This window comes from Mixophyes fleayi, chromosome 1 (genome assembly GCF_038048845.1).
Source record: "Mixophyes fleayi isolate aMixFle1 chromosome 1, aMixFle1.hap1, whole genome shotgun sequence".
NCBI classification, from domain to species: Eukaryota; Metazoa; Chordata; class Amphibia; order Anura; family Limnodynastidae; genus Mixophyes; species Mixophyes fleayi.
The window spans coordinates 143,959,748-144,103,926 of NC_134402.1; the positions used below are offsets into that span (position 1 = coordinate 143,959,748).

The following is a 144,179-nucleotide window of genomic DNA, read 5'->3' on the forward strand; positions in this document are numbered from 1 at the left end:
CACAAGTGTATGGTTAACACATTTATTAATATAGTGATCTCATTAAAATCAACAGAGTAGGAAAAGACATATCAATCAATATTGTCAAAGAGTGATCTGGCCAAAACCTTGTGTCCTTCTCTGATACATGTTACGGATTACACTTTTAACAGGCAATATGGAAACATTTTATTATTAATATTTATTTATAGGGCACCACATGAGGTCCGCAGTGCCGCACAGAAGTTAAACACAACAGTTCTTGGTATAACAGTACAATGCAGTACACAAATAACTCTACATCTTTCAACACAGCTACTGTGGTGCAAGGGTATATTCAGTGCATGCTGAAACCTGTGCCCATTAGCATGTGGCCGCAACTAACAGGTTTAGAGCCACTGAAAGAGATGCAAAGACAATGGAGGAGTGGAGTAAATGAGCCGAGAGCCCAAAGACGAGGTGCGCAGTGTAGCTGGTGAGCAAATGTAATGGGTAATGCGAACAGGAAGGAAGATGGACCTGCTCACTAGGGCTTACAATTTAAAGTGAAAGGGGCAGACAAATGGTTGACACATGGGGGTGAGCCAATGTAAGGGGCTCTCAGGGCAAGAAGTAAGAGTAGTGTGGTGACTGTAAATAGGGGAGAGTGTAAATTGAGTAGGTGCATGATGGAGAGATGTGAATGTGTATTAAGTGGGGTAGGTAATGAGAGAGTGGAAATGAATTATTGATTGAAATGGTGCAGGGCAATCAGTTCCTTTGGCCTCTAGTACCACCAGTATGCCGACGACATTTAACTCTACATCTCCTACAGAATGCTCTTCAAACTTCTCACCCTAACGTACAAAGCCCTCTCCAAATTCAGTGCATCGTCCTACATCTCAAACCTCAACTTCATACATACTTCCTCTCACCCTCTCTGTTTGGCTAATGGCCATTGTCTATCCTCTCCTCTGGTAACCACATCTCACTCCCTTATCCAAAATTTCTCCCAGACTGCCCCCCCACCGCTGGAATGATTTCCCTCATTCCATCAGACTATCCTCTAGCCTGTACAGCTTCAAACGGTCCTTGAAAACCCACCTGTTTAGAAGAGCCTGTCGGTCCTCCACTTATTCATTTCACCATGTAGTATACCACACCTTCATCCTCAATGTCTCCCACACTGGTAATAACACCACAATTTCTTCAGTCTGCCAAGCCTGCTACCTTGGTGTCACATTTGTGTAACGCTCCAGTCCCGCAAATAGTACCTGTCTCGTTACCTGCATTCCATTCATCTGGAAACTGCCATGTCTCAGCTTTAGACATTCTTCATTCATTCAGCTATATTCAGATCTGAGCAGGTGCAAGTCTATTGCACTTCAGGACCTCCTTCCTCTTTTCATTGGCTAAGTATTTCTGGAGCACTATTTAAACCTCCTGGATTCATCTGTGTGATGCCTGTTCTTCAAGCTCACTTCCTGGAGACTGTGGTTCTGGTTTCTGTTCTCCCTGTGGTTTGTGTGTATTCCAGTCTGCTCTCAGTTTGTGGCCGTGTTGAACTATCGCTGTTCCAGTACCTCTATTACCATCTCCAGTGTACTTCATCGTGACAGCTCCAGTTCTCTCATCGCTACCGCTCAGAGCCGCTACTACATCTGTGACTCATCAGCTGTTGCTACGAGTTACCTCTGCTACTCCAGTCTGCCTTCAGTCTGTGGCTGTGTTGAACTAATGCTGCTCCAGTACTTCCATTACCATCTCCAGAGTACTTCATTGTGACAGCCTCTGTTCTCTCACTGCTGCCTCCCAGAGCCTCAACTCATCTATCAGTTGTTGTCCTGAGTTACCTCCGCTTCTTCAGTGTGTCCACTTATGTCTAGTGTTGAACTTTCGCTGTTCCAGTATCTCTACTATCTACTGCTGAGTACACCATTGTGACAGCTCCTGTTCTCTCATTGTTATTCCGCAGAGCTCCAATTCTTCTAGTAACTCATTGGCTGCTAACTATCAACATATATTATTGTTGTTCCTGTATTTATACCACTCATCTGTGGGTTACATCGTCTCTACCCGCTTCACCTGGCTCCCCCAGATATTTCTGCTGTTCACTCACGGAACCGCGACCTGCAGGTTTGGTGCCGCTAAGACCATACCTCTTTGCGGGGGTTCCTGGTGAAAACCACCTGCCTGTTAGACTCTGCGCCCGTAGGTGAGCCTAGCCATGTCCAGCAGAGCCTAGGCATCTATTTCCAGTAAGCTAACCGTGATAATTTGACTCCGCCCTCTGCTTTATTCCTCACATACAAACTCTCTCCCAGTCCTGTAGATTCCACCTTAAAAACACTGCGAGAATACACCCTTTTTTTACTCAACATGCTACCAAAACTCTTATCCATTCTCTCATCATCTCCCGTCTTGACTACTGAAACCTCCTGCTCTCTGGCATTCCTGACACCCATATATCCACTCTTCAGTCCACCCTAAATGCTGCAGCAAGACTTCCTCTCACACTGCTCCACATCTGCAGCACCACTTTGCTAATCCCTACACTGGCTATATGTCCTCTAGGATCAAATTCAAATACTCACCCTTATCTACAAAGCACTCCAAAACCACCACCCCTGCATACATCTCAAATCTCATTTTAAAATACTCTGCCTCCCGCCCTCTTAGATCTACCTCTGAACCGCGCCTTGTCTCGTCTCTGGTAACCACCTCTCACTTGAGTCTACAAGACTTCTCCCTGTGCTGTGTCCGTAACACAGGGACGGACGCCTGCTTCCTCTGACGAGCGCCTGGTTGCTAGGCTTCCGGGTAGGCGGCAGCAGCGCGTCCCGTTGCCTAGCTACTCACAAATTCCGGCGGTGGTGATCAGCGACACCACCGCCAATAGGTAGCCCTGCCCCCTTTTACTATTTATAGCCAGCTCTGACACCTAGTGGGTGCCAGAGTATTAGGTCCCTAATCTCCAGCGTTCCAGTGTGTTTAATTCTTGGTGCCTTCTGTGTATGACCCGGCTTGATCCTGATTACCCCTGCTTCCTGTGCTCCCCGTGAATTGACCCAGGCTACGTTTGACCATTCTGCTATCTCCTGCACTTCTGATATTTGACCCGGCTTGATATTGACTACAATTACGGATTCTCCCACTGGCATCTCCTGACTTCTCGGCTAGACACGGACCGCCTGACACCTCTTCCATCCTATCGCTTCACTGGTTGCTCCCTCTGAGAACCGCGACCTGCGTGTCTCCCGCAGCTAAGACCATACTTCCTTGCAGTGGTTCCTGGTGAAGACCTGGGACACGTTAGACTCTGCGCCTCTTTGGTGAGTAGTGTTGAAACCAGTAAGCTGAATATTCCTGAGTTTCGTGACACCCGTGCTGCTCCCCACATATGGAATTCCCTACCATGCCCAATAAGGCTTTGCCACAGGCTTCAAATTTTTAGACATTATCTAAAAACCCATCTTTTTTCTGCGGAGCACTGTGGCATCTTATAAATCTATGATAATAATAATAATAATAATAAAGCTTCAGTGGTTGTGTCTCTGTGTCTCTGTGTGTGCCTTCACCTTTATCACTGAGTTTGGAGGGCAGCTGGAATGCGGTGAACAGTGCCCTGATATGTTCAGCATGTTGACTGGTTTGCTTGCTGAACCTATAAGTCCCTACTTTTCCATATAGGGCCATAATCATACGCAATTCCAAACGCATAACTTGAATCAATGTGAATGTTTACTCTTTGCCCTTTTGCATATATGCATGCAAGTGTCAGGGCCTTTAGTTCAGCTTCTTATGCTGACATGTGACTCTGTAGAGTCTGTTGAATCACTATTTCTGCATGTGTGGTTACAGCACACCCTGTATAAGAAACACCAGCATAAGATGTCTGCATTTGGTAGCGGTGTATCTTTAATGTCAGATAAAACCAATGATCCTTATCTCATTAGTTCTACACAATCATATTCAGAAAAAAAATTGTGTTTGCATTTTTTTCTTTCTGTTCAAGCTGGGATGGCATTCCCCCAAATCCCTAAGGGAACCCCGATATATACAGCTACTTCTCCCATCTTTTGAAATTTGCTGCAATAAGGCAGTAGGATTCAACATTGTGCTCCACTTAAGTGTAACGTTACAGGGAGTTAGCAGTGCTAGTTAATCTGGCTGCTGAGAAGTGTTTTGTTTGTGCTTGATTTAAAATTTCTGTTACCGCTTGTGACACCATTAGGGTTTCTGGGTGCCCTAGCACAATATCTGTACTTTTTTCAAACACTATGGCCACTGCAGCCACTGCTTTTAACACAAGTAGGTGCTGCTCGTATGACTGGGTCTAATTGTGCAAAGTAGCATGCAAGTGACCTTAGCTTGCGACCATGTATCTGTGTCAGTACTCCTTGTGCGTGTGCACTAACTTCATAACAAAATAATGTGAAAGGCTTGTCATAATCTGGCAAAGTCAGTGCTGGCGCTGAAGTTACTTCAGCTTAAAATTGGTGTCGAAGTCAGCAAATTGGATAAAGTCATTTCAATTAAAGTCTAGCAAACTTGGTTGTCTTTGTCTGAAAAGATGCGTACGGTACGCTACGACGTACAAGGGCACGCTACGGCGTGAAAGGGCGTGCGCATCCTCTACACGTGGCAGCAACAGTAATTGGTCTTTTACCATACATTCGCACAAACACGCATACTTATAAAATAGTACACATTAATGGTAGTTGCAACACAGTCAGTTATGTCGAAATATAGTAGTATTTATAGGTTATATCAGAGTTACATGCATATTAATGAAATACATGGAACGGGTTGAAGGAATAACATCATGAGTGGTATCATAATGAACCTCGTTACATATCCTACTATTTGGTTCACTCTGCGAGGGAATCGCAGAGTGCATACACAAGTTATGAATGATAGGGAATTATGAACTACTTAAGACTAAGGAATCTTGGCGGGAAGAGCAGAGCATACCCCCTGCTGAGATGACCCCCTCCTTTGGATTCCTTTATATGAACTGGCCAATGATGATGACCCCTTGGACCTTCCTGAGACCTGGACCAATAGATGCAAGCTATTCCATCTTCATTGTATTACTGTATGTGATTGTGTATATAAGCAGCAGCTTGTGATCCAGAGTGCAGACATCTTGTCCCCAGACTTCAGGATTGAATGACTGCACTGGATCCAGAGCGCCTGCGATAAGTAACGGCTGTATTTACTATTACTTCACTTAAGCATATATATATATTCTATTATTTGCGAATAAATCTCTGTGCTTTGGAAACACAACTCGAGGTTCGACAATCGTTATTGGTTAGCGACAATACGCACATAACATTGGTTAAACATTTGGTTCTGCTCTGAGGAGAGTATAAATGGCTTGCTATTATCCCGAATTGCTAATGCAGGAGCACAGATAATAGCTCATAAAGTATTAAGGATTTTTTTTCATTTATGTACAAACATTGAATTCCCATCAATGCATTACCATACCCATGATACAAAGAGGTATTTGCAGTATATGATCATTATAGCACAGTAAATAAGGGCAGTGAATGTCTTTACAACACTGATTGACTCAAAACTATTATGAGGATAAAAATGAAAAAACATTACTTTCTTTCAAACCATTTGATATAAAATTTGGTTAAAAAAAGCAAAAACAAACCCAAACACTATTTCATATTCAACTATGTTAATCCATTTCTCCTTTTCAATTTAAAAGTAAAGTAGTCATTACTCAGCAGAGTCTACATTATTTAAATGATTAAAAATCCTTAAATTCAATCTGGATTTCTCTGTTTCTGGAGACCTTCTGTGAAGAAAAAAACTTTTGCATAGAGATTAACATTTATTCATTAGGGATTACAGTAACTATCATGCTTGTCAGTATCAGTACACTGTTATCAGGTAACCAGTAAACATTTTTGTGCAGTGAACAGCTGCTAAAAGCTTAACTGTGACGCTATGCGTTCCATGCCATGATTTCCTCAAAGGGGCCGTCCCTAATCTCACAAACAGGGAATGTCAAAGTGATGAGACCTGGGCGAGTGTTCAAAGCCACTCCTTTCTCATCATCACCTAGTACAGCCTCCTTGAATGACACTAATATGTTTTCCGGGTTTACAAACCTTCAGTCTGTAATCTTGGTTCCAGGCATTTAGCCATTGAAAGCAACACTGCTCCTCTCATAAATCAGAGTACTCTCGTTAGACACCTCACATTGTGTCTGTAAATCACTCAACATTTTCTCAGCAAAATCTCCTGTCACCAAATATTTACACATATTTCCAGATTCTGTGATTTCCATGTTGAAAGTAAAAATATATATTCATTTAGGCAAGTCTCCCTCACAGACATCATTTTCTTTCAGCCATTTCTTTATGGGCATAACAAACCCAGCCGATTTCTGAGAACATTCATGAGCGCCATTTTAACACAGATTAAAACCGCTTGTAATATATCTGCATGTAAAAGCTCACTCCCATAATTCTCAACTTCATTAAAGAGAAAACTATTTTTCTCAACTTCAGAAACAAAATTATTTTGTTCAAATACGGAAACGGCTTGTTGGACCTCAGCCAGTTTTCCTCTGACACAATCTACATTATTTACAATCTTGTCCGTCCACTGATTTGTGCAGTGACGGACCAAAGATTTTAAAACTTCTTTTACATCTCTTTACATTATTTACAAATGTACAACTTTTTCAACCTTGAAACATGTCTCTTGTAAAACGGTCAAGACAGATAAACACGGATCTCCCTCACACGCAGTAAGACGGAGATAAAACTCACATACAGAGAGAGAATAATGAACTGATATCTTCCAGTCTATTGCTGTGGAACTATAAGTTCCAGCATTAGACTAAATACAAATTAGCTTCAACATTATTATCACTCAGCACTCCAGACATATTTTTTTCTCTTCAAATATTGAAGTATACTTGAAGAACTTTTTTTATCAATGTTACATACATTGCCAGATAACAAAGTACAGTCCTTATCTCAACACACTGAAATATTTTACACAGAATAAGGGAGGGGCACATTTCACTCTTTCAGCTGCGCAGCATCAAACATACATTTTTAGTACACAACCTTGATTTCATTATTTTAGTCATTATATCATTTAGCTTGTGATACATTTAGCCTATTCACATATATTGAGATTTTCCAGTTCTCTTAACTTTACTTTACCACCTCAAACTATCTCTTGGGGTTTGGTCTCAATACTCCTTTTGTTCTTTTCACATTACCACTTGCAACACCATCGATTCTCCATCCACACATGTCAATTCCTTCTTTGGCTATCCCCACTTTCTTGAAAAATTACTTGCAGACCGTCTACTCCCCACACATCCTAGAAATCTGCGCATCATCTCTATGGGGAGGTTGCTGTCATCTATCTGCTTACTTTCTATATTCCCCTATATTGACAGTACTTTTGAGTGCCAATAGAGACTCTGTTCTAGTTTCTGTGGGTTGTCCCAATAGTGGACATCCCGTTCTGTGGACACCTTGGGGTGGATGTGTGGTTCTTTGGACTCCAGACACTGGATGTCCGGTTGTTTGGACTCCAGACACTGGATGTCCGGTTCTTTGGGCTCCGTACACTAGATGCCCCTTTTGGGCTCCATACACTGGATGCCTCTTTTGGACTCCTTACACTGGATGTCCGGTTCTGTGGGCTCCATACACTGGATGCCCCTTTTGCAGAATAGCCTGACAGCATCTGGGACGAAGGTCTGAAAACTCTTTCTAAACTTCTTGACAAAGTTCTGGGGATAGTGTATCACACATGCATTCAAAATTCACTCATATTTCAGAAATCTAATTACCAATACAATTACAATAAACAAATTGAGTTAGTTATTACTGTATAATTCTGAGACTTACAGATCTGCATGCCTGATACCTTAGACGGAAATGAGGAAGCTCTAAACAGAGGAGCCTGACGAGTAGAAAACTCTACTCACCCGGGTTATAGTCAGAGTCCTGTGTCCAGGGCGACCTCCAGTTTTTTCTGTCCTTGGCTCAGGTCAGCAATCTCGGTGGGACCTCCAAATCTGTCGAATCAAAATCAGATTGTTCACCTGTAAGTGTCAGTTTATCAGTTATGAGCTCATCAGCTGGAGAGAATTAAATACACTGCATGGTTTGCATGTATAATTAGCTCTGCTTTATTAGTTACAAGTCCATATCTATATAGCAAAAATCCCATATTACAAAAAACTATGCCCCAAAAGGTTTTAACCACTCGTGCTTTCTTTAAACAGATGTTGCTACATTCTTTCATTTTTACACAGGAATACTCTCCAGGGGGGAGTTAGTTTATCTCCTGTTTCTGTTATATTCAAGGTCATGAGCACAGTCTCCTGCAAACAATGAATAAGTCCTACAAACTAGCTGTATCTAATCTGTCTTTAAGCTAGAAAAGAACAAAATGGCTATAAGGCAACAAGATGGTGTCAGCTTAGCAAAATCACATTTCTCACACTCTCTTTAACTTTTAGACCTCTATTTTAGAAATTCCCACACTCGGGTGTGGGGGCCCTAGGGCTCCTGTTTGGCTCCCTTTACCCTTCTTGCCTTCCATGTCTTGTTGTTGCACCACTTGTAAGAAGTTGTGTCCACTCCCCATAAAAAAACAAAAACAGATTGTACAGTTGTGCAATTAATATTTGTATTCACTCTTATACCTGTAAAATAGTATCTACCACTTCTGTGCTATGGAAAAATTAGTGGAAAATAAATAAATAAAGCACGCAAATGTAAATATTTCTGACCTAGTTCTGCTAATTTGAAATGTTAATAAAAAGCAAACTGTGCATATTTAGCATACAAAATAAAAAATATAAAACATATAGACAAGCCAAGTGAACATTGTGAAATGTGAGCTTGCAAACCACCACATGGGTGAGATCCCAATAGGAATCCCTACAATATGTGTGATACACAGTAGATGTTCTAATAAATGTCCTTGTTGGGAGTATATTGCTTTCAACTCCGCTGTAGTGGCTAAAATAAGCGGTGACTTCTCTTGGACGGCGTTTCAGTACTTGTTCTATTACCACTTGTTTGTCTCATTTCAACAAGTGCACCCACTATACAATATTTTTTTTTACAATCGTTGTGTCTGACACAGACGTCTTGGGAAACTTATGCATCATGTTCTGAGGTAGACACACACTTATGCAGGCTTTTATATACAATTAACACTGTCAACTCACGTGTTCCAATTTATGGTACATGATTTGTGACTGTCTCCTTTGGGCTGCATAATATTCCAAACCATACTTACCAACTTTATGATTTTCAATTCCGGGAGACTGTGGAGGTGGGCGTGACGGAGTCCGGGGCTCCAAAATGTGTGTCAAATTCACCGGGAATCGCGGCGTTTGGGACCTAATTCTGCCCACTTCACTAGGAAGTGGGCAGAATTCTCCAGATGCGGCAAATTGCCACACTCTCCCGGGAGTCCGTGAGACTCTCGCAAAATGCGGGAGTCTCCCGGACATTCTGGGAGAGTTGGCAAGTATGTTCTAAACATGTTACATACATGTTTTTTTGGCAACTTCCATTTATATGTCCCAACTCCTAACTGTGCTGATTTGTTTTATATGGATAAACTAAACAATTATTTTTGTTCTGAGTTGTGTTTTTTTTCCATAAGCGAGGAGGGTTTTTGTGTTTTCAATTAAAGGTGCAAATCAGATATACAATTCTTTAAACTTTCACATTATTTTAAAGTGTACCAAATTCAAATAAAAAATTATATTAACCCCCCCCCCCCTCCCCTCGTAAATAAGATATGTATCATAACCGGCGTATAACACTATATGGAAAAGGGTTAAAGAATACTAATTAGTAATTACATGCATAATACTACTACTTGGTCAGTGCTTATCTTAACCATTAACAAACATGGCCGCCCAGTTATCATTAGGAGAGTCACAGATACAGAGCGAGTCATGTGACCGCTACTTCCTGTCAGCTGATTCCATCAGCAGGCTGTAGGAAGTACAGATTGCATACAGAGTTGTACATGGTCATGTGACTGGATAAGAGCTGCTGCCTTACAAATCGTGTTTCTGCGTAACGGATCTTACACGTAAGTGTAGTTGTAGTTGTAGTTGTATTGTGGCTGTGTGTCCCGCTGCTCTTTTAATGTAATGTGTACAGGTCTCTCGGTCAGTAGTTTGCTCTGTACATGAGACACCATCTGAGTCTTGTGAAAGACACGCAAAGTATGTCAGCACAGGGTGGATTTTATGTACACCTTATAAAAGCTCACACTGGTGACTTTACAACAGGCAGGTCTCCCGTGGGTATTCAGCTGTTCGTGAACTACACGTCTATTCATGATGTGTTCTGCACTTGCTGGCAATAACTATGGATTTCTGCTCACTACGGGTGTCAATGCTTTCTGTTCTAGTTTTTACTAACAAAAAAAGGGTTCTTATTATATAATATAGCTAGAACACAAAGATCTAAGCAAACTTCCTGTTTTCATACTTTGCTCATTCTCTGGCATAGTAAACCAGCAAGGTTTTATTTCTGAAAGCTTTTCAGTTGGATTCTCCTACAGTCCTGCTGTATGGGTTTGATCAGCTGTCCTTTATCAGTCTTTTGATCTGGTTAGGCTAAGGGCTCTTTCAGGGGAGCATTTTCTCACATTATGTACCTTATGGAAGAACAAAGCAGGGGCCTCAGGAAGATGGACTAGCATTGCCATGCCCATGCCTCATGTTTTGCTCTGAGGCTGTACATGTAGTCTTCTGCCCATGATCATATGCATTCTATTCTTCTTTATTTGCATCCTAGGATCTCATTAGACTTTGCAGAAGCCTCCTGCCACCGTGCACCGCTGTTCTGCTTTTGGGTCTACTAGTATTCTTTATTCTTAAAAGTAGCATAATTGTTACAATGGTCTAGGTACATAACCTTATTATTTATGTTAAACTTCATCTGCTATTTCTCTTTTCAATATTTCAATATATCTAAATACTTCTAGCAATATACTAATAACCCTGCATTTTTTTATTTTCACCTGCAAATATGAATACCATACTCTAGGTCATCTACAAAGCCATTCTAAAAAAACAGGCTCCAATGCTGATTTCTGTGGAACCCTACTAGCAGCTGTGATTTAATCTGAATATGTTCCTCTGCTTTTTTAACCTTAAGCCAGTGATATACCTATGTATTAGTAGCCCAATACTATCATCATCATAACCATTTATTTATATAGCGCCACTAATTCTGCAGCGCTGTACAGAGAACTCACATCAGTCCCTGCCCCATTGGAGCTTAGTCTAAATTCCCTAACACACACGCACTAGAGTCAATTTGATTACTTACTTTAAATTTTAATTTTGTTTTTAACCACTTTTTATTTTCTATAGCTAACCCAATTTGCTATTATCATATATTGCTTTTCATTTATGCAATGTCTCTTCACTCAGTTCTAGTTTGAGTAATTTAAAAGCGCTTTTGTTCTCATTATCCCTTTTAATATGCACTTATTTGGTCAAACCTGTATGTCTACAGCAGTACTTGTTTAAGATATGTTTTTAAATTTCCTATTTGGACTCTGCTTTTATTTATGAGGGCACTATCCTAGTCTTTGAGCTTTAAAGCTTCTCTGAGCTGATTAAATTTAGCTTTTTCCAAAATTCCATGGTTGTTTAAAAAAATTATTTTTGTTAATATTTTTTACAGGTCACTGTAAAAAAAAAAAAAAAAAAGAAAGAAAAAATATGGCTGAAGTAAGTAAATAGTATATAAAAGTGTTGTTCCCTCTTTGAGTTGTGGTTACATGGGGATGAATGCATTTAATTTGTAATCGGTCCATATGACAGTCATATGTAAACGCTACTGCCCAGTGTATTTACTCACACCTATGTTTTTCAAGCTGGTTTAATGGAGGGAAATGGTAATGTGTAAAATTGTACTTTTAGTTTGATATCAATATGAACAAGGGCTAGTATGTACCATTTTATTACACACACTCTGGATGAAGTGGGGGTGCATGCTGTGATATGCAGTGTGGAAGGTCACATTAACCTGCTGAAAGATGCCACTTTGGGGAAGTCCGTTGACAGGACAGGGTGTACGTAGTCTGCAAATATTATTATTATCTTTTATAAGGCACCACAAAGGTTCCACAGGGCTTTACATAGAGCAAAAAATGCAAACTGAAATGAGAACAAGGGCAAGGAGGTAAAACTGTATTCCAGAACAAAGAGAAAATAGGAAGGGAATGAAAGGAGGTGGGGAGTTAACTAAAGGAGGCAGACCCTGTGTCCAGCAGTGTTTGTGCCACTAATAGGATCAGTGCAGTGATGGAGTAGCAAAGGAAAAGAGGAGAGACAGAGGCAGAAGTGAAGTGTGGAGGTTCAGAAAAGAGGCTGGAGAGCCGAAGACAATTATAAACAAGAGGAAGAAGTCACGAGGATAAGATGGCCCTGCTCAAGGGAGCTCACAATCTAGAGGGGAGGGGGAGACTGACAGGAGACACAGAGTGGGGAGATGGGGTGAGAGAATTAGAACTCTGAGGGTAAAGATAAACCCGGCCGTCCATATGATGTAAAAGAAAATGTTATTCATCGGACCCGACCATTGTCCATTGCTTCATGGTCTAGGTCTGGCGCTCACTTACCCATTATAGTTGCTTTCGGTGGCAGACAGGGGTTAGCATGGGCACTTTGGATGAGTCTGCGGCTGTGCAGCCCCATAGGCATGCATATGCAAGCTGCGATGCACTGTGTTCTGACACCTTCTATCATAGCCAGCATTAACTTTTTCAGCAATTTGTGCTACAGTAGCTCTTCTGTGGGATTGAACCAGAGGGGCAAGCCTTCCCTCCCCACGAATCAATGAGTCTTGGGCACCCATGACCCTGTGCTGGTTCTCCTTAATTGGATAACTTTTTGTATGTACTAACAACTACATACCTGGAACACCCCATAAGACCTGCCATTTTAGGAGATGCTCTGGCCCAGTCATCTAGCAATTACAATTTGACCCTTGTCAAATTTGTTCAGATCCATTCCCAGTTTTCCTACTTCTAATACATCAACTTCAAGAACTGATTGTTCACTTACTGCCTAATAAATAACAACCCTTGACATTATAATGAGATAATAAATGTTACTCACTTCACTTGTCAGTGGTTTTAATTTTGTGGCTGCTTGTGAGTATATATCTATCCTAAGAGCTAATCTACATAAGTGATTTCCATCTCTTATCACATTACCTGCAAACAATGCTTATATATGAATGTCTGTCAGACTGCCGTACAGTTTTGTTGTCTCGCACCAGTTATAAGCAGTGCCGGATTAAGGGAATGGAGGCCCCTGGGCTAAGGGGGCTTCCATTCCCCCGTGAGGGCCCCCCGCGTGATCCGCGCTGCCCCTCCCCCCCCCCCCCGGCGGTACTTACCTCCTTCTCCGGCGCGTAATTAGGTATAGAGGAACAAAAGAACAATTTTGCTTTCTTTCCATTTTTTAGGAACACGTACTGACAGCTTTATATCACACTACAGTTGAGGTCGTGGACAAGATTGGGTCTGATTTTCTGTGCCAGGAAATGATTTCACAGACGTCCCCAAAATTATAGAATCTTTTATTGATAAGCTGTCCAATGAACACAGAAAACCCACAAGACTTCTATAGAAAATGTATTGTTTTCACTCCTTTCTACTAATAAAATTAAATATCACCCATTTCAGCATTGAGACACCAAAGCTTTGAACATGGAGTATAAATCAGAGAATCTTTTCTTTCTCCACAATCGGCACTAATTTGGTGGTACTTACCTCCTTCCCCGGCGCGCTGTACGCTCTTTACTGAGGAGATCTCGTGAGAGTGAGACTCACGAGATCTCAGTAAGGAGACTACAGCGACCGGGGAAGGACCGCAGTGAAAGTGCTCAGCAGCACTGATCGCGCCGGGGGCGCCCCCGACCGATCAATACTGCTGCTGAGCCCTTTCAAGGGCCCCCTGGATGCCATAGGCCCCTGAGCTGTAGCCCAGTTAGCCCTATGGTTAATCCGGCCCTGGTTATATGCAACAAATTCCTTCCATTCATGTTAACGGGAGTTGTTTTATCAGTGTGCTATATTTAGTTGTAAACTACATGCATCAGTAGCATAACTGAAGACAACAGAAGACCAGAGGAAAAGTCTTGTCTGACTACATTACACTACAAATATCATTAGTGTAGTTAGCCTTAATGTTGTCTTTAGTTTAATGTTGATTAGACATTCAATTGTAAAAATGATTCATCATGACAGACCTGTATTTAAGTAGTCATTATCTCAAAACATGGTCTCTTATTGCCTTTTGATTTTGCACCTATATAATTTATGATGTCTGCTCTCCTAATTAGGATTTGAGGCGGTTCTTGTACAAAAAGCTTCCAAGGTAAGATCTTTTTATCCTTGAACATTAGACAGGGGATTGCTCTGTTAAATTTGGCTCTTGACGTGTTCTATGTAATGAGCCTATGGCCAGCAATAAAGGCACCTAGGGGTAAATGTATGAAGCTCCGATTCCTGCAAGTCACCAGAAATCAGCAATTTTGCAGGGAAATTTAAAGTGGCGATGGCTTGTAAAGCAGGGGCGGATGTAGACTTTTTTTTTTAGGGGGCGATTTAGTCCCCGCCCCCTAAACTTTTAACAGTATTGGGTGCAGGGGCAATCGCCAGGGATGTTCTGTCTGCAGCCGCACACTATGCACAGTCCGTGTCTGCAGAGACAAGTATGCTGCCAGGCCGCACCTTGCCTGCTTGTCTCTGCCTTTTACAACACTGGCGGATATGTGCGATCCGTTTCTGCAAACTTGCCTTCACAAGCCATCGCCGCTTTAAATTTCCACCGCAAAGTCGCCGATTACTCTTAAAGTCAATTCAAGATAATGACATAGCAGAAAATAGCAACTTTACATTTTATTGTTATGACTTTTATAAAAGAGTACCTTATATTAAGAAGCATAAAATATAATCAAATTGGGTTTCTTGATGGTGTCCCTTAATTTTTTTACTGGCTAAACATGCAAATCATTTCAGCCAATTTGGTTGGTCTGGCTAGTAACACTTACTGCAGGACAATAGCATGGATAGCCAGGTAATCTTTGAAAATGTTTCTAATTCTGATTGGACACTATGGAAGTGAAAGGAAAATCTGGTCAGTAAATGACTTCCCCTTCAGCGCATGTTTGAGTCAGTGGCTGAACAGGAATAAAGTATAGACAAATTACACTTTGTAGTTCAATCAAATTTCACATTAAGTTTGTGAGGTCAGCTTGGCTGCAGTTCTGGTCATTGAACCAAACAATCTAATAATAAAAAAATAAATAAAAAATACTATGACCAGCCTTACTTTTTATTATGTATTTTTAAAAATATTTTTGTCATTCTATATTATGTTGTTCATGAAATGAACTCTTACGTGTTATTGAGTCTAGCAATTCTTATCTCCAAGTCTTTAAAGATGTCCCTTTTGTTTAACATAGTTTAGACTGTTGATAATTAACAAGGTTAAGCTGAAAGCGTTTTGCATATTTCTTTAATTCTCTTAGAAGATAGTTCTATAATTGTATCAGGTGGGACAACCATGTTAACACCTACTTATCAATAGGATGCATTGATAGTTCTGTCCATTATACTTACAACAAATAAAGGTGATGGGCACTGAATTTGTAACACTGGAATGAAGAGACAGGCTGGATATACGTATTACGCAAATTGTGTCAAACTATATTTCAACAGAAGAAATTAAAGTGTGTTAATTACATTATAGATTACCCTCTCTCCAATGCGATATTGGCTATAACACCAGTTTGGCCTGTGCTTTTTGCTGGTGTTAGAAAGAGGTAGCGCTGTAAATTTAGGTACAATGAAGAAAATAGTCCTCTTTCATTATATAGTAGACAATGTATCTAGCATGGAAGTGATTTTGCTCTTTAGAACTTGATCTTAAAGTACATATTACTTTGTCAAATATTGTTTGATAAATATTTTTTTTTCTTTTTAATAGCGTTGAAGGGCTTCATGCTATTGTAGTGTCAGACAGGGATGGTGTTCCGGTTATTAAAGGTAAGCGATTGACCAGAGAAACTCCAAGGGTGCCATTCCTATAATATGACATCCACTAATACTGTAAACTTCTACATTATCATTACTGAGGAAAAATCTAAACTGTTTTTTAACGTATTGCACCATTTCATGTAAACATTTGTATACTTGTATATTTTCGTTAAATATGACAGTACTTGGAAATGACAGGTAATGTTTGTCATTGCTGTTCTCCTCTGTTTATTTGTAAACAGTTGCAAATGAGAACGCCCCTGAACATGCTTTGCGACCGAGTTTCTTATCAACATTTGCACTGGCCACTGACCAGGGGAGTAAGCTGGGACTCTCCAAAAACAAAAGCATCATATGTTATTACAACACGTATCAGGTACGTAATGATGTAGAGCTATACTAAGGATCATTTACTAACAGTGCGTTTAGGTATGAAATGTGTGATTGCTTGCTGTGGGTCAGTGAAAATGTTGTGGCTAAGTACGATGCAAGTAAATGAGCCCTTCTGTCTATTATTTTGCTGCGAAGTAGTATGTTAAGAATACTGCCAATTATAGTGAGTTTGGATCTCAAGATTGCATGTCTATAATATTTGCTAGAGATATTTTGTAAGAGAAATTAAATAAATTGGAGGACTTCGTAAAAAATAAAAATAAAACAATAAATAAAAATAATAGAACATGCTGTAACCTAAGTATTGGATGTTTACTTTTGCTTAGTTTGACTACAGTGCTGCTAAAAGCCAATATTGTTTGCTATTGGTTACATTACATCATTTTTAAGATTGCTCTTTGTACGTGGAAATGCAATTAGAACCATCACTTCCGTCAGTGTCTACAATCAGTTATTTTTTTCTGTTTACAGGTTGTCCAGTTCAACAGGCTGCCTCTGGTTGTGAGCTTCATAGCCAGCAGTAATGCCAACACAGGTATACATTTTATATACTCCTGTTCCTTTTTCTTTCTATTTTTTTTACATTTGTATAATGAGTTAAACTTTTCTAAGTAGTGACTTGCATTTGACAAGCCTTTTTGGGTTTTTTTCTGATACAACTTGCATTTCTAAGCCTAAAATCAGGCAGAGATAATTACAATCCTTACAATTTGCTGTCTTACTAAATGTAATTCTCCTTTTGTACTTTGACCTGAACCTGACTTGTCAGAAGTCCCCATTTTTTTCTGTTTGTTTTTACAAGCTGTCTTTAAATATCACATGACAGGTTTTTTTTCTTTTTTGAAGGGTGGTAAGGACTACTTATCAAGCTGTACAATCATTGAAATTAAATGATGGATCATTTCAAGATATTGTGGACTGTAATTTGCTGTCTGATCAGCTTAATATAGGCATGTCAAATATCAAGCTCAGTTTAATGGGAGAGCTACATGTTTTAAACTGTATGCTGTTTATTCGCTTCATAATAGAATTGGTACATGCTCCAGTTTAACCCTGTTGGCAGTCATTTCCTATTGGCTGTGGGACAACCTCTTAAAGGCACTCTCACACTTTTGATTAACCCACAGTTAAACCCTATGTGCCAAGAGTGAATCTGTCCAATCCCCTTTAATACATCTTAATATGAGCACTGACTGATTTAAAATGGCTTTCGGCAAAGTGTGAAAACAGGTTATTAAACAGACCAAAATATTTTTTTATTGGATTGGGGAATGGTTTCATGTCTGTGGTATTATAATTTATATAGCAATATAAAACAAAGTCTTAGATGCTCTTAAAACAATAAAATATGTGTGTGAATGTGTGTTAGCTTTTTAGAAATGAATGCTTCATTGAATTTATGGATAACTTTTTTTTTTTTTTTCTTATAGGTTTAATCCTTAGTTTAGATAAAGAGCTTGGTCCCTTGTTTGAAGAGCTGCGGCAAGTTGTGGAGAACTCTTGAGCTGGACTATCATGGAGATGAATCATAACTTTGTGAACTTTTGGCATGATGAAGATTTGCTCTTCCCAAAGCAATCGGATATTGGACATCCCAAAGATTTTGTAGTTTCTCCATTGCATTGATTGGAGCTCCCTTTGTGCTGTGGAAATGGAGCCTCGTCATGCCCCTTTACTTACTGTAAGAGTGTGTCTCCCTTAACAACATTCATCCAGAAAAGTGCTTCTAGCAGTCAAGAAAAAGTATGTGATTGTAGGCAAATTGGCTGTTTAACAGATTTATTTTTTTCATGGCAACAACCTTGCAATAAATTGTTTGTTGACACAACAAGTGCTACTTGTGGTTTAAAATTGTGTGTGTGTGTGTTTATGTTTTGCTAACCAAAACTATACAAACTTTTAATATACTTCTTATTTAAGTTTAATTGTGTCTGTCTTTGCATTTAAAATAGCATTAACGTTCTTCATTCATACAACATCACACACATGTGGAAGGTCTACCTGCTGGTAATTCTAACAAGGAAAACATATGTTTTCTTGGACACCTGTATAGTTGGGTGCCAGAACCCATGGAATTTTGCATTCAGGCCTCACATGCCTTTTTAGCTTTACAAGAGTCACACGTCCCATCCAATCACTCAAGAATATTATAACTTGATGAAAACATTTGGCTTCCAGTAATCTTCAAAGCCACATTCATTGATGGTAAGATTTCTCTTTTGAAGCATAACCATATATTTGTGTTAATTACAGTAGAATATAAAAGCTGGCATGCAAGTTTATGTATTGGAGCAATTTACATGTAGCATTTCATTGTAGTGTGTATCTATTTGGGTATATGTACAATATGTAAAATATATATTGTTAAGAACACACAGTGACAATCACAACAATATAGTGAAGTCTAAATATTATTTTGAATCTTAGTAAAAAAATATTTTCCTGTATATTACTATTTAGGAAATGTAAGTGGGTGATGTGCATTGTCTACATCCACCAGAGACTGTCAAAGAAACAGCCCTTTCTTGCCTCTCAAACTGACTTGTGGTCTATGTTCAGCCAGACGGCAACCGTCCCAACAAAATATTATGACCTAGGAGGTAAATTACAGCTACCACAGAAACTCCAGACTACCTTCCTCATAACCAGCAACACTGCACAGAAACACTCGGACACAGAAATATGACATGTTCAAATTGGCTTACGGTCTATCCAGCAAAACTAGGTGCACACACCCCTGTTCATAACCACGCTGCACTTTTTTATGTTTAAACTAGCCTGTACAGTGGGAACTTTATGGTTGATTTTTGCAACAGCAGGCATATCCATGTCTGTGGATTATGTGAAATAAATTCAATATAATTTAGAATGTGGAAAATTTGTAAGTAAATGCATAACATGTAGATTCAATACCCTTACGAGATATCAGAACAGCATTGTATACTTCTAACGTTTGAAATCTCAGGTTCCGATGGTGGACATTTTGTGCGAAGGCAAAGATGAAGTTACCCAGAACAACCAATTCTAATGCAATCATCATTTTTCTAGTGCATATTTAATAGCTGCTATAGGCAACACCATAATTTTCTTTTGCACACGTTTCCATAAATGTTCCCTATTGCTTGTGTTTATGTAGGGCTTATTTACAAACAATGCATTTAAGTCCAGTAATTGCAGTGAACCACCGCAACCATTCAGCTTTTATCTCTTTAGTGCTACAGAATGAAACCATATGTATGATTGGGTGCTGTGGTTTATTGCACATTTTGTATTTAAATGTCTATCATTTGAAACCGTAACAAGGTATAATAGCTTTAGTTTCCCAGAGGTGCACACATGGTATAATTGTAAGAAATAATACATTGAAATTTTCTACCGTGCTAGAGCTGTTTTCTGGTTTGATTAAAAAGTGCTTTCAATACTGAACAATTGAAGCAGATTAAGGGCTTATCATTTGGAGTAAAAAGAAAGTCCTTTATTCATCTTGCAACAGGATGTTACCTGACTTGTGCCTTTTTTTCACCCCTTTCATTTTCTTATTCTATCTTCTGTGTATGGAGGGACAGCTGCCGCTGTGTCCGGTAGTGTGGCAGAGGGCTTGCTGCTACCCCCAGTGTGAATCTGTTCCTAATGCAGGCATCTCTCACTCCATCTCTGTCACCGGCTACATCTGCGGACTAAGTGCAGCACTGGCCACCTAGCATAAGGTAATGTTTCTCTCTGTGTCCCCTGCAGCATTTCTGGTCCTCCAGTCATATTACCACCGTGTTGGAGGCAGGGATGGCTGATCCAAGTTTGCCAGATGTGTAGTGTGTTCCATCCCACAAGGAGAGCAGTGAAGCTGCAGCCACAGTGGACTAAACTATGAGGCAATGTTGTATACTAGGGGCATCCACTGAAGACTACTGCTGGAGAGCCCAGTAAGATCCTGCATGTGTAACAAGAGGGGTTCTCTTCAAGCAGCATAATAGCGGTATGGACCCTCCATTAACTGCATTGTCACTCCAGCAACAGCAGTCACTCCAGCAACAGCAGCCACTTCTCATTTCAGCAGTGTGCATGACTTGTAGACCGTTGCATCAGCTGACTGCCACACCAGTGGCCTGTCTGCAACTTCAGCCTGCTGCAGCATGGTGGCTAAGTGGTTAGCACTTCTGTCTCACAGCGCTGGGTCATGAGTTCAATTCTAGACCATGGTCTTATCTGTGTGGAGTTTGTATGTTCTCACCGTGTTTGCGTGGGTTTCCTCCGGGTGCTCCGGTTTCCTCCCACACTCCAAAAACATACTGGTAGGTTAATTGGCTGCTAGCAAAATTGACCCTAGTTTCTCTGTCTGTGTGTGTGTGTGTTAGGGAATTTAGACTGTAAGCTCCAATGGGACAGGGATTGATGTGAGTGAGTTCTCTGTACAGCACTGCGGATTCAATGGCGCTATATAAATAATTGGTGATGATGATGCTGCAGCAGGAGTCATCCTTGTGCTGCCCCCCCTATCTATCGTCTAGGGGGTATGGCCTCTTAGAGGCCACTGCGCAGACCAAGGGAAAGCAAACCCTCGCTCGTTCTGTAGACTTTTATCTGCTTTAATTCTTAAGGGAGTATTTCCAGGTACAACAAATGAGCTCTCATTTGTCTTGTTAGCAACTCTGCAGGTCTTCCCCAAGGTATTGGCCACCATGGTGTGTTTGCATCTCTAGTAGCTCACAATTGTCTTGATAATATCCTGGTGAATGCTAAATCCTGGTAGCTGGTGAACCAAGATCTTGAGCTAACCATCCATACCTGGAAAACCATAGCTAGATTATAACGAGGCCCAGGTAATCTCTGGTTTTATCAACCTCCTGTTACTAGCTGCGGGAACTCGCGGCCTCTCTCTCCTGCTTGCCTGCCGGGTGTCATAGCAACTGCCGGGACGTCACTTCCGGTTTCTAGGTCCCTGCCGTCACTGTGGCAACGGCCGGGGTGCTCTCACCAGCAGCCCTGTGTCCCGGCATTAGAGGCAGCCGGGCGCAGGTGCAGATTATAATTAATTATGTATTTACAGCCTCAGGTGGGTGATTAAACCTTCAGCACCTCCTTAATTCTGATTGGGCAGTCTAGGTATTCAAAACAGGGAAGGCTTAGTCACCCTGCCGGTTATAGCGTTCCGTTTCCTGAGTGTTGTCCTGCTTCTGTACTTTGTTCTTGTACTTCTGGATAGACCCTTCTGTGTATGACCCTTAGCTAGTTTGTTGGACTGTGATTTATTGCTGGTGATCCTGACTTCTGCCTGTGACTCCGATATCTTGCCTTTCTGCTGGACCTGATCCTTTGCCTGGTCTTCACCTCGCTGCCTGCTTGTGCCCTATGACTTCGGCCTGTCTCTGACTTTGCTTATCTCCTGCTGTCATCTTCTTGCCTGCGCTACGGTTATACCTATAAGCTTCTACTATGCAGAGCATAAGACCTGGGGGCATCTGAGTACCTGTGAGCGCAACAAGCTCTATGGGAAAGGTTGCTGCTATAGGTGAAGACCTCTACCACCTGTTCTACAAGTTTATGACAATAGCCGTTAGTGTCACGGCTATCTTGTTATTCTTGGCTGTCCATTTCAGTATGGTCCAACTCTCCTTTCCTACTGTATGATCATTCCAGTTACAAAAATTACACATGAGCCATCCCTGCATATCGACCAGGTATCTTGAGAACTTTTTGGTGCTGTTCTCCAAGGGGGTTGATGGACTTCTTTCACTGCTGGTGGGGATGCCTACTCCTAATCCTGTTTAGCAGGTGTTCACTATGGCTGCCAGTTTTCGGAGACAGGGATGATATATCTTCTCCACTAGGGCCAAAGGATGGAGTCTTTGCCAGAATCCTATATATATCTGGCTCTGAGCACCTGCGTGGTGCTCCTTAAAGTCCAGACAAAGAATATCATTGCAGTTTGAATATTGCAATGAGTTGGCAATGTGTCCTATTTAGCTCTGTGATCTACTTCCCAGTGAGACATTCACTGGTGTCACAGCTCAGCTCAGTAATCACAAATGACCTGGGCTGTAGCTTACAGATAAGCTAGCGGGACCATGGCCACTATTGCTTATCTTTTACCCCAGAAAAGTCAGATTAAAAGGGCATTGGTAATTGGCCCAGACTGACCTACATGTTCCTGGTTCACCAATCTGGTTGATTAAACTGTGAACCAGCCATGGTGTGTCTCTCTTCAGCCAAACCTTTTTTTTTTATTTTTTTTTATAAAATCGGACCATAAAGCCATGATTCTCTGTGCTTTAGTCTATGCTTATAGTACAGAAAACTTTTTTCCTTCCCCATCTACTACAGGGGACTGGAGGAAATATATTAATGTATGAGGAACACTGTCCCGCTACATATTTTTCAACTTTAACATTTGCTCCTATTATTCCAGGAGAAGAGGTTTCCTTAGTGGTGAAATATAACCAATTGTCTGTGTTCCCCTCCAGCATTGGAAAAATTTATTTAATTTGAAGTGCAAGCAACCCACTTTTTTGTGATGCATCTATTTATCAGTATTTTGTGTGTGACAAATGTACAGTTGGATATGTTGAATAACATTAAAAAGAAATCAATTCTGAGATTATTAAAGCAATTCTATGTTAAAAACATGAGCATATACCACTATAAAGTTGCTAGCCCTGGCACAGTGGTTCTGGACAGGGGCTGGTTTCAACTTCACGGCTATTAAATAAACAAAAAAATGAATCAAATAGCATGAAACACTCTAAGACCCATCATCGGTCAAACATACCACTATGCCTACTGATAGTGTCCAGGGGGCATACTTACTAAACTGTTGGTTTGAAAAAGTGGAGATGTTGCCTATAGCAACCAATCACATTCTATCTGTCATTTTGTAGAATGTCCTAAATAAATGGTAACTAGAATCAGATTGGTTACTATAGGCAACATATCTACTTTTTCAAACCTGCAGTTTAGTAAATCTAGCCCCAGGTGTCTTTTGGGTATTTGTCCAAGATACAATGGACCCATTTTACAAATTCTATGAATTTCAACCATCGGCAAGTGCTTTTCACCATCAATAAATAATTAACTTCATACTGATTCTCAGGAAAAAATAGCTAGGGCAACCCTAGGTTAATTGGTAGGCTGAGAGGGAAGTGAGCCTAATATATTATATTCTAATTAATGAAACTAAAAATGACTACCCAATTAACAACAATATCCTCAGGATTTTCCACAGGATTGCACCAAGTAGTGTATTTGTTTTTTTCTGTATTTCATTAACCTTATTAAAGATAGCAGATCTCTTCAGAAGGGGACTGATCAAGAGAGAATATGGAAACCACAAAAAGTTAATACGGTAGAAACCAAGCATGATATACATGTAAAAGATGGCCACTGCACACAGCGATGTCCATATAGAGTTCCTGCTTTAGTAGCCATAAATTACTTTGCTGAATAAATCATCTTGAGCCAACTGTTTTGCCCCACCACTACCAGCAATTTAGTGACAATCTCCCCGCAGCACTGCTCGCACCACCACCGGACCTGTATTTTGGAGCTCCTAGTGATCTGGCCATCCAACTCCGTTGACCACAATAGTAGTAGCACTTTCCCACTGTTCTTCCTTTCAGTCAGCACCGATGACCCAGCAGTGGATTTCCTGACACCTCCACTCCTCTCTACCCCCCCCCCCCCCCTCCCTTACGTGCAGCAGACTGTCACCATTGTCAGCTGTCCTATAGTATGGGGTGGTTTATATTCTTGCCACCCAAGCCCTCAGCACCTGCATCAGGTTTGCCAGGCGGTACCTGGCCCCCGCTTCATCTGCTGCCTACCTCCCTTCTCTTATGTGGCTCCCTATCTCCTCTGCTTGGCCATCTGCACAACCGCTGTTGCTTTTGAACCTTAGGACTTCAGCAGCATGCAAGTCTGCAAATTAACCTCTCTATCTACCTGCCCAACATGCCCTCCTGCATCCAGTAGCCTTCTCACACCCAATCACAACTGCCTGTGGTCTAGTAATTGGGCCTGCTTGGAGCCACCATACTTGTGGCCTACAATTTGTTACTGATTGCTTTCCATGTCTCTAGTCAATAAGCTGGTCCATACGCCAAACTAAACTGTTCCACTTGCTCCTAATGTCCCTTCCCCCTAGGATGTAAGCTCTGATGACCAAGGTCCTCTATATCTTATGTTGCATATCTGTCTTCTGTCCTTCTACCTCTCGTCCCTTGTCATGTAGGATGCTAATCTTTTTCTGTTAGCCATGCGATTTTTTTTTTCTGTTGTTTCCATGCATTTATTTATTCTGCTCAATTGCACCCACTCACCTGTTATTATGCGGTTTTCATGTATGTCAGATATATCAGGTGCTACGAAATCTGTGGTGCTATATAAACAATGAGGACAGTAACCTAGTAATATCATGTGCATAGTGTGCCTTTCAGGATATTCAGTTGTTGTAGGTGGTCCTATAAATTACCCACCAAGCCAAGTGTAGCAGAGGTAATGATAGACAGGACTTTGTAATGTGCCTTAAAACCTTTACATTTGTAATGGTGCTGTATGCTGTTGAAATCAATAGGTTATACCTACACAGTATGCCACATTAATATATTTAGTCCAACCACCTGAGTATGGATCCATCTTACTACCCCAAATTTAATATGCACATTTGGCTTCTAAATTTAACTTAATAGCGTACATGGTGTTGCTTGAGAAGTTTTTAATGATGAGAAGACGGACATGCTGTGAAGCACATTACAAGCGGCCTCCCTATAGATTGCAGTTTTCAGAGAAATATAATGAGAAATCACATCTCTAAATCGGATGTCCACTTGGCTGGAAAGTGCACAAGCCAGGGGGGTGGTATAAGGTGTGGTCCCAAAGTGGAAGACACTTTTTTAAGTGTGAAAAGAAGAAATACATTTCATTTTACTTCCACATTTTTATTAGATTTTTTTCTCATACATATTAACTTGTAAACAATGCACCGAAAACATTTAGTTATTATAATTCTTAAAATACATTTTCATTAACAATTTTGTATTCCAGTAAAATCTTACAACAGGCTAATAGAATGTAACAGTTAAGGGACATTTTAGAGTGCATCCAACAAGGCTCCAAAATATAGCCTCTACTTCATGTGTTGTGAGTGACCTAAATTACTTTGATACAGAAGTAAAAGTGGTTGGAAATCTACAAAGGTAGCCTACTTTAAGTCTATTAAACACCACAGACATACTGAGTCTGTAGTATTGAGATGGAAAGGTATTTTTGTTGGCTTATTTTAAAATATTGTTTATTTGTCAGTTAAAAAATATTGTCACTTACAACACAAATGTAGAACACAAGTTACTTTTTCACATTGTATAAAATTAATTAACACACATTTTTATTTTGTACGGTCTAAAAATGGTATGGTCTCAGCAATCAGGATTTAAGCACGATTCTCCAACGGAAAGTATTGTCTGTAGTCCCCTTCATCTGAGAGTTTAAGTTTGTTTTCTTATTTGACCCTAAGAGTAAAATAAGAAAAGTATTAGAAATAATCATGTCTTTTCCACAAGTATGCCCCTTTTGCTGCACAAAAATCAGGACGGTCCCACCAAGTAAGGCAAATGGCATACAGACACAAAGCAGCCAGTGCTGAATTGCTTTCCAACAAAAACCAATATGTTCTATGAATTCAGTAGCTAGTATCAGGAAATCTGCACCTATGCTACCTACTTCGTGCAGGCAAATATAAATGGACTGAATAAGTGATTTTCATTTTAAAGTTAATATAATTCCCATTATGTTGGAAATAGTGAATGCATGCATGATCCATTCATTCTATCTTTCTCATCAGCATCAGCATCTGTGTCTGGTAAATTAAATATACAAATGACATTTATATATATATATATATATATATATATATATATATATATATATATATATATAATGTACACACACCATCCTTTATATGTAGTGATGTGAAACAGACTGATCTCACATACTGCCTGAACAAATTATTACATAAGCTGGCCCTGCAAGAGTGGGGGGCTTCAGACATGCTTATGCCTTCAGTTTTCTGCATCATTAGCAGTGCAGCCTTTATATGACACTGATACTCTAAAATGTAAAGTCTACACCATATTTCCATATATTAGAATAATCAGTACAAAATAAGTCTTTCTGTTGTATGAAAATCAGTACTGTCCAAACAAAAGTGTAATATTGAGCAATATGCTCTAAACAAATTGCAAGTTGACAAAAAAAGCAGAAGAAACAGAGGACAGGATCCAAGCCTGTGGAGATCACTGTTATGCTAGTAACTTTTCTCTAATACTTATGCTGTATGGCAGGAATTCTATAATAGTGATGGAAGCAGAAAGTAACATGTCTTTACAACTGAGGTATATGTAACTTCATATTGTATAGAAAATAAAAACAAATTAGCTAGTTTTAACTCCAGTTTATAAACAAACCTGGCAAACATGGTGATATTTTTATAACATATTGACCCATCCTAAGGACAGTTTACCTCCACTTTCAAGCATCGAGTTGCTGCTATATGACACTGAAATGCACCACTGCCTGCATCCTTCATACAGTGTACCCATGTGACAGATCACCTCTTTTAGTGGCCTATTGAATAACCGTTTTTGCCCGGTTAATTATCGATGACAGATGACTTTTCGGATAAATTTATTAGAAAATCATCCAGGGACAGAACATCTGATATTAGGCTATCCTGGCGATTACTTACCTTCAAACTGCGGTAGTTTATCTCTCCCCTCTGGATAGTATTGCAAAGTGGCTTTGCGCATGCGTGACCAGTCACTTTGTGATAGTAACCGTAAGGAAGAGCAGTAAGGCTGTGGTGAGGGATCCAAAGATCCCTCTACCACAAGGGCAGAATGGCTAATGCCAGTTTTAGATGGCGTTAGCCAACAGGCTCAAGCTCCGAAAAGTTAGGCTTTTTTGAGCTTGTTAAATAACCCAGAGACTCCATTGAAAATATCTTGGCCACCACCTGCTTTAAAAATGCCTAAAGACATTTACACATAGTTTATGACTTAATAAATAAACCTTTTACACTGATAGTTATGTGAATAAAATTAAGAGTGTATAAGCACTGGGTTCCCAGGGCTAAAGCACTAGCTTTGTCTCCATTTTTGTAGATTTAAATGGTCTTCTAGAACAAACAGATTATAGCATACTTGCCAACCTTTGGCAAGTTGTATCCGGAAGATGGGCATGGTGTATTGTGTCATTTTGGTCCCACTCCCAGCATCAAATATTCAGTTTTGTCGCGGGGGCGAGGCCAAAATGACACGATTCCCCCCCGAATCGCGTCATTTTAGCCCCGCAATTGCGGGTTGCGGGAGATTTGCCAGCTCTCCCGGGAGTCCGTGAAACCAACCCGAATTTCGGGAATCTCCCGGACATTCCGGGAGAGTTGGCAAGTATGGATTATAGATCTGGAAGTGAATGCTTCCAAAAGACCCAGCAGCTGATGTGTAATGCCATTTATAGTTTTGTATATGAAGCAATACCAGCATTCTGCTGCTAGATGTCAGCACCTGAATGAAGGTCATGTCAGGTCCGAATTTTGGATGCCCAGTATCCTATCAGAAGACTGCCTCCGTCACTGCAGTTCACCACCCTCCCCCTTATCTTGGTACATGCTTCAGGTGCATGAATATCTCTGATGCAGACAGCGCTTGTGTCGCCAAACCTCACATACCTCACATATAGCCGCTGTTACTAACAGCAGCGAATGTCCGGTGATCCTGCGAACCTCAGCAGAGCTGGAATAATGTTACACGCCCGGGCAACGCTCCTTCTCTGAGAGCGTCACATGGTGGAGCAATCTACCTGCCATATAGTCTGCATTGTATAATGACCCTTCTTCTAGCGTCAGCCACAGAGTACAGTATGACCTGCAGACTAGAAGCCTTGTTATGACATTACACGGAAGACGGATGCCGGAGCCGGCGCCACCTATGGTGCCTATAATTAATGCACTCCCTCAGCTGTCAGCGCCATAAACCATGTTACCAGCCGTACGGCTTACGCTGCAGAAAACAAGACATAAGCAGTCACAAACTTGGAACAGGCGCCCTGTACTGGGCCTAAACATCAGGTAGACTGGTTCAAACAGCAGCTGCAGTTACAGTGAATCTACTAATGCTGGAACTAGGTTTAGTCTTCTGTTAATGAACATCTAGCATAATTATGTTAGGTGTCATGTCCTTATCTATACTCACTGGTGCACAACTTTGTGGAAAATCTACATACCTACATACCCCCGCAGTTCACTGACTAGCCAACGGCACTACTGAAATAAGTACATATAATTCCTTGCTAAGTAGCACACTCTGTATTTAATAAGAAAATGGCAGACATGAGCAGGATCTTTGGTTCTTATAAGATTTAAATGTTCTGCCATAGCAGCCAAATAGATTACAATAGATATACCAATAACAATAATGACAAATGAGGCTGAATAGGACGAATGCACTTAAAGGGCGACAGGGTTTGTAGTAAGCTGAACACTGACCTGAAGGTGTTAAAATGGGTTGGCCCGACCAATGTGTAATCCAGTGGGAGGGACCTTGATTGTTATAGGAAGCTGCACTTCCTGTCTGGTTCATTCCACAGCACGAGATCCCACCCACCCACTCCTTTGGTAGAGTATGTCCGGTGATGTTGCGGTAGGAAGGCACTGCGTTCAGCGGCTGATTTGTGGGCGCATTGGTAGTTGTCGTAGGTCACTGCCCCCCGTTGAGGCACCAGTAACTCCCTTTTTGGCCCTTCGGTGAGGAGGGTCCCTGTTCGACTCGGTGAGGGAGGGCAGAGTGAGTTTTCAAAGGGGCAGTCACTCTGACGCCAACTCAGCGCAAAAGTGATGTTGGGATTTGTTCCCTGTGGTGGTGGACGTACGGCGGTTTGCGCCAGTCCACTAGTGATAGTGTTTGTCAGCTTGAGAGTTGTTTCGCAGTGCCCTTTCTCCGCCACCATAGGTCTAGTTTAAATTAAAATTATAATAAAAATTCTGGCAATTTTTTATAACTTATTCAAGTCTCCGTGTCTTTATTTGCATGCAAAGGGTTTTTAGAATTATAAGGTTGATGTAAGGTTTACGAAACATACACGGTGAGCCCTTTATACACTTCTTACCATTTTCCACCTTAAAATCTTAATCCATTCATCTGCTTCTGCACCAGTCTTTGCACAGAGGTAATATGTCCTTAATGGGAATACTAAACTGTAAAGAAACAATACATAAAATCAGCATCAGATTTTCCATTAAAAATACAATTTGTTCTGTATTTAAATACGTGATTATTTAGGTTCTAAGCTCCTTGCTGCAGTTTCTCCACTCATGACATTGATTATTCCAATTGTACATTTGAGGATGATGGGAGCTTCTGCTTTCGTTCATCAGGGTGGGGACACAGAAACATGCAAAAGATGAAGTTGGTGGAACTAGAACAACTTGTTTTAATTAGAGTATTAGTTACAAAAGTATTTTACCTCAGTTACATTTCCATTTGCAAGTTTGAGGTGAAATGGTCTATAGAACAACCTGTATTCAATCTAAGGGGCATATTCAATTGTCGCCGTTTTCCACAGCGTTATAACTACTACCGTTATTATGGTAATGGTTAGCTGGATTTCAGCTCGCGGGTCAGGGAGCTGCGAGCTGAAATCCAGCCAGAAAACTACCGTAATAAAGGAGCGCGAGATTTTCAGCGTTTCCGCCGACAATTGAATATGCCCCTAAACGTCTAACTGATAACAACCCAGAGCAGTGAGTTATTAGTACAGCTAATGTGGGAAGATTGTGGAATTGTATCTCTATATGAGAGGAAGTTTATATATACTTTTCCCCCTCATTTTTATAAAGAAAATGATATGTAATTCCCCCTTCATACTGCCACAAAAACCCAGTTTTTTTGCCGGGGCGAGCTCCGATGACCCGGTTCTGGCTAAGTGTGAAAGGGGGTCAGTGCAAAATCAGACTCAGGACTTTTGGAGGGTTATTCCCGTGACAGTCCTGGGTCTCACAGAAAGAAGCTGAGTTGCAGGACTCATTCATAACTCAAATAATGGGTATGCAGGAGTGGATTCTGAGGGAGAATCGTGAATTCATGATGTCTTTCCTAGATCACCTCATGCCAAGAATTGAAGGACCTGCACTACCTCAACCACAACCTCCATACCATGTAGAGGGGCCTTACCCCATGTACAGAGGTCAGCAAATGTATCTGCCAAATTCTGGTACTATACAAAACACCCCACAATGGCTCCCCATAACCCTGAGTACCCGGCTACTCCCCATAATCAGGAGTACCCTCTACTTCCCCTAACCCTGAGTACCAGGCTAGTTCACATTACCCCAAGTACCCACATTATCAAACATAATAGGTAGTGTTTAGTAAAGTTATAATGCCTGTTTGAGGCAACAATATTTAACATGTGTGATGTAAACACTGACCAAAAATTTTGTTTTGCACTACTCTTTTGGCACATGTGTGTCTAAAGTTTCTATATCTAAAAAAAAATAAAAAATTGTGATACAATATTATGACATTTTTGATACAAAAAAAAAAACAAGCAAATTTCCATTAACATTGGATTTGTGTTGGTAGATATGAGGTAATATTTACTGGTTAACAAAGAAATTAACAATTTGAATAAAAATATTTTGTTAAGCTAAACGTTTGTTTGCTCTACTCAATAATGGATGACAGATTGGCAATGATGGTGGTATGAATTAGTTCTGCAGAGGTATTTGTAAGTTCTCCCTTGTTGTAGAATCCACAGACATGACATATATCATCATCATCATTTATTTATATAGCGCCACTAATTCCGCAGCGCTGTACTGAGAACTCACTCACATCAGTCCCTGCCCCATTGGGGCTTACAGTCTAAATTCCCTAACACACACACTAGGGTCAATTTGTTAGTAGCCAATTAACCTACCAGTATGCTTTTGGAGTGTGGGAGGAAACTGGAGCACCCGGAGGAAAACCCACGCAAACACGGGGAGAACATACAAACTCCTCACAGATAAGGCCACAGTCGGGAATTGAACTCATGACCCCAGTTCTGTAAGGCAAAAGTGCTAACCACTATGCCACCGTGCTGCCCACCGTCCTGTAAGTTCCACTCTGGTAGAAACTGCTCTTTCTGTATTTCACAAATATTGTGTAAAATACAGCAAGCAGCAACTACATGGGGCATAAGTTTGGCGTCAATGTCATTGCGCTTCAATAAACACCGCCAACGTCCTTTCAAGTGTCCAAAGTCATTTTCAATCACCATCCGAGCTGAGCTGAGGGTATTTGTGAAGCACATTTTTTCACACAAAGCTATACAAAAGAACGAGAGACTAGCCGCGCTCAATAGAAATGCAGCCAATGTCTATATCGATGAGGGTCCCACCAAAATACCCTTTTCATACATACAAACACCAAAAAAAGGACAGGTGTTAAACACACTGGGGGCTAGATTTACTAAGCTGCGGGTTTGAAAAAGTGGGGATGTTGCCTATAGCAACCAATCAGATTCTAGCTTTCATTTATTTAGCACCTTCTACAAAATAATAGCTAGAATCTGATTGGTTGCTATAGGCAACATCCCCACTTTTTCAAACCCGCAGCTTAGTAAATCTAGCCCTGGGTGTATATATATATTTTTGAACATATTACACTATTGTGTTTTTTTTCTCTCCTTATTTTTGAAGATATCCATATACACTTCCCAATATCGGCCTCAAAGATTATGCTGTGACTATACATAAGGACATTTGAAGATTGAAGATCAGACTTTTAAAACCTATTTCAGATTATCACACAGACTACAGTGTGTATTTAATATCTATATGTTATTTTTCTGTCTTTGAAGATTAACATTATTATTATTATTATTATTATTTCATTCATTATTTAATGTATAAGAGTTAAGCGCCGTATTCCTATATCCTTTTTTGGTGTTTTTCAACAGAACGTTGATGTTGCTGTGTGAAGCCCTTCATGAACTATCGCTACAAAGGGGTAAGCTGAATCCCCGATGATGTGTCCTGGGATCTCCACTGCATTCACGGTCTTTGATTTCTGTCTCTCCAGAAATCAAAGCTCCTCTTGTAAAGATTGACATTTTATTTCCAGGGCAGAATCGTGTTCATACTGAACAGGGTCAACCAGGGAAATTCCCGGGTCCTAGGTACAGTGGGAACAGGGTCTCTGAGCTGGGATGCTCTGTGACTGCAAAACCTGGCTTGAAAAACCTGGGATATTGCAGCGGCAGCATTCTGGAAGTGGTATAACTGGACTAATATAAATATAGTATGCACATAATTTATCAGATTACTTCTGTGATAGTTGTGGGCAGCACGGTGGCTAAGTGGTAGCTCTTCTGCCTTACAGCACTGGGGTCATGAGTTCAATTCCCGACCATGGCCTTATCTGTGAGGAGTTTGTATGTTCTCGTGTTTGCGTGGGTTTCCTCCAGGTGCTCCGGTTTCCTCCCACACTCCAAAAACATACTGGTAGGTTAATTGGCTGCAAACAATTTGACCCTAGTATGTATGTGTGTGTGCATAGTTAGTCATACATGATATGATGTGATGATAGTTAGTCATACATGGAGTCATAGCCTAAATAATACAATCACAAATTAGCATAATTAGTACAATAAAGCAAATTTCTGATTGGTTGACATGGGTTAAAGCAGAGTGATACTATTTGTCTAATATTAACTAAACATTTGTTTGTTACAAACTTAGTTATAACTGCAAATGTTTACCAAATACCCTATAAAAGGTGTTAGTTTATCCCAAGTACTCCCTTGTATGTATATTTGATACCAAGCAACTTATATCTTTACATTAAGATATATTCAGTTTGTCTTGTATAAATTGTATTACTAATATATGAAACTGTTATTAAACTGGGTACACCTCTATGCAATTATCATTCACATATGGCAAGAGTGTGCATGCTCCCATGATCAGGTTTTATCATACCAAAACACATCGCATCTGTTGATTTGGTTTTCTAAACTTCCTAAAAATCACGATCAACAATGGAATGATGCTGGGGAAATGTGGATGTGTGTACACACTCACGAGCAGCAGTGTAGGCACATATCTGTAGAGTGTGTACAGTGTAATGATCTTTTCAGCAGATGTTTATGATAGATGATTACAGGTCTGATGGTAGATTGTGTAGGTGTGTATGCATAAATCAGCATGCTCCTTGGGACTTTCAATCGTTGGTGAAATTGTTACAAAAATTGCATCTGAAGTAAGATTGCATAGTTGTGTACCCAGCTTTACTTTCAGTTCAATCTAACAGGCTTAAGTACTCCTTCAAGCTGGCTAAGGTGTTACAGTAATATTCGCGTATATTTGTTTTGTCTGTAAATACAATTTCATAGAGGACCTACCAGAAACAATTGACTCTCTCCTGTGAGTAATCAAATTGTACCGCACTGCACTCTGTAAGATCTAAGGTCTTTATTGGCTCCGCGGCCTGCAGAAAAATTATGGAAACACATTATTCAATTCTTTTATAATCATTATTATTTTTATTATATATATCCTGCACATGTTAGCTTTACAAATCTCTTTGCCAGCAGCATATATTTCATAGCACCTATATTAAATTTAACAAGGTGTGATATTATAATCAGCAACATTACAGTAGTTAATTATCAAACTGTGTCCTTAATTGTGGGCTAATCCTGATTTACGATCTGGTACTGTCTGTAGTGTATATTGATATTCTTGATGGCTTTTGTGACATACAAGATGTATTATAAATTGCACAATTTATAAGCTCTTGCACCCATTATAACAAAAGGAAACAGAGACATCATTTTTCCAGAGGTGCAAAATAAAATATGGAGTAGTTAATGTTCTAAAGAATAAATTAAGCAGAGATTTTAAACAGGTAGGCATTGATTGTTTTATCAACATAAACACAATTAAATATTGTGTATTCTGTTTTTCAAGTGTATAAAATATTGCAAATTACACTTATTTGTCCATAAAGTGGTCCACATACAATATTGGTTTACCGCAGATATCGGAACTTACCAACCGGTCCTTATAATATTTCAGCTCGTTACGTGTCAGTATAAACCATCTGGTTTTCCAGTTCTGTAATACACAGGATGACAATTAACACATTGTTGTAATTATTAGAATTTGAGTGATGTCCCAGGGTCTAGATTTATCACTGAGAAAAGAGAGTTTCAGCAGAAGGAATACAACACTCAGAACGGCTGCTGGACTTGTGCAAAAATATCACAGTGTGAAGGATTACATTTCAGCCTGTTAATACTAATGCTGCTGGCCAACAGTTTTACTCATTCATCACTACTATTATACTGTCACATGTTTGTACAGAAAACAAATCTAATATGGACATTTAAGAGCATGGATCTGTAGTAGAATATCAATTACTACTTTAGAGAAGGCAAACAGTAAACTGGGATGAAGGAAAATAGCTACAATAACACTATTTCACAGAACCATTTCTGGATACATGGACTAATCTCCCAGTGCAGGTGCTTTGTACAAATTATTTAAAGTATCTGAAACATATATGGCATGTTGATAATTTCATTTTAATTCAATTGGGGTTTTTTTCTTAACTTTTTATTGGTTCGTTGGACTATATGTGATTTTATCTATTCATCAAAACCACACACATTTGTTTTGTTACACATTTATACGCGGAGAATTTATACACTATTTATGACCTCTGTTTATATGCTGCTGTTCTAAGTAAAGATATTTAAATACCTCTTTACCACTTTTACATAAATAGATTTGTTAAATAGTGGTTGTCATTGTCATTGGTTTAGCTCCACTTTCAGAATGGATTATAAAAAATATTCTTATTGGAGCTAATTACAGAAATGATCATTCTTTACATGTGTATTCCTATAAGGCCTAGTATGTATTGTATTGGGCATATAAATTGTACCTTTAGCTCACACAGTTTAACACATCCAGTCTAAATTACACCACTGTACTATAGTGGTCATCTTGTGTTATAAAAGCAGTATTCATTACCTTTACACGTCCTCCTTGTTTTGTGAGATAACCTTCCTTTGTGCCCAGCTGAAAAACAACACAAGATTAAGATTTTTTTAGTGTAATGTCATTTCCCAAGAATATCTGCATTATTATGTAATTGCGCTTTGTTGGGTTCACTTAGTACATTATTAGTATGAAAAAATAGACTAATCAATGAGCATTGTTATTGTTAAGTAAGCTTAACAATGGAGCCCATGTCCTTGCTGTAGTATGGAGCATGAGAGTCCATTAACTGAATGAGCAAAAAGGACAATAGCAACAGTTGCAGAAAACCTAGACCTCTCGTCCCCGCCCTAAACTTAATGGAGGCTCAAACACTCTTAATTTTCACTTTTACTGTCAGCTTTCACAATGACAGCATTTGCTCATTGTTCCAATGGCATTTACAGAATCAGCTTAATGCAATACGCAGAAACGTCAACCTGGCCCATTTTACCAGAGAAATATAATATTTTTCTGCTCCTAAAACTTAGCACTGACTTTCTGATCTAATTTTATAACGCCTTTTAGATATAAAAGAAACTGATATAATCATGCAAAAAAATAGTGAACATGTAACATTATTGTTTCTTCTTTTAAATTAATTTTTTAAAGGAAGAGTAAAAGGAGGTGAGGGAAAAAAAAGGGGGAGAGATCAGGTACATAGCAGAAATAATCAGTAAACAAATGTAATACAAAATAATTGGTAAGCACAAATCACTGTGGTGAGTTGATCATTATTATTATTATTATTATTATGAACATTTTGGCAATGTTGGAAATCTTATTTTTCACTTAGCAGGATATTGTAAATTATGTTATATTTTCAATGTATGTGTGTGTGTTATGTATGCACATGTTTATTCTGTGTATATGTAATGCACACTAATATAAAAGTTAAAGTTGGCTCTTTGTCGTATCTATGGGTATTTTTTGGCACTTAGGCACCCCTGTCTCCAGTATCTTGAATCCATGACACAAATAATTCAGTCTGCACTTGGGGCAAAGTGGACTCCCACCCAGTACTATAGAGGTGTACCTAATAAAGTGGTCACTGAGTGTATAAATAGAGAAATCATATACAAATAGTAATATATGGTAAAATATATAGCATAAAATATATCTGTACATATTTCATGTGAACACTAACAGCATGTTAAGGGTACAAGACATTCAAGGGCCCCTTATCTGATGGACCCTTGAGCGCACCCTGATCTTGTGCCACCAGATACTTTATGGAACAATATACAATCTCACCACCATACATATACATTGCAGTATATGTTTTTTCAGTTTTGGAAACCATTAGTAAAGCAAATATTGACAGGTTCATACAAGGACAGCCTATTTGACTTGGCACATTTTGGTCATAGCTATCCATAGTTTAATTTCTGTTGCCTGGAACAACAGTAGACAAACTGACTTGCTCAAGGTCAATAGGAACTGACACTTGATATTACAAATGTCATTTCCTATTGTGGCATTTGATTTTGAGTCTGCAGCAAGTCGATCATTGTCATTGTTGTTAAATCAGCACCCTTACACACTAGGCTAATTCTTATCCAATAAGAACTTTTTATTCAGCTTTAGTGAACTTGATAATTTTGCTGTCTACTCTGAAAAGTAAGAAGAGGTTAATTTAAAAAAATATGTGCCCACTGTTCACAGTGGTATATACAACATGCATGCAAATTAACAATGTACATTATCTGTAATATTTTAGGCTAGTTACTCACTGGCATTGTGTTTGCATAAAAAAAACGCAAGTCCAATAGGCAAGTCAAATGTAAGTGCTATGCATTTGCTCATGCATTTGATGTGCAGTTCACCTGATGCTTAAGGTAGCAGAACAATAGCAGTACAACTGCGAAAGCCTTCTCCAGAACCAGAAGATAGGTTCAATTAAGATAAATGGTGAAAAACTGAATGTTTTAAGTTTTCTACAATAACTAGATCATCTTTCATGTCTCCATTTTACACTGTCTCTCCCCTTTCCAACCGTACCACACCACCTATAGCTGAAAAGAAATGCCAGTCACCATTGGCGGCTTTAATATTGGTGGCTGATGATGCTTCTGCCTTACAATGACCACACCTCTCCACCATCAGCTATGATTGTTATTCTAGTACCATATGTATCAATTGTGACATATGGCTTTATCTGCTATATTCTATATGACTGATTTCACACAATCCAAACACAACAGCAGAAATATGTCTCATGATTATTTACTTTCATTTTATGAAGGTATTGTATCTAAAATATATGTTTGTGAAAAAGCTCCTATGACACACCCACCATGAGGATGACATACGCAATTGCCAATTGTGGCGGCCGCACTGCACATGCACTGAGCTGCCAGACTGTGCATATGTAATAACGCACATGCAGGCTGGCCAGGGATGATGATGTCATTGCAGAGGATCATGGGAATATAAAAGCCTGGGTCCCAGCACTGTGTGCGGTCCCTGTCCTATGCGAATATTTTTACCCACTTCCCTTCTTCTATCCCCCTTCTTCTGAAAATTGCTGCATAAAGGGGTAAACATTGCTGATATGGGTACATAGCCTCCATATATCATGTTAGCTTAAAAAAGGCAAAAAAAAAATGTTTCTTTGTAGTTAATTTTGGAGGGTGAGAGTTGAGGAATGTGTTCAGTGTGGGAAGGGAGCAAGCATTCCTACTCAATCAAGGGTCCTCGATTCAATTAGCCGTGAGGACTAGTAGGAACCTGGCATGATATGTTTCCATGGGATAATTTTGGTAATAATCTCTCATTTTTGTTTGCTCCTCATAAAAATGAGTAATGTTTTCTGCACTTTAATACACGGTTTTGTGCACAAAAACACATGTGAGGTTCCTATGGGGCTTTGCGGCTAATTGAATCAGACCCAAGGAATGAAAACATGAACAGTTCGCACATAGAATCAGCTTAGGATGGCAAGTGAAACATTAGTACAACTAATCATAAAGAATACAGCGTGTCACGCAACAAAATACAATTTAATAAATATTTTTATGATAATGTTGCATGGACACTACCAGGTAGTAAGATAACAAATCAGACATTATTGGCAGTATTCTATTGATTGAATTTACTTACTGAGGGGGCTACAGGCACAAGGTCAGTCCCAGTGCGACCTGTCTGCATGGCAGTATGAACCCTGACAGATTCATATATTGACGGCTCTTCCACCTCTCGAGGGTAAGGATATTTCAATAAGATTAAAGTTCCTATAATGAAAGAAGAAGAAACTGGCTTTATACTGCATGTCATTCTTTAGGACCTTCAGAGTCTGAGCAGTGAATAGTTCCATCAACATATGTATAGTCATATCATGCTGATATATAGAGATGCAGTAGATGATATTATGGGTGGTTACAGTGATTTTTCTTGTTGCAGTATTTATAGCATTTCAATCATATCTTAACTATGTTTTGTATTTTTTAAACAAACTAGTTCAAAATAAAGCAATGATAATTAAAATGCTCAAAATTCCTTATAATACACAAGTTTCAAACTGAATGTATGAGGTGTCATATCCTAGTGTATTTAATCCATAATTGCCTACTCTCCCAGCATGTCCAGGAGACTCCTGAAGAGCACATAATGAGGTGTGTTTCTAGGTAAGAACACACCTCATCACACCTATCTGAATGGATGACCCAATTTATTCACGTACATTTTTTCGTACACAAAACATTTTTAATGGTGGCTTGCTTATACATGTCCTGTTTCCTAATAGGCTGATGAGCTCACCACTACACATTGACACAGTCACCTGAAATATATCTGCTAATATCAATGCTCTCTATGCTGTGTTTATTTTTGTTGGAAAACATGAATGATTCTAGTAGATGGCAACCAAGTCTAAAGGCAATAACTATTTAATTGCAGATATAGTATTTTAAATAACAAATTATCATACATTTTACAGTTTCCACTATTCAAGGGCGTCAACTTTACTACAGAAATTCTTATTAATACCACTAATTAACCCAATTTAACTGTAAGTATGCTATTGAAAGGATGCTTCATGCTTTCACAAAACCGTATCATGACTGCAAGCAACTCTTAGCACCAGATTACACATTAAGACCTATTTACTAACATATACTGACATTGCATTTAGGTGCAAAATTTGCACGACATTACAGCCTTTCACTGGGACTAATTTTTGAAATTGTGTTTTAGCAGATAGAGGGCAAATATATCCTCAAGGCTACAATATAATAATCTACATGCCATAAACTGAACCAGAAACAAAATATTAAAATGCTACTGAGGGAGTATACAATTGGTTTAACCTCTTTCATTTTGTTCAACATGCATGTTATTTAAAAAAAATCACCTCCCAAAAACTATTTTACTCCAAAAAGAAAAGTTTTTTACTCAAACATGACTTGAAACCAAACCTCCCAACTTTCCAAATTTAGCTGGGACAGTCCCAATTTGGGGAAAGTTGAGAGGTATGTCGTGTGCACCAGAGGCAGGTGCCTATGGTATGTGCCGCAATTCAACACTGTTTTTAGGGGAGAGTTTCAGAAGGGCTGAGCATGCACTCCAACATGGAATGACCATGATCCTTTTTGCATGTATCGAGGTTCCTATTGGTAAACTATGCATGTGTTTTTTTAGAAACTGGCTGTGCTTGGAATATTTCTTTAGCATTATTAGTCAGTCCAAAGTATTATTTGAATGCAAGGTAAATAAATAAATGTATTTTTCTGCAATAATCTGTCACTCCGCAAAAAAGGATGGTATGTACAGATCAGCTTATCTCTATAAGGAACAATTCCCAAGAGGCTCTTAACTTTGTAAAAAAAGAGCCTTTAAAGCCACCTTACCTAAGTAAGAGACATTAAAAGACTTAAGTAGCTATCTTTCATGCAAATTAGCTATCCTTAGAAACATCTATCTGTCTTGTTCTCTATTTTGTGGTGCGTTTTTGGTGCTTAAAACACGTCGGATCTATAGATCCTTTACTGAATTAAAAAGAAACAATTACTTTTATTTTACTGATGCAGTAATAATAGTACATAAGGAAGAAGAAACCTGATATACTTTATATTTCATTAATCTTAGTGTTGCTGATAAGGAAGTTCCTCAACCAATAATGTGTGCGGAAATGAACACAATGTTGTAACTCCTGATTTGCAAGTCAAGATTTAGCAGATTACCTTTGGCTTTGAAACCAGGTAACATGCTACATGATTATGTGAAGGGGCAAGTTTTAGGGACTTGTTATATTGCGTGTGTGAGTTCTAGTTTTCATCCTGCTTAAACTATATTATGCTTATTACACCTGTACTTAATACAAGGCTTGTAAATCTGCAAGCTCACAGCAAACATGTCTCTTTAGACATGTGAGTTACTTGCAGATTTAAAAGCCTTGTATTAAGTACAGGTGTAATAAGCACAAATTTTAGAGGCACAGTTCAATCAAATGTTCACCCAAAACAAATGTTATGTAGTGCCGGCGGACATGATAGCCCACACATATGCACTAAGGTCAGGGATTGATAAAGCTCTGCTCACATTGACATCACTGAGACCAAGGGAGCGAGGGAAAAGTGAGAGGAAACACTGGATACTGGTTGTTGATTGTAGCAGTTGAAAGAGGAGTAGGAGTATGGAGGAGAGGAGTATTGAACAAGGGATACAGAGGTGATGAGAGAGAGACCATCGCTGTTGTGAAGATACGTGGTTCCCAAATCACTCAGACACGGTATTAGAGGAAAAATAGAAGGATGATTTATTCTGCAGAACAGGATTAAATACAGCACGACCCCTTAACGATAGCAGGTCCATCAAGTGAGGAAATCAGTTCAGTCTCCCCCTTCTGACCCAGCATATGCAACTGCTTAAGGGTCCCATTAAATCTCTCGCAAAGACCATTAGTCTGGGGATGGTAGGGGGTTGTGCGGAAGGGATGGACCCCAAATTTTTCTCATACTGTCTGCAGCAAGTCCCCTTGAAATTGCGTCCCCTGGTCAGTGACTACTTCTTGAGGGAATCCTACATGGCTAAAGATATCCATGAGAGCCTGGGCAATATGTTCAGCATCTATGGATGATAGTGCCACTGCCTCATGATATCTAATCGCGTATTCGACTGCGGTCAGGATGTACTTCTTCCCTGTTCAGCTTGGTTTCTTAAAAGGTTGCACAATGTCCATTGCTACCCTCCTAAATGGCTCACCTATGATGGGCATGGACTGTAGGTGGACCCGACGTAGGGGTCCTCCGAGGCGTTGGCATACATCGCATGTGGACCTATAGTGTTTGACCTCCTGGTTAACTCCAGGCCAGAAGAAATGTCGTAGCAACTGGGCACGGGTTTTATGAACCCCTAAGTGGCCAGCTAGGGGGATGTCCTGGGCTAGTGCTAGTAACCGGCGACGGCACTGCTGTGAAACAATCAGCTGTTTCCTATCTACTCCTGGCTCTAGAGGATCAGCCTTGGTGGGCACCCTGTACAATCTCACTTCTTCCCACATGATTCTATTCTCCTGAGGTCCCCAATCTGTCCTTTCCGCCGCACTGCGGAGACCATCTAAAGATGGGTTAGTCCGTTGGGCTTCCCTAAATGCAGTCCTATCTACCCCAGATTCATGTCAATGTCAGGTAAGTCTGGTACAGCGTTACTCACTGGCAGCGGTTCACGTGGTGTGGCAGCTGATCTAAAAGGGACTTCTGGTGCTGGTATGGGTGGGTCCTCGAGAGCTGTCTCCAAAACCCTTGCTTGACTCTGATAGCTCCCACAAAGTAGCTGGCCAATCCACCCCCCAGATCATTCCCCAGAATAACGTGGGTAGGTAATCCATCCAAGAGTCCCACATTCACCTCCCCCTAACCCTGACCCCAATCCAAATTAACCCTGGCCATGGGGATAACTGTAATCTGGCCATTGAAATTTTGATTTTCTGATTCTTTAGCCATTGATTAGGTGGGACTAAACTGGGCCGTATCAGAGTAATAGAAGCCCCAGAGTCCCTGCAGTTCCTGCCCACTAACTTTTAGAGGCTGCAGGTGTCCCTTCATGTTTGCAGGGGTAGCCTTCCCAAATGCCGCTACCACCTCCACTTGATAGACTACTTTCTCCGCCTCTGGTGCATCAGGAGCTAAGTACCCCTCCCCTTCCTTCCAATACTGACACTGATGCCATTGCAGGTTCCACAACCAGTTTACCCAGCGCTGCTCTGAATACTGCTGCCCTCTCATGTGCAGCAGCTCCTGGTCCAAGTATATCCAATCAAATCTGCAGCTGTTCCATGTTACCGACAGTTATTGCAGCTGCCTGGGTTGTCAACCCCTTGGTTCCATTACTGGATTCCCCTGACGAGTCCTGAACCGCGTCGTCCTCCTTCTCCTCACCAGGGTTTTCTACATCCCACTGAGCCAATTATTCGATTAGGGACCCCTTGGTATCCGTTGAGTTGATCTCAATTTTTCTTGCCTGACAAAGTTCCTGCAGGATTCCTTTCTTAATGTTTCTGTATGTTTGTGTTGCTGCCTCCGTTCTGCTGTGTCTTTGCAATTCCGTGCTTGTCACTGAGTGATCCCACGCTTGCCACCAAATGTGAGGATACATGGTTTCCGAATCACTCAGACACGGTATTTATTCTGCAGAACAGGATTAAATACAGCACGGCCCCTTAACGATAGCAGGTCCAACAAGTGAGGAAATCAGTTCAAATAAATCCAATGAGATAGGTTCCACAGCACATCTCTGGCAGAGCATCACCTCTTGGCCAAAGTCAGTCACATACATGTCCAGCTCCCAGGGTAGCCTCTTTTATCACCTCATAATCCCACCTTGGGAACTGTCTGCCCAGGGGAGTTGCAAAAGGTCTCGCTTGGTGGGCTTCTCAAACTATCCAGCCCCTTCCCCTACCTCCCCAGGTGTCTTCCCTCAGGTGACCCCTGCTGGGTCCGGCTCCTGGCTGCCTGTAGAGCTCACTAGTGGACAATAGGTAGCAAACAGAAATAACAATGGCAGCTTAATTCACTCAACTCCTGAGTGTTCTCTGTGGAGGTGGAATTTAACCCCTGAAGTACTTTTCCAAGGAGATGTTATAGTTCCATCACTGATACTTCCTTGCTAACAACATAGCTAAAAAGTGCAGTTCAGGTATGGATTAGATTAAGGGGTTGTAACACCATACACCATGCCTGTTGCTTTACAGCTGTGAAAGAGAGAGTGCTATAACAGGATACATTATAAGCTGGACTGCTGTGAGAGATATGAACAGAGGAGCAAAGAAAGAGAGAGACTGATAAGTACCCATGTTTCTTATATTATTCAAGTGATTGGACTGAGCCATATTCGTTAGCTAGAGAGGGATAGTTAGTTAGAGTAATTGGACTTAATCAAATCAAGAGAAAGCAGCAATAGTGTTCTGTAATACAAGTGATATTTTACAGAGAGGACATTGTCTTGCATTCCAGGCTGCCAACTGCTTTATATTGGAACTGAAGGAAGAAGGAGCCTATATTCCAACTGCCATGTGATAAAGCTGCATATCCATATAGATATATATGTATTTGCATAATGAGGACTGTATTGCTTTTTTAAATGTTTATAGAGGTTTAAAGTAATTTAGATAGATATCGTATATAGATTTATATCAATATTTTAGTATAGGAAATATTATGTAAGTGGTAATATAGGTACTTCAAGTTTATAATATACTAGAGAGATCTATTTTAGGTGCTATACACAAAATGTTGTACTGTGGTTTTTTTGTTTTGTTATGCTTATGCTATTGTATTGTTCACACTATAGTAGTATAGTTTTATATAAAATTATGAAGACCAATTTGGGGTCAGAATATTTCCTTTGTGTGTGCCTGTGGTCTGGTGTAGGGGGCGAGGGTTCCTTGGTGTTGCTAACTCCAGAACACTACCCCACAAAGAGCCTACAGTACTTAGACTAAGGTGGAGGCACTGTGCAAAACTGAACACAAGGTAAAAGAGTCCATTTGCAGACAGGACACACAAAGATTATTACACATACCCTAGCCGAGGAAAGGGGGTGTTACATTTAGAAATCACACTGTTAATCCAGCTCTATATTCAGTTTGAGCAGTATTTACTTTTCTGTGCTAAAAGCTTATTGAAAGCCATTTAAGTTTAAAGAAAATAAAAGCAAAAGGTAAGCAAAACAAACAAATTGTTTGTAATTGCATAATGATAAATGAAATAACACAATAACACTAGTATGCACCATTACCTCTTTCATTTACCAATTGCTTGACTTACAGGAAACATGTCTGGAGTCTACCAGTTACATACATATTTGAATCTCAATTCTAACTAGAGATTCTCAGGCTCGGTTCCCTGAGAACCGAACACACCCGAACTTAGCAGATTCGAACCTGGTACTTTCGCGTGCCCTCGGAATTGAAAACGAGGCAAAACGTCATCATAACATCATCGGATCTCGCAAGCTTTGGATTCTATAAGTACCGCCCTCCACGGCGATCCAGTGCCATTTCTCAGAGGGACACAGAAGTGGTAGCACAGTTCTTGGCAGTCTCTAGTGCAGTTGGGCAGCATCATAGGTAGAAAAGAAAGAGGAGGGGTCGCAGTGTTCTTCAAAGTCTCCAGTGAGACTCCAATGAGATTCAGGAGAGCTCCATTGCTAATTGTCATTGCTGAAATAGAAAAAATAGGTCTGGCAGGCTTGGTCTTCTAAATCTGCAGTCACATTGTTGTGTGTTATATAGATAAAACACAAAGAGGAGAGCTCCATTGCTACTTGTCATTGTAGAAATACCAAAAATAGGGCTGGCAGGCTTGGTCTTCTAAATCTGCAGTCACATTGTACTGTGTTATATAGCTAACACACACAAACAGGAGAGCTCCATTGCTGGCAGTCTTGGTCTAAATCTGCAGTTACATTTTACTGCCATAGCTCACTCAGAAACAGGAGAGGTGGCAGGGTTCAGTGCTGAAACAGAAATTGTAATAATAGGGCTGTCAGTGTTCTTAAGTCTCCAGTGACATTCTACTGTGCCATAGCTCATACAGAAACAGGAGGGGTGGCATTGTTCTTGTCACTCTCCAGTCTCAGTATTGATTATACTAATCCCTCTATCTCATGTGCTAAAGTCTATGCTCAAGTGCATAGTGGTTTTAAGTCAGGGAAACAAAAATGTAAATAAAAAGCTTGTTCCTTTGTAAAGAAAAAACAACTCTCTAATAAAGGTGAAAGTTTACTGTAGAAAAACAAAAAAAATTGCCAACATGCCATTCTACCCAAAATATTACCAAGCATACCAGCATCAGATAGGTTCCTTCTCTCAGCTAATATCAGCACCTGCAATCTACACTGCCATCATATTCACCCTCATCAGTGTGTACATCATCCTCAAACAATACTAATTCATCCCTGCTGGAATCCACCATTACAGAAGTCTGTGTACTTTGATGTAATTGCCGGTAATGGCCTTCCTCATGGAATTCGTAGTTCATTTTACGGAAGAGCTGTCATGATTTTTGGGCAATTCTTTTAGACCAAACCAAATGTCAATATGTTGTGCAGACTCATCTGCATCACCACTGGGTTTCTTGGTAAAAGCTAAGTTTTTTCCTAGCAGCAATTTCCAGAGAAACTGAAGGAGGAGACGTCATTGTGTCATGTACCACTTGAACTGTCAGCTTACTGACCAGGAGCATCTCTTGAGATCTGGGTCAGTTGGAAAGAAAGAAAAGACATAGCTCTTAAACCTTGGATCAAGCACAGTTGCCAAAATGTAATGATCCGATTTCAAGATTTTGATAACTCTTGGATCCTGGCAAAGAGAATGAAGTACTTAATCTACAAGTCCAACATAATTAGCAGAATTGCTTTGTTTAATTTCCTCCTTCAATTTCTCTGGCTGCTTTTCAAAAAGTCTAATTAGGGAAATCACTTGACTCAAGCTAATAGTGTCTGCACTGTCTTCACAGGTGACTACTTTGAGTGGTTTTAGCACCTTGCACAACACGGAAAGTATTCTCCACTGCGCTTGACTAAAGTACATTCCTCCTAAATTCTATTCTTTTTGCAGCTGCTGCATTCTCCTACATGCTGTTGCAGAATCCCGAAAATGACCCTAAATATTTTGGGACACAGACAGCATCTCCTGTATATCATTGTAATTTTTTAAAAAGTTTTGTACCACCAAGTTGATTGTGTTTGCAAAACAGGGAATGTGATGGAATTCCCCTCGCTGTAATGCTCTAACAATATTGGTGGCATTATCATAAATCACATATCCTCAGGAGAGTCCAAGCAGTATAAGCCATGTTGCAATGACATCCCTTAGTTTTTCAAACAGATTGTCAGCGGTATTACCTCTGTCCTGCTCCTTGTCTCGTCTCTGATAACCAACTCTCACTGCTGCCTTCAAGACTTCTCCCATGCTGCTCCCCACTTATGGAATTCCCTACCATGCTCAATCAGACTTTCCCACAGTCTTTAAATCTTTAGATGCTCTTCGAAAACCCATCTCTTTTTTAGAGGTGACCTTATCAATAACACTATTCACACTAATGCACTCTCACAACTATCACAATCTCCACTTTGGGCCACACCCGCTCCTCTTGTTTCAGCTGTGCCCTCTTCCCTTTAGAATGTAAGCTCTCTAATGAGCAGGGTCCTCCATACCCTTTGTTTCCACTTATTTTGTCTGCCTTGTCTGTTCTTGATTTAAGTATGTCTTGTTTTATGTATGTCCTTGTCTTCCCTACTGTACGGCGCTGTGGAGCACTGTGGTGCCTTATAAATCTATGATAATATTAATAATAATAAGAATAATAATAATAATAATAATAATATGGCTCTTAGTGAAGCAGATGATACACAGAGTAGCCTGCCTCTGAAAGATGCAATGTTCTTGGGTACATGCTGCTGCTGTCCATGCTGGTGAAGGCAAATCACCAACCCAGTGGACTGTCACAATAATATAATTTTAGTTTGCCCAGTTCCGCTTGTCCACATATCTGTGGTTAAGTGTACAGTGGGTAGAATGGCATTTTGTAGCCCAATAATTACATTATTACGAACCTTCTGTTAAAGGTGAGGAATATTGTAGAAGAAAAGTATACCGACGCACCAGGTTATCATATACCCAGTCTATTATTATTTATATATGTTGTCAATTTAGCTGGGTTGGTGCACCCTACACATGTGAAACTAATAGTCACATATAGAGGTAGAAAGAAAGGAAAACATGTCTTATAGGGGCACTCATGATTATTTGTTATTATAAAACACATTTTATTGATTCATTTAAAAACTGTGTTAAAGTCCCAAATTAGTACCATAGTACCACTAGTAGCGAAATAAAACCAAAAATAATAAATTAATTACTCGAGTTTGAAATAAACTGAAAACAAATATAAATTTAAAATTGGCAGAACTAACTGCCTTGCCTCGCTGTGTTGATAATTTATAAATTCCCTATTTATACTGTATATGGGTAACTATGATCCTCATGCTGCCCTGTTTAATGATATTATAAACAGATTAATAAGAGAAATACAATTGTTAGGTACAGGGGGAGTATATATTATCCTGCCTACGTATGCAGGTTGTCATAATTTATAGTACAATAGGGTATTGTATCTTCCAGGTTATATTTATTCTTAATAAGATTAGTTACTCGATATGTTGGAGTATATAACCAATTGGACATTGATCTTAACCATGTGGAGTTATAACAGGACACTAGTAAGATTATCAAGGTGTCTATTGCGTCTTTAATAGGATATTCGGCTTGCTAGATTATAATTAGCTATCTTAAAGAATATTGTTTACAGCGTGTCCTATTATTTAATATTTCACATTGGTAGGACTATATTCTCTTTTCCATTCATGGATCAATATGATGCTGCTATCAAATTATCTGCTAGTAGCTGTTATTATTCAGATTTCTTATTAAAGACCTATACCTGGATCCCTATTATCTGGTTCCCATAAATAAGGTCTGAGTAATGAACCCTATTGCCTATGCATATGTTTTGTACACTCCCGTTGGCTTAATAAATCTCCCAGACCCTGTTCTTATAGCAGCAGCATGGATCACAATTTTAAACAACACCGCGAGGCGAACGCCGACGCGCGTTTCGCTTACTCGCTTTGACCAGGCAAGGTGAGGAATAGCTTTTCTAGTAAAATGGTGTTGTGATGGAACTTGGTAGCGGGCACAGAAGCCAGCTGCATTATTAGTGGATATTGGACGCAGATCTAATACTAGCATAGTCGCCACGGTGTCTGTGATCCGCTTTGCAACTGGGTGACAGCTTTCATACTTGCTTCCTCTTGCAAAGGATTGTTTAACAGTCAATTGTTGTAAACTACTAGTAGTCTTCTTCTTGGTCTGCTTCTGAGTTGGAGATCCACCCCCAGCAGCAGGAGCAGCAGCAGTGGGCCTAATGCTCAAGGATTCTTCTGAGGAGTCCTGGATAGGGGAGGAGCATCTCTCCTTAGAAACTTGGATGCAGGACTAACTCAGATCACTTGTGAGGATATTGATGATGACGGTGTTGGGGGTGTAGATTGCAGGTGCTGGGATCTAGCTGAGAGAAGGGAGGTAGCTGATGCTGGACTGCTTGTTGTTATTTTTTAGCATGAGTTTTTGATTTTCACAAAAGCTTTCCATGAACTCGCTTCAAATGGCGTAACATGGATGAGGTTCCTAGATAGTTAAGGTCCCTACCTCTACTGACTGTGGCTTTACAATGCTACAAATGGCTAGACAACTGTTGTCAGGATTTGGGTAAAAATAATTCCACACATAAGAGGTGGATATTTTGGTCTTATGCCCAGGCATGACAATGGCCTTCTTTTTATCACTGGCAAGACCTGCTGCAGTCTTTGTTTGAAAGTGTATGTAAATAATATTGTGATCTGTGAGGTGGTCAAATTGATTGAAATTAGTGTTATTGAGGTTAATAATAATGTAGGGGGGGGGGAAGCAAAAATATGTGATTTGAGCCAAAAAAATAAGAATATGGATTTTAGAAAAAATCGTGATCCAAAACCAAAGCACGCAAGGGCGGTTTTCTGACAGAAATTTATTCCAACATTTTCAAATCATTTTGGTTATATAAAATATGTTTTATTTACGAAAATGAATGCTGGCTATGATAGAAAGGTGCAAAAAAGAGATTATGTCGCACTAGTAAAAATATTTCTGTATGTTATTGTAATTTTTTATGTATATAAAGAGACTTTAAAATCTCCCAATATTATTTCTGTTTATTCTATATAAAAAAATTAATATAATTTAATAAACAGGAGGGTGCAACCATCAGCGTAAACAGCAATATTAATTAGGGATAAGGAGGAAAAGGAGACACTGACTTGATCTTGGTGCACTCTTAAAGTCCCAAAATTATAACAAATGGATTTATGAGATCAAAATATGAATATTAAAACTTAATGTTTATTAGAATTAAATAAAATAATGGTATACTATTATATTTTATAAAAATGTGAGAATAAAATATAAAGAAAAGCTGTGTGTGACTAATTCTCTGATTGATAAAAATAGGTTGGTATATATATGAATAAAGAATAAGGGGGAGACTGTCAATATAATAAGTCTTTTATAAACCCCTAATGTTATAGTGAAATATCCAAAACCTATTAACCTGGAGTGTTCAATCCCCTTATTGTTACAAGTGTAACTATGTTAGTTACAAAAGGATAAACTAGATTGATTTGTAACTATTTGCGTCTGCAGCAGTGAGTTTGTAGGGTACATGGTGGTGACTTTATGTGGGTATTCATTTAGTGTGTATGTGGTGTGCCAAAATGTGGTGTGCATACACCCCAGGGATATGACACAAAGATGTTCTAGTGATACAACTGCATCAAATTCACTGCTGTGTTCCATCCAAAAGCAGAGAAAGTAAGCAACTATGAATGAATTAATGACCGTAGTCAAAGGACAGATGGTAGCCAAAAAAATAAAGCGATGCATTAAGTTAAAGCTGCAGGAGTCATATGAAAATGTCTTCAACTTACACACAATACTGGATAGAAACAGATACAGATAAATTAATCCAATACCCAGATCAATAGAAATAGTACCATGGGGGCAGCCATTATTAAATTTAGTTAGCTAATATTAAATATTTTTGGAGCAAATCTTAAAAATCTGGATTTGTTGCTGACAATTATGAACAGTCCATATATAAATTATAGTACAGAAAGATCCAATCAAAATAATCAAATAAATAGTAGCTGACACACAGTAAGCATTGATGTTGCAAATTACCTGATTCACTTCCGATCAAAGGCTGGTTAGCAAAATGTTGAATAAAGTCTTCTACAGTAGAGAATTCATTAAATCCAAATTTGTATGATGTTCCATTTTGATGTATTTGAAAGTGTTTAACAGAGTCCTTGGCCCTGAATAAAATACACATTTGTTATACAACCTAATATAGGTAGTGAGGTAGTGTTCAGTTGTAACTGCAAAACATCCTTAATATATATAAATGTAAGTAAGCACAGTAATAATACCAGTTTATTATGGGAAGTAATTCTGTTAGCGTAAGCCAGTTACACATTCATTCCCATTATAACGTTGAACACAAACCTTAAGGTTCCTTGTCCAGCAACAATGTTGGAGGACAGGTTACCTCAGTCACTACAATAAAGACATAAATAGGATGATTTATCTAAGGTCTTTAAATAAAGCATTTTTTAATGGTCAATATATATATATATATCTAATATATATAATCCTAGTGGCGTGTGTTAGTCTGTGTGTGTGTGTGAAAAAAAAAAGCCAAGCTGCAGCGCCACCTGCTGGGCGGAGTTATACACTGACCTACTAAATTCTTAGTGTGCGTGGAAAAAAAACTCAGAAAGGGCTAAAAATTTGGTATACTAAGATGTTTTTAATTTGTTAATTTAATTTGTTAATTGTTAAAAGTGTTTATAAAGATTTTTTTTTAAAAAAAATATATTTCTTGAAGGAGAAGTGACAGTTGGGAGTGGTTGGTGGTTGCCGGGGGTGACAGTTGGGAGTGGTTGGTGGTTGCCGGGGGTGACAGTTGGGAGTAGTTGGTGGTTGCCGGGGGTGACAGTGGGGAGTGGTTGGTGGTTGCCGGGGGTGACCGAGCGAGAGGAGTGTGATACTCAGGACTGCTGAGAGAGATCCCTGTGTCTGGATAGACATCTGGATAGATGTGGCGATAAAGATGAAGGATGAGGTGATGGAGAAAAATGATGAGGTGGTGACATGTGGACAAAACCACGTTTAAAAAAGGGCGCTTGCGTTGGGAAGTAACGCTCTTCCCCTGAAGAGGCCTGGGCTAGGCCCAAATGCATGACAAGAACCTTTTTAACACCTTAAGTAGCTTGATTTGACTAGAATGCATGAGTATCATGCACGGGTTAACTTGTATATATATATATATATATATATCTTGAACTTTTTTGAACTTATTTTTTTGAACCAGGGGAACAGAAAGCCCTAGTGTAGACTTTCCATTCCACTGCAAATGCATAAGCTGTCTGTATGGATCACGCATGGGCATATTGTCAGAGACTGGTATGGTGAAGCAATAAGTTAACCCTTGTTTGATAGAGAGATAAGAGATTTTTGCTACGTTGTGGAGATAAAAAAATCACTGCTTTCGCCAGTCATAAATAAGACCCTAAGTAGTAGAAACTTCAATGGCCTTAAAAACCCACAGGTATATACATATAATATACATCCCAATTGTAAACACAGAATAATACAGAGTATGATGGTACTATAAAAATAAATGTTAATAATAATTTCACTATACTCAAATTTAATGAACATACTATATTATTTGTTATTTTATTTTCTATATTTCTTTAAGATATTCATATTTTTTTTCTTTTCTTACCTTTCCCTTTAGAATGATGCAGGTTTGTTCTTTTCTTGTAGACTCATCAAAATACTAAAATATTTCTGGTAATGGCTGAATGATTTGAGAGTGGGAGTATGTTAATTATGTTGTCTGCTGATTCACCCGGATTTCTGCAGTGCCCTGTTTAAACTAATGGATCTGTGCTTGATTAGTCAAGCTCAACAGAAAAATTTCCACTTCAGTTCTGGTATTGAGTCCGCACCTGGAAACTTTAATTGTACTGGATCACGTATTGGTACGTTGGATGCTCATGCGCCTGGTGGAGTACAGTATCCCAATACTTGGGATACCAACACCCACTATTCCTACATAAAAAAAATGAATAGTAAAATGATGAGATGATGAAAATATACACTTACCTTTACAGCGACGGCGTTGATTTCCGAAGAGTCTGTTTTGCGACGGCTGGTAATTCTGAAGATGCTGCATGCTGGTGCTGGATTGTGACATCAGGTAAGTAATTGGCGTTTGGCGCAGCCTATCTCTATCCCTAATCATAATCCCAACCCTAACCCTAACCATATGATTAACAGACCTCTTTAAATGTCTTTGTTGACGTCACAATCCAACGCCGGCATGCAGCATCTTCGGAATTACCAGCTGTCACATAGCAGACTCTTCAGAAATCAACACTGTCACTGTGAAGGTAAGTGTATATTTTCATCATATCGTCATTTTACTATTTTTTTTTTTTTTTGTAGGAATAGTGGGTGTCGGTATCCCAAGCATTGGGATACAGATTACCACCGAATGCACCCTCAAAGCTCTATAAAGCCACATTGCACCAATGACATTATGCCAGGTTTACTTCAGGCATACTTACACCCAGATACACTTACATTCAACTAAGTCATAAGCACAAGTAAAGTTTTGTTAAGATTTGCTTTGATAACAACAAATACGTTCGCTACAAGGTTTGATTTAAATGAGAACTCCTCAGTGACTCTAATATGCCTATAATTATAGTAGGGAGTGCATAATCCCTTATATTTTATATCTGCTGTGGTTTCATAGTCCCTACGTGGAATTTTTAGGGCTGATTTAGAGCCTGTGGACCTTATAGCCTAATGAAAACAATTATTAGACAATAAATAAATTAATTAAAAATATCTAGATTCGGCTATCTTTGGAATTATTTTGTATCTGTTTTATTTTTTCTGCTATTATTTCACACTTAGGGGTATATCTACTAAACTGCAGGTTTGAAAAAGTGGAGATGTTGCCTATAGCAACCAATCAGATTCTAGTTAACATTTATTTAGTACATTCTACAAAATGACAGCTAGAATCTGATTGGTTGCCATAGGCAACATCTGCACTTTTTAAAAACCGCAGTTTAGTAAATATACCCCTTAGATGTGTTTTTCAAACCTTTGTGCTTCTTTATAGGATTACATATGGAGCCTGTGGTGCAGCTAAGACCTGAAGTGAAAAAGGTCTACACCATTTATAAGGAACTACACTAGGATCATTTTAACTGGCATTTACCAAACAAATATACCTTGGAACTCTTTGCGGCTGTCAATGCCAGTGTGTAATCAGCTTAAGGCAGCAGGAAAATATATAAAAACAAGGTGAAACACATCTTGTTATTAGTTTGAGGTTGTATGGCGGCAGTTCCTCTTATTGTATTGCTATTATTTTATATTATTTAGATATATTTTTCAGATACAGACATTTGGAAATTCTAACTTCATAATGATTTTTGACACAATAAAGGAGTTCAAACATGAAGCTGAACATCTGGAAGTGTCACAATCACATATTATATCCACAGTTGCCGACTCTCCCGGAACATCCTGTAGACTCCCGGCCTATTGTCATACCTCCCAGAGGAGCAGGCAATTCTCCCAGAAGACCAAGCAGTAAAAATACAAAAACTGACATTAATAACTACTGTTATTCATATTATTTTATTCTATTATGTTTTATTACATGTCACTGGCGTTTGGAGGTCTACATCAGATTTATGGCCAGTTACATCAATTACTTTGTCTGTTAGGTACCATACAGATAAATGCGAGTCTGATGTTGCTATAGATGCGCGAACAGCATGAATCAGAATCTGTCTGAGGCGAACAAAAACTTTACGATATCATCTGTAGTCATGTGATAACCTCAAGCATCAGTTTGATCTGAATGAGAAACAGCTGATTAGAATGAAAGGTCTATTTAATTGAATTGAAACGCGTTGGCTAAGTGGGGCGAGCTCGATTACCCTTTGCATCTACGAGTGGAGTTGTCACTCGGGTTTTACATCGATTTCCCCATGATATGTGCTGTTTACAAGTCTATTCGGTACGAGCATAAGAGGGCTTTTGCTCTCGATATCTTTTGATTTTATTTATGTCTTAACAAATGGTCTTACACTATATGTGTTCTATTCTTTCTTTGCTATATGAGGAGATTATGACTCCGTGCAAGTAGAAGCCTCAGCATGCCATTCATCTGTTCCTTGATTTGATAGGCTGATACAACGCATCTATCTTGTAAGCAGTTTTCTTTAGGGGAGCTACACATGGTGAAGGCATTGGTGAGACTTTATTGTTGGACACTGTGCACTTGGCGAAGGGACATATATTTGTGTGGTTTTATAAGTAATTTTATCCATGCAATATTACCCTATGTGTGTATGTTTTGGAGTTTTTTTTTCTAGTTTCTCTATAATGGGGCCATTTTCCATCCACGTGAGACAAATTGTTTATTCTCTTGGACTGTGAGTCTTTAGTGCCCAAGGTACACTATCCTTTTATTCATTTTGGTTAGTAAGTAACCTGCTCTGCATAGCTTACAATCAGGGACCACAATATGATTCTGGAAGCCCATTTCCCTCTTGGGTGCAGACTCATGAGCTGCACATCTCTGGCTTAGGAGACAATCAAACAGTGATCACCAAATACCTCTCTTTTGTCCAATCTATTCATAACAGTGATTTACTGAATTTAGGCTTAATGTTGTACACTATAATGTACACTTATAATAGCTTGAAATAGACTCTGAAATCCAATATTTTCCACTCGATACAAATTCCTGAAATTCCTATTTTATTTACTATTGCAGATACCTGTGCTGAAATAATTAAAGTTTAAAACATTTAATTAATTAACTTAGCACAAGTATCTGCAACAGAAAATTAAATGAGAAGTTTGGGTTCAGAGCATTTTGTAGTAGGTAGAAGGGATGTTGAAGTCTGTTAAAGTTCATTTAGCTTCCCTTAATTCATTCTGCCCAACTAGTCAAAAGTAGACAAATGTTACAACAAAAGTCTGTCGTTTGACAAGATAAACTACACAATATTCCAACAGTATGGTCCTTATTTTTACCTACAAATCATAATTCATCTTAGTAACAGAATCAAGCATTGACCAGAATTTAAAGCAGCAGTACCTACCTCACTGACAATGAGTACACATCTGTAGCAGAGTCACCACTATTCCTCAGGAGATAACTTCCATCCTGTCCATTTGTAAGCAGGAGAGCTTCTGCTGCATGTCGGGACAGATTCTCATGGAACCACCTGATGGAAAAGATGTAATGAATATACACAAAATGACAGTTTTGTAAACCATAAAATCTGCTATTTTCTATATCTACATTACTTAATGTCAAGACACAGCTAACAAGGTGAAGTCTGCTACTAATCCTGCAACCCTCTGCATATAAGAGGAAATAGGGTTGTTGCACATGCGGAAGCCATTGTGGCACATTGTGAAATATTTTATTTTGTGACATCAGCATGTTTTACAGTTCCATGATTAATGAAAGAAAGAAAAAATGCATTTCTCAGTTTAATTCATGTTATTTATCATACATTAATTATATTCACATATATACATAAGTTAAAGCAAAAGAAAGACCCAAATTATAGGTTGGATTTATTTTCCTTTTGTGTTTCTAAATGCTCAGTAACACATATGGGCATACAGCATATATAAAACAAAAATATATATTGTTTTAAAATAAGTAATTATTCCACACTGCATCCATCTAAAGATATACATTATTATGCACTGATAGCAGATCATAGTGATGTACATGGTAAAATGAGCCATTTGTGTAATTGTCCTGCCTAATATGCCACTAATAATTGACAACCCCCAATATGCCACTAAATTTCTAATTTGAAGCCATCAGTAATATCACACGTATTATTCCAAACTGGGCTTGCTTGACACACAGTCCTCATTTGTCCCAAATGCAGACTTGAACTTCTACTTATACCAACATATTCATATCCTGAACCTGGGTATTGGTGCTGTTCATTTGATGTGTGCATCACTAGCATATAGCTATAAAGGAGCTTTCGGGGCTTGGGCTCGTCAGTCATGGCAGCTTTATATAATTTGTCACAGTTTTAATGCAGCAATTCATGAAAAAACTAGGCATATTTTTTTTTAACATAAATCACTGTGGCTGGCTATAAGAAGAAGCATGGTAATTATTATTTCTTTGGTTTGTTATAATTCTACAGATTTCCACAGTGTCATGTGTCTACCAGGGCAACCACAGTCACATGGCATATGTTATAGTGAGCTGAGAGGCTTTGGAACGCTCGACTGAACTCTGTCACCACTGTAAAATCTTCACCCGCCCTTCTGCCTTAACATGACATGGTGAGAGTCTGTTTGTGTGTGTGATTGGCAGCCATATTTATTTGCCTTCTAGACATTTTGAAAAGGAGACAGTTAAGATGCATGTTTAAAATGTACAGAAGTTGCTATTTGCAAAAAAAAAAAAATCTACGGGGGATTGCTACTCCATTTTTGTCTTAGACCCCAACCAAGTTCAATTTGACAATTGCCTTCCTTAATTGCCAATGGTAATAATGTCAATCAGGCCCTCGGAGCAACAACAATGTAATAGTCACTATTTGTATCCTGATTGATTGTGTTATGATTGTACCAATAGAAGTTTCCAGTAGTATTCTAGTCATTTATAACAAAATAATATTAATAAAGATGTATGAAACATATACAAATATAAACATATTCAAATATAAATACATATTTGCAATTTGTTCACATACACTCAGTGACCACTTTATCAGGTATACTTGTACACCTGCTCAATAATGTAAATATCTAATCAGCCAGTCATGTGGCAGGAAGTCTATGCAAAATAGCCTCCAGACATGGTCAGGACAAGGTTCAGTTTTAGTTCAGACCAAACACCAGAAAAATGTAATCTAAGAGACTTTATCCATGGAATAAATATTGGTGCGAGATGGTGTAGTTTGAGTATCACAGAAACTGCTAATTTACTGGAATTTTTAAGCAAACCAGTCTCTAGAGTTTACAGAGAATGGTATGCAAAACAAAATACATCCAGTGAGCGGCAGTTCTGTGGGTGAAAACACCTTGTTAATGAGAGAGATCAGAGGAGAATGGCCAAACTGGTTCAAGCTGACAGGAAGGAGGCAGTAAAAACAGTGGTATACAGAAGAGCATCTTTGAATGCACAGAACGTTGAACCTTGAAGTGGATGGGTTACAGCAGCAGAAGACCACAACAAGTTCCACTCCTGTCAGCTAAAAATAGGACACAACAGAAAACAGCGCTGATGACTGATACACACAATCAATATACAACCATCCGTGGGTGATAAATATATATAAACACTTTATTAAAAATGAACCATAAAATATGCAACACTGGCCAGTGGATAACAACTAGACATATAACAACTAGACATATAAAAAATCATATCCAATATGCTCTATGTGGGGAGGATGGTATGATCATTATGTTAATTTCTATATATATATATGTTTTGATATGTATTGTTTTCTCTAATAGTGCTTTGTTTTTGCTCTATATGAATTATAATTATTCGGTATTTCCTTGTATATAAGATATTTGAATGTTTTCAATTGAACCAACCATATTTATGTATCCCACTACAAGTATGGTATAGGTACAAAGTGCCCGTTATGAACCAGCTGCAGACTGAGTAATTGTATCAAGGATACTTAAAGAGGCATTGGAGCACAACAGAGCACTTCCTCTGAAGAAATCACCAGGCAGGTGATGAAACGCGTCAGGTGATTTGGATGTTCATTGAGCCGCTGGATAGCACTATTCCATGACCCAGCTCATATCCCTAGTGGATTCTTGGAGGTTGCCTTTTTTGAGCCATATTATCGCTATATATTTGGTGCCACGATTGTGTTAGCTGCTATTCCACTAATTACACGAATTGCCGTCTTCACCTACATATTTACCACGGAGGTCCCGGAGTTCGTCTGGGTATGAGGTGCGTGCGCATACAGACCACAATACGGGACTGAGTATCGGACCAGGTCTGTATTGCGCTTACTGCTCAAGCAGCTTAGCGACTTTGATTTCCATTCAGGAGTGGCGGTTTTCTCATTGTGGCATTTATGGCATATTCTCCTCCATACTACATGTGTAAGAAGCATTGAAGTGGGGTTCACCATCATCGCGGTGACGTACACTTTCCACCACCAGTGTGGCCACACTTATTTTGAAGCTCCACTTCATGACCTTGTACGGGATCATTGGACAATAGTATCTTTACGATGTGGGACATTTAGCTGGTTCTCTTCAGAAGTGATCGATTTGATGGTTCATCAGCCTTATTGATGGTCAACACAGTCGGTTGATCTGATTTTTTATATGTCTAGTTGTTATCCACTGGCCAGTGTTGCATATTTTATGGTTCATTTTTAATAAAGTGTTTATATATATTTATCACCCACGGATGGTTGTATATTGATTGTGTGTATCAGTCATCAGCGCTGTTTTCTGTTGTGTTGTATTTTTTATATTTGAGATCTCATTGATCTCTTCAGCTGCAGATACTGATTCACACTTGATCTCCATTTTTTGCATCATCTCTCCGTGCGCCAGGTTTTTCTTGTTGTTTTTTCATTTTTGATTAGTGTTCCAGGCAGCAGGAGACATGATTTTTAAACATTATGATGATAGAATACATAGGAGACAAAAGTATTTGGAAAAGGATATTGTTAATTCTCACACTGATACGTTAGATGATGACACTGATATATACCATTGTTTTTCAAAACTTGAACAATTATTGAAGGCAGAGACTAGACACTGGTGGGACAGTGTTTACCTTCAAAAATACATTGATGCTAAAATAGTACCCAGAGGTTTAAGATTGTTCAAAACATTTGTATTTTCAGAAGATACTGGGCTTCTGGAAGAGTGGAATCAATCTCTAGAGAATTGTTCCTTGGAACTCATGAGAATTCTAACGAAATATAGAGAAAAAAAGATTAAGAATATAGAACAAGAAATTGATTCTCTTAAATCAGAATTAGAAACATATAAGGATGAGGAGGTATTTGAAGAGAAAGATAGGATTATCAATAAGAGATTAGAGGATTATGAACAAGATATCATTATGGCCAAGACTAAGAAATTAAACAGAGATAAAGAGGACTATAGATTGGATAGAGTAAGGAATTTTCGGAGATCACAATATACCCGTGATCCTGGTTTTTCTAATATAAATAAATCTAGATCACGAAGTGGCTACAGGAAACCGAACTCTTTTAGGAATTATCCCCACCAAAATAGGCGGGACTTCAGTCAAAGAAGAGAAGAGAGATTAGGTAGAAGTGTTAGGAGATTTCCTCCTCATTCACCTTTGAGGGACAGGCCGCAAGAATTTCCATTGGGCGCTAGATCAAAAAGAACTAGAAATAGTCCCCCTAACCAATATCAAGAGCCAGATGTCTCCTCTTTTTTAGAGAAGAATCCGGATGCAAGGATCAGGAGTTTCACGCATCCAAATCCCTATCAACCACTGAGGGAAAGAACTCCAAAACGTACAAGGGATTGGTCAGAGGTAAGAGAGGAGGAAAAAGATATAGGCAGAAGACCGAGATTGAGGTAAATACCGAGGGGGTGTTCAACCTTTCCTCGAAAACACTTAGTAAGTCTGAACTATCTCTTTTAAGTAAGGGCCTTAATTTTGCTCCCTCAAAAGAACCTAACTTGTTTGAACTATTTGTTGAGCTCAATCGGTTTGTACGCACTTTATGCAGGAAAAAATATTTTGCTAATAAAAGCATAAAGAAAATTGATTCAGATTTGAGTCCTATTGTATTGGATAGTAGTGATCGTGAATGTCTCCATATACTAGAAGAGTTTAGCTGTGAGGGTAGGGGATCAATGAGGGATGACAGTTCTGAATTGATCTATGATGTTACAAATCTTAATAGGAAGGATCCACCTTTGAAGAGATTCAAATTGAAGTCAGAATTTTTTCCCACTTCATGTAAAGGGCCCCAAATCGAATGCTTTTATCAGTTGACTCTAAAGAATTTTAAGGAGTTATGTGAGAAAAGTAGATATAGTCATCCTAATTTAACTAAACTGGAAAGAACAGCATTACAGGAATTGAGAAAGGACTCCACAATTGTCATCAGGGCAGCGGACAAGGGAGGAGGGGTAGTTGTTCAGGACACTACGGATTACATTAGTGAAGGATATAGACAAGTGACTGATTTAGCTTTCTATAAGAAATTACATTCCAACCCCACTCTAGATTTCCAAAGAAGTTTGAGGATGCTATTAGATGAAGCCCTAGAATCTGGGGTGATTGATCGAGATGAATTTAGATTTTTGTATCCGCTGTATCCTGTCACAGCAATCTACTATCATCTACCTAAGCTCCACAAAAATGCGGTCTCTCCTCCAGGGAGACCGATAATTTCGGGAATAGGATCTCTGACCTCTTCTCTCTCCTTTTATGTAGACACATTTCTTCAACCTAGGGTGGTTCAACTTAAATCACACATTCGAGACTCCCTCCACTTATTGAACCATCTAAGAAATTTGGAATGGGAAGATAACTATGCGTTCCTCACTTTGGATGTAGAGGCTCTATATAGTAATATACCGCACAATAAGGGTATTCAAGTGATTGAACAGCTGTTGGGAAGAGATTCCCTTGTAGATGATGCACAGGGGAAGTTTATTGTTGACTCCATTTCATTTATTTTAACTCACAATTATTTTTTGTTTGATCACCATTATTATTTGCAAATCATGGGTACTGCCATGGGGACCAGGTTCGCGCCGAGCTATGCCAACCTATACATGGGCTCCTTTGAGGAGGTCCATGTGTGGGGAGGTGGGTTCGGCGCGGACCTGGTCTTTTATGGGCGGTACATTGATGACCTGTTTATCATATGGAGAGGGGGTGAATCACGTGCACTTTCATTTATTTCTGCTTTGAATGACAACGAATACAATTTAAAGTTTGTTGGCCGCTATCACGCATCCAGTATGGATTTTTTGGATATTCAGATGAATGTTGAGAATGGAAAGTTGGTGACTTCCACTTATAAGAAGAAAGTTGATGTCGTGAGTTATTTACACTACAGAAGTTCACATTATAAGAAATGGAGAGACAATATACCAAAGGGTCAGTTAATGCGACTTAAAAGAAATTGTTCTTCAATAGAAACATTCAATCTTCAAGCAGAGTCTATGTTGGGGGACTTTAGAAAGAAAGGCTATCCCGATTATATTTTGAATAATGCTTTGAAAGAGGTGTCCTCATTAGAAAGAGATACCCTGTTACAGAAAGATGATTCCTATAGGCCTAAGAATCAAAATGGGGAACAAGCTGATACAAAAGGGCTGGTTGCTTTTATATCTAAATATAATAATAAGTCGGGGGAAATCAGGAAGATCTTTAGTAGGAATTATCCTATCCTTCAACAAGATGAGTCACTTCGACAAATATTGCCCCAAGATCCTAAGATTATTTTTAAGAGGAACAACAATTTAAAAAATATATTAGCGCCCAGTTTGGTTCAGGATGTACTGACTAAAGTGGATATGACATCTGTAGGAGGTGGTTGGTTGTCTAAACAAACAGAGGGCTGCTTCAAATGTGGTTCAAATAGATGTCTAACTTGTTCTTTTATCAGTAATAGGGTGACTGAGATCATCCATTCAGATAGAAACTTTAGAGTGAGGGGATTTATCAACTGTAGCACGAGTTATGTCATTTATTTATTGAAATGTAGTTGTGACCTCATTTACGTTGGAAGAACGACTAGATCACTGAAATTGAGGTTTCTGGAACACAGGAGGAATATCCTAAATAGGAAGACCAATCATAGTGTTCCACGCCACTTTAATGCGGTTCACAATGGGAGATTAGAAGGTTTATCTATATGTGGTCTAGAGCATATTAAACAGACCACGAGAGGAGGGGATCGTTTTAAAAGATTATGTAAACAAGAGGTCTTTTGGATCCATCAACTGGATGCCTTGAGTCCTAGAGGATTGAATGAAGCACTTGAGCTCAATGAGGTGTTGTCCTGAACCTGATCCTTTAAGCTATATTCTCTATTCATGAGTATTTATGAATGTATGTTGATTACCTGTAAGATACACTAGTCCCATTTGTGGGGCTGATGTGTTAGTTTAGGGGTCTTTATTCGGTATTATTCATGAGCTTACTTATGATATTTGTAGGACTTACCCTATCTCTTGACCGATATATACACCCATATTTCCTTATGTGTGTTTTCAGCACTTTTTTAAGTCATCCGGGTGGCTACCTATGCTTCAATCTATAGGTTGTAAAAAAAATTTTATTTTTTTTATTTTTATTTTTTTTAATATTTCTGTATTAATTATACCACCTATTATTACTGTCTACTCAGGTCAGATTATTAGTGTTCGCTTTATCTAGATTGACTTAGATCTGTGTTTGTATAATACTATATTTGCATATATATATATGTGTAGTTGAGGTATCAGTGTGAGAATTTAGGACTCTAAGGTGTTTTCTCTGAGTCCTAATTTATCCAATATGCTCTATGTGGGGAGGATGGTATGATCATTATGTTAATTTCTATATATATATATGTTTTGATATGTATTGTTTTCTCTAATAGTGCTTTGTTTTTGCTCTATATGAATTATAATTATTCGGTATTTCCTTGTATATAAGATATTTGAATGTTTTCAATTGAACCAACCATATTTATGTATCCCACTACAAGTATGGTATAGGTACAAAGTGCCCGTTATGAACCAGCTGCAGACTGAGTAATTGTATCAAGGATACTTAAAGAGGCATTGGAGCACAACAGAGCACTTCCTCTGAAGAAATCACCAGGCAGGTGATGAAACGCGTCAGGTGATTTGGATGTTCATTGAGCCGCTGGATAGCACTATTCCATGACCCAGCTCATATCCCTAGTGGATTCTTGGAGGTTGCCTTTTTTGAGCCATATTATCGCTATATATTTGGTGCCACGATTGTGTTAGCTGCTATTCCACTACTTACACGAATTGCCGTCTTCACCTACATATTTACCACGGAGGTCCCGGAGTTCGTCTGGGTATGAGGTGCGTGCGCATACAGACCACAATACGGGACTGAGTATCGGACCAGGTCTGTATTGCGCTTACTGCTCAAGCAGCTTAGCGACTTTGATTTCCATTCAGGAGTGGCGGTTTTCTCATTGTGGCATTTATGGCATATTCTCCTCCATACTACATGTGTAAGAAGCATTGAAGTGGGGTTCACCATCATCGCGGTGACGTACACTTTCCACCACCAGTGTGGCCACACTTATTTTGAAGCTCCACTTCATGACCTTGTACGGGGTCATTGGACAATAGTATCTTTACGATGTGGGACATTTAGCTGGTTCTCTTCAGAAGTGATCGATTTGATGGTTCATCAGCCTTATTGATGGTCAACACAGTCGGTTGATCTGATTTTTTATATGTCTAGTTGTTATCCACTGGCCAGTGTTGCATATTTTATGGTTCATTTTTAATAAAGTGTTTATATATATTTATCACCCACGGATGGTTGTATATTGATTGTGTGTATCAGTCATCAGCGCTGTTTTCTGTTGTGTTGTATTTTTTATATTTGAGATCTCATTGATCTCTTCAGCTGCAGATACTGATTCACACTTGATCTCCATTTTTTGCATCATCTCTCCGTGCGCCAGTTTTTTCTTGTTGTTTTTTCAGCTAAAAATAGGAAACTAAGGCTACAGTGGGCACAGACCACCAGAACTGGACAGTTGAAAATGAGAAAAGCCGTGCTTGGTACGCCGAATATCGTTTTCTGCTGCAACATGCAGGTGGTAAGGGACATAAACTTCATAAATACATGGATCATCCTGCATTGTGTCAACAGAGTGTGGTGTAATGGTATAGGTAATATTTTCTTGGCACACATTAGGCTTCTTGTTATCAAATGAGCATTGCTGAAATGTCACATCCTTCCTGACTATTGTTGCTGAATCAAATAGAGCACCTTTGAGATATGGTGGAATAAGAGATTTTCAGCAGGAAGCCGACAACACGTGCATCAACTCAGTGATGCTATGATGTCATCATGGACCAGAATCTGTAAAACTATGTTTCCAGCACTTTGTTGAATCCATGTTATGATGAATTCAGACTGGGGGCAAATTGGAGTCACAGCTAGTACTAGAAAGATGTACCTGATCAAGCAGCCACTGAGTGTATATTAGTGTGCACTCTCTACACCAGGGTCATAACTAGACATTTGTGGATCCCATAGTAAACCTTTGTAAGAGCCTCACATACCCTAATGATGAAAAACTACCATATACACATGTTGCATTAACAGGAAAGGCAGGAATAGCAGCTGCACCCCCTGAACCTATGGTAGTTACATTGTTTATGTCAGAATACATAAACATATTTAAAAATAATGTGTTAAAAATCTTAACAATGAACCAGTCACAAAAGAAATCTCTTTGTCACAATAAAAATAAGTAATTTGTAACACAAACCCTTAGACCCGTTTACTTCCAACCGTAGAATGACAGTTACCATCCTGGGCTCGGCTAATATTATCTCTGAACCACTCAGATAAGCAATTTTTATTCCATATCTGGTATAATTTTTTATATGGTTTTTAAGAAACCAAATAAAAAGATTTGTCTGCAGCATTTGTAAAAAAAAAAAAGGAACCAGTGAGACTTCCATAAGAAGAGAGAGCTTGAAAAAGTGTTTTGGATACAAATCTATCTTCTGCACTCTGATGAGCTGTTTTGAAACACATTTGTTTTCTATAAAATGAGTTTAGTATTCGGATTCTTTATAGTTAACTAGTTAAAAGCCCATCAAAATTACGGAAAAAAAATGAGAGCGAGATCATGTTGGACCTTTTTTTGGTAGTGGTTAAATTCTGTGCATCATTTATCCCACGAATGTGGAATCAACTATTTGACAAAATTCCTATTTCACAAATATTTTTTTATATTCCACATGTGTTGTGTAAATCTTTTCAGAGACTTTTACCAATTTCCCTTGTTCTATACAACCAATAATTTTGATTTTCACGTTGGCAGATCTCTGGATATTTCCACATAAAGTTTGTCAGATGGCTGCTCACAAGCAAAGTGTTTAGCGTGGCACAATTCACAGAAAGTGTTCATGGGACCTCAGTTATGAGCTTTAATATTTGTTACTGACATAAAGAATGGCGTGGCATCTTGTTCACTGACTTTGTAGGCATTGACGTGATATTGCCTCTGTCCTATTCAACTTTGATTGTTTTCTCTGTGACTGCAAATTTACTGAGGACTCATATTTGTATGGCGATGACAATCACGTTCTCTTTCTCTTTGGTCATCAATCATAGTTTGTCCCGCTCCGCCCTTCGTCTTTTTTCTGCTTCTTGCTGTGCAGTTACTCCGACAGCATTTGCCTTTTAGGTGGCATCGCAGTTGTTGCTTAAATTAATTAGTATATTACTATTAATTTAACACTAAGTGGATATAAAACGAATGGATACAAAATCGAGTCAATTTGGAATAGCAAAGGTCGTTATAAATGGCAACTGTCACACAATAAGCCTAAATAAATGAAACAAAAAAAGCCCAAGAAATGAGGAAAATGTAGTCCAAAGAAATAGTCAAGTACACAAAAGAGTCATTTGCAAACATTTTACCAAATTTGTTTGTGTATTTTGCTTGTGTATTTATAAAGGTGAGGAGCAGTGTTAGCCTTATATATATATATATATATATATATATATATATATATATATATATATATATATATATATATATATATATATATAGATTAGCAGTGAGGTTCAGGGTTTCTGCACACATTTACTGTAATTATGGTACAGCAGACATCACTTGCCAGTAAAAATGAGTAAAGATCATTTTGATAAATATCCAGCGGAGACTCATTGTGCAAGATTCCTATGGGACCTCGTTGCTAATTGAATTATTGGGGTATCCACCATGTGGGTGTGCAGTGTTAGGGGCCAATAAGTTAAAGAGCCCTGCATCGACCGCTTACCCTACATCGTTAGTTGTTCAGAATAAGGCACATGTATTTTCTTTTGGGTATCTTTTTTTTTTTAATAATCCCAAAGGGCCAGATGCCCTGGTTTACAGCGGATGTCCCTGGACAATAACCGTCTGGCCCAGGCATAAGGTTTCTTGCTTCCTCTCTCTTTCTGCTCCTCCCTTCATCGTCTTCTCCTGTTCCTCCCATTCCCTCTTATTTCTTCCCTCCTTCATCTTCCCCAACTGTTTCTCCCCTTCACTCACCTCCTGTTTCTTCTCTACTCTCTCCTTGTGCTCCTTCCTTCACCTTTCATTCTTTTTCCTCCCTTTCCCTTTGCTTTTCTTCCCTCTTGTCCCTCCTCTCCTGTCCCCTTCTGCGTCTTCCCTCACCTTCCCCTGATGTTCCTCCCTTTCCATCTCCCTTCATGTTCATAACCTCCTCTTCCCTTCTGCTCTCCCCCTCACCTTACCTCTGTCTCTCCCATTCCCTTCTTTCCTGTTTCTCCCTTTCCCCTCTGCTCCTAACATTCTCTTCTGCTCCTTCTCTCCCCCTTCTGTCAGCACACAAGGGGGCTATTAATGTAATGAGGACTAATCATGTAATGTGGGGGCTGTTGCATGTAATGTAGCAGAAGGTGGGGGTATTACTTTAGTATTTGGTCCCTGTTTATTAACTGTGGTGAGTATGTAATGTGACATTGGTGGGCCCTATTATTATATTGTAGGGTAATATAAAGTATATGTATTAAATGTGGGGGCTAATCATTTAATGATGGCTAGATGGGGGAAGGAGGCCTATTTATTAAATGTGAATGCTGTTAATTTGATGTCAAGGCTAGCTGGGGAAGAAGGTATGTTTATTAAAAGGAGGTGTTATTGATTTATTGTATGGGCTGCTTGGCTGGATACAGTGTTCACTCATTGCTCATGTTTTCAGGAGATAAACTGTACATATCCCATGGTGCACATGGGACAACGAAAGAATGGTGGGGGAAGAATATACAGGAATTCAGGGTCAGAGCACTTAAAAAAATTAGTGAAGCTGTTTCTGCTAGCAGTGAGATCACTGAAAAAGGACTGTAATAAGTGTTTGCTTATAGCCTATAACATCTGTTTTATCACATGTTATCATTTTTTAATTGAGTCCTGCGTTAGATTGTTCTTTGTATATGAGTAAGTGTGAAACTAAAATTAGTCAACTGTGCAAACATACAATACTGAAAAAATTTGTCTCACAAAGCAAGTCTGTACAGTGAATATGTCAATGTATTTATAACATATATAATTGTCTATTTACTAAGATGTGATGCAGTAGATTACCACTTTGGCACAGCTAAAAACATTTGTCCCTCTTATTGTAGAGTGGCTTCAGCTGAAAAAAATCATTGCCCTGCAGTACAGTATAATGTAAAACAAAACAGGAAAAGTGTTTTAAGTTAACTTTTGCTCATACATAAAATGCTAAGGAGTCAAATATGAGTTTCACTTCCCCTTTTTATTACTTATAGAGTTTAGGTTTTAACCCATTGAGATTCACCAGAAGGTTGTGTTTTCAACTAATATATGTAATTAAAATGATATTGCAAGTAACCAATGTGTTATGTGACAAAATAAAATAAAGTAAGAGGTATCATTTTGATATCCATAATATTAACCCATTTGCTATTAAGATATTCTTTCACTCCTGCGCTAAGCCTGTTTTTGGCACTTTTAAAATAAAGTTTTGTTTTCCCTGGCACAATATGAGTATTGTCAGTATGTGGGTGGACAGGATACAGGTAATAAAATGGCAATATTTATTTATAAAAAATATATAAAACAGGCAATCAGTAACATAGAAGATCCAGATCAGTAAAGAATTTACAAAATACAGAAATTATAACAAATGAAGCAAGATGTAAGCATTGCATAGGAAAATCTATAATAACCTGTCTAACTATGTAATATTCAAGAGAGTCCACATTCAAGTTCGTTTTGGGCTCCACAATTGATAAAAGATACTAGATAATGGACAAGTGTCCAGAGCTAGGCAAGCGATCAGAAACCAACTGCAGGTAGTTGCAAAAGTGAAAATCAGGCCAGTATCTAGACAAATTTTTTCAACATGTCGGTAGCAGTTCTAGTGGCAAAATGGCATACAAATCGCCTGAAGTTACCTAAGCTTAGGAAGGTACTTAACTGCATTTTCGTTTCCGGCCTTGGCCAGTTTTTGACTGCCTCCACTTTGTCTAATTGGGGTTTTACTCGTCCTCACCCTCATCATTATCATCACCATTTATTTATATATACACCCTACAACGTACCCCAGTTACTTGGCTTCTCTCATGGTTATGGCATATTTTTCTGGATTAGCTATTAGTTCTGCAGACCTTAATGAAGCTAAGACCTTGACTTTTGCCAGATGTGATTTCCAGTAAGGGGTATAAATCACAATATCATCTAAATAAGCGGCTGCATAGGCTTTATGGGGTCATGGACAACTTATTCATGGCCCGTTTGGAAGAAGGCAGGTGCCGCATGCAACACAAAGGGTATGATTTAATATAGGAAGAGACCATCAGGGGTGGAAAATGCGGTCTTTGGCTTGGCTGAGGAAGTATGCCAATATCCTTTGGTTAAGTCAAGAGTAGTTAGATAGTTACTGCCTGCTAGATTTTCTACAAGTTCATCCACACATGGCATCGGCTAGGCATCGAACTGGGATACTCTGTTTAGTAGCCTAAAGTCATTGCTGAACCTAATCCTCCCATTGGGCTTTGGAATTAGCACAATAAAGCTGTTCCAGCCACTAGTGGATTCCTCAATTACATCCAGCTGCACAATATTCTCAATTCCCTTTCTCATGTCAGCCTGTCTGGCTTCTGGAATGTGTTACAGCTTCTGCTTTATAACAACTCCTGGAGTGGTAACAATGTTGTATTCAATTAAGGTAGTGCACCCATGAATGGAGGAGAAGACATCCCTGTTTCGCCTTTTAATTTACTCAGTCTGTAATTTCTGCTTAAAAGATAAAGCTGGCTCTATGGACACTTCAGACTTTTCAATGATAGTACTCACTACCCGAGGAGAGGTTTCCTCATCATAGCAAAGTTTAAGGAGAATGACACGGTATATTTGCTCCTCCTTTCTCCAACCCAACTGACGGACCGTGTAATTGAGAGGACCGACAGCCTCTAGGACAGTGTTTCCAAAACCCCTCAAGGACCCCTAACAGTGCATGTTTTCCATATGTCCTTGCTGGAACACAGTTTTATTCATTCCTGACTGACACATTTTGAAAGATCCACAGGTGGTACTAATTAATTCACTTGTGACCTGGAAAACCTGCACTGTTAGGGGGTCCCTGAAGACTGGGTTTGGCAAACACTGCCCTAGTACTTCATATTGACCTTGCCAGTAGGCAAAAAGTTTGCTTTTCTTGGTTGAAACCAGGACTTGGACCTTGTCCCCAGACCTGAAAGATTGAACTACAGCACATTTTTCATAATTTCTCTTTTGCCGTTCCTGAGCCTCTTTTTCATATTGTTATACAATGGGCCCTATCTTTTCTAGCCTCCCATATATTTGGGACACAAATTGTACCAGATTTGTCTCTTTGGGGCTTGCTGCACCCATCCAAGATACCTCTGGGCTGTCTCCCGAGCAATAATTCAAAGGGACTAAACACCTGAGGTACCACACAGATGGCAAACATCAAATAGGGAATAAGAGTGTCCAAAACTACGGCTTTCCTGAGCATGTGTAGTTAAAGCACTCTGACAAACTGCCCATTTGTGGATGGTATATGGAGGTGAGAAGAGTTGTCACCCCTAACAACTGGCACAAAAATTCCTTGGGTACTCATCATCATCATTGTGATCATCTATTTATATAGCGCCACTAATTCCGCAGCGCTGTAGAGAGATCTCATTCACATCAGTCCCTGCCTCATTGGAGCTTACAATCTGAATCCCCTAACATACACACACACAGGCCGAGAGAGACTAAGGGAAATTTTAATAGCAGCCAACCAACCTACCAGTATGTTTTTGGAGTGTGGGAGGAAACCCACGCAAACACGCGGAAAACATACAAACTCCACACAAATAAGGCCACGGTCGGGAATCAAACTCATGATCACAGTGCTGTGACGCAGTAGTGCTAACCACTAAACCACGAGCATGTGAACATCAATACAAGTTCTTTAGCTATGGTGCTGGACTTTATGTTCCGTAGGGGAACTGACTCTGGATATCTGGTCACATAATCAAGCAGCACTCGTATATATTGGTGTCCACAAGCAGATTTCTCCAGCGGCCTCACAAAGTCCATGGCTATCTGTTCAAAGGGAACTTGGTATTGGCCTGTACATTGGTTTGTGCCAGGACCAGCAATATTTTTTCACTGCTATGTGTACACCAGGCCAGTAAATCCTGAGCACAACTCATTCCTGTATTTTATTCTCCCCCAGTTGTCCCCCACTGAAGTGTATGTGCTTCTATTAACTCTAGGGGTACATGAACCTGAGCAACCATTAACTGTTCTACTTTTATCCCCTGTACTTTATATTGAAAGTTATTTTTGAGAATAAAATATGTTATACGTTTTGCAGGCTGGACAGCTTTCGCTACACCATTCACCTCAGTCACACTTTTAAAAGCATGTTCTAAAGTTGTATCGCTAAGTTGGTCACAAGCAAAGTCCTGCAGAGGAAACAAAATTGGTATTGCGGACCAGTCCGTATCATCACTGATAGGCGGCATGGGCTCATTTGCGACATCACGGGCCAATGCTACTTTGGACAGTCCATACCTCCCCACAGGTGGATGCTTTTGTGGAACTCTTGCTATGACTGCCAAGATAGCATTCCGGTTTGGAACTTCCCAAGGATCGAAGTCCAGATGTTGTGGATTCTTCAGCGAATTCGTTAAGACCGGGCTTCCGACCGTTGCTTCAGTTGCCGGCATCTCCGGCCTGACCTGCTCACCGAGAACCTCTTTAAACATTGGAAATCTCGCCCTAGAATGAGTGAATATGGGAGTTTAGGGGCTATGGCAGCCATCACCATAGCTGTTTGGTTTTTAAGTGTGACTGGCAGAAGTGTTCTCTCATACTCCTCAGTCATCTCATGTACACACAGGATCTTCACCTTGGCAAACCGAGTAGTTAAGGTTTTGGGCAAGGATGTAAGATCACTCACAGTGTCAATCAATGCCAAACAAGGTTTTGGTTGAGAAGCACAGTCACCCGGAACAAACAAAGACTTCCTGATGTGGGACTCATGGTACAACAGCTTGGGTAAGCAGGCCCAGTATGTGCAACAGAACAGTCCATGGGTTGAGGTAGTTAAGGACACTCGGCCCTAAAGTGGCCTGGCCCACTACATTCGAAGCACTTTGGATTGGACATCTTTGTAACTGGCCCTCTGTTCGTAGCAGTTGTGCCATTAGGCCCTGTAGCAAGGATTTTCAAACCTGGCTTTTGATGTGGTATCGGCTTTGGCATGAATGCAGATGTTTTGGTCATTTGCTATAGCGCACAAAACCTCTCTACCACTTTGACAAGCTCTTCATAACATTGTGGGTCTGTTTGCAGCACCTACCTTTGCCGACCACGGTCCAGCCCCTGGATGCAGTGATGTATCACCAGAACTGCAATAATCTGGGTAGACAGATTCTCCTCAGGCTAGAGCCATTTGTTAAAATTTTTTGGAAAGCTCAGTCAATTGTGCTCTGACCAGTTTGTCTTTATCATAGCACCATTCGTGATAACGCTGGGCCAAGCCTGGCCCCGAAAACCCAAACTTAGCGTCTACATGTGTTGGGTAGCAAAAAAAAACTTCCCTGAGCATCCATTCTTCTGACACTACTGACAAGAGCATATTTCTGGAGATACACACGAGAACAACTTCTTGCCTTTTTACTTTGTTTTAATGTTATGATGGTAAGGTACTTGACATCATAAATATACCATACAGTTTCTTGTGACCCTAAACACTAAATAAACAAAGACCAGCTCTCTAGATACCAGATAGCTTTTCTAGCATTGGTCACACTGAACAGTAAAACAAACAGGTTTTTATACCCAACACATCTCCCACAGCCATGGCTTGATCGGCAGGTGACACTCCCACCTTCCCTTGAAAAGGGAGTTCTCATCAGTTACTTCTGTTTGATTACTCTTACTGCAGACAGGCTCTGTAGCTGTGGGAAAAGGCACTTCTAAACCATGTAAGTTGAATCAAACTATATACCATTATTTTGTCACTCATATGTCATCTACCTATTTATCTTTAAACTAGGTGCACTGTTGCATCCTTTCTTAGCAGATTGCCAGCTAAATGCTACTATTTGTTACAATCCTTATTTCCACTAATAATAGGTACTTCATTCCTAAAAAACATGGCTTGTAAAAATATTAGTAATATTAAAAGGGATTGTCTACATTACGAAACCTTTATATTACCTCCCTCGCTCCCCCAACTGGTTGCAGGTTGAAACGCTGCACCTATTTGGATGCCCACAGCAATCCATTCGGTACACAGTAAATCTGAGAGGAAGCTGATGAATGACTGCTGAGAGTATATGCTGAGGTTGGAGTTATTAAAAAAAACAAACATTTTTTTCTGTAACTTCAAGATATTATGTAGTGTAACAGTCTATTCAGAATGGACATAAACCAAGTGCTAAACCCTGACTGCTTAGGTGAAAGTGATCTTCTGACATGTGACGCATATGTGATAATCCACAATCAACCACCCACACCAAGATTTGGCACATGCTCTGAGTTCAGCAGCTGTGGACCCCAAGTTTCAAGCCAGTTGGCTGACCTCACTGCAGTCATCTTGCCATCAGTGAGAGTCCATCCACCATGAGTGCCTCTGTTTAGCTATGATTTAACTTCAGCAAGCAGGCAAGCACTCCACTAGGTATTTATTGCTGATATTTGAAAAAGTGAAACCAGCACCTTTTTCAGAAAGCTTTTTCTAAATACAGCAGGAAAAGCTTGTTCCACAAATGGTTGCCCATGCTGTACTACTAATACTTTGTATTATGTAACTGTAAACATGACAGATCTGTAAGATTCATGTTTCACTACACTGTTTGCGTTCTTAAGGGGTGTTTTTAACATATGGCAATGACCTCTAAGAAGAGAACACAAATGATGGACACACGCTGAAAGTCTCTAGTAGCATGGCTTTCACAGCTGTGAGCAACTTAATTTGGATCTGGCTTATTTGTACCTCGTGCAGAAGACTGTAAGCAATATACTGCTCACTTTGTACTGGCTCTAGGACATGGCTTATCCTGTGTTGACAGATGTAAACTACAGACATTCAAGACATGGCAACTTAGGTTTTTTAACACACTCAGATCTATTACTCGGCCATACTACATTTTGTATCACCTGTATTTTATAATTCAGTGAGCTGCGTTTTTTTGTTACATAATTACTGTTAACATATTGTTAACAGCATTAAAGATACAAAACTCATCTTGCATAATTTACAAATATGTTCAATACCCTACAATAATATCATATATATGACTTGTAAGTAATATCTGTTATCTGGCTATGGACAATGTATTCTCCTCTGTATTTCCATCCTTAGGCTCTGTGTGGATACCTGCAGTGTCCTTCAATAGACTTTCATATAGGAAGATTAGTAAAATGTAAAATAATGCTCCTTGGAGATCCATTAACAAACAGACGGAGGAGAGCAAAGGTTCCATAGAAGTCGCTTGAGGCATCATACAACTCTAAGACGTGTTTTTGGGCCACCACAAATATTTGCATGGATTCTTTTTTTTTTTAAGTGTTTGTTGTAGTTTTTTTGTTTTGTTTAAGGTGATGGGAGTATCTGGAAGGAATGGTTAGGCTTTATCAATAGTGATATATTCACAATCAATAGTGGTACATTCACATTTATGCACAATATTTACTAAAATGAGATTATTTTATGGTTCCATTATATAAATGAGCTAAGAGGGGTGGAAAAGTGTAAATTTGAAAGCATTTCCAACTTTGCTGGAACTGCAATGTTTTATGCTACATCATATACATTTTACATTGCCTATGTGGTGTTATCTGTCACAATCTTGGTGATAATAAACCATACACATATTTATGCAATGTACATCAATATATAGGAAACATTGTATCTTGTAGTGAATTGATATGAACAACTAATTTTACACTGCATGTATCATTTCAAATAGAGATTAGTGTTAAACAGAAGAATTATTCCACAATTATAAATGGGGAGATGTAAAAATATGTATCATGCATTGCAATAGACTATAGACTAGGCACATGACATCCTAACACCATGCTATATTTTTTGCTTTATTAATGGACCCAGTTATTCATAGACATGTTCAAAAGCCTTTTACAATGTAAAGATGCTCTCTTATTATATAATATATATAATATTTTATAATAATGACAATGTTTGAAGAAATGTAAATCACAAAATAAAAACAAATAAAAATTGCTGCTAAAGAACAGTCGAGGGCCCACACTATAACATACACAGCATTAAAAACAATTTCTCTTCAGATGGCCATATAGACAGAAAACAGCCACTAAGGATGATATTTTAATGTCATTGCTGACTAGAATTATATGAACAAAGACTGATTTTAGCGCTACTTTCTCTTCAATATTTAATTAACTGTTTGGTTGGGTTGTATTAAATAAAATACAATCCCCCCATATGGCTCTTGGTGCTGGTGGATTTAGGGGCCTATTTATCAAGAGGTCCTCTTCATGCGTCTAAAAAATCACTTATCCTTGATATTCATTTAAAAAATATGACTGGTGCAGTTAAGCGATAATCAGCTGTCTTGGCTATACTGACACGGAGCGGAAAGGGCTAGCTTACCGCTTCATCAGGCCAGTCTCTGCCAATTTGCGTATGAGTGAGCAAAATGACAAAATCCCTGTAATAGAGATCTGTGGAAGCTTTCCAAACCATATAAAGCTATTCAAAAACAATGGATGAAATCTTGTGTGGTTGACACTGCTAGCTGGTTCGTATCTTCTGACTAATAAAGGCTTCACTCTTAACATGTAACTACTAGAACTTGGGTGCAGGCCTAGTATGGGCAGTATTCACACTAATGGATATGTTTATAAAAGGTCAAAAAAGCCCCATGGCTGGCGAAAACAAGTGTTTTTGCCCTGTACAGCAAGGGCTCATGTAGTAACAATGTGAAGTCTTTGGTGAAGTCTAACAAGCATTGCAGTGGTATATGTACTGCCGCAAGACCTGTTCTGTTTTCACCATCTAAGGATGGCGATAACAGAGGAAAATAAATTAAAAATGCTTTATTCTTTGAATAGAGTATTTTTTCAATAGTCAATATTTTATTTTACATTTATTTTTTTTATCTTGTCCTGAATACCATTATGGCAATTTTAATACAAGACATGAGTTACACCAAGTCCCTCTTTAATAAGAAAGATAAAGATAAAGTCTCTTTATTGGAAAAGATGATGGGAAGATTAGTCCCAACAATGACAATTAATTTTAATATGAAGAAGATGATGAAGGGATCAGTCCAATGATGACAAATGTGTGTAGAAGATGAGATTAAGAATAGTCCAGTCAGTGTTAAGCATTTGAAGGCCGGACATCTATCTCATGACAGCCGCTATACTGGTGCACTATTTAGTGGGTTACTCACTGTGGACACTTAACAGTTCTGGAGATCTGATGGCACTTGAAGTAGGGCTCAAAGGCTTGAATGGGTCCCCATTGCCTCTCCTCACATGGCCATAGAGTAGAGGTTGTAGCAAATGCACACAATTAGAACAAATGGAACAAATCAGGGCACTCTGCAGATAACTGGACTGGATCTGGATTACATCTAGACCAGATTGGGACCCTTGGACTGAATTTGGTTTCCCCCTGGACCAATTTGGACTTTGGGCTGTTTGTTCTATGGCACTGGTAGCTTACTGTCTGACAGATCCCTCTGTGAGTCTGGCAACTGTAATAAACACCCACTCTCACACTACTTCAATTCCTGACAGATCGGGTTATTTCTAGCTGACATGTGTTTGTTGCCTGTATTGTTGGTTATAATGCATTAAGAATATAAAATATGTGAACTATATAAATACACAGGTCTTTCAACTGGAGTTTTGAACTGAACTCTTGGGTCCAGGGTAACACCTGTGACACTGCTAATAATATAAGACATTTCACCATGGAATACATGGAGACAGGACTGGACTGGCCAACTGGCTGTTCTGGCAAATGGTGAAAGGGCTAAAGGCTAGATGGGCCGGTGCAGGGACCAGCAAAAACAGGGTTGAAATGTCCATTACTTTATATATTTTATATTCTATCTGTCATGCCCTAGCCTATTAGTGGTTCGCCCCGAGATTGACTAGCTTCCTGGTAGCTGGCTTCTCCCCAGGAACATGCCACCTTACTACATGTGCCGTGTTTCAATCCCCCTCCCCTTTCCTGTTCCTCGCCTCCATCTAACCTCTGTCATGGGCTCCCCATGGGAGCGCTCATCTCTCAAGAGTGACTGCCTGCCTGTCTGAGCTGACAGCTGTGGCTCCCTCCTCACCTGGCGTGCCAGGTAGGAGAACAGGTCACTGGTTATGAGACGCCATAATCCGGTATGTTAATATATTTTCTCATGTGCAATATATTGTTGATTACCTATATCCTTTCTTGAACATGGGACACTACTGCATGGCATAATATGATTTGGGGGCACTATTGTGTGGCATAATATGATTTGGGGACAATACTGCATGGCATAATATGATTTGGGGGCACTAAAGTGGCATAATATGATTTGGGGAACTATGGTGGCATAATGTGATTTGGGGACACTATGGCATAATATTAACTGGGTGCACTATGATGTGGTAGAACATGAACATGGGGCCCTACTGTATGGCATGATATGATTTGGGGGCATTATTGTGCTGCATAATATGATTTGGGGGCACTACTGTGTGGCATAATATGATTTGGGGGAACTACTGTGTGGCATAATATGATTTGAGGGCACTACTGTTTGGCATAATATGATTTGGGGGCACTACTGTGTGGCATAATATGATTTGGGGGAAATACTGTGTGGCATAATATGATTTGGCTGCACTACTGTGTGGCATAATATGAATTGGGGGCCCTACTGTGGAATAACATGATTTGGAGGCACTACTCTGTTTCATAACATGATTTGGGAGCACTACTGTGGCATAATATAAACTGGGGCACTACTGTGCGGCATATTATGAATTGGGGGTACTACTGTGTGGCATAATAGGAATTGAGGGTAATACTATGTGGCATAATATGGACTGGGGGTACTAAGGTGTGGCATAATGTGAACTGGGGGCATTACGGTGTGGCATAATGTGAACTGGGAGCACTACTACTACCTACTTCCTATGGCGGTTTTGGAATTTATATTGCATGTTGGTTTGCGTGGGTAAAACAATGAATACAGAGCCTTTTTGCAATACTTTATCACATGTTTACAGGAGGATTTTTATCACCTAAATTGTTTAGGTATTTATGTTTAAAGTTTCAACATGTCAATGTTAAGTTCCTCTATCTCTCTACAACAAAAATGTATGTTATTTATTTGTTATTTACATCAAAAATGTAAAAAATAAAGTTGATATTTTTTCATATTTGTCTCTTTCATTATAATATCTACATAACTTTCAATGGTTTTAGGACACGTTTCTGAAAGTCAGGACCTTTGTCCTGACTGTTGGGAGATATGTCACACTCCAGTGAGCGGGCGCTGTGCACTTCTGTCAAAGGAGGTGACCTAATTCTTTTCATGCACAAGTCTAATATGATTTGGGGGCACTACTGTGTGGCATAATATGATTTGGGGGAACTACTACATGGCATAATATGATTTGGGGGCACTATTGTGTTGCATAATATGATTTGGGGGCACTATTGTGTTACATAATATGATTTGGGGACACTACTGCATGGCATAATATGATTTGGGGGCACTATACTGGCATAATATGATTTGGGGACACTACTCTATGGCATAATATGAACTGGGTGCAGGGCCGGATTTACCACTAGGCAACCTAGGCAATTGCCTAGGGCCCAGCGGTCCCCAGAGGGCCCTCCCAGGGCCGGCAGTGAGACAACCCTTTAAAAATGGGCCGCTACTTATGGGCCAATGCTATATGCTTTGCCCCCCAGGTTAAAGTCTGCTAGCCAGCCCCTGAATAGGGGTATATGTTATGCTAACAAAATATAGTGCTATGGATTTTTTCAGGGAGGGGGCCCTAAACCAGTATCTTGCCTAGGGCCCCATGATGTCTAAATCCGGCTCTGACTGGGTGCACTATGATGTGGTAGAACTTGAACTTGGGGCCCTGCTGTATGGCGTGATATGATTTGGGGGGTATTATTGTGCTGCATAATATGATTTGGGGGCACTACTGTGTGGCATAATATGATTTGGGGGCACTTTTATGTGGCATAATATGATTTGGGGGCACTACGGCATGGCATAATATGATTTGGGGGCACTACAGCATGGCATAATATGATTTGGGGGCACTACTTTGTGGCATAATATGATTTGGGGGCACTACTGTGTGGCATAATATTATTTGGGGGCACTACTGTGTGGCATAATATGATTTGGGGGAACTACTGTGTGGCATAATATGGTTTGGGGAACTATAGTGCATTAATATGATTTGGGGACACTACTCTATGGCATAATATGAACTGGGTGCACTATGATGTGGTAGAACTTGAACATAGGGCCCTACTGTATGGCATGATATGATTTGGGGGCACTAATGTGCTGCATAATATGATTTGGGGGCACTACTGTGTGGCATAATATGATTTGGCTGCACTACTGTGTGGCATAATATGATTTGGGGGACTACTGTGGTATAATATGATTTGGAGGCACTACTGTGGTATAATATGATTTGCGGGCACTACTGTGTGGTATAATATGATTTGGAGGCACTACTCTGTTTCATAACATGATTTTGGAGCACTATTGTGGCATTATATAAACTGGGGCACTACTGTGTGGCATATTATGAATTGGGGGTACTACTGTGTGGCATAATATGAATTGAGGGTAATACTATGTGGCATAATATGAACTGGGGGCACTAAAGTGTGGCATAATGTGAACTGGGGGTATTACGGTGTGGCATAATGTGAACTGGGGACACTACTACTACCTACTTCCTATGGCGGTTTTGGAATTTATATTATATGTTGGTTTGCGTGGGTAAAACAATGAAAACAGAGCCTTTGTGCAATACTTTATCCCATGTTTACAGGAGCACTGATTTTTATCACCTAAATTGTTTAGGTATTTATGTTTAAAGTTTCAACATGTCAATGTTAAGTTCCTCTATATCTCTACATCAAAAATGTATGTTATTTATTTGCTGTTTACATCAAAAATGTAAAAAATAAAGTTGATATTTTTTCATATTTGTCTCTTTCATTATAATATCTACATAACTTTCAATGCTTTTAGGACACGTTCTGAAAGTCAGGACCTTTGTCCTGACTGTTTGGAGATATGTCACACTCCAGCGAGCAGGCGCTGTGCACTTCTGCCAAAGGGGGTGACCTAATGCTTTTCACACACAAGTCTCTATCATAGTCGACTATGGAGGGGGCTCCAAAAGGTTGCTGTATCGGGGCCCAAAATTTCTCTTGTCGGCCCTGCCTGTGAGTCAAGGGGGCAGATGTTACCAGGTAAATAATGTAAATGTTTCCTATCTCATCAAATGTATGGATCACATCCAATTAGATCTCACCCATCCCCTCCATCCCTCTTAATTTATATACTGTGTTATTTAAACGTAATAGAAAAAACGCGTATCCAGTTACTGTAGAAAAAATATTTTCCGCTGACATTTTGCTGTAGATGGAATTACTTTTAATGTGGCAGTGTAGGTTCAGGTGATCATTCTGGTATACCTTTTGATGTTGATAAAGGTATACAGCAGTGTTAATGTGGATATTAAGTCATAACGCTTCTGTAGCTTAAACAGGTTGCTGTTTAGTAAAGAAGATAAGACAGTAGAATGCAAGATACTCACAGTTGCTTGTAGTACAGCAGTATTCAATGGTAGCAACAGTTGCAGCAATCAGGCAATACAGATTTATATGCAGTATTACTCTCAAATATAGATGCAGGTGCACACACATACGTGTACACACACACACACACACACATATATATATATATATACATATATATATATATATACATATACACATATATATATATACATATATATAAACATATATGTTTATATATATGCACAGCCGTGCAGTATTATTTGTGACGCAGACAGACTCTCTAATATTATCTAGAGGGCCTCAGGTTCACAGTGTGGTACTTTTAGGGTACTTATTTTCTGGTGGCCACGCACCTATTAGCACTGTCACTGTCCTCGTGCAGGCTCTGAATGGAAGTAACGTCGCGAAAGCCAAACTTCCAGTTTGCGGGGCCTGGGCATACGCGGTAGCACAAATCAGACATTGGGGTCCTGCCCCACTTCCGGTTTCCTCCTAGACCACGGGGATTATAATGGTTGCCATAGCAACCCGATAAGGAGACAGAGCAAAGGGCTTCTATACCAACACATTCAACAGTTATGTTTTTTTTCTGATATATATGTTAGCGTTTTATTTCGTGCGGAATGATTCATGAAAATTCTGCCATAACAACTACCCTTCTCTCTCAATTAAATTGTAAATTATGTGTGTAACTACTCTGTTGTTGCTATTTTGTGGGAGATTTGAAAAAAGCAGAACATTGGTTCCCTACAATGGCGCTCGGATTAGTTGATAGTATTGCTCTAGTGAGGAGGTGGTGGGGTGGTGATAATGTTGTAATGTGTTTGGGGGTTAGTATTGCTAATAAGTGGGAGAAGGTATTGCTAAAATGTGGGGGTAATGCTGGTTGCTGTAATGCTGGTTGCTGTGATGTGGGGGTAATGCTGGTTGCTGTAATGTGGTGGTAATGCATGATTGCTGTAATGTGGGAGTTTTGCTGTTAAGTGTAGGGGTATTGCTGATTGCTGTAATGTGGGAGTTTTGCTGTTAGGTGTAGGGGTATTGCTGATTGCTGTAATGTGGGAGTTTTGCTGTTAAGTGTAGGGGTATTGCTGATTGCTATAATGTGGATGGGTAATGATGTAGTATAAGTGTGTGTTTATTAGTTGCACCGGTTTCCAGGAGGTGAACAATATCTATCCCTTTTCCAAACAGGGCTCCAGCATTCCAGGATTCGGCCAAGCAACAATCGAGTTTAAGACACCAACAGGTAGTATAAACTGCAAGAACAGGTAGAAGTGAGACTGTAGCAGTCTTGTTTGTGGTGGGACTGTCTCATGCACTCAGGCATGAGGGATGTGTGAGGGATGGGGGTCTTATTATAATGTGGGAGGTAGGCTATTAATTTAATGGTGGAGTGTAGGAGGGGCTAATTATTATTTACTGTTACCTTTAATTTAATGCTAGGGTGGTATGGGGCTATTAATTGAATATGGGGCTGAGTTTGGGGAGGAGGGCTATTTATTAAATGTGAATACTATTAATTTAATGTCACGGCTGGTTGGAGGGAAATATATCTATTTACCAATTGTGAATACTATTTTAATTTTGGGGCTGGAGGGAGGCCTAATTATAAAATGTATGTGCTTTTGGTTTAATGCTAGGGGTGGTTGGATTTTCCTAAATTTCATGTACCCATTTTTTTCCAAATAGGGCCTCCAACATTCCAGGGTCTAGACAAGCACCAAATAAAGACACCAGCAGCCACAGGTGGTGAAATCGACAAGAACAGGTAGGAGGGGGCAGGACAGTCTGCCAACTTTCCTGAATCTGGTGGGGCAGTCCTGAATTTGGGTGACTGTCTCGCATAGTCAAGATTTAGTCCGACCACAAGGACAGTTGGGAGGTATGTCCCGCTTCACAACGTACTGCTTGTGAAAGCAGAGCTGTGTGCACCTAACAGTAGTGCACACAGTATAGCCTGTGTATTTGTCTAAAATGATACCCATGTTACAACATACGGCCCCCCTGTCTTAAGTGCCACAGGCTCCCCAAAGCCTTAATCCAGCTGACACGTAATGCACTTTTATAAGTCAGCCCGTGTTTAGTACTGTAATAGAACAATATTATATAATCTGTTGGTATAACATGATATAAATATATACCCAATTATGATCAGTCAGGTATGCAAAGGAAGAGGTGCTGTAGGGGGAAGGAACCTATAAAATAAAATGTAATATTAAGTGAGGTTTGTTTTTTGTTGCATTATTTATTTTCATTATTTAAGATTTATCATTTATAATAATAAAGTAATGCTGGATTAAACAGCACTATTTATTTTCTTTTAAACATTATAGTTTTATCCATTTTCCTGGTGCTTCAGGTGCTTACAAAGCAAAGGAAATAATCAGGTGGGCAGAAGACCATACATAAGTTTGTGCCAATGCCTCAGGTTGCACTGCACCAGCGATGCCACATCAGCGTGCAACAATATCATGCATGGAGCCCACAGCAGGTGGGCCTGTGTGCTTTACATGCCAGGACTGATCTTTAGTCCAGCCCTGCATGGCGACATACAGCTCAGGTGACTGGAATGGCAATATCCTTTCTTTATGTATGTTTAAGATAAATCATTTGTCTACAACATTGGTGCTCCAACTTTTATTTTTATCTGTAACCCTAAGGGTCAATTAATCATTACTCTGGGACCCTAAGTGTCAGTGTACATTCTTTCTCATTAGTTCCAGAGTACATTAATCATATCCAGGGGTGGGAATGATCATTCATCTATGTCCCTCTGTATTCTGGAGTGCAGAGTTCCTGTAACTGTATATCTGAAACATTCCATGAATGCAACATTCATAGAGTACATCGGTGTTAGTGTGGGGAGGAATTTGGAGTTTCCATTGCCTGTTTGTGCAGGCAAATAGAAGTTAGTTTCGTTGTAAACACCAAGTTCAATACGTGGGTGCACAAAACATGAGTGTGCCACTGCTTACATGCCAATCCTATCATTTCCACAATGTAACATAAACATTTGTATTCCTGCAGTTTACATCATAATTGCCTACTCTCCCGGCATGAACTAAACAATAGTTGCTCTCAGAGCTTCATAAGAAGCAGTGCCACATGCTTCCCAATAATTCCAGTTTAAACATTTGATTTATGCTAAAATTTGCCCGGACAACAACCCCAGTACGACTGACTTTGCTCACACATCAATAAACCAAAACCCTTTTCGTTTTGGTAAAGCAGGATTGTTCTGCATAAATAGTATTGTGGGTAAGCTAATGGTTTGCACTAACAGAGCCTCCCGAATACTCTGTTATTCCCTATCGATGATACATTATAAATATTATTACTGTTATAAATATTATCCTTCATTTATATAACAGAACATGTTCTGTATTAGGATAAATCGATAAGACAAATGGAACATAACATCATAATATATGAACATAAAATTAAAATAGAAGGTGAGAGAGAGACATGCTTGCCGCAGCATGCAATCTAAAATACATTAGGGAAATGAAGCAGAAAATTAAAATGTTAGCTAAGTACCGTGGACCAGCATTGTACTTTATGCAGTCACAGAAAATTAAAGTAACAGCCACTCTAAAAAAACCTCTAAAATAGTGCTTGTACATAATCACAGGTAACCTGTACCCCAAATACATCAAATCGAGATGAGCAAAGAAATTCAGATAGTCATAATCTACACACACACACACACACACACACACACACACACACACACACACATATATATATATATCATACTTACCTACTTTTGAGACCAGCTTTCAGGGAGGGGGTCCATCGAGGGGGCGTGGCCACCTGCGGTGTGCCACTAGGCTCCGCCCCTGTCAACCTTAGGAAACTCTGGCCAATCGTAGCAGGGGGCGGGGCCACAATGTCGCGGTTAGCCCCGCCCCCACCATCTGAAACAACGGGGAGATTTTTGCCTGCTCTCTCGGGAGTCCGGGAGAACTCCCAAAAATTCGGGAGTCTCCCGGACATTCCGGGAGAGTAGGCAACTATGATATATATATATATATATATATATATATATATATATATATATATATATCCAGTACAGGGGTGCAAGAGGGAGTTGCTCACATTAAAAACAGGGACTGTTAGTTCCACATATTGCAATATATGTTAAGATTAACAACACACGCCACGGTCTTTTCCATTCTGGTGAGTCCTAACATGATCAAATGCTGCACTCACCTGACACAAGTTGGAATTAATTTATGTAAAAAGTGGGGTACAAGAGAGATTTATTTCCAACTTGTGTCAAGTCTCCCATGGCAGCTATTGCTTGGGAAAGACTTGCCTTTAAAAGCTGTGTGCACATAAGCCTTTAGCCCAGATGAAAAGCATAGCATTTAATCATGACCAGAATGGGAACACTTTGGCGTTAGACGATCAGCATAACATTTGTTGCAATTTGTGGAACTAATATTCCCTGTCTTTAATATAGAAAGGTAGTTAGTACAGCATTCATTATGTGTTTGAAGAGTGCAGAGTATCAGCCCACATTTGTGTACATGCAAAAAAATCCTAACAGTGTCACAGAAAACTCAATCATCAGTTTGGCAACTTGTGATTGTGTCTTTATACTAGTAACACCACCAAAACAGTACAGCATTACAGTATTGGGCACTAAGAGCAGATGACACATTGGCTGTCTTTTCAGTATAACTGCTCCACATGTATTCCTCGTGGTTATCTGCAGAATAATCTGTTTGTTAAAGTCTACTTAGGTCAAGCTTAGGCTCTGGAGGCTCTCAGTACATTAAAAAGTACTCCCTCCCCCCTAATTTTGGGCCTAGCAACTGTAATGATTCTTTCCTCTCCTTTCCTTTTTTTGCAGTAATATACTTGTTTTTAATGGTTGAAACACATTTACCTACTTACTTACTTAATACTGATAGTACTCCTATTTAATATAGTTCAAGCCAGCCAGCCAGACCAAACAGTCCACCCACCACCCATTCTGTACAACACCTGTTCTAATTTCTAGTGCTAGAAGTTCAGCTCCAACATAAATATCACAAAGGCTCCCATCCACTGCATCTATTTACAGAGAAGCGACAGCTGCTTGCTAAATAACTTCAGATAAAATAACACTTAACTGATTGTCAATTGATTTAAGCACAGTTCTAATTACATGCCTCCAGTGTAACATTTTATTGTGTAATATTAAATTATTTTCCCACAATGATTAATTATGATTTTGTAATTTATTGTGCGTATAATTTGTGGCCATCGCGTCTTTCTTATTTGTATATTGTTAAATAAACAATTGATTTATTTATATAAATGTACTTATAATGAACATGTATTAAATATTTATTTTTAATTGATGTTTGTATATTGCATAGTTGCCAATAATTCTAAATAATTTCCAGATAATCTGCTTCTGAGAGAATTTGCTGCTTGACTGTTCATAAATGTATCTGCATTCTTGTGAACATAGGGTGAGAATGAGAATAATATAGTTATATTGTATGATAAGGTAGAGGAGACTGATATTTTGTGCACTGAGCCAATAATTATGATGAAAATACATCTGTTCATCAGGAACCAGTTACTTCAACAAGGCACTTTATGATCAATATTTAAGATGGATAGCCAATATTCATGAAGTACTGGTTCCTAGTTAATTGATCAGCTGTATCCATGTGAATTCAGCCCCCAAAATTTCTTTACCTCTTCCACTATCTGTAGGCAATCAGCAGATTGTAAATAATAAAGTTAAATATACTGTGTATTAAATTATACATAAACCTAGCTTTACTTACTCCATAGTGAGCCCAATGCTGGCGCTCACTATGCAGTAATTAAAAATGGATTCTACCTGTCATCTGCATATACACTGATAGCCTTTGTACATTAGAACATGGGAATAAGAGCCATAGCTTCAAAACATTTCCACTAATTTCAAAGACTGATTCCAGCAGTTGTAAGAGTTGGAAATAGAACATAACTGCAGTAGAGCCCCATGTGTAACTTAACAGTTAATATAACAGACACAGGGAGTCATGATGGATACCCAGGATGGGATAAAGGGCTAACTTTGTACCGTGCAGCACAGACTAAATTCAGAAATCTAAAAATAACTTCTAGTGGATTATTTCCCGATAGCTGCTATTTTCAGCCAACAAAGGCATGAGTGTATGTAGGTTCAGAGTGTTACAAAGATCTACTACTTGAGTTACGCATCAGTTCCTTTTGATACTTTGGGCCTGGTTTAGAAACAAACGTAAGAAATTGCAACTTTTGCATACACGCAAAAATGCATCTATGCACTTGCATTTCTGCCACTGTATATTAAGTTACATGTATCTATAGATATGTGCAACTTTAAATCTAGCATACAGATAATCCAGTGCAAAAATGCAGCCATCATTATTATATATTCAGAAACATGCACAAGACCTATGGGACAAGCAAAGATGCAAGTCAAACTTGGATGCATCTCTAAGGTTGGCTGACATGCGTCTCTATGCCCTTGTATTGAACTTACGCATGCATCTCACAAACCACAAGCATTGAAGTATAACATACACTCAACTCAAAATCTAAGTTCAGATTTTGCACATTCACAGTGTGGCAAAATTGTTTTTTTTTTTTTTTTAATAAAAATCTCTTGCAAAAGAATGTCTGAATACAAGACAAAAGATTAGTCAAATAGCTACATTCAACATATTAAAGACATATCAAAATCATATTAATAGTAATTAAATAATAATATTTAGTATCTCATTACTATATATAACAGAACATTTGTATTTTAATAATATTGAACAATTATGTAAACATACAAGAAAATAGAAGGGGAAGGGAAGACACATAAAGGAAAGGGGAGTGAGAGTTCCTATGTTCATAATATAGCAGAGGCGGAACTAGCGAGCACTGGGCCCCAGTGCAACAAAGTGGGGAGGAGGGAACTGAGGCCCACAGCTCGCTAGTTCCCCGTGCAGCGGGACCTATTATCTCTATGGGCCCCGGTGCGCTGCACCAATGATTGTTCCGCCACTGATTTAACATATAAATTGCTAAGGTAAAAGTGATAATGATAGGATAATAAATGATTGGATATCCTTAATTTTACATTTAAGGGTTATAAGTGATCTAGAGGTAGTTTGAATGATATGTAGGAGAGGAGGCTTCAGGAAAACCAGATATTGGTGCATGTAACAGGTTGAAATAACAAGCTACTAGTCTGTTCTAGTCTGGGAGAGATGTGTGAAAAATTACTTAAATTTCATTAATTCTTTAAACTACAACCATTTGAAGAACAATATTTATAATGGGATATTTTCAAGAAAACTAGAATTAATTAAATTAATTAAATAAAATGTTAATTAAAATTATATTTGGGTAGTCATTAAAAAATAGTGTATACATGTAAAGACTTTATATACGAATATTGACAGTGCTCACAAAAAAACCCTGTTTACTAAGCTTTGTAAGAGTGTAAGTAGATCTTATTTATTTAGAGTTTACCTTTTAGATTATATTAGGCAGAAGTGAACTAATGCAACAATAAGAATTAGTTTGACAATCTTACAATAAATAATAAAATGTATTTATTCACCAATAGATGAAAATATTATAATATCACATATCTCAGCAACTGATCATCGCAAACTAATTTCAAATAAAAATGATCCTATCTCTCGGTTAATTTAAGTAGCACATATATAAGGTATTGAGATACCTGACAAATATTGTACTTTAAACCTAAAACTGACGTCCAAATCAAGTTTAAAAATTGCCAGACAGTGTCCACAATTTTAGTAGCAAAACATCCCTATCCACAAATTTTGAATTATCCAGTCCTGGGAATTTAGCTGAGTTTTCCTGTGGTCTGTAGGTATGGCATCTTGCTGAGATATGCACTACTAATCTGCAAAGCCAAAACTTCTGTATGAAAAGTTTCTTTAAATATCAGAATGTTAAATGGTTGCTCCAATATTTAAGCCAAAATGACAGTATAGACACTGACTAAACGACTCTTTTACCACTTTTTGTTATTTAGCAAAGTGTTAACATTGGAGAAATCAGAAATTTCTTCGACCTTAATCTAATTTCCTGAGCTTACTGGTGTCCTCATAGACCTCTAAGAGGACAGCAGTTTTAGTCAATTTATTAAGCTTAAAATGGTGTTACTTGTCTCTTTCAATGGGATCCTGCTGAAGCCTCTCCAGAGCATAACACTTTCTCCATTTGCCGGGAGTATGAGTAGGAGGAAATGTTTACGAAGTAGGTGAGTCTTCGCCAGGGCTCCCAGAGCAGCTCCGGCATGGTAAATAGGGGTACAACTTAATTAGGTATTGCTGGAGGGTTACCTCCAGCATATAGTAGACCACTTTCTTTTGAATTTCGTCCACACATCGGACGTTATCAAAGCAATGTGATCTTTACTCTGTTGTGTGGTTAAATAGAGCAGGAATGCCTCCTCTTCATTACTAACTCCTCACTTCTGAGGGTTCATTTCAACTTATAACTCCTCCTAAAATGATATTAAGTTATTCTTATACTTAAAAGCCAATATATTAGCCAATATATTACATAACATTATAAACTTTTTCTCATGGTCAATATCAAGTTGCTACCATGGCAACCCTGCCATGATAAATAGCAGCGGTTCTAAGGGCTTTGTCTGCCATCAGAAATAGGAAGAGATGAAACTGATTTTGAACCACTCTTCTCTCTAAGGACTCTACAAGATCTCAGCTACTCCATCACCTGTTCTTTATTACTCTCCATTCAACACTTCCACTCACATCATTACTCCATGCTGTCCAGACATCCACGAATAAACTACATCTACTACAGTCTCACTCTGCACTACTTCTCTGATTACACAGGACATTGCAATTAGGTAATTCTTTTAATTCCCTCATTTTTTGCTATTTTACTCACAAATCCCAAAGCTTGACAAAATATTTTCTTTCTCTCTTTTCATGGCATTATCTTTAGGACTTTATCATCCCTCACCCATCCTGCAACACACACCTCTGTCCACATTGCCCCTTCATTACTTCACTCACCTATAGTTAACACTCATGAACTCTTTTCCTATTTAAATTCAATAACTTTAACAGCCTCACCCTGTCGCTAGAAATTAAAAGGACACACATCATACAATTATCTTTCCTAACTTTCTTCCTCCCTGCTTCTATTAGCTGATGATATATAACCTAATCCAGGTCCCCCTCACTTCTCCCACACACATACATCTGAACGCTACAGAAATCCAGCAAACCTCAAACGCAGAACCTGTCTCCCCTCTCTTCCAAAGTCCTTTAAATGTGCCCTTTGGAATGCACGCTCTGTTTGTAACAAACTTACCTCCGTACACGACCTCTTTCTCTCAAACAACCTAAACCTTCTAGCAATAACAGAAACATGGCTCACGCAATCAGACACTGCCTCACCTACAGCCCTTTCATATGGTGGTCTCCAATTCACCCACACCCCCAGACGAGGAGGCAGACAAGGAGGTGGGGTTGGACTACTTCTCTCTCCACAGTGCACGTTCACAGTTCTCCCAAATGTCCCATCACTCATGTTCACCTGTTTTGAAGTACATGCTGTAAGGATTTTTAACCCATTCTCTATGCGTGTTGCTGTCATCTATTGCCACCCTGGACCATACCAACAATTTATTGAACACTTCTCTGCATGGCTCCCTCACTTCTTATCCTCTGACATCCCCACTATCATCATGGGTGACTTCAACATCCCTATTGCTAATCCACATTCCAATGCTGCTTTCAAACTACTCTCTCTAACATCCTCACTTGACCTCCCCAGTGGATTGAATCCGCTACTCATCAGGATGGCCACTGTCTTGATCTTGTTTTCTCTAGACTATGCTCAGTTTCTGATTTCCTTAACACTCTTTTCCCGCTCTCGGATCATCACCTTATTAGCTACTCGCTCACCCCCAGTTCTTTACCCCCACCACAGTGTCAAACTCTTCCAAGCCTCCTCACAACCGCAGGATTATCAACTCTATCGATCTTCAACAGTTTTCCACCTCTCTCCAACACCTTCTCTCCCCAATTTCTACATCCTCCTCACCTGATCGGGCAGTACCCCATTTTCACCAAACCCTACCATCTGCCCTTGATCAAGTGGCTCCAGCGACAATACATACTCCACGTAGACTTTGTTGCCAACCGTGGCACACTAAAGTAACACAAACTCTACAAAAACTTTCTTGTAAAGCAGAACGTCACTGGCGTAAATCTTGTACCGCTAATGAATTCATCACATATACTGTTATCTACCACTTCTATAAAAACTCTCTGGACACTGCTAAACAAACATACTTCCAATCTCTCATCTATGCTTAGGCTTCTAACCCCAAACGCCTTTTTAACACATTTAAATCTCTTCTCAATCAAGCCACCACAAACCCTTCGACTACCATCAGTGCTCAGGATCTTGCTTCCTATTTCAAGGACAAAACAGATAAGATCAGACTTGAAATGGTATCATCTCCCTCGACATGCAATCAGCTCAATTCCTTTGTAGCACCTGCTGACACTCTCTCATTTGATCACACAAATGAAGAGGAAGTTTCTACTCTCTGCTCATTTTCTTACTCTACCCCCTGTCCTCTTGATCCCATTCCCTCACAAATTAGTAGGTCCCTGTCTGTGCTTATTCCACCTCTAACTAAAATCTGTAATCTATCTCTACTAGTATTTTTCCATCACTATTCAAGCATGCAGTGATTACTTCTATCTTAAAAAAACAAAATTCTGACCCAAATGCTCTCTCAAATTACCACCCCATCTTTCAGCTCTCATGCCCCTCCAAGCTTCTCGAGAGAATAGCTTACACTCGTCGCCTCACACATTTTCTTACAGCAAACAACCTGCTGGATTCTCTTCAGTCAGGCATTCGCTTGCAACACTCCACAGAGACTGCGCTGACCAAGGTTGTCAATAATTTGATCACAGCAAAAAATGAAGGCCATTACTCTCTTCTAATGCTCCTGGATCTCTCTGCCTCATTTGACACTGTTGACCACTCTCTCCTCATACAAACGCTACAATCTCTAGGTCTTGAAGGCACTGTCCTATCCTAGCTCTCATCTTACCTATCTAATCGCTCTCTCAGTGTTAATTTCTCTGGATCTACCTCTGCTCTGCTTCCTTTATCAGTTGTACCACAAGGCTCAGTCCTAGGTCCTCTGCTATTCTCTACCTACACCACTTCTCTTGGAAAATTAATAAGCTCCTTTGGATTTCAATATCATCTCTATGCGGATGATATACAAATCTATCTATCCTCCCATGATCTTTCACCATCTGTGTTGTCTCGCATTAGTGACTGTCTTTCTGCCATTTCATCTTGGATGTCTTCTCGTCAACTCAGACTCAATCTTTCAAAAACTGAATTAATAATATTCTCACCCAAAAACAGAAGCTTCCAGCCTGACATTTCTATTTCTGTTGATAACATGACCATAAATCATACCCCGCAAGCTCGGTTCCAAGGTGTAATCCTTGACTCACAACTATTATTTATTCCCCACATCGACTCTATATTTAAATCATGTTACATACATGTAAAGAACATTTCCAGAATATGCACATATCTAACACAAGATACTGCAAAAACTTTAATTTATGCACTCATCATCCCCCGCATCGACTATTGCAATTCACTCCTTACTGGTCTTACCAAAATCAGACTTGAATCCCTACAATCTATTTTGCACGCAGTGGCTAGATTGATTTTCTTTGCAAACCGTTCTTCCTCTGCTGAGCCACTCTGTCAGTCTCTACATTGGTTGCCTGTATTTCAACGAATCCAACATAAAATAATTCTACTAACATACAAGATCGTCAACAAAATTGCACCGACATACATCTCCTCACTTGCCTCAAAATATCTCTCGACTCGAAACCTCCGTTCTGCACAAGATCTGCATCTCTCTTTCACTCTCATCACATCCTCCCATTCCCGGTTCCAGGACTTTATCGGGCTGAACCCACTTTGTGGAATTCCCTCCCACGCACAGTAAGACTTTTTTCCTCTAGTCTCCAAACCTTCAAGCATTCTCTGAAAACCCACCGCATCAGACAAGCTTATAAATATTATTTAACCAGCATCTTGATCTCCCTAGGTTACCCTATTATCACCCTCTACACAGCTAACACAAGACAAATACCCTCTGACCAACATTGCTGTCTGACTGATCACACAGCCCACTGAATACTTTTTACCTTTGCATTCTAGCTGGTCCAATGTGCAATATGATGTAGCACATGCCCCTGTGTTTCAAACTCCCATTGTCCCATAGATTGTAAGCTTGCGAGCAGGGTTCTCTTACCTCTCTGTCTGTATGTATTACCCACTATTGTCTTATAAATGTTTGTTCCCAATTGTAAAGCGCTACGGAATTTGCTGGTGCTATATAAATAAATGATGATGATAATTGTGTAGATCACCCTTGTGCCACCAAAACAGCTCTGGCTGGTCCAGGAATTGGCTCCATAAAACCTCTAAAGTGTTAGCAGCAGATTCTTTAAGTCCTGTAAATTGCAAGGAGGGGCCTCCATGGCTCAGACTTGTTTTTCCAGGACATCCCACAAATGCTCGATCGGATTCAGATCTTGGGAATTTGGAGGCCAAATCAACACCTTGAAATCTTTATCATGTTCCTCAAACCATTGACAGAGTGCATTATCCTGCTGAAAGATGCCACTGCCATCAGGGAATACAGTTACCATGAAGAGGTGTACTTGGTCTGCAACAATGTTTAGGTAGGTGGTTCATGTCAAAGTAACATCTACAGGAGTACCACGAGCCAGGTTTCTAGGCAAAATATTGTTCAGAGCATCACACTGTCTCCTACTTGCATTCTTCCCATGGTGCATCCTTGTGTCACAGTTGCTCTTGAGTGTAAACACTTGTTCTAGCATTCATACGCGACCGTCATTACTATCACTCGGCACCTGCCCTGTTTCTGCTGCAAGTGATATGACTGAAAAACACACAGCTTAGAGATGCCCAAAGCTTGAATTGGACGCTCCTGCATGCACTTGACCTTGGAAGGCCCTGGCTGTACATAGACTACTTGCATACGCCCATTCCCCTCCCTGTTCCGCCAATTAAATTGTAATCTAGTGGAAGTATCCTCTTCATTCTAAGATGAATTATATGTACTTGTGGTTCTTGCCATTCAGTGCATTTGTGGGCAAATGCAATGCAATATAATCCGAAATCCGGCATGTATTGACATTTCCTTACTTGAATCAGGCCCTGTGTGTCTATGTACAGCAAGTATTGTTTAGGCAGAGTGTACATTCACCCGAATACAAATCGAAACATATCTTGAGATATGCTTGAATTTCAATAATAATGGACCTATGCTCAGACTACGTCTTCTTTTTAAATGCTACTTGCATACAACCGCTATATTCAATTACATATTCAATTACATAAGCTTTAAAGTTATATTACCTTACTAATCAATCAAATTGTCAATGGATCTAATCACAATTAAATCTACAGAGATAATCTTCTCTCACTAAATTACATAAATAGTTCACTGTGTATGCCTTTCATCCCTTACCATACCCTGAATAAGATAACCAACTTATATAAAATAAAGACACGGAGACTTGAGTAAAGTGGCACTAAAATATTTTATTATAACCTAATTAAACCTGGTGGCGGAGAAAGAGCACTGAGGATCAGCTCCATCAATATCCAATCAAGCGTGGAAATGGCAATATAGCCTTAAGTCCACCCACTTCTCACATAACCCCACTGCTTGGCCGGCCCTAACCTGGCGTCAGAGTAAACTGCACTCACCTCACTACCCCTCCCTCACTGAGCCGGGCGAGGCCCCTCCCCACGAAAGGGACAAGAGTTACCGATTGCCTTGTAAGGGTACAGATCCGTGCGGCCAATCATGATAGAGCTGTATATATCAACCGCTGATCGCAGTGCCTTCCTCCCTCCACCAACTAGATATAAGCCCTAATGACCAGGTTAAACAAACCAACATTACTAAAACCTAAACCAAATGGCGTGGGTGGGCGGGAATTTGCAAGCCGAGTGACTCAGAGCAGGAAGTACAGGATACTATACAAGTCCACAAGACCCTCCCCTCAACCTCATTGGTCGGGTCTACATCATTGTTAACCCCTTCGGGTAAGTGCAAGCTCGAATGCAACACTAATAGCGTTCGTCTATAGGGGACTCTCTTGTAAATAACAGAATGTTCAGTAAAGCAGAACCTCTGTATATCCAGTTTCAATTGAAATGTGAAGTAAAATGTGCTGGCCATTTGTATAATCTCTATAGTTCATAAATCTATATGATATGTAGTTGTGGTTAGGATAAAAACATGTTCAACCTTAACAGCTATATACACAGATTTCATGTATACCCCAATTAGTATCAATGTCATTGAATTAAATTGCCTCATTTAGGTCCTCTGGATATAGGGCTTGCAATTTAAACATCCAGAAGGCTACATTATGGCATTTTGGTGCATGATTCAAATTTGGCACCTATAGTATTAAAGATGAGGAATTGTGTTTGAAAACCTTTTTTTTTTATCATCACTACAGTACAGTGTAATAGCATTATGACACTACAGTGTAATGGCATTATGGCGTAATATTAAATAAATTCTGTATGAAATCCAGTGTAGAGAAGCAGCTTTGAAGGTGCATGGAACACAACAGTTCCATGCCCTACTTTACACACACAGGGCCGCCGAGAGGGGGGGGGAGCGGGTACTAATTACCCGGGCCCGGCATGTCAGGGGGCCCGGCCCGGGCCCTTGCGCTGCTGATTTTTTTTAATTTTTAAAATTTTTTTTTTCAAAACGTTTTTTTTTCCTTTCCTTTTTTTTTTTTTTTTTTGGCGGGGGGGGGGGGGGGGGTGGGGGGGGGCTCGGTCGTTGGTGGGGGGAGCAGGCTAGTTTAAAAAAAAAAAAAAACATACTCACCTGATCGCGGAGCCGGCATCCCTCCTCTCTGCTGCTCTGTGCTCTATTCAGACTGTCTGAATGCTGGGTGTGATGTCATCATGTCATGCCCAGCATTCAGTCAGTCTGGAGCAATGGAGCACAGAGCAGCAGAGAAGACCAAGAGAGGAGAAAAGGTAAGTGAAGGGAGGAAAACGAGGGGGGCACAGAGGGGTTAAAAAACGGGGGGGGGGGGGGGCAGCATGACAGAGGGGTTAAAAAATGAGGGGGAGCACAAAGGGGTTAAAAAACGGGGGGGCAGCATGACAGAGGGGTTAAAAAATGAGGGGGCACAAAGGGGTTAAAAAACGGGGGGCAGCATGACAGAGGGGTTAAAAAATAAGGGGGGGCACAGAGGGGTTAAAAAACGGGGAAGCAGCATGTCAGAGGGGTTAAAAAATTAGGGGGAGCACAGAGGGGTTAAAAAACGGGAAAGCAGCATGTCAAAGGGGTTAAAAACGGGGAAGCAGCATGTCAGAGGGGTTAAAAAATGAGGGGGAGCACAGAGGGGTTAAAAAATGGGAAAGCAGCATGTCAGAGGGGTTAAAAAATGAGTGGGGGCACAGAGGGGTTGAAAAATGGGAAAGCAGCATGTCAGAGGGGTTAAAAATTGAGGGGGGAGCACAGAGGGGTTAAAAAACGGGAAAGCAGCATGTCAGAGGGGTTAAAAAATGAGAGGGGCACAGATGGGTTAAAAAATGGGAAAGCAGCATGTCAGAGGGGTTAAAAATTGAGGGGGGAGCACAGAGGGGTTAAAAAATGGGAAAGCAGCATGACAGAGGGGGTGAAAAAATGAGAGGGGCACAGATGGGTTAAAAAACGGGGCAGTATGGCACAGTGGGGTTAATAAACAGGGGTCAGCATGGCACAGTGGGGTTAAAAAATGGTGGGCAGCATGACACAGTGGGGTTACAAAGGGGGGGGGGAGGCATGGCACAGTGGGATTGAAAAAGGGGGGGAGCAGCATAGTATAGTCTGATGAAGGGGAGCCAGATGAAGGGGGCAAAAACAGCATGGAGGGCACAGTGTGATCATAAGGCATGGCGATGATGAAGGGGCACATTATTGTAATATTGGAGCTGGAGGAAGGCCTAATTATTAATCGTGGGTGCTATTGATTTAACGCTGGGGCTGGCTGTAATTTTCTAAATGTAGCCATTTTTTTTTCAAAATAGGTCCTTCAACATTTCTGGATCCGGACAAGCCACAACTAAAGAAAGCAGCAGCCACAGGTGGAGAAAGTGAGAAGAACAGGTAGGAGAGAGCAGCACAGTGTGTGAAATGTTGTGATTCTAGTAGGGACAATACCAATTTTTGGTGAATGTTGTGTCCAATGTAAGGTGTAGGCCAAGACTGAACTGTTTGTGTACACACTGCATTGTTTGTATACTACCCTGTGGTGGTAGATGTCCTGAAAGTCAGGAGTGCTTAAACATATGTGACGCTCCGGCGAATTGAGAGCCTAGTGGTTTTTATGTTAGCCACGCCCCAATGGCACATTTGCCACGCCCCCAAATGCATGACCGCACCTCCCAAAATTTTTGCACTGCCGTTTGGCTAGCCACGCCCCTGAATATATGACCATACACCTTATTTTTTTTGCGCCGCCGTAAGGCGGCGCAAAAAAATTTTGGGGCTTACTTCACTATGAGGGGGGCCCCATGAATTTGTTGTACCCGGGCCCTGAATTCTTCTTGGCAGCCCTGTACACACAGTGCCAAGGCATGGCAGACAATGCAAACAAACATGTCACATGTGCCGGTCAGAAGAGGCCTCAACTTTGCTCTTTTTAGAGCAGAGCAGGGGCTTCACAGGTGTGGGCGACCTGGCATTGACATATATACTTAGTTGCACTCATTTCATCTCTTTCTTAAGCTTCATGCATGGTTATTAGTTGTTCAAGCTGCTTATGCAAAACACAATAGTGTGCCAATAACCAAAAACACTATTCTGACCATTAGAGGTTGGAATTGTTTGCCCACACTCATCATCATCATCATCATTTATTTATTTATATAGCGCCACTAATTCCGCAGCGCTGTACAGAGAACTCATTCACATCAGTCCCTGCCCCATTGGAGCTTCCAGTCTAAATTCTGTAATATAGACACACACTCACACACACACAGAGGGAGAGACTAGGGTCATATTTGAAACCAGTTCGCGTGGCGTTGCTGGTTAGGTGACAGCGGTGGTGGCTGTATAATTAACAAGTACCATTTTATTTGACACTATCCAGTTGTACTTTTCTCAAAAATAAGGGGCATGTGAAGGCGTCTTTGTACTTTGAAAACTTGCAGTAATATTAAGTTAGCTGTAGTATAAAAGGTATCTGCTTAAAGTCATTATTGTTGCTTTTACGTGCTTTACATTTATGTTTTTCTTATTCAGAATTTATGCCAGGATGCTCTTAGTAGCCATACAAAAAGATTTATTAGGGGTTGATTTGGGCCATTCTAATTATAACATTTATGACAACCTTAAAAGTATTTTATGACTCAACCTCCTCCTACGCTGTGGCATTAATATGGGTACAAGTAACTAGTACTATCATGAGTTTATTTAACATTTGTTAAGGAAAATGTACTCTGCACACTAAACACACTCTCCTAAATTAGCATTTTGGAAATTTGTGCAATTTATTCTGCTATCACTTTATATGTCCAACTGTAACTAAGAAAATGTAAGTGAATTTGACTAAAATGTCTGGGACTATTATAATCATTTTGCAAACCAGATAACCATGTGTACCCACTTTTTAGATTTAGAGGATATGTTGTTTTTGAGCAAATATGTTTTTTTACATAGTGCATAGTGCTCTATATAAGTGTAAAGAGAGAGCACAGAAAAACAGGGCAAGTATATGCAAGTGTGGAGGCTTGAGAGAGTCGTCCCATGTATAGCTCTGGGAATCTGTCATTTTACGTTACAGTTCTTGAGTGTATGCGAGGAAGGGAAGCTGAAGGAAAGAAACCCCTCAGAAGTGAGTGTATGGCTACTTGAGGAATGACCCTCAAGCAGAGTCACCATATTTGCATACAGGTCATTCTTTAAGCTAATAACTAGGGACGATATACAACAGGCATGTTTTAATCAGGAGAAAAGTCTCCTGGGAAATGATATTTAGCCCTTTGGGTTATTGCTTTGCCTGTTGGATTTTTAAAAGACTTGCACTGACATACAATTCTCACATATAGAGGACCTCCCCTAGATTCTACCCAAGCCAATGGGTTCTCAGCATTTGCATGGCCAATGGGTGTAGATGGGCAGAGTGTGGGGGCACTCCTTGCAAAGTATGAAGTAGGCGCAACTGTGTACCTAGTTTTGAAGAGCAGTCCACAGATGAGGTTTTATTTTACAGAGCAAGATTGTTGGAGTGAGATAAAGGGTTGTAGAGGGTGCATTTTTTTGATTGCCTCTCTGTGTGAAAGGTGCATGGCCATTTAAACTTTGCAAAATAACTTGATTTTTCACTAGCTTAGAGCTGATGTGGATTAGATCGGGTCGGTGGTATGCAAGGCGGGGGACTACTTGGTAATTATTTTGCCCTGAAAAAATTATCGAGACCCTAAGGGTGCCATAGCTAGTAGTTTAAAGCTATACCTTACAATATCACACATTGTTTTAGTGTGGCTGTTTCTATTGCTCTAGAGACTGTGTTGGTCATGTATGTTTATGTGCACGTACATCTTACTGTTTGTTTGTGCTGCAGAGGTGTATACATCATCATCATCATCACCATTTATTTATATAGCGCCACTAATTCCACAGCGCTGTACAAAGAACTCACTCACATCGGTCCCTGCCCCATTGGAGCTTACAGTCTAAACTCCCTAACATACACAGACAGACACACAAACTAGGGTCAATTTGTTAGCAGCCAATTAACCTACCAGTATGTTTTTTGAGTGTGGGAGGAAGCTGGAGTACCCAGAGGAAACCCACACAAACACGGGGAGAACATACAATCTCCTCATGGTCGGGAATTGAACTCAAGACCCCAGTGCTGAGAGAAGTGCTAACCACTTAACCACCATGCTGCACAGTGTACATAGTTATTAAGGTTGAAAAAAACACAGGTCATCAAGTAAAACAAATAAATGTGTAATCATTCACAGGACTACCAAAAGGCAAATACATTGTAAAAGTATAAGATTAACATCAATAACATATATGCCAATCAATAGCAAATCCCCACTAGGCCATGACTGGTTTACATTTGCTGGTACAAAAATACAATAAAAACAAAGCTTAACTATAAACAAGGTGTCTTTTCACTTTTACAGTTTAAAATGTGAGCAATTAAAAGTGCCACCATTTTTCTTACAGCATATGGTTTTCGCAATAAGGATCAGCATGTGGTAGAGCTTTGCATTGTCTGTGTTGTATATCAATGCCTCCTTTAGCATTATCAGAGGCCTCACAGGGAGAGAAAGAGTAACATGTATTAGCAGCAGAGTTCTGGATGGTAGTCCCACAATCCTACATGGCTCTTGCTAATCCTCCAATCCCCGGTAGGATGTTGTTTATTTTTAGTCTCTACCCAGAACCTGCACTGGAACTAATAAGCCCTCTGCTTTGATATGGATATGTGACCTTTAACTGTTAATTAACCTGGCTCTTGAAAACTCAGTTTTTGCCAGTAGATGTTTTAACAGAGGATCTTTGACCTTTAAACAGGTATTATGTTTTAAGTTTAATTGTGGACGTTGTTCTAGGAGTTGCAATTGAAAATCACTGTAATATTAGTTAGACAATCCTGTTTGATTTATATTACCTTCCTGACTCATGACGCCTGAAAAGTAGTGTTCACAAGAGCCTTTGTGTACTCATAGTTGCCAACTGTCCATAATTTCCAGGGATAGTACCAGTTGCCAGCTGTCCCTCATTTCCAGGAACAGGACCAAGTGCACAGTATAACTTCTCTTGTTCTATACCCTGAATATTATTTTAAGTATCGAATGAGCCTACAGATTTACAGGCATGGTTGGGTGGGTAAGGCAGGCATTACTAGAAATTATTGGATAACATAAACACATTTTAAAAGACCTTCTGAAAACACAGCCAAGGGTGTTATAGATGACAAACAAAAAGGGGATCATGCCGAACGCATATGCTTTAGAAAATAAGCTGTAAAAAAACTGCATGTAAAAATAGCGTATTTACATCCATATGCTCAATATCTCAAGATGCATCCAGGTCTGCACCAGTGGTGTATGCACCAGATTACACCAGGAAACGTAGAAACGTCTGTCAAGTAAACTGACCAATGACAAATAAAGAAACGCAAGAAATGTTTTTAACATTTGTTTTGGGAATCACAATTAGTTTTGATTTATTTATTTTTTAAAATCTCTATATACAGCAGGCATAATATTATGTCTTGTGTGTGAATGAAAGTAGCAAACAATTGATCAAAAATAGCCAAAAAATATTGTATAATTTAGCAGGTGTTATCAACCCTTGGCATGTGTGCAACAAGGTGAAACTCAAGGACATTTTGAGTGGCACCTGCTAGGACGCCTTCATCCACCTCCACAGTGCAGCGATCAGTGTTAATGGTAGTATACTACGGCTGCAGGCCCAGCAAATATACTGACAGGGCAGCAGATACAGTCCTTACTGCTGCTCTGTCTCTCTCAGCCTCAGTGTCATGTGACTGCTACAGTCACATGGTACCTAGTGGTGGCAGCTGAAAATGTTTATGTATAGTTGAGTGCACTGTTGAAGAGTCTAGTAAGAAGAAGGATAATAAGTAGCACACTTGTGAAAAGACGGGCTTGTAAGTATAAAGCTGGTAGGCAAGGGTAGCATGTGTGAGAAAATCAGAAAATCTGGTGAGCAGAGGGGGGCATGTGAGAGAGAAGCTGATGGGCAGGATACATGTGTGAGAAAAACTGGTGGACAGACCTTAAGAAAAGCTGGTGGGCAAGGGGCATGTGAGAAAAAAGCAGTGGGCAGGGGGCATGTGTATGAAAAGTTGGTGGGCATGTGTGACATTGGTACTGTGTATAGTGATCGGTGTGTATCGAGTGTGTGATGTCAGTGTGAATTGTGTATAGTGATCAATATGTATAATTTGTAAATAGAGTGTCTGTTGCTGGCTTATTGCAGCAAATTATTTTTGCTTTCTTCCAAAATCAAATTATTTGTAATCTTCCCTCTAGGTATCCTACATTTGCTCCTGGGCAGCAGTGGAACCTGGACATTGTTCTGTATCATGGCAGCCAGCCATATACCTCCCAACTGTCCCGATTTCAGTTGTAAGAATTATTCAGTTTATTTTACAAAGGTCAAGCATGTGAGGGGCTGAGGAGTTGATACTGGGGGGAAAAGGGGCAGTATACTGAAACTCTGCCCAAGTCTCGTCCTCCTGCCCTTGTCTGTCTCCCCTTCTATTTCATATATCTTATTTGTATCCACCCTACTTTTTATATTTTATCTCTGCTCCTTATTTCTTATCGGTGTCCAACACTCTCCCTTGTCTCATCTGCAACTTGTGACTCTGCAGCTAGTCCACTGTGCTAAGCCTCAGCATGATCAATGTCACAAGGCATTATCTCTTTCTTCTCCTACCTAGAAATTCTAGTGACATACTTAGTTCTGCCACAGGAGTCAGGGTATGGTCTAGGTAGAATCCAGCATGGGCCAAAATTACCTGATTTTTCTATTTGCAATATTGGGGTATGACTCGTGTCCTTATATGCACCAAACAGTAACAGAGTACTTCTGGAATTTGTAATAAAATTATAACACCAGCTAATATTTTAAATGAATGTGCCTCCTATGTTAGTAAACCCTTTAATGCTTTGTAGAAGCCAATCACAAGATTACATGCTATACAAACTGAATACTAGTTATCATGATTATTGTGAACCGATGTATTTATTGTAGATTCTTGCAGTTTGTCCTTACTGAATATATTGATTTACTGGCCTTTCGGTTGCTAGGCCATTTAATAAATGGTCCAAATAGCTCTTCCCCTTTCACCTGGTGTGTGTGTGAGTCATCAGCATTCATCTACTGAGAGTCAGATTGGGGTTTCCCAAGTCAACGCCTGGTAGACCTTGCCAAGATCTGCAACTCTGAAGAGAGAACATGACTCAGTGGTGTCACTGGATTTGAGAAGAGGTGAGATTTATCTCACTGTGAAATCATTCCAAACCCCTCCAGATACTCAGAGGAACCCAGCAGGCCATGGTAGTATATACCTCTACATCTGCTAGAGGAAGATAAAGTAGTATATTTGATTAAGCAGAAGGAGATGACGTAAGAAACTAGATGGGCAAAGGCTCAGGATGAGAAAAAATTATACAGTTAGTAAATAAAGGGGGCAAAATCTCACCCCACACACCTTCACTCCCACAAAACTCATCCCTCAGTTTTCAACCTCCACACCTCAGCTCAACACTTAAACATTATAGAGCTCAACACATTCACACAATCACACTTACCTCAAGCTGCACCTATGGCCTTATCTGTGTGGAGTTTGTATGTTCTCCCCGTGTTTGTGTGGGTTTCCTCCGGGTGCTCCGGTTTCCTCCCACACTCCACAAACATACTGATAGGTTAATTGGCTGCTATTAAATTGCCCTTAGTCTCTCTCGGTCCGTATGTGTGTGTGTTAGGGAATTTATACTGTAAGCTCTAATGGGTCAAGGACTGATGTGAATGAGTTCTCTGTACAGCGGTGCGGAATAGGTGGCGCTATATAAATAAATAGATGATGATGATGCCAGCACTGTCAGCAGATACAGTTCTTATTCTTCTGTTCTCCTTGCTTTGGAGGGAAATCTGACCAAACCATCTGTGCAGTGGGAAGGGGGAGGGACAAAGGGGCCTATTTATTAAAGGGAGAAAATCCCTAACTCTGGAGAAAACAACCAGAGTTAGTCCATCTCCCTATCTATCTAGGTTACCCTGCCGGAGAAAAGTTTTGCTGGGTTTCTCTAGGGGGAAAGCTTCCAAATGCTAATTCTATTCTTGCATATGCAGATGGACCCAAGATCATTGCCGGGCAGCTGAGTATCTTATTTTCATAGTAAATTATGGCGATAGGAGGTTTATCGAAGAGATAGAATACCAGCTCTATCATCATTTAATAGTAAATAGGCCCACAAGTAGGGTACTGCTGCAGACACATGCATGCAATTAAACATCTGTGTATGCCCCACGTCTATCCCAGATTAATCAATTAGTGCTAGAGAAAGGAAAAAGGGGCTGGCAACTCGTCACCAGCCTCCAAATTCTATGTATCTGGGTGACTGAAATCTTGGACTTTGTCCACACTTTTTAGCTGGAGATAGAGCTCTTCACCCTTTAATAAATAGACCCCTTAGTGTGAAAGGTACAATGTTTACCTGCAGCAATGGATTTCAAAAGTTAAGTAGCTCTTGCAATAAAAAAGTGTTAGTAAGGCACTAGACCTATGCCAGGTACAAGCACATGGTCTTATTCAGGCGAAGTTTAAAAAAACTGCTGTCAGTGGTTTATTTTGCAATTTTGTGAGGTCAAATTTTATAAATGTAACCCATTTTCAGTATACACAAGAACAATTTCTTAGAAAAGTCCCTTCCCATTGTATGTAACATTCAGTACACTAAGACACGTGGTATCGTCTAACTGTCTCTGTAAATTTACTCTTAAAAGCCCAAGACCAGATGATATGGGTCACTATATGCAGTTTCAGTGATCTAAAAAGCCACATCCTCTTGCAAATATAGTTGACTGGTAGTTTCAGGAGTAAAAGTAGAAGAGAAAAGGGGTATAACTATTGGAGGCTCTCAGACTGCAAATCAACACCAATCACAAACTCAATAGTCCTATATTTTATTATTATTCATTACCTATGTCAAACACAATCAGTCTTATGAGTCCCCATTAAATAATATAATTAAATAAATTCTTATAATATAGTAAATGTGCTTGTGAAAAAGTGTCTTAAAATATATTAATTAAAAGAAACATTCTTATAATCATAAATATGCAAGAAGGAACTTCTTTAATATATATATATAAATATATATATATATATATATATATATATATATATATATTCATTTTAGTCAATTATTATATTATTATATTTTTAGGGCTTCAACCTATATGAAAATTCAAACGTATAACCTCATATAGTTTTCACCAGAAAAAGTTAATCAGGGAAAAATCTATATTGCAGTGTAATATTTTACTATTTTCTCCACAAATTTAGAAGCAGCTCACAATGCAATTAATAATAGGGGGATATTCTTAATATTTCTTTATTCATTTATTGTTCAAATCACATATTAACCCTTTTCAAGCAAAATGTGGATCTTAGAAATGCACAATATGGGGTATTCACAGTGAACATATTTGTATCATATTCAATTAAACCACCAGCAGGCTGGCAAATTTTAGCCCGGGGGGCAAGACTCAACTCAGCTTTTTATTTGAATTCATTCACTATATCTGTGATCTATATTGTTTCTCTTACATCCTTATCAGTTATTTCCCCACACTCCTCAACAACACATAATAATTAGTCCTGTGTCTGCTATTTATTCACTGCTTTACATCGGTAAGCTAGAGCCGGTTTGACCAGGCGAATCCTAACGCTGGTGGGGTCCCCTTGATATATAGGGCTTTTTGCCCTTTAATAAATAGGCTCCTTAGTGTGAAAAGGACAGGGCATACTAAACTTAAGTAGCTTTTGTGACAAAAAAGTAGCCACTTGATCTATGCAAGATACAAGCACATTCTGGGGACATTTATAAAAACTGTCAGTACTATGTACTATGACATCAGCACACACAATAACAGTTTCTTAGAAAAGTCCCTCCTCATTGTACACAACATCTATTACACTAGGAGGGAGTTTCAACTGACCGCGATGTCCTGCCTAACATCATTGCGATGTCTGGCTGTGCACATTGCCGCCCATTTTTCCTGAATCCTTGAATCACCTCCCAAGACACGTTATGTTTTGTTATTGGCTAACTGTCCTTGTAAAGTCACTCTTAAAAGCCAAAGAACAGATGCTATGGGTCACTACTTGCAGTTTCACTGATCTAAATAGCTACATCCTCTTGTAGATATAGTTCAGTGGTAGTTTTCAAGAATAGGAAGAGAACATAATGTTAAGGGGTTAATCTCAGGTTCCATAAATATATACTGCAGACTTATGTTGAGATTTATATTCAGTACATGTCTACACCACTCATTTTATATCTAATATTTATGTATATAATGAATTGCATAGATGGGTAAGTTACATACATTTACATATATAAATACAACTTTTTCTGAGAGCTTCTTATTATATATTATACTCTATTATAGATTGTAGATATAAAATGCTTCATGCTTCACCTATCTCCTACAGTGTACATTACCCCAGAGATTGCAGATCATTCCTTTCAGTCTGGTCCTCTTCACCATCCTCTTGCTTCTCATCAGAGTCCCCATTCTTCCAGCTCGCCCTGTGTGCCTGGTAGGTCATGCTTTCATATCTTCCATCAGATCCCCGTCATATATCCAGTCGATCATGCAATGGGAGTTAGTAATTCTTGCTATTGACTGACACGACCTGCGAGTCACTCAGGCACTGTGAAACTCGACAAGCCAGACCTGTAACACAAACAAGGAAGTACCCTGGCCCATCCCATTACAAAGTCACAAAAAAACACAGCATGAGAGGAATTGTCAGCCAAACAAGCCTTAATGTATTTATGCTAGGTGTATAAAATGGGAAAAACTTAAGTAAAGATTAGGATTAACTCAGATAGCTCCCAGGTATTAACAGTTTGGGGACCATAGGATTTTCTGGTCCTTTATGAAACAATTACATTTAGTTCTGCCATGTTGATGCTGTTTCCTGCTTTTGGAACAATAGTAAGGATTTGGTGGATAACAAATTTAGTTGTAAGCATTTCCATATGCAAATATACAATTTAAATTGTCATTTGTATATCTTTACATAGATTGCAGATTTTCTTAAGTAATCATTTTGGAAAATGTCCTGAATAAAAAAAATAATTAAAAACACCTTCAATAAGAGTAATTTACGAAGCCAAGAAACAGCAGCCCCTCTGTCCAAAACGTTGTTTTGTGACATCATGGAACTATAGTAATTCTGCCAATTTAAATGGTTAGGTATATGATTTAATGAGACACAAAGGGATCAACTCACAATATGTGCAAAAAATTGGTTCTGATTGGACGAGCTAAGCAGATTAGTGTATTCCTTGTTGAATGTGGGCTAGGGCATGTGCAAATATATCTGCGTTATGGGCTTAGATATTTAAATGTGCCTTAAGGAGTGGAGAGTGCACATTTTGTTGGCATTTCTTTCTCCCTGCTAACCTGATTTTTATACATGCTAGGAGGTGGCAGAGATAGTGCTATACTTTCAGTGCGCCTTCTTTCGCCCCAACCAGGCACACTTCTATCGGAAAGCTTATTTTTCTGTGCACAAAATGAAATGCACTGAACATCTACATATTTCACCAATGATCTATAGGGATCTATTTACTAATATGTGGTGATGAGGATGATTTTTTTTATCGCTGCTAATTGTACTGATAAAAAAATCACCTACCTGCTGTAAATTTAGCAATAAAATATCACCAGGGCAGCTTAGCTATACTCAGCTGCTTAAGAACAGTAAGGTTTAACTTACCACTTCGCCGGGCCAGTGTGAAGGAAATTGTGCATACGTGACCTGGATAGCTGGTTCAAACTTGGCAGATAGAGGGGAAAGGTGAACTTGATATTATGACAAGAATAAACTTATGAAGTTCTTTTCTAGATAAAGCACAGAACGAAAGGGGTTGAAACACGTTGGGTTATAAGGATACCTTCTCTGAGTGTATGAAACGTGTTGGTTTATAAGTGCACCTTCTCTGATTGTATGAAATGTGTTGGTTGATAAGTGCACCTCCTTTGATTGTACGAAACGCGTTGGTTTATAAGTGCACCTTCTCTGATTGCATGAAGAAACTTCTCTGCCATTGATGGAACATCGAGCAGATGAGCGTTACATCATCCCCGGGGATACTTCTTTATTTACATGCCGAGCATTTCATTCTATGTCTGTTTGGAATTTCCTAGGACAAACATTGTTGGATTGACATGTTTTTATACTTTTTATGAGATGTAAGCAGTGCCATTTATTAAAAGATATTCAATTTTATAAAAAATATTGCACTAGATTTGCTCTGTTTTTGTGTTTACATTCCATGCCACTGAATATTGAGCAACCCCAAAAGGAACATAAGGGGGTATAATACGTTTGGCTTAAAATACATATCAACAGAAATCTTTGTATAAAGTCTAGCTCTAGTAAGTACAATCACAATTAGTAACTTCACGTTTGGTGAAGAGGGATATCACTTATCTTATTAAAGCAGCATCAATCACGGCGGACATACACTAAGGATAACATAAAAGGATATGTCTAGTAAGTGGATTTCCATCAGGTAACACTGATCTGGGAAAGAACACATCAATGTTAGTGTGAAGGACTTTGCATGTTTATTCTTGTCATAATATCAAGTTCACCTTAAATGTTTTTTTGGAAACAAATGCTTTGCAAACAATATCACACTATTATTTAACGATTACCACCTGAGGGTTTGAAGAAGCAACACTATACAGAATATTGAAAGAAGGACATACACTTCAGAAATATATAAGTATTATATTTATTTTTGGAAGTTCTCTCAGAGTAACACTAATAGTGCTGGATACTCATTCCTTTTAAGTGTATGTGACAATTAATGTTTAAGGGTATATTTACTAAGCTGCGGGTTTGAAAAAGTGGGGATGTTGCCTATAGCAACCAATCAGATTCTAGCTTTCATTTATTTAGTATGTTCTACAAAATGACAGCTAGAATCTGATTGGTTTCTATAGGCAACATCCCCACTTTTTCAAACCCGCAGCTTAGTAAATCTAGCCCTAAGTCTTATGTTGTTGACATTATTGATTTATTGAGAGTTATCGTGTTAACCTGTTGTTCATAGTATTAGCTAGGAGTGGGTGCTCTACTTTCATCCACGCGGCCTTATTACTGTATTGTTCACGATTATTTCAAACTATGCTTAAGTATATTTTTCTATAAAATCACAAAAGCTAGATTTAGTGGTTTCTGTTCAATAAATGTGCCTGGATGGCTTCTGCAGCGCACAGTGGGCCTGATTCATTAAGGAAAGTAAAGCAAAAAAAGAAGAAACCTTGCACCATGGCAAAACCATGCTGCATTGGAGGGCGAGGTAAATTTAAAATGTGGGGACAGATTTATAGTTGGGATAGGGCAATTATCAAGCATTTGTGTTCTACATGAAAAAACAGCCAGAAGAACCAATAAAATTATTGACCAGTAAAGTTCAGCAGATAAGCAGTTAAATTGGGTGTGCACACTGAATGATAGTTTTAGCAGTCACTCATAATTCAAGATCTTTAAGAGATGATTAGGTGGCCACTAATCAGGTCACCTGTGTAAGGAAAGAAACATAGCTTCACTAATAAAAAGCATTGAACGGTTATGCAAAATATAATTACAGGGCCATAATAAGGGTGGTGCGGCTGGTGCGAGTGCCCAGGTGCAAAGCCGAACGGGCTCCACATCTGCCCACAATATGCACCAGCATATCACAGTATACATGCAGTGCCGCAGGATTATTATTATTATTATAGTAGATTTGTTAGGCGCCACAGTGCTCTGCAGTGCCATACAGTAGGGAAAACTGTACATGCATAAAACAGGAACATACAATGTAGACAAAATAAACGCAGACATGAAAACAAAGGGTATGAAGAACTCTGCTCTTTAAAGTGCTATCATTCTAAGAGGGCACAGCTGAAACAAGAAGCAGATCTAAGAGGACGGGAGGGAGAATATTTTGATATGAGTTTTGAGATATATGCAGGGGTAGTGTTGTTGAGGACAGTTTTTCAGGTACTCGTGCTAAACGAGGCTGTCAAATAACATGTTGGTTTACTTCTTGGTGACTGGCCCCTCCCCAGGAACCAGCCATCCTATTGCGTGTGCTGCGCAGATCAGCCCTAGGCTGTCCATCCCTCTCCTTCCTGCTCCTCTCTTTCCTCCACATCGGGCAATGTGAGGTACTAATCTACTATATAAATGCCTAGTGGCGTGTGTGAAAAAAAACCAAACCAAGCTGCAGCGCCACCTGCTGGGCAGAGTTATACACTGACCTATATATTCCTTGAAGGAGAAGTGACAGTTGGGAGTGGTTGGTGGTTGCCGGGGGTGACAGTGGGGAGTTTTTAGCACCTTAAGTAACTTGATGAAGGATGTGGCGATGAAGATGAAGGATGAGGTGATGGAGAAAAATGATGAGGTGGTGACATGTGGACAAAACCCCGTTAAAAAAAGGGCGCTTGCGTCGGGAAGTAACGCTCTTCCCCTGAGGAGGCCTGGGCTAGGCCCAAATGCATGACAAGAACCTTTTTAACACCTTAAGTAGCTTGATTTGACTAGAATGCATGAGTATCATGCACGGGTTAACTTGTCTTATAATATTTACCAAAGGTGGGGAAACATGAGAAAAATGTAAGAACAATAGGCAATGATATCAGCAACAAGGGGCACTGCCATAGTCATAGGCTAGATGGATCCAGCTCCCCGTCTATTAAGCACCATGTTCAAGATCTTAATTTATTTAATTTTTAAAAAGTGACTTATTTTTTATGTTTTTATCTGTTGTGTGATTTCAACACCTGTATAGTTACGATAAGACGAACATTCTTGTATTTTTTGTATTTATTTCACATGTAATTTTATAATATATGTGGTGGCCTCTGAAAGCTTAGTAATATTGTACCAATAACTTTTTTTAATCATAATTTTTACGCTACTGTTCACAATAATTGATGTGTTTAATATTGTCCCTTATGTTAGACAGTAGGGCTCATTTACTTGTGCAAAATGTAGTGCGAAATTTGCACTACAACATATCAACCTATCAGACACTTTTCTGTATATTGTAACTTGTACTCGATGGACTCTTCTGGTGCTCTCCTTCACCCGCAAAAAGAACTGCCCCCAAAACCCCAAAATGTTTAATTCTGCTATCTACCCACAAATAATTCTACTATGAAACTATGTCTCTACTTATATGTCCTCAATATCAGTTTGTGTATGTAAATTGAAAATTTAGCCTACAACAATTACAATTATATTTATTTGTATACTAATTTATTTATTTTTCAAACATTTTTTAATTTTCAACAGACAAATATGAATATGTAAAAATGGGTTGACCTAGGTAAGGAGAGGACTGAGTTATTATAGGAGGACCTAAGAAAAATTACAATGTGGAAGAAGGTGATCTCTGTCTTTCTGTGATGAAGAACTTATGCCAATCACTAGAAAAGATTCGCTCTAGTCTCTCCTTAAAGAGGTGAAAGATATAAAAGCTGCTGTTCAGTCAGAAGTGGCGAAAGTCACCCGTTCTCTGATGAGCAATAAAGACTTGAATCCAAGTCTCAAAGAATTTGTGAACAAGGCCAAGGTGGAAGCATAGATTATCTCATATGGGGCTAATAGGTGACAAAGAGGAAGCGAGGTTTAATTTGATTGTGCACATGGTCTATCATTTCAGAGCAAACTTTAGGTTTGGGAGGGGAATCAATTGTGTAGATGACTTAGGGAGACTCCTGAAGGTCCAGGAATATATTTAGCCAAGAGATTTTGTTGGAGGAGGTAAAGCTCAAGGTTATCTGCGCTAGGTGAGACACCCAGTAGTAAAGTTTGGTATCAGAAAACCTGAAATCCTATTTTTATTGCAGGAAGAATCTGGAAATGTTATAGCAGTTTTGGAACCATATTCATTTTAATCACTCCTGCCCAGCCACTAAGGTATTCAAGATTCCAAGAGGAGAGGTGTTTCTGTGATCCAAGCTAAGAGTGGCAGGAAATTTTCCTCTGGTATGCAGTTAGAGCTTTTATGAGGATGTATAAAGAGAAAATATGGTCTTTGTCTCATGAGGGGACATTTAGCATCATAGCCTCTGATTTTATCAAATTTATTTTGTAACCAGAAGCCTTAGCATTATTCTCAATAAGTCTGTATCAATTGGAAAGAGTTATTTGAGGTTGCAAGAGCGGCAAAAGGATGTTGTTGGCAAAAATTGATATTTTAAAATTAGTGTCTCCCATCTACACTCCATGCACATCTATAAAGGTTCTAATCAATGCAGGCTGGTATTTTATCACCAAGGTGAAGAGCAAAGGAGATAATGGCAATTCCTGTCGAGTGGCAGTACCAGGGCCGGTGCTAGGGTCCATGGCACCCTAACCATTTTTACAAAATCGGCGCCCCCCCCCCCGCAAAAATCGGCGCCCTCCTCCCTCCTCACCCCGTCTTTCCTTACCTTGTCTCACCACCGCCGCCTCTCTGCTCCGTCTCCTCCCCTCCACTCACTGACACTAGTGAGTGGAGGGGAGGAGACGGAGCAGAGAGGCGGCGGTGGTGAGCAATAGCCTCTTCCCCCCCTCCCCGTGCATCTGAATGCTGTGCGGCGGCCGTGACAGGTATGGTCAGCGGTCGCCGCACAGTTTTAAAGTCATTTAACATTCTGTGGCGCCCTCCAGAGCCCGGCGCCCTAGGCAAGTGCCTAACCTTGCCTAATGGGAGCGCCGGGCCTGGGCAGTACTAATATAGACCAAACTCAGTGGGGTACCAATGAGCATATTTCTAGCAGCTGTGGCCGTGTATAGTGCTGGTATACTTGTCAATCTCCAATTTATACTTCTCAATCTGTCCAAATTTTCTCAACATATATTGCCAGGAGATTCTGACAAACTCTTTTTCTGCATTGAGTGAAATAATGACAGTTGGGGGTCTTTCTAATGTTAGTGAATTGAATCAGATTTAGAAGTATTGTTTCTAGCTTGCTGGCCCGGAATGAATCCAACCTGATAATAGTGCACCAATGTGGGGAGTACCTGGCTTAAATGATTGTCAGAACCTTAGCATATAATACCAGTTAGCAAAATTGTTATTACTTTTTGCCACAAGAGTGAACATATGTGAATCTAATAGTATTTTCTGTGCTGAATTCAAACATTGTTTTAGGATGCTTTGGAATCCACTTGCTCTGATACCGCTTTTCCATTAGGAAATATCCTGTGGAACCGTTCGCCATGTTCACTGCTGACTGCTCCAAGTATTGCTGGGAAGAAGTCTAAGGGCTAGATTTACTATCAGGCGTGTTTGTAAACCCGCCGACTCAGTGGCGGATCCAGGGGGGGGGGGGGGGGCTTGCTGCCGGCGGCTGCACACTGTTGTGTTTTAAACACAATCAGAGCAGCGGGACAGCACATTATCACTGCCGAACGGACCTGCACATACTGTGCAGCCGCCAGCAGCCTTAGAAGTTAGAAAGGGGGTGGGGCTTAAATCGCCCCCCTACATCGCCCGGGGTAGAAAAAAATTCTAGATCCGCCCCTGCGCCGACTTTCAGCGGGTTTGGCGGCGGTTTAGCCATCGCCGAATTTACTAATGCTAAACCCGCCGTCCAAACGGCCAGAAATCATGTTTTCAAACCCGCCTCTGTATAAAGCGCCATGACGGTTTCAACAATGTTCAACATACAAATAGCCGGATTTACTATTAGGGGGTTTATAAAGCCGCCGGGAAACCGCCATTCAAAAGACCAAAATGAAAGCGCTGCTTGTGAGCGGCGAGATTGTTCAAACAGTATGCTGTTTAAGGTATTTTGCCAATCAGACCATAAGAGAAAGGCCTATTTCATGTCCAATGATCCATTAGGACTGTGTATAGAAAATGGCCAAAGTGTCATGAAATTTCAGGGTACTGTTATGTGTTTTTGGATTTTTTTTTCACCCAGTATGATTGCATTGTAAAATCTCATTTCAGCATTCCTTTTCTAGTTGTTTTTTCCTTTCAACAAATCCACTATAATACTGTTGCCTCAAAGAAATTAGGATGCACAATGTTTCATTACATAATTAACCCTTAATTTAATGCTAATGCAATCCAATTGTGAAAAATGGGTTTTCTAGATGAAGAAATCACAGACAATCACAGTCTATTGCCCAGCAGGTAATCATGATGCTTACAAAAAGGGTCCCTCATTATTTGTCAGGTGTGGGTTTGTTGGAGAATGGCTTTTGCAGGTAATGTGACGCATTCTTGCCAGTGTATATTTGCAGCTTTTTATCTGATGGAGGCAGAAAAGCACCAGGAGGAGGAGGATGAACAGCAGTTGGCATCTGTTCCGCGGACCCAGCAAAGATCCCGCACTCCACGTGCATTTCCAGTGCGTTTGAATCTGGAGTCTTTGGCTGATGTGGAGGTAGCACAAATGTTTCGGCTCAATCGTACTAACCTCATGGCACTGTATGAGCAAGTGAAGGATGATTTGGAGCCTACAACCAGACGCTCTAATGCAGTGTCAGGACTACACAAACTACTGTGTGCAGTTCACTTTTTGGCAACAGGTTCCTTTCAATCTTTGTCCTCCAGAGTGATTGGCATAACGCAGCCGACATTTTCCAGGCATTTTGGACAGGTTTTAGGTGCCCTTAAAAGAGTGTGCCCTACATATATCAGCTTCCCCAGCCAGGAGTCACAGTGGCATGAGCTCAAGGGAGCTTTCTATAGGGTCGCAGGTATCCCTAATGTAATGGGTACAATCGATTGCACTCATATTGCCCTGTGACCACCTCACCACAGGGCAGAGGTTTTTGTTAATGGGCATCATTACCACTCCCTGAATGTGCAGGTTGTGTGTGATGCTAACCAGCGTATAATGAGTGTTGTTGCAGGCTATCCTGGGTCATGTCATGATGCCTTTATCCTGAGACAGTCTACCCTTTATGCCAAATATGAAAGTGGTGAAATGCCAGAGGGATGGCTTTTGGGTATGTACTTACCATGTTTTATATATCCCTTATCATTGCTCAAATTGCCTCACATATGCTAACTGCTGTACAACTTGCTCAAATTAAATGGTAGCTAACATTTTACTTTTATTGCAGGAGATTCAGGATATGGGTGTTGCTCCTGGATCATGACTCTTCTGCTGCATCCTCAGACTCCTGCACAGCACAAATACAATGAGGCACACATAACCACTAGAGGTGTCATAGAACGTACGTTTGGACTCTTGAAAACCAGGTTCAGGTGCCTTGATAAATCTGGTGGGGTGCTTATGTATGCACCTGAAAAGGTATCTGAGATTGTCCTGGCTTGCTGTCTGCTGCATAACCTGGCTTTACATCAACTTACCCCACCGATTATTGCAGTAGACAGTGACGAAGAAGGGGTCCGTGTCACATCTGGTGATGTGCAGAGCACAGAGGGCGGAAGGGAGATTAGAGACCGTCTCATTACAAACTACTTTACATGTAAGTGCATAGTAGGATAAACATTTATTGCTCTAAAATGTGTTTGATGTGAGTGCAATGTTTTTTTTTATTTAAATTGTTTTGTAAATTGGAACCTTTAAAAAGAGGATAGTGTGTACTCCTCATGTGGTAAATATGAACATCCCTGGAAAGTGACAGTCAGAGGTTAATGTGTAAGTGAAATTAGTGCATAGTTTTTAAAACATCAGTATATTCTTGTTTAATTTGCAGAAAAGAAAGACTGACACCATAGAAATTTAACTGCATTTATTGCAGTAGAACACAATAAATAAAAAAGTATAATGCTTACACATACTTAACAAAACATTAACCAATAATAATGTTTTTGCGCTAGCGACGCCTTTTCACTGGCATATCACAATGTTTGGAGCCACTCTCTCCTCTCCCTCGCCCACCCCTGGTGCGAGCACCTCTTCTTTGAGGAGTACTCTGGGCTGATCTGCTAGGCGTACTAGCGGTACTGGCAGAACAAAAAGGTGCCGGCAAGCGGGCAATAAGTTCCTGCTGTATTTGCCCTGCCAGCCGGGTTACATTTGCATTCCCCTCACGAACTGTGGAATGTAAGGCCTCCACAGCCCCAGTCATTTGGGCCATCTGAACATTGAATTGTTCCCATGCATTTGTGAGACCGTTTATTGCAGCAGGGATCTGGCTATTGCTGCGGTGTATCCGCCTCAACTGGGCCGCAATTTGTGACATGTGCCTAGTTTGACTCTGCATAAAGGTGGTTTGCTGCTGCTGGAAAAGGCCAATAGACAGCGCCATTTCTCTGGCTGGGTCCATAGTTGGAGGTGCAGTATGCTGGTGTGATGGTGGTTCAGCAGGCCCAGGTAAAACATTGTGGAGGCCAGACACAGGGGCATCCACTGTTTCCAGGGTGATGATCGTTTGATCCTCTGGCTCAGGGGACATTTGCAGGGACTCCGGCTGAGGTGCCTGATATGAAGACGGCCCTGTGTATGAAAAGTGACGGTAAGTATATAGGATATAATATGTTTGTATATTGCATTCTGAACCCTGGATAGGAAAGAATAATCTTTTGCAACTACAGATTGTTTCACAATGTTTGCATTCCTGATTTCTTGTCCTATGCTACCTGCTTAAGGATGCACTTTTTATCTTTTGAATACACATTATGATTTGGACTATTTATGGCTGAGGGGGCTACAAATGCAAAGTTTTTTTTTACCTACAAATATGAGGATGTAGTCAGTCAAATGCTGCTAGACCGTGCTTTGGGGTAAACTAATACTATTTTAGTACTCCCTCTGTGTAGTCCATGCTGGGGTATTTTGACTAAACTGCGTGGTTGAAAAAGTGGAGATGTTGCCTATAGCAACTGTGGAGGACTTACCTGAAAGGGGTCGTCGTCCGTCTTCGGGCGGCGGCGGTCCCCTCTGTTCGGTCCGGGCGGTGAGCCAATCAGGGCTCACCTCCCGACCGTTTGAAACTATGCGGCGGCGGGCCAATCAGGACCCACCACGTCATTGCGTAGCGTTGCGTCGACGCTGTGTGATGACGTCAGCGCGTCGCCGACTATTTAAGTCGCCATTTTCAGTTCGTCGGCGGAGAGACAGGAAGAAGGACGTGTTGCGGAGAGCTGCGGGATCAAGCCAAGAAGTAAAGAAGACAGCGGAGACCAGACAGAGGCCCATGGTGTGTAGGGCATAAGGCCCTGGTGGTGTGTGATAGAGGCGTGGGAGCCTCGTGAGGGTAGGCACGGTCCTGTGTGAGGTGAGCACACGGAGTTAGGAGGTACAGTAGAGCGGAGGCTCCTGTGGTGCTGTAGTAACCGGCTGGTTGGCTAACAGCGGTGTGCTCTGGTGAGTAGCGTACAAAGTACTGTATACTGGATTTATTTTGTCTGTGCGGCGAGTATTGTTTGTATTACTGTATTTTGGGGTGTGCTACCTAATTGTGTCCAGGGGCAAGACGTCAGGCCCCCATTAAAGGTAGGCTCTTGTTCCCTGTGTTTTCCTGTACTAACCCGTGCTGTGGGGGACAAGTGTAGTTACCAGCGTACACATAGTCAGAGAAGAACACACGTAGTTTTCCCGTCCCTTAGGTCCCTGGGGTCGCACTGGTTTCCAGAGGGGGTGACTGAGTGGCAGTGCAGCACAGCTCAATGCAGTTCCAGGGGCGTCCCGTGGTTCAGGTTGAGTGTCCCAGTCCTCAGTTCCGTGCAGGTTCCCTGGCGGTTCCGAAAATGGGATACGTGTTCGATATCTGGGTTCAGGCAGTCGGATGGTTCAGTTCGATCGGCTGTTCCGGGCGGCAGTCTGTACGCAGGTTAGTGTGCTGTTCCAGTGAGCCTCAGTCAGGCCTGGTGCAGCCCCGGTCCTTAGGATCCGTGGGTGACCCCATAGCAAGAAGGCAGCTTCTTGGTACGGCCTGGGTGAGGGGGTTAGGAACTGCCCTCCGGTTTAGTCCGTGAACACCGGCTGGTGTTCCCCGTAGTGGTTAGTGAGCAGTTCCGTTAGTGCACCACACCTAGTTAGTTGCAGCTGTATAGTTTAGTTGCGTTGCCGACCATTAGAGTGTTGTTAGGGTCGGGTCGCTATTGTAGACAGCTTAGCACTTGTTGGTGCCCATCTTAGTCTCACTGACAGCGCAGAGGGAGGCTGTGTGTTCCTTGTCATCCGCAGGTGTCGGGGAGGTGCAGGAGAACCGGATCGGAAGTGGGAGTGTCGGTTAGGCCCTCACCGGCAGATGTGAGAGGTACTGGAGGCGGGACTAGTCCTGGTCTCAAGTGCCTGTAGTCCCCCGTGCCTTGGCAAGAGCAAAGTGAGGAGGCGGCAAGGGAGCTTGTACTGAGAGTGTTCTTGTTCATTGCCGTATTCTCGGACAGCCCTTACTTGGTAGGCTCGGTTTAACTCTGTTTCTTCTCTTAGGTGTTATTCGCGGGCGTCCAGAGAACTCCCTGATCTGGGACCGAGGTAGGATCTAGTCTTCCACGCGAATCGTGGTAAGTCTTGAGGTACTAGGAGTTAGTCGCCCTGTGAGGCACATCTCCTGGAGGGACCTAACACAACCAATCAGATTTTATCTGTCATTTTGTAGAAAGCAATAAATAAAGTAAAGTTATAATCTGATTGGTTGCTATAAGCAACATCTCGGTTTAGTAAATGTAGCCCTATGTTCTCATTGCAAACCATCTAAAAGAAACGCAATATAACATTGACAGCAACATTTGCACAGAAAATCTACTAACTCCATTATTTCTCTTCTAAACAGAAATCACGCACCTGCTTGCTCTTCTGTGCCCGAATCTCTCACTGAAGATGGAGGTGTAGGTCTCGGACTGGGACTTAACTGCGGTCCTGGCGAATCTGGATGTATTAGAAAAAGCATACAATGTATTTGCAGCAAAAAGCAATTTACAAATATACAGTTTTTTTTGAAAAAAGTGTTTGCAAATAAAAAAACAGTTCTAAAAATTATTTTTTTTTGCCCTTTAAATACTGATTGAATAAAAAAGGCACTTTTAAAATAAAAACACATTTTCAATAGTGTTAGCGTAAAAAGGGCAAATAACTCACCAACTACTTGGCCAAACGAGGGCGAATCTGTGTCTTGCACATTTATGCCCTCAACAATCTCGGCCGGCATGATCTGGCGCAGCTCCTCCTCGTAACTTGTATATTCCATACGAAGATGGGGGCCACCACCCGTTCTTCTGGTTGACCTCCTTTCCGTGGCCATTTTTTCCTTGAGTCTCCTTTTGATGTCAGAGAATCTTTTGCGGCAGTGAGCCACTGTGGGCTTTAGTGGCCCCACCGCATTCACTGCATCACACACTCTAGCCCACAATTGGTGGCGCCGCCTTAGTGGAGTCCAGGCTGCAAGGTACCCTAAGATCACCTCATAGCAGGGAACTATGTGGTGCACTAGAACACAATTTTCGTCGTGGGAGAAACGCACATTCCTCCCTGTCTTGGTCTTCCTGTCCTGTCCTGTCTCCTCAACCTCTTCCTCTCCCTCCTCAACCTCCATCTCCCTCTCCTCAGCCTCTGCTCCCCTCCTCTCTCTGGACATATTCACAAATAAATGTGAAACACACAAAGACGTACAAACACAAAGAACAAACTACACTAACTACAGACACACTCTCAACACAGTCACACACAAGTAACACAGACAAAGGACAAGTCAAATACAAAAAATACAAGACAGAAAATAAATGAAAAAATAAATGTACAAAACAGAAAAATACCAAAGGACTACTAACACTTCAAGCAGAATTCGCAACACCAATCCACCAAACTCCAACTCAATCCAACTCTCAGCAAACCACAATCCTCCAAACTCCTCTCACAAAACTCCTCAAAACCCTATCAAAGAAAAAGTGTCAGGCCAGTGGTTTATATAGGGCTTGTGATGTAAAATCTCCTTACTTTGAAAATAGCCAATAGTAACAGGCCATGAGACAGGTGTAATTTTCAAAAAAACCGCCTTCACACGAAAGCGCCGTCATTTAAAGCAAAAGCGCTGTGGTCAAATCAAAGCCGCCGGCGGCTTTGAGCATTACAACCCGCCGTGACATCGCCGGCGGCTTCAAATCGAAGATCAAATGCGCCCATTAGTAAATCCGGCTGTTTGCAATGCAAACCCGCCGGAAAACCGCGGCGATGCATGGCGGCTTCAAGCCGCCACGCATCCCGCCTGTTAGTAAATCTAGCCCTAAGTGTGAGTCCAAGAAGTGGATTTTCAAAGACAGCGCGTGATGTAATCCAATTAGCGCTGCGACCCGGCAAGCTGTAACCCGGGTGCAGGCGCAGTATAATCAGTTATCAGCTGGGTCCCATTTTCTGATTATGGAGCTTGCCTCCTCATTGGATGCTGTCAGTATTTAAGGCAGGGAGGGCTTAGCATCCCTGCTGGTTATAGCGTTCAGAATCTCTGTTAGCTTACCTGCTCGGTGCTGTGTTGGTGTACTCCCTGGATTGCTTTTTTGTGTATGACCCTCTGCCTGTTACCTGGACTCAGAATCATCGTTTGTTGCCCTGACCTTCTGCCTGTACCTAGACCCTGAACCTTCGCTAGTTGCCCTGATCATTTGGCATGCTTACTGGACTCCGCTATTTGCCTGTTACCCTGACCTTGGCTTGCCTCTGACCATCCGCTCCATCCTAGGTCAGCGCCTCCTATACCACCTGCGCTGCGGCCATCTTTGATGAGCTTTTACTATTCTGAGCCTAAGACCTGGGCTCATCTGAGTACCTGTGAGCATATAAAGCTCTATGGGAAAGGCGACTGCTACAGGTGAAGATCTCTTCCCTGCCTGTTCTAAAAGCTCATCTAGGTGGTCGTAGGTCATAACAATGCTTATATCTAAAGACACATACTTTTATTTCTTTTTGGAGGAGATTTCAGCCTTTCAATCCCTAGCTTAAATGATTTCAAGCACCACCGTCCTTTTAAAACCTCCAGTCTGTTATTCTAACTCAATCAGCATGACAGAGTGATCTCCAGCCTTGTCCTTGTCAACGGTCTCACCTGTGTTAACGAGAGAATCACTGACCTGATGTCAAATGTTCTTTTTGAATGCAGTGGAAATGTTGTTTTGGGGATAAAGTTCATTCATTGTCATGGCAAAGAGGAACTTGAAATTAATTGCAATTCATCTGATCACTCTTAATGACATTCTGGAGTATATGCAAATTGCCATCATAAAAACTGAGTCAGCAGACTTTCTGAAAAACAATATTTGTGTCATTCTCAAAATTTTGGGCCATGACTGTAGATTATGAGTCATTTGCACTGCAGGACTGAAATTTTGATCTTTCAAAAATTATGCTTACTACTTCTGTTAGTAACAAACTGTCAATAGATGATGATATGTGGATGAGTTTTTTAATTATTTGGGTCCAGATATATGGCGACACCGATAATGCCAGTTGTGGGGTTTAAGAGGGAGTGGGAAAAATAACTTTATATCGCTGTTCAGGCTGCTTTCTACTATGAATAACCACTGCTTGGTATATGCAGCTTCCCCTTCATTGTCCAGGCAGTGGGACAAACCTGTCCTGATAGCTCTTGACAGCTCAGCACAGATCCCTGAAATCTCGACTATCCCACTAGAATCAGGATGTTGTTGCCGCTGCTGCTTGTGTTTTAATCTCAGTTGCTGCTTAGCTGGATGCTGGAGTCCTGATTGGAAAAGATATAGGCACTAGTCATCACCCAACCAGTCCCAATGTTAATAGCAACTATAATTAATAAATGGGCCTGTTGCATTTTCTAACATTGCAGATATGTTGGGTCATATGCTATATCAAGACTTTTACACAACATTGGCTGTAATATTGCATCGTATGGTGCCGACTTTAAGCCATACTTGCCAACTCTCCCGGAATGTCCGGGAGACTCCCGCATTTTGCGAGAGTCTCCCGGACTCCCGGGCGAGTGTGGCAATCTCCCGAATTCTGCCCACTTCACTAGGAAGTGCCCACTTCCTAGTGAAGTGGGCAGAATTAGATCCCAAACGCCACGATTCCCGGTGAATCAAATGATGCGTTTGCGTCATGACGTCACAGGGGGCGGGGCCAAAATGACGCGATTTTGGCCGTCCCACCCCCTCACGCCCACCTCCACTGGCTGGCTCCCGGAAGGGAGCTGAAGAAAGTCGGCAAGTATGCTTTTAGCAATATAGCATCAAAGAGTGGAGCTGCAGCTAATAGCCTGGAAATAGGTAAGTGGGGTGGAGGGAGTCCTTGTGGACAGCAATGAGAGATAGGACAGGGATCAGAGGAAGGGACATAGGGATAATCAGGTGTGAAATGGAGATAACTGTGACAAAGATATTCATTGCAAAATGGCATACATATATGTGTGCAGGGGAAATGCGTTTTGCATGTATATGTATGGAAAACCCTCTTTAATTATCCTGTGTTTGCCCCTGAAGAGGACAATTTGTTCACATTAGAGAATTGCTGAAAAGTGTTACCAGGAAACAAAATTTATCTACAAAACACAGATGGTTATTGGGCAACTGATTTCCTGCAGGGTGTAATATAACAGAACTTGCTGCCATGTAATTTGTACTACTTGATCTCGCTTCCTCTTTCAGTGAATTCAAATACAAAACATTTCCAATTACATTCAGAAAGAAAACACAATTACTGCACTTAACTGTAACATTAATACTATTGTGATGACTTCCTACAATTTCTATATATAAGAAGAAAATCTAAAATCTTAAATAAGTAAACACAATACACAGGACTCTTCTTAATTTTTGTGTTTACCTGTATCCAAGGTATGTCTAAAAAACTTGAACAAAAACTATAGGGGGGATTTCAATTCTCAACGGTATTTTTTTTTTTAACACTGTGGTAAGTGATTTTAAGGCAGTTTTCACTCATTCTGAAACACGTTAACTTTACCCATTATTCAAATCTATTTTTAATGTATCGTTTTGTTTGCGAAAGTGCTCCCATCGCGGCCATGTATAGAGAGGGAGGCAGAGAGAAGCTTTAAAAGCTATTCATTTGTTTTTTAACGCGGCTCGGTAAACAGTTAAATCAACAGTTTTATCTCGCACCTCTCTTGGCTGTGCAAAAAATTAGAAGCATGTATAACATGGAAAAGGTGTTTTTTTTTTTACAAAAAGCATGTAAAGAAAAAAGTAAATTAATAAACACAATAATCACTTATTAATATATGTATGTATGTATGTATGTATGTATGTATTAGAATGTATTAGAGATGGTTGGGCTCGGTTTCCTGAACCCACCCAAACTTAGGGGATCTGAGTAGGCTCGCGAGCTTGCGGGTTTTGGATTTCATAAGCACCTCCCTCCCCAGGAGATCCAGCACCATTGCTCACACAGAAAAAGGGGTAGCAGTGTTCTTGTCACTCTCCATTATCCAGTGACATTGCTCAGTGCCATTACTCACACAGAAACAGGGGTAGCAGTATTCTAGTTACTCTCCAGTGCCATTGCTCATACAGAAACAGGAGGGGTAGCAGTGTTCTTGTCACTTTACAAAAATTGACTGGAAATGACTGGAAATTAATGTTATTGAAGTTAATAATAATGTAGGAAAAAAATAGTTTTGCCAAAACCAAAACACGAAGTTTATCCAGATCCAAAACCAAAACACGGGGGTCAGTGAACATCTCTAGTATGTATGTACTAATATGTATGTACTAATGTGTTTTGTCATGGTATAGATAATTGTATAGTAAAAAAAGTAAAAAAAATACAACTGTATGCCAATGCATTTTTTCTATTATAGATGACAGTGTTAAACCCTCCCCTCCACTCCCCTAAAAATTTGCAAGCACCAATGGTTAATATGCTGGGGCAACGTTACCTGGTTTTAAATTGAATAGCACGATTTCTTACACTGCGGTACCTAAAAACGGTTGCGCCCCCGGGTCAAAACCTGCGTGGATATTCTTAATTTTGTAATGCTGTAAAATAAAAATCGTGCCCAATTGAATTCCCCCTATAGAGTACTGCTTTTAAGAAAATGCACAATCGCAGCAACAGTAGAAATGGAGCAACAAGAATCTATTTGGCTTTTCTTTTCTTTATAAAAAAAAAGCAAAATACTCCAAAAAGAATTACATCCACAATGAAACATAGATGATAAACCTACATATCTGTTTAGGTCCCAAATTACTAAAGAGTAATAACACTTATGATAAGAAAAGGTTTCGCAGCATTTAAAGGGGGAAATTCAGTTTACCGCTGTATTTTTGTTTTTACAGCATTAAAAAATTAAAATGATCCGCGCGGGTTTTGATCCAGGGGCGTGACCGTTTTTAGGTCCGCAACATAAAAAATGTGCTATTCAATTTAAAAACAGCATTAACCATTGGTGCTTGCAATTTTTTAGGGGAGTGTAGGGGAGGGTTTAACGGGGTTATATATAATAAAAAAAATGCATTGGCATACAGTTGTATTGCATTACACAACCTTCTATTTTATGATATCTACATACAGTACTTTTTTTTCTACTTTTACTATACAATTATCTATACCATGACAAAACACATGAGTACATACATATTTGTACATACATAAGTGATTATTGTGTTTATTAATTTTAATAATTTTTTACATGCTTTTTGTAAAAAAACAAATCACCCTTTTCATATTATACATTACTGAGGAACATAATTTTTTCATTTTTTTTACATTATTTCAATAGTTTTCCTATGTTTTTAATTTTTTCCACAGCCATGACAGGTGCGAGATAAAGCTGGCGATTTGACAGTTTACAGTGCCTCGTTAAAAAAGAATTGAATAGCTTATAACACTTCTCCCTCCCTATACTTTCAATAGATCATCTATTTGTCTGTGATAGGACCATTTTCGCTAACAAAATGGGGCGTTAAAAATAGATTTGAATAATGGGTAAAGTTAACGCACTCTAGAATTACTGAAAACCGCGTTAAAAATCACTTACCACGGTGTTACAAAAATTATTACTGAGAATTAAATTCCCCCTAAAGTTTCCTTCTCTATATAAATCAGATTGAAGCAAAAATAAAACATCTTGAGAAGGTTTTACTTTCCATATAGGAGAACTGGAGATGATCACACTCCCTTAGGGTTCTATTTGCTTGGATCCTGCGGTTGTGAAGATTTATTTTTTGCTGCCCATTGCAGCGAAAAAAAAATCTTTGGCTACACAAATTATCAATAGAAGTCCAGCAGAACAGATGAGTGCTGCCCAGCCTCTCTGCGATAGGGGCTGGCAGTAGTGAGAGGAGTCTTACTTCTCGCCAGTCTGTACAGGGAGCCGATATACATGCATGAGCCGACTTGCCAGCTTGTGCATGTGTACTGGCCTAGGGCTTTAAGATCCAGGTTCAGTGAAAAAAATAAAACTTAAAAATAGAACAAAATAAATACATGTATTTAAAATAATCCTTTAGTTTAATAATAAAGTGTCTTTTCCTGGAGCTAACCGCGACTATCGCTAGCTTGGTAGCAGTGATAGGAGGACAGCAGAAGGTACTTGTACGGGAGCCGTCCTTGTTAAATAGGCTTACCTTTGTCATTTAAAGGCCATAGAAGCAAAGTTACCATTCAATGGTGAGAGTAGTGGGTGGGAAAATTACATTCACAAAGAAATAGAAAAGATAGAAAGGTCAACAGTGGTTTGCCAATGAACAGTGACTAAGTTTTACAGTATAGTCAAGGGATTGGGCGGGTCTGGGTGTGGCCCCTTCTCTCTCTTTGGCTGCATGGTACGATTTGTCTATCTGTAAAACATGAATATCCTACATTGCTTCACTTGTTATTTGTTCAAGCATAGTGATTTGACATTTTGGCTGAAATTTTGAGTAGGGCAGAATCAAACAATACTTGGGGGTAAATTTATCAAGCCGCGGGTTTGAAAATGTAGATATGTTGCCTATAGCAACCAATCAGATTCTAGTTACTATTTATTTAGAACATTCTACAAAATGGCAGCTAGAATCTGATTGGTTGGAATGTACCTTTTCTAAGAGTCAACACACACACACACCAATGTGAAAAGTTATTGTGACATGTCAGGCTTAAAATAGAAAGATGGCCAACTATAGTGACACCTCTACCATGTCTCAATCTGATATACCTTGTATTAGTAGCTTGGTGGAGGATTACTTTGATTAATGTACAAATTAGCATGTCACTCATTCCCTTTGAATTATGTGAGGAAATTAATGCAATTTGGAGCCTCTTGTACAATCTAGCTACGGTGTACTTAAGCCGTTCATCCTCCAGTGTGTACTCAAAAAGAGTGCTTAGTACAGACGGGAACATTGTGAATGATCAAAGTAGGCGACTATTTCCCAAAAATCTAAAAAACTGCTGTTCCTCAAAATGGACCATGAATTATTTGAGGAATACCGTTCTTTCCGCCAATTACAAACACAATCTGTAGTACTAGATTCCAGTGGGGATGAACTAATATTGTGTGATGTTGATCTTGACATCCGTGATTAGAGCGATGACATTGTCAACATAGAGGAAGATGATCACTGTTAGCCAAATGCCCATTAGTAAATTGTTAAAATCCCTATCCTCCAGTTTATCAACTACCAACCAAAATGTTCTTGTTTTTTGGGCACAAATAAATCATGCAGTTCAGCCACAAAAGTGGCATTCCCTGGCACAGAAATACTTGGTTTGTTAGACTAGACATGTCCCTTTTAACATGTGTGGGGGTGGTAGAAGGGCCCAAGGACAATTCCATCTTGCACTATTTTACATTATGGCCTTGGTCTATCTTCTTGTGTAAAATGTCTACTGATGTTGTTGCTGTCTTCTAATGAGCTGTGATTACCACTATATTTCATAGAGATTATACCATGCATTGCACACAAAGCTTGGTTGTGCAGAATTTCTTTAAAAAAATAAGAGGTCGGTGTAGGAGATGATGTCTGTAATTCTATACTATAAAATGTCTGGCCATTTAGCAGCCACATGTAGATCATTGCAGCAACTTAATGACCTGCCATGCCACCAACTGAAGCAAGAGGTAGTAATGAAGTGGGATTCTACACTTTATGCACAGTGTTGCGCCAGTATGCTTAATATAGATTGTATCTTTTATTAAACTGTCATGTATTTGTGCTGCTGCACTGTCTCTAATTTTAGCCAGCCAGCTCGCTGTAACCTTTGGCCAAAAGTAGAGAAAATGTGGACAGTTGTGAAGAGATCATTAGAAATAGACTGTATAAATACTAATGTAGGTACAAAAACAGCTCAAAATCATACGATTTTACTTTTTATTCAAAATTTTTAATGAAATCCAGATCCAAAACCAAAACGCATTAGAATTTTTGGCCAAGACCAAAACCAAAGCATGAAGTTGGTTTTAGAACCGAAACCAAAACGCCAGGGTTTGTGCACATCTCTTATATTGATGTCATTTCATTCGCTTTCTCAGTAGCTGCGGTTGGACTGCTTGGTTCTGGATAGGGGCTAGGGTTGCAATTTGGATTAGAAGCAGTGTTAAGAGACAAAACAGTGTTTAGAGACCTGTTGTCAAGGTTATGTTTATTTTGGCTATGCCTGATTTTTGCATGGATATAATTATTGTTGATTTCAAAAGAAAATTTTCCATTAACAAAAGGATATTCATCTCTGCCCAGGAATTTAATTAGGGTTGCCAGCTAACAAAAAACATATATATTTTGTAATAAATATTCTCTATTTCAAACTTTTTTTTTTTTTTAACTAAGTGGAACTGAAAGCTGAAATCTGACCTTTCAATTCCACTGCGCATGCAAAAAATTTGCAGAGACTGGCTCATCATCATCATTTTTTTATTTATATAGCACCACTAATTCCGCAGCGCTGTACAGAGAAGTCACTGCCCCATTGGAGCTTACAATCTAAATCCCCTAACACACACACACACACACACAGACTGAGAGAAACTAAGCACAATTTAATAGCAGCCATTTAAACTACCAGTGTGTTTTTGGAATGTGGGAAGAAACCGGAGCACCCGGAAGAATCCCAAGCAAACACAGGGAGAACATATAAACTACACAAAGTTAAGGCCATGGTCGGGAATCAAACTCATGACCCCAGTGCTGTAAGGCAAAGTGCTAACCACTAAGCCACCGTGCTGCCCACTGGTTATTGAATATTCTAATAAAAAGTGGATAATGGGTATTCTAATAAAAAAAAATGAGTTCCAAAGCATTTGCATGGATGAATTATAGCGCTCTCCTGAAACTTTTCATGAAGGATCAACTAACACTGACAGTCATTTATGTCTCTGTTAAGAAAGGTGCTTGGTTAAAAATAAAATTAATTAGTTTGAACAGGAGTTTCTAATGTCATAGACGGATTATCCGTTATGCAACCCAGTCTAGTGCCTAGTGGGCACTGAGGAATCCAGTTTAGCCTAACCCATTTTAGTTTTTTTGTGTGTGTTTTATTAAATAAATGGATGGAATAAGGGGGCCCGTATCAATGTGTTGTATAGGTCCCCAGACCACCTCTGTCCAGTGTACGTATTTTATTTTTTTTGCAGTCCCATTGTCTTGGATTAATGTGCAGTATCAATGCATGTATGATGTATAAACACTGATCCGCATATAAACTGTCCATCCCATATGCTTCCTTAGTTGAAGATGGAACAGACGATTCTGATTCAGAATTTTAGCCTGGCCTATTAGTAATTAGGTCACAAAACAGAAATTCATGTGGCAGCCTGTTAAGTTTGGCATGCCAGGGATTTCCCAAAAGCTGATGACAGGCTATACTCATACTTACCTACTTTCTTCAGCTCCCTTCCGGGAGCCAGCCAGTGGAGGGGGGCGTGAAGGGGCGGGGTGGCCGAAATCGCGTCATTTCGGCCCCGCCCCCTGTGACGTCATGACGCAAATTGCGTCATTTGACAGCGGGGGCGGGGCCAAACGCCGCGATTCACCGGGAATCGCGGCGTTTGGGATCTAATTCTGCCCACTTCACTAGGAAGTGGGGCACTTCCTAGTGAAGTGGGCAGAATTCGGGAGATTGCCACACTCGCCCGGGAGTCCGGGAGACTCTCACAAAATGCGGGAGTCTCCCGGACATTCCGGGAGAGTTGGCAAGTATGGCTATACTGCACTGTTTGCTGTCAGACAACCTTCTTTTTAACTCTTGCACAACCTCCTAGAATAAATACAATAATATAATACAATCAGATAATAGGTGTGGCTCCAGTCTTCTCTGGTGTGTTTCTGTGGTGAGTTACAGCAATATATTTAAAATGCACCGATTGACTCACCTTCCAGTTTGAGTTCATGTATGCTGGTCAAACTAAAAACCAATACTCTGTCACATTAACACTTGACTTGACAGCCTATCAGGAGACTGGCTATATATAGAGATCCTCTCTAGTGGCATAGACTTACCTGAGAGATCATCTGAGATTATTCCAAAACATGATCTTTAAAAGTTCACTACTTGGCAGTTGTTTCAAGTACAGTGAGAATGAAATGTTGCAAGTGGACCACTGTGATTCCCTTTCTATCTGTCCCGAAATCACTCTGAGAACAAGCCTGAACATATTTGTTGTTCTGTAGAAGTATACTATATGTGGCTATATGGGAAAATATTCCAATGTATATAGCATCATAATGTTATAAGCACTGTCCAGAAGGGTCTCAAAATGTCACAATGACTAATTCTTGATATACATTTTCTTATGAATAGTGCAAATCTAAGGATGAAATGTTGCACTTTTGATCACTGTGCACCATGGTAGTGACAGTATCATAATATGGGGAGAATGAACACAGAAAATGCTACAAAGCCTGCTAAATAGCTAAAACTGAAATTCACTTTTCAGGAGGACAGTAAACTTCAGCATAAAACTGAGTATACATTGGGTTATAAGATGGCTGGCGATGTATGGCAGGTTGACAACAGCTAAACCGCTGGATGTTTGCTTAAACCGCCATCCAAAAGACAGGACACAACAGTTTTAATACCTTCTTCTGAATGGCTTGATAGCTCAAACATGCTGTTTGAGCTATTTTGCCATTCAGAACATAAGGGGAAGCACTACTGACATCATTTATTGGGACAATCAATAGTTATTGATTATGGGGCAAATTTTAATTTTCATTATATTGAGGGAACAAAATTATTGAATTATTATATTATTCAGGCACTATGTAATGTTAAATTGTGCAACATAAATAATTATATCCACCATTAATAATCAGTTAGTCTGCCCTGCCTCTAGAGCAGTTACATCGAGGTTTTGACCCCCCCCCCCATGCCTCCTCTTAGGGGTGCTAACACCTGGATTCGGCCACAGGTGGTGATGGTATATACTTCCAATTATAATTTAGTTGTTCATTTCTGCTTTACACCTGGTTTGTTTGCTTTATTTATACACAAGTTGTGCTAACAATCTATTCTATGGATATGTAGTATTCGTTGACTGTATTTACTATGTAAAGCTTAGCTAATCCCAATCCCGATCCATCTAATGTTTCCTGAGGGGCTCTTTGTCCCTCTCCTCACTGGTTGGAATGCAACGTGGGTGGAGCCCAACTTTTCCACCCCCTTCCACATGTTACATATGTTGCCACTGCTTCTCTAGCCCCATTCCTCGGGGTAGTTCTGTTTTCTTTGTTCCCCCCCCCCCCCATTGGTTGCTCGTAGGTTACATATTCATGATGCTTACCTCCATAGATCTCTCCCTGCTTAACTCCCGCCCTCCCCCCATGTTTTGTGACTCGAGATAACCGATTGCCTATTCTGCTAACAGCCCATTTAAGAGGAATGGAGTGTCCATTTTGTTTAACTCACAAGTCTGTTTCACCCTCCAGAAAAAAGTAGAGGATAAGTCTGGTCATTATCTTATCTTGGTTGGGCTCCTGGAAGAGAAGTGGGTGACTATAGACTCTATATGTCCGCAATTCGTGCCAGATCCCTTTCCTTAAATTGTTATGCAAGGAAGTGTACAAGGTACGGTAGAGCCATTTGATTATGTTGGGAGACTTTACTTAACTCTAGACCCTAAACTCGATAATCCGACACCCAATTTCCAACAGTGTAGACACCAACGTGGGCCTTTCTCTAGTGTTCCATAAACTATTAGCAGAATATGATCTCTATGATCTATGGCAGATAAATTCTTTTTTCATTTAGCGGTCCATAATTCCTATTCACAGATTTACCTAAATCTGATTGATAAATGGACCTTACAACATCTCGCTCTGTGAAAATCTCAGTGTGATAAAGAAGGGGGGGGGAAAGCAGCATGGAGGGCGCAATGTGATCATAAGGAGACACAGCATAGTTGTGATGAAAGGGCACAGTAAGGTGTGTGATGGCACAGGGGGCTTGTGGCTGTCACGGCTATGGGTATTTTATGGATCCCTTTTGCCACTACTTAGATGTTATAGCAGTGGATGGTGGAGGTTGAACAAAACACAGAAGATGTAGTAGCGTTGCAATATAGTATATTGATAGATGGTATAACAGCAACAGTATAAGATATGTACAACTCAGCAAGCTGAGTACACTGCAGTTCACAAAATACAATGAAATAACGAAAGAAGTTCAGTTGGTAACCAATAATAGCATGAAGATAGAACACACATAACTTGAATAACTGAACTGGCTACTAGCTTGGCAATATATTCTTAATAACAGTCCAGCAACTAATAATTAGCAGAGTAATAATAATAGCCGTGCCAAACATAGAACCACAGATGACAAGGTAACTTGATTGAAGTTCAGTAAAGAATACAGGCAGCCGAGCAGAAAGGTAGTTGAGCCATACAATATGAGTGCAGATGTAATAGGCAACTCACGAGCCAGTTCAGTGTGCAGATGTAGAAGTCCAGTACACAGGTAACAGCCGTAGGAGATTCAGTAAGCAGTGTGGAACCACAAGTACCAGGTATGGTGGTTGTAGATGTAGAAGTCCAGCACACAGGTAATAGCAGTAGCAGCTATACCCTAGACCAAGGTAGACTGAGTAGCACAAAGATCAGGCAATGAGCCCATAACCTTGGGAGGTTCATATAGTGCTCCAGGACCAATGAGGTTTAGGGAGTGGTCCAGATCACAGTAGCTAGGAACACCTGTGAAAGTAATGTCTCTGAAAGAGAAGCAAGCAGAATCATGGTTCTTAAAGGGAAAGTCACAGAACCGGGACCTGACTATAGGACCAGCGTGTGACAGTGGCAATGTAGTGGGTGTGAGGTAGGTGGTGGCTAATTAATGGGTGCTATTTTGCTTGTGGGGTGATGGTGAGGCAATTTAATAGTGGGAACTATTATTTTAAGATGGGGTGGTTTGGGGGCTATTAATTGAATGCGGGGGTCAGTTTGGGAAGAATGAGGTCTATTTATTAAATGTGACTATGAATTATTTAATGCCAGTGATGGTTGCGGGAAATAGGTATATTTATGAAATGTAAATACTATTAATTTATTGCTGGGGCTATAAAAAAGTGTGACCACTATGCTTCACCTATTAGACAATACAGATATAAATATGTGTATAAATATATCAGTCGCTATCCCCAATGAGGTTGCCAAGCTCAAAAATTAGTAAACCAATATATATGTAAAAAAACATGTGGGATGCGCCACAATATATCTATACTACAAAATACTAGTAGATGGCAGATGTTGTATGTTTATAATTTATTAATGTACATAATAAAGTGGTAACAATGCTTTATAGCAATAAAATTGAACATAATATAACATAAAATGCAATATTAAGAAAGAGTGTCTGGCCAGTACACTGAGGATAATATATTTGAAAAAATTCCACAAATTCCAGGTTGAGCTATATAGGTATCATGTAAAGGTACACAAAGAATATTTAAGAGGTATATGATGGTATATCTGTTCGTGATACCTCTCTATAGTTGTCTGGATTAAATGTCTCGTAAGAGCTCAAATATCAGGATGCAAAAATAAAAAAAAAAGTAGATATAAAAAATAAAAAATAAGTTTATAGCAGATGTATATGGAAAATGGACACAATGTGTCTGATATATATTAGAAGATTGACACTATGTATCTCGTACTCAGTCTCCACGTATTTCCTTCCCTCTTGCGATAGCATCAGAAGACACTATCTAAGCTGTTGAAGGGATGACAATCAATCCCAGAGTCACTCGTAATTAGTGCTCCGTTTCTCAATAAAGAGGAGAATCTGTACAGACCTCATGATGTTATAATATATGGTCCACTGTGGCATCTATATGGATCATCTATGAATGGTATGTAAGGGTGGCGGGGTTAGCTGTGCTCTTTCACAGGATCGCCTGTATATTTGTTCCACTCAATGTAGGCCCGATGGTATCCAATAAAGATGCAATATCCGTGTACTCTTGATCCAATATATTCGCTGTGTTAGTATCCAGATAAAGAGGAAGGTGATAAATATTATTTCTCTGTTAGCTTCATAAGTCCAAAGCAATAAAGAGAGTCTTCCTGTTCCAACTAACGCGTTTCGTCAGCTCTGTGGCCAACTTTTTCAAAAGAAACAACCTGAAAAAGAGAACCTGGAACAGAAGACAGAAACGCTGAGGCTGGTGAACCAATACTCTGGCACTAGAATGGGGTAAGGAGGCATTTAATATATGTAAGTGTAGCCACTGATTGGTGGTGTGAGATTTTGGCAGTCAGATGCCAACATATAGAAGAGAGAAGTGTCCCGCAAGTGCACTCCGCACGTGTGCGTAGTGTCAGCTGAATTGCAGAAGTTCATCCCGTTGTTAGGCAACGGGACACGGCACGTCATGGAGGGCAAGCATCTGTCCCCACTACCTATGAACAGTGCGAGGACGGCAGTGCCCCTATCTTTCTACTAGAACTGACAGCTGGTTTCTCAAAAAAACGGGCCAGGAGATGAAGAGCATGGAGATCATCTCTGTTGACCCAGGATCTCTCCTCAGAGCTGTAGCCCTTCCCATGGCCCAGGAATTGTGCCTTGCCTCGAAAAGTTTGCATCTTCAAGATGCATTCGACTTCAAACTCTTCACCTGAAGTTGTCTTTACAGGAGGAGGAGTAGAAGATCTCTTGGAGAATTCCTTAATAATGAGGGGTTTAAGAAGAGAAATATGAAAAGAGTTGTGCACCCAGAGAGAAGGGGGTAACAGGAGTTTATAGGTGACAGCATTCAAAACTTGGGTCCATTGTAACGAGGTACAGATTTAATGGACGGCACTTTGAGTTTAAGATTCCGAGTAGAAAGCCACACCTCATCCCCAATTTGGAGTAAAGGGATGTTTCTCCAGTTTGCGATCCGCAAAGAGCTTATAACAATCCAGTGTCTGCTGTAACTTGATTTGCACCTGAGACCAGAGTAGAGAAAAATTGTGGACCAAATCTTGAGCTGCCGTTACCGTAGAGTCAGGTAAGTCCGAAAAGGTGGGCAATATCGGATGTCTCCCAAATAATGAGAAAAAGGGTGGCATACCCGCAGATTTGTGCAGGTGATTATTATGAGAGAATTCTGCTTAGGGAGGAAACTCACTCCAAGAGGTTGGTTGTAAGGAACAAAAACATTGAATATAAAATTCCAAATCCTGGTTGACTGCTCAGTTTGGCCATACGTCTGTGGATGGTATCCTGACGAAAACTTTAAGTTAATCCCTTGAAGTTTATAAAAGGCTCTCCAAAAACTGGAAACAAACTGCACCCACGGTCAGAGATTATCTCCCGAGGGCAACCGTGCAGACGAAAAATATGAAGGATGAATAAGGATGCCAATTCCAAAGCTGATGGTAGTCCCTTGAGAAGAACAAAGTGGGTGAATTTGGAGAATCGGTCAACAACTACCCATATGCAAGTGTGACCATGACTGCTAGGTAGGTCTGCAATAAAGTCCATACTCATGCTAGACCAAGGATATTATGGAATGGGAAGCGGAAGCAGGACTCTGGCAGGAGAGTGTCTGGGAGTTTTATGTTGAGCACAGACTTTACAGGTAGGAATATATTTTCGTACATCGGAGATCAAGGAGGGCCACCAGTAGGACCAAGAAAGGAGTGCCATCGTCTTCTTAACACCAGCATCTCCTGCAAATTTTAAATTATGTGTCCATTTCAACAACTTGCTTGATTGTGTCAAGGCCAAAATCTTCCCAGGATTAATAATAGGTTTGGAGGTAACAGCAGTTTTGGAATCGGAGGGATCGAAGGATCGTGAGAGAGCATCAGCCCTAAAATTCTTGAAACCTGGCCGAAAGGTCAGGATAAGCTGGAATCTGCTGAAGAATAGAGACCAACGAGCTTGCCGGAAATTTAAAAATTGAGCAGACTGTAAACAGATGAGGTTTTTATGGTCCATAAACACAGTGGCCAGAAAGCGAGCTTCCTCCAGCAAGTGGCGCCATTCTTCCAATGCGAGATTGATAGCCAGGAGTTCCTTGTCTTCAAAACCATTATTAGATTCAGTGTAAGATTTTTTTTTTTTTAGATAAAAAAAACACAAGGTCCGAGGGTACCGCAGCCAGGAATCAGAACCAATAACAACAAAAGGAACAGGGAACAGGAGACAGAAACGCTGGAGCTGGTGAGCCAATACTCTGGCACCAGAATGGGGTAAGGAGGAGTTTAATATATGTAAGGGTAGGCCCTGATTGGTGTTGTGAGATTTCGGCGGTCAAATGCTCCTGACCGACGACATATAGAAGAGAGAAGCTAGGCAAGGGACGTGAGTCCATTGCGCATGCATGCACAGCGTCAGTCGAAATGTGAAAGTACGTCCCGTTGCAAGGCAACATTATGCAATTCGACACGGAGGGCAGGAGTCCGTCCCCAGCACCTATGGACAGTTTGGGGATGGCGCCTGACATATATGAAATTTTACTCTGTGTGTGGTGTTCTATAACATCGCTATTAGGAGTGGGTTTCCTTGGGTGGATGAGGCAATGGTTGCTGGCCAGGAGGTGGAAAACGTAGACCCCAACCCTTGTGAAATGGTGGATTCTGCAACATATATATAATATGTTCTTTCCACCTACTTTGCATGTAAGAAATTACATTTTTTTTTAAAATGACAACCTTAAAGTAGATGTCAAAAACCCTAATTTATTTTGGTATTTAATGTCACATGTGGTATAAGTTTTGGGGGTGGGAAATGCTAATTATTTTTTTCATCGCTTCTTTCTCCTTGGAGTTATTGTTGGTGGATTTGGATTCACCTGGCTTCTGGTTACCTGTGATGTGGAAGGCAACAGTAGGTAAGAAGCACTGCCCAGTGGAATAGCAGACAGTGGAAGTGCAGCAGATGATTTAGTGGGGGGGTGGGAAAGATATGGCGGGGGGGGGCAGTTAGATTGGGTAAATTGTGGGTTGGGTTAAATGATGTTGGTTGAAAAATTGAAACCTTGAAAAATAATTTTATTGGGCTGGAGAGGGTAGTGGGGCTGTATTGTAAAATTGTTGAGGATAAGGAGGGTGAAGATGGCCAGGAATGTGTGTCAGAAACAATGTTGGGAAGTCGGGGTGATGGATTGGGCTGATCATTTGGGATAACGGGAAAGGAGAGGATACATGTGAAATTGGAACTGGAGGGTTGTTTGTGACATATTATGCAATAAGGTCAGTGAGATATGTGAGGTTAGTGTTGATTGTTGTAAGGTTAGTCTGCAAATTGTGCTCCATACGTATGAGGGTAGTGCTAATTTCCTCGGTGGCTTTCTCAAGTGTGGAGTTAGACTGATAAAGCTTCAGATAACATTCTCGCAGTGATTCCTGGCCACTGACTTCTGCTACCTCTTCCATATGATGCTTTTTCACATCACAGGCCTCCTCCACAAGTTCCTCCTTCACAGTATCTGCATCATCACCTATCCAAAAAATGTGAAACAGAAATTAATAAATAATATAAGTATTTGCATCATCTTAATCGATGACAAACTTATTTCACTAACTTGTTCCAGAAAATTTGGTGTGTATGTGATGTAAAATGGGTCAAGCATAAAAATTTGCAAGTTTATAGATAACTGTATCAATCAGCATATAGGTTTTGTGTTGGGTAGACTGTTAACTATGCTAAATTTAGAAATCACCAAGTTAAATTTGCTTAAAATAATCATTCATCTTGAACAACATGGTCTGATAGTGCACTCTGGTGATTAGCTTTTGGGATATGTTTAAGGGTTTGTTTATTTTATTACAGTTGGCAAATACCAAGTTTTTAATTTTATTACAAATGTCAACATTTTGTTATTATTTTGTAAAGTTTTTAGTGCTGTAATCCAAAAAGATGACCTAGTTTTGTAAAATCTATTGACCTGTTGGAGTTAGAGGTTCAGTGATTATTGGGTTTTGTCTAGTGTCAATCCTGCCCACCCCTTGCACCATCTGCTCATCAATACAGACCAATGCCATGGTCTCTTGGAAGCTGAGGTCCGAGGAAAGTGGGGGACCACTGCTTGTCACCTGAGTATGTCTTTTATGCAACGTTTAAGGTCTTACCATCTGAGGGAAATTATCAAAGGAAACAATGTTAGAATGTATACCTTGTAAAATAAAAATAAAAATTGGGCTATATACTTGTATTTTTTTAAAAATGTCTTTGCCACAGAGAAGGCAGACTAATAACCTAAAGGTAGTCATTCCTAATCCCAAAATTATTTCAATATAACAGTAATTTTTTTTTATCAAGGGGTCATTTGCTACATGACTAGGACTTGGGATGTTGATCCCAATATATATAAATTAGTTGTCCACAATGAATATGTTACAGTTTATTTGACCTCAGGCCCCATTTGTCTAATTGGAGCCGCAGCATTGACCTGAGTAGTTATTTCTTCCCAAATTCTAGATTTGGAAGGTGCTGAGAGCTGCCGTGTGGTGGAGTGCAGCCTCTCCACCGCCAGCTGGACAAGTACCTCCACCTCCTGCATAGTAAACTTTGGCTGCTTTCACTTGGTTCCTGCCACAGAGGAGCCAGAGGCCTAATGTGGTCCAGCCTGTTCTTGATCAGACATTGCCTAAAAAGATAGTCCAAAAAAAAATTCATTAGTAAATCTCCTTACATCACATGTAATGTGGCACACATAGGACTAGGATAATTCTATATATATGCTGCACAGCAGAATATATGATATTTGCATTCACAAAATGGCAGGGCTGAATGATTGACTCTCCTGTTTTATAGCAGATACAGGTACGTTCTGCTGCTGGTTAAGCATTGTAACACCACTAATTGCCTGGCTAGTAGTTCATTTAATTGACAGGTGAGTAAGCAATCTTACTAATGGTATTGAAGCATTCCACGAGGGATGTGCAGACACCCCTAAGTGCACTAAGAACCGATAGGAGTGCAGGATGTTGAAAAGTCTCATTAACTTGAAAACATTCGGTCTGCCACGTTCTCACGTTCAGAGTTGCCGGCCTTGACAGCAACACTTGATCGTTGCTTTCAGCCTACAGTTCGCTATGTATCCAATAAGGATAAAATTAATGCCTGCAGGACAGTCTGCAGGCGGCTGCATCTAGAAATTGGCACTAGATGCTCCATTGTTCAGATGCAGAGGCGATGGACTGACTTGAGGAGACAGCCCAAGTTCCTCGAAGAACTGGGGGCTTAGACTGATAGGAATAAGTTCACTAATAATCCTACTTTGTCATAACTGAAAATAATCTTACGATTATATCTGACCCATTACAAAGCAAGACAGCTTCTAATAAACTTCAAAGTACACCTGGTAGGTAATTGTGATGTATATGATTCAGTAAGTCATTATTATTAACTTTCCAGGTCAATTCCATATGTAAGTGGTGTAGAGGTGTGTTTCTTTGGCCAATGATATTCCACGTGTGGTATAGAATAATGCACATTGCAGCCTAACATTATATAGATGGGCCTGATTAACTAAGGAAAACAAAGGCCAAATCATGTTTTATTGGATGGGGGATGGTAAATTGAATTTTTTTAGACAGATTCCTAGTTGAGGTATGGCATGTCGTAAGTCTACTTTAAATTTCATAGTCCAGTCAAAGTTATCAATTTTTGTGTGCTACCTGACCACTCAGACAGGATCCCTTGCATTGTAATATGTTTTGTCCTGAAGCACATGTAAACTTTTTTTTAGCTTTGTTTTTCTTAATCAGGCACGATCATACTTGCCAACTCTCCCGCAATATCCGGGAGACTCCCACATTTCGCGGGAGTCTCCCGGACTCCTGGGAGAGTGTGGCAATCTCCCTGATCTGCCCACCTCCTAGTGAAGTGGGCAGATTTCGGTTCAAACGCCGCAATTCATCGGGAATCGCAGTGTTTGACGCGATTTTTGGAGCCCCGCCCCCTGCACGCCCCCTTCCCCCGGAAGCTCCCGGAAGCCAAATCTAAAATGTTTGCAAGTATGGGCACGATATCTCTATGTATGTTTGAGACAAAGATAGCAGTTCTAAATAAACTAGTATGTTATATTTATTCCAGCAAAGCGCCTCAGGCAATGCCGACAGGAGGAGGAGGCCCAGTAGGAGGAGCAAATGTATAGTTTTTTTCCCTTCATGTTCACACCACAAATTACAGAAGCAGAGGAGGAGCCACAGTTGCTTGTGGAAGCTTGTGAAAGAAAGTATCTTGATTTTTTTTAATGTAAGCAGAGGCTAGTTACGTGCGTTTAAAATGAAACGCACGTTGCGCTCAGTATGCATGCTTAAGAATGGCCCAATGTGCTTAAATGCATACAGTCCTGTGATAACTACTGAGATGCATACATGTTTTTAATCAAAGAGTGACATGTTGATCTATACTATCATCCAGCATTTACACCTGCCCTATAGTAGGTGTAAAAGATATGACTGAAAACAAACGTACTTATGATAAACGCCAGGATTTGAGTAGGCCTCATCTGCATTAACACGCATTGTACGTTGTCTATATTAATACACCCTTTCACTCCCCTGTTCTGCATGTTGTAAGGGTCATAAGTGTCACATGCGTGCGGATATGAATTGTGTGCAATTGTGTTCACATATATAAGTTTAGTTTCTGGGCATGCACTTTGTAAAATCATGCAAGACATGGTGTGCAAATGGTCATACCTCCAAACTTGAACAAGGCCATTAATATCTACATGATGTTGTATTTACAGCAACAGGCAATAACGCTAGTGGTGCTCTCGTACATGTACATTAGTAGACGTGGATTTTTTCTTACGTATGTAAGGCAAGATTGGAACATACTTATTGTTTGCCCTACATTAAAGAATTTTCTATAATATTGCATGATTCAAAACTGGTTATATAACATTTTCAAGTTGTGATAAATCTAAATACTATGTTTTAAAGTTAAATGATATGAACTGCACTCTATGCAACTTAAGAGACAAGACGCTTGACCATACGGAAAAACTGTGCTGCAAGCTCATGCATATGCATTAGTGACCACAAGTTTATAAATGGACTTAATGTAGAAGGAGATGTTTTACTGCTGATAGTGGTCTTCATACACTTTGAAGTACCTTAATTTTAAATATTTCAAACACAATCCAGACAAAACCCAGAAGTTAATGTGTTGCATGGGGGAAGTCTAAAGCCAGCAACCACTCCGCTGTAGCAAGCGGTTACTGTGTTACTGCTCTGACTGTAATTAAATACTTTTAACCTGACATCTTTTGTATTATATTTGTGTAAATACATTTTTACAACATAACTTAATAGTCACTTTCTAAAATTGGTGCCAGTACATGCTCATCCCCACACACACAAAAGGACACAAAGAATGCATGTGGTACAGCAGCTGACCCAGTCAGAAGTCCCAGCATACCAGCTTTCCTCCAGTTACACGTTATCGCTATTTTAAGTAAGATACTTATCCTAATTTTTTACTTTAAAGTAACATATTCCTGGAATAAGACCCATCTGCAAAACTGTTTATTGCTCCTCAGTGTGGACAGGAGAACAAAATAATTTATATTTTACCTTATACCATGCCCGATGGCAATGTGAGACACTGAACTGTTTATGTGCCACTATTAGGACCCGTGAACTGTAGGTACAAAATATAAAGGAAGACTATTTCATTGGAGGTGATTTCTATAAAGTTGTACATTATTGTTGAGCACCACTCATAATATCATTATTATTTATTGCTGCAAATGCAGAGAACATCAGGGTACATATTAAGAGTGAAAGGTGTAGCGCTTTATGTTTTGTATTTTTAGCTAAATTTCCAATGCCTTTTAATATTTCTATACACAACATACTGCTCTTCAGATCTTCTCCACATGTATGTATTTGTTCTGCTCTATCTGTAACCCTGTCTTATAACTATTCAGCTCACACTCCTGAGCCACCTGGTGGTCATATTAAAGCCCTTTCCGAGGTTCATAGAGGCCCGGGGAAACCCAAATTAAGTGGTCCCCACCGCTCTTTCTTAAAAAAAACCCACACATTATAAATTTATTTAAAATGTATTTTAAATTGATTTTAATGCTTAACTTTGCTAAAGTTTAGAAATAAAATACTGTATACATATACTGATTTACTGGATTATTGAAGATTTCAAATTTGAAGTGGTTTTCTAGCTTTTTTCTGCAAATGCTGCAATCAATTTGGGAAAATCCAACTTTCGTGCCACTTCACAGTTAATAGTGAGCATGGCGAGCCCATTCAATCGCTCTTGCCACATAGCCCGTTTGTTAACCAGAAGCAACAGATTCTGGCAAACTGAGGAAAATGCGTAAAACCATTGTGATGTCGGGAAACATCCCAGAAAGTCCTTTGGCTTGCTTTCCAACTTAAAGTTTGTACTAGAAATTTGCTTCAAGAAATTTAGTTTGTCACTGAAATCTTGGGCAATCTTTACTGTATTGTTGCTGAAAGTTTTAGAAGAGTGGGTAAGTATAATGATGATGTTCTCATATTCCTTCTTCTTATTGTCCGAAGATGGATCCAGATCTACAACTCTACAACTCAAAAAAATAGCCGAAATAGTGTAGTACGTTCTTATATAAATGCAGTATGTCAATGATACTCAGGCTGATCATCAAAAACAGAATTTAATGTAAATATACTTAAAAACATTTCAAAATATCATGCAAAAATTATGCCCGTACAGATGTTCCAGAATGTAGACAGAGCTTCTGGCCAAAAGGGGGACTTTCTAAAGGGGATGCCCCTTGAGAAAGTATTTTGAGGCGAAACGCTTCGAAACGCGCTAGTAATGATGTGGCTCACCCCTACATCGGGATGTGCTCTATTTGGCCAGGAGTTCTGCCTACATTCTGGAACGTCTATCTTGGTTTATGGTGGAGGACAGATAAGCTGCTTTGTTTTATATTTTATGTACGGGCATAACTTTTGCTCTATGATGTTTTCAAGTATTTTTAAGTATTTTTTTTGTGAGTTGTAGTTCAGATCTGGATCCACCTTTGGGCGATAAGAAGAAGAATATTAGAATATAACCATTATGCTTACCCACTCGTCTACACATCAGATAAGCTGATTATTATTCACAGCTTTGGTACGGGTATAATTGGCACTGTTTATACACCGATATTTGTTTAAATGAATTACACTATGTGTGGCGCTTCTTTTTTTTTTGTGTTTTGGATTTTAGGTCTGACACTTGCAGATAGGTGTCACTTGCTAAAGGGGCTGCCTATTGTTAGGATAAATATAAGCATATGTTTATTTGATATTGTCACAATTTGATCACCTAGCGCCTGTAAAGCTTATTTTGTGTTTGAAGTTACAAATTACTTTCAATTAAGCAAATGGACAATGAAGACCAGAGAGAATAGAGTCTTCAACTACATAGAAAATGATCCTATAGTTACTTTTTTTTGCCTTACTGTCCTTAATAACTTAGGCCTAACAACTTTATTTATTGATTCAAGTCAGTGAATTGGGATGTAGGAAGGACTTTCACAGAAATATATAGCATTCAAAGAACACTTTCCAAATAATTTTCTGAGTAATTAGAAAGCTATTTGGCATTCAAAAAGACAGCACAGTAAAGTCCACCTTTCTATAGGCCGCATCATTTTTCAGGTTATATTTATCACAGGACAAAGTGCCTCTTTCCGCTTCATCCAAATGTATTAACGAGGTTTACTCCAATGATAACCACATCTGGTGGTAATTATTGCTGACACCCACTGGCAATAGTCTCTCCTATGCTTTTTATCATATAACACCATCTCAGGACAGAATGTAAAGTCTGATGGGGCTTTTTTCCTGTCTGGATCTGGTTTCAAATTAGTGGGGAAAAAGGTGTATGTGTCTGCGTGTCATGACGTGGCTCTTAAATTAGAATTAACCAAACAGACCATGATGTTCATCTCAAGCAAGATCCAAACAAAAATCCTGTGTAAATACATCCAAACAGAAAGGCACTAAGGGATTTCAAGAGAATATGCTATGTCAAAAATCCATTTTAATTTAATTTCAGCTACATCTAACTTTTAGCAGGGATAACATGGCCAGTCCTAACATGATCAAGTGCTATGCTTTTCTAATCTGGTTTAAAGACTTACCTGCACACAGCTTTTAAAGGCAAGTCTTTCCCAAATACTAACTGTCATGGGACAACTACCAGCCTTCTACACAACCATAGAAAAAATAAGCCGAGCTCTGTATATCCCATATTATATATGGTACCAGCTGCATGGCAATATAAATGCCCAAATATGTATACAAAACAAAAAGACAGTTTTTGTCAGTGCTTATACTTAACATTGCATATTTGTGTGTATTTAGCAAAATAAAATCATGTGCTATTAGTTCATATTTTGATCACAACATTTAACCCTGCATCCTAGTGTCAATGCCCTTGAATAGTGTTTGAAAGCATATAGGTCAGTGTAGGACCTGCATATAATGAGGTACACCTGACGCTGGGTTGTAGGCTTAAATATTTTGATCAAAATATCAACTAATACCTCATGATTTCTTTTTGCGAGATACACACATATAAGTATAAGATATATGCAGTGTTAAGGATACGCGTTCACAACAACTGTCTTTTTGCTTTGTATACATATATGGGCATTTATATTGCCACGTAACTGGTACCATATACAATATCGGATATACCGAACACGGGCTTATTTTTTCTATGGTTGTGTAGAAGGCTGGTTGTTGGCATCTCATGAAGTTGTCAAGTTGCCAGTCTCCTTTTGCATGAGATTGGCACCTTTACATGTGTGATATTTGCATGATACAGTGCTACAATTATATTGGAAAATGTTCGTGTGCACTGAACCTATGCATAGATTATAAAACACCTATAAATTAACAAACACATTTTTAAATCATAACTTGTATTAATATAACTATGCATCTTACCAGTGTTTTAAGGTCTTAGTTATTTTGTTTATCACTTTCTCCCCATTCATCCGAAAAAAATATATAAACAAAAAAACAAACACAAGTACTAAATATTTGGCAAACGTTTGGTTCAAAATGTGATTCATGTTATACTAGTAGAATGATAGCCCTGAAAATAGTTTTGGCAAATGGATTTTTGGCTGGAGCTGTTCTACATTTGAGCTGCAGAAGATCCAGGGAATATACCCAGCTCAC

At 39.8% G+C, this 144,179-nt stretch overlaps 2 protein-coding genes across 2 annotated transcripts; one reads left to right on the forward strand and one right to left on the reverse strand.

Annotated features, from left to right (window-relative positions):
- The first annotated feature begins 11,675 nt into the window (after positions 1–11,675).
- On the forward strand, positions 11,676–18,297 carry LAMTOR3 (late endosomal/lysosomal adaptor, MAPK and MTOR activator 3). Its single transcript, XM_075201219.1, has 6 exons — positions 11,676–11,731; positions 14,355–14,389; positions 16,004–16,062; positions 16,296–16,429; positions 16,918–16,981; positions 17,877–18,297. The coding sequence occupies exons 1-6, from the start codon at positions 11,723–11,725 to the stop codon at positions 17,948–17,950; spliced, it is 375 nt and encodes a 124-aa protein (XP_075057320.1). The 5' UTR covers positions 11,676–11,722; the 3' UTR covers positions 17,951–18,297.
- Positions 18,298–25,352: 7,055 nt separating this feature from the next.
- DAPP1 (dual adaptor of phosphotyrosine and 3-phosphoinositides 1) lies at positions 25,353–106,408 on the reverse strand. Its single transcript, XM_075201230.1, has 9 exons — positions 106,173–106,408; positions 55,814–55,939; positions 50,790–50,923; positions 38,618–38,748; positions 35,510–35,557; positions 34,526–34,588; positions 33,874–33,959; positions 29,596–29,683; positions 25,353–25,943 (listed from the first exon to the last, which is right to left on the reverse strand). The coding sequence occupies exons 1-9, from the start codon at positions 106,277–106,279 to the stop codon at positions 25,920–25,922; spliced, it is 807 nt and encodes a 268-aa protein (XP_075057331.1). The 5' UTR covers positions 106,280–106,408; the 3' UTR covers positions 25,353–25,919.
- Positions 106,409–144,179: the final 37,771 nt, after the last annotated feature.

Bases quoted from the DNA above. Each gene is read 5' to 3' on its own strand.
- DAPP1 (XM_075201230.1), bottom strand. From the start codon at position 106,279: ATGACCTACCAGGCACACAGGGCGAGCTGGAAGAATGGGGACTCTGAT. The intron at 50,924-55,813 runs GTAGGTACTGCT...TATTTTATTCAG, and splicing joins GTGTACTCATTGTCAGTGAG to GGCCAAGGACTCTGTTAAAC. The intron at 29,684-33,873 runs GTAGGTCCTCTA...GTTTCTTTACAG, and splicing joins GAGAGAGTCAATTGTTTCTG to TTTAGTATTCCCATTAAGGA.
- LAMTOR3 (XM_075201219.1), top strand. The intron at 14,390-16,003 runs GTAAGATCTTTT...TCTTTTTAATAG, and splicing joins TTGTACAAAAAGCTTCCAAG to CGTTGAAGGGCTTCATGCTA. The intron at 16,982-17,876 runs GTATACATTTTA...TTTTTCTTATAG, and splicing joins CAGCAGTAATGCCAACACAG to GTTTAATCCTTAGTTTAGAT.